This window comes from Chiloscyllium punctatum, chromosome 7 (assembly GCF_047496795.1).
Source record: "Chiloscyllium punctatum isolate Juve2018m chromosome 7, sChiPun1.3, whole genome shotgun sequence".
NCBI lineage: Eukaryota > Metazoa > Chordata > Chondrichthyes > Orectolobiformes > Hemiscylliidae > Chiloscyllium > Chiloscyllium punctatum.
Genome location: NC_092745.1, coordinates 129611487 through 129755665, shown reverse-complemented (window position 1 = coordinate 129755665; position 144179 = coordinate 129611487). Strand labels below are relative to the sequence as shown.

General features: G+C 44.6%; 2 protein-coding genes across 3 annotated transcripts; both read right to left on the bottom strand.

Moving 5' to 3' along the window:
- Positions 1-51677: 51677 nt before the first annotated feature.
- Positions 51678-130181, bottom strand: spata1 (spermatogenesis associated 1). Of its 2 annotated transcripts, XM_072574825.1 has the most exons (12): positions 129970-130181; positions 104183-104289; positions 98471-98588; positions 82605-82658; positions 81932-82499; positions 74315-74456; positions 74159-74213; positions 70449-70563; positions 68977-69102; positions 66938-67116; positions 58163-58261; positions 51678-56493 (listed from the first exon to the last, which is right to left on the bottom strand). In XM_072574825.1, the coding sequence occupies exons 1-12, from the start codon at positions 130006-130008 to the stop codon at positions 56365-56367; spliced, it is 1731 nt and encodes a 576-aa protein (XP_072430926.1). In that variant the 5' UTR covers positions 130009-130181; the 3' UTR covers positions 51678-56364. The 2 variants fall into 2 exon arrangements, with proteins under 2 accessions (XP_072430926.1, XP_072430927.1); XM_072574826.1 differs by lacking the exon at positions 68977-69102.
- LOC140480132 (uncharacterized) lies at positions 74572-80135 on the bottom strand. Its single transcript, XM_072574827.1, has 2 exons — positions 75619-80135; positions 74572-74634 (listed from the first exon to the last, which is right to left on the bottom strand). The coding sequence occupies exon 1, from the start codon at positions 77028-77030 to the stop codon at positions 76119-76121; it is 912 nt and encodes a 303-aa protein (XP_072430928.1). The 5' UTR covers positions 77031-80135; the 3' UTR covers positions 74572-74634; positions 75619-76118.
- Positions 130182-144179: the final 13998 nt, after the last annotated feature.

Genomic DNA, 144179 nt, shown 5'->3' with positions numbered 1-144179 from the left:
TTGGCAACCTCCTTCTCGCTTCCTGGAGTAACCTAGGATAAATCGGGTCTGGCCCTCGGGAGTTATCAATCTTAATGTTTGCCAAAATTTCCAGCACATCAACTTCCTCAATCTCAATCTGTTCAAGCCTGTTTCTCAGCTCCTTGAAGTTCTCATTCACAACAAGGTCCCTTTCCTTAATGAAAACTGAAGCAAAAACCTCATTTAGGGCTTCCACTATCTGCTCAGACTCCACGCACAAGTTCCCTACGCTATCCCCGATTGACCCTACTTTCTCCCTAATCATTTTCTTATTCCTCACATATGAGTAAAATGCCTTTGGGTTCTCCCTAGACCTTTTTGCCAAACCTTTCTCATGTCCCCTCCTGGCTCTCCTCAGTCCATTTCTGAGCTCCTTTCTAGTGAGCCTGTAATCCTCTCAAGCTATGGTGGACCCTTGCTTCCTTCACCTAAAGTAAACTGCCTTTTTCCTTTTGACAAGAAGTTCCTCAGTTCTCGTCATCCAAGGTTCCTTAATCTTACCCCTTCTTGCCTGTCTCAGAGGAACAAATTTGGGCATCACTTATAACAACCGCTCCTTAAACAATCTCCACATTGTCTGTGGTGCCCTTTCTGTGGAACAATTGCTCTTCCCAACTCCTGTCTGATAGCGTCATAATCTCCTTTTCCCCAATTAAATATCTTCCCATGGTAACTGCTCCTTCCCCTCTCCATGGCTATGGTAAATGTGAAGCAGTTATGCTCACTGTCACCAAAGTGTTCTCCCACCGCAAGATCTGACACCTGTCCTGGCTCATTGCTGAACACCAAATCCAAAATGGCTTCTCCCCTCGTTGGCCTGTCTACATACTGAGTGAGGAAACCCTCCCAAAGACACCTGACAAAAACGGCTCCATCCAAACCATCTACACTAAGGAGGTTCCAGTCGATATTGGGAATGTTGAAGTCACCCAGAACAACAACCCTGCTACATCTGCATTTTTACAAAATCTGCCGGCCTGTGAGTTCTTTGATCTCCCTACTGATATTAGGGGGTCTGTAGAAAACCCCAATGAGGTGGCTGTTCCTTTGCTGTTCCTAACGTCCACCCATACTGACTCGGTTGTCAAACCTTCCTCAACAACCTTCGTTTCTGTAGATGTGATGCACTCTTTGATTAGCAATATTAATCCCCTTCCTATTTTTCCACCCTCCCTGTTCTTTTTAAATGTTCTAAACCCTGGAACGTCTAGCAACCATTCATGCCCCTGTGAAACTCACGTCTCTGTTATGACCACAGCATCAGCATCCCAAGTACTGATCCACATTGTAAGTTCATCACTCTTATTTCTGACACTCCTTGCATTAAAGCAGACACACTTTAACCGATTCCTTTGTTTCATTGCATGAGAAACCTTCCCAATAGATTCACTGCATCCTGTCACTGCCCCATCTGCAACTACCCTCTCTCAGATGTATAGCTCTGGTTCCTACCACCCCTACCAAACGAGTTTAAACCCTCCCGAACCACATGAGCAAATCTCCCACCCAGGACATTTATGCCCCTCCAGTTCAGGTGCAACCCTTCATATACAGGTCCCACCTTCCCCAGACCGCATCCCATTGGTCTAAGTATCTGAAGCCCTCCCTCCTGCACCAGCCTCGCAGCCACGTGTTAAGCTGCATTCGCTGACTGTTCCTCACCTCACTGTCTCACGGCACCGGTAACAAACCTGAGATCACTCCTCTACTCGTCCTGCTCTTCGGCTTCCAACCTAATTCTCTGTAGTCATTTTTCAGATCCTCAATCCCTTTCCTGGCTATATCATTGGTGCCAATATGTACCACGATTTCTGGCTGCTCACCCTCTCCCTTCAGAATCCTGTAAACCCGATCGGCGACATCCCAGACCCTGGCACCGGGGAGGCAACATACCTTCCGGGAGTCCCGTTCCTGACCACAAAATCTCCCGTCAATCCATCTAACTATTGAGTCCCCTACCTCTACCCCTATTCTCTCCTTTTCCTTTCTGAGCTGCAGTGCCAGGTTCAGTGCCAGAGACCTGACAACTATGGCTTTCCCCTGGTAGGCCATCCCCACCAGCAGTATCCAAAATGGTATACTTAGTGCTGAGGGGAACGGACACAGAGGATCCCTGCCCTATCTGTTGGTTGCCTTTCCTCCCCCTGACTGTAACCCAGCTGTCCTTGTCCTGTGTATGAGGAGTGACTGGAGGATAGCTAACGAGGTTTCTGTGTTCAAGGAAGGCAGCAGGGATAGATCAGGTAATCACAGAGCGGTTAAATTGATATCAATAGTCGGGACATGTTGGAAAAAATGTGGAAGGACACGATTAAGCAATACTTGGAAAGACAGAGATCGATCAGAGATAGTAAGCATGGCTTTGTAAGATGGAGATCCTGTAAGATGGAGATCTAATTTAGTCAAGTCTTTTGAAAAGGTGGTTAAATGCATTGATCAGGATAAAGCAGTTGCTGTGGTTTACATAGACTTCAGCAAGGCATTTGACAAGGTCCCATTTGGAAGGTTGGTCCAAAAGGAAGTTGGGATCCAAGGAAGGAGGCAAACTGGATCCAAAATTAGATTGCAAACAGGAGGCAGAGTGTGATGGTGGAGGGATGTTTTTGTGATTGGAAGCCTATGTCTAGCTGTGGACCACAAGGATTGGTGCGAGGAGACTTTCTCTTTGTTATGTACATTAATGACTTGGACATGAATTAGAAGATATAATTGGTAAGTTTTCATATGACATGAAAATTCAGGTATTGCTGGTATTGAGGAGGATGGTCTCAGGCTACAGTCCGATATTGATCAGCTGGTAAATGGGGCAGAGGAATGGCAGAAGGAATTCAATTCCAACAAGTGCAGGTGATGCATTTTGGGAGGTCTTATAAGAGAAGGATTATACAACACATGGTAAATCCTAAAGAGTACTGAGGAACAAAGGGGCCTTGATGTAGTCCATAGATGCCTGAAGGTAAAAACGAGGACTTCTCCATCAAGGCCCCTTTGTTCCTCAGTACTCTTTAGGATCTACCATTTGTTGCTGTGCTGGAAACATGAGTCAGGATTAGAGTCATGTTGGAAAAGCACAGCAGGTCAGGCAACATCCGAGGAGCAGGATGCCTGAATATGTCAGCACAGGGAGACAGGGTGATGAAAAAGGCATCCGCGATACTGGCCTTCATTAGCCGGGACATAGAATAAAGGAACAAGCAAGTCTTGTCACAACTTTGTAAGGCATTGGTCAGACTACAGATGGAATAGTGTGTGTGTAGTACTGGTTGCCACACTCTCAAAGGTGCAGATGAGATATACCAGGATGTTGCCTGGGATAAAAAGTGTCAGTTATGAAGAGAGACGGGATAGGCTGGGTTGTTTTCCCTAGAGCAGAGGATGTCAGGGGTGGGGTGGTGCTGGAGGATCAGATTGAGTTATACACAACTCTGAGAATCACAGACACAGTAAATTATGAGAATCTCTTTCAGCCATGGCAGATGATTCTGAGACCAGAGGGCATGGGTTTATAGTGAGGAATAAGTGCTTTAGAAAAGATCAGAGGAAAACCATTTTCACCCAGAGTGTGGTAGAAATATGGAAGGTGCTGCCTGAGAGGGTGGTGGAAGCAGGTCCTCTTGCAACATTTAACAAGCATTTTGATTAGCACCTAAAATGCCAGGGTATAGTAAGGTACGGGCCAAGTTCCGGTAAATGGGATTGATGTAGTCTGGGGTTTGCTGGTCAGCTTAGACATGGTGGGCTGAAAGGTCTGTTTCTAGACTGCATACATCTGACTCTCTCAACAGACCATTCAGCCCCTCGAGCCTGCTCCACCATTCAACTACATCATGGCCATTCTTCCACCTCAGCATTATTTTTCTGTATTACTCCCCTTTTCCCTAAAGTTTTTAGCATCTAAAACTCTCTCAGTTTCTGTCTTTGACATACTCAGTGATTAATCTTCCATTGGTAGAAAGGTTCAATGATTCACTGAGCCGTGCAATTCCAGTTTAGCTCAGTCTTAAACGGACTATCTTTTATTCTGCCAGAGCCTTTTTAATGTTTGTAAAATAACCGTGCTCACAAGTTCTCTTCCCTTCCTTTTTTGTATCTTACAGCCTGGAAGATGTTATGTGACAGTACCTCCCTTCGGAGTTGGTCTGTGTGGTTCTCTCATTGCGAAGGTGGTCCCATACAAAGACATTATACAGCAGCTGCCCAACTCAATTACTGGCAGATACTGGGATGATAATCACAAATCCCCATATTATGTTTACAAGGTAAGGCTGACAAACTTAAGGAAAAAATGCATACAGTTGTGCAAGACTGGAGGGAAGTCGGAAGATAAGACCAAAAAAATTAAGAAAACAAAACATGATTAAAAGATTAATAAAGAAGGCAAAATGAGATATGAGGGAAATCGTGGCTAGAAATATAGAAGCAGGTGGTGAGATCTTGTAACTATATTTCAAAAAGAAAGGGAAAGAGTTTTGGTCTGAGAGAACACATGTATGGGGAATTGGATAGAGGATCAGCTGACTGGCAGAAGGTGGAGGAACAGGTAGTGTTGAAGAAGCAGGGAGGCTGCACAAGGACTTGGACGGGGTAGGAGAGTGAGCAAAGATGTGGCAGAAGGAATGCAATGTGGGAAAGCCAGGTTATGTACTTTAGTAGGAAGAATGGAGGCGAAGACTATTTTCCAAATGGGGAAAGGCTTTGCAAATCTGAAGCACAAAAGGACTTAGGTGTCCTAGTTCAAGGTTCTCTTAAGGTTAACATGCAGGTTCAGTTGATGGAGAGGAAGGCAAAAGCAATGCCAGCATTAATTTCAAGAGGGCTCGAATGCAACACCCGAGATATACTGCTGAGGTATAAGGATCTCATCAGACCACATTTGGAATGTTGTGAGCAGTTTTCAGCTCTGTACCTAAGGAAGGATGTGCTGGTATCAGAGTGGGCCGAGAGGAAATTATAAGAATGATCCTGGGGATGAAGGGCTTATCATATGAAGAGCAGTTGGGGACTTTGGGAGAGTACTTGACACAGTTTAGAAGATTGAGGGGGATCTGATAGAAACTTACAGAATATTGAGGGGCCTGGATAGAGTGGACATAGAGAAGATGTTTCCACGAGTCGGAGAGACTAGGGACCCAAGGGCACAGCCTAACGCTGAAGGGTTGTCCCTTTAGAACTGAGATGAGGAGGAATTTCTTCAGCCTGAAGGTGGTGAATCTGTGGAGCCCATTGCCACAGAGGGCTGCGGAGGCCAGGTCATTGAGTGTATTTAAAACAGAAATGGCTAGGTTCTTGATTAGTAAGGGGCTCGAGGATTATGGGAACAAGACAGGGAATAGGTTGAAAAGCATAACAGCCATGATTAAATGGCGCAACAAACTGGAATGGGCCGAATGGCCTAATTCTGATCCTATGTCTTATGGGAGTAAGGAGAAGAAAAATGAATCAAACAAATATTTTGCATTAGTTTTCACTGTAGAGGTACAGGTAACATCCCAGAAATAGCTATAAGTCAGAAAATCAGAAGAGACGGAGAAACAATGCAGATGTGACAGGTATATTATTGGAACATGAGGCTAATAAGGACCCAGGTCTCAGAGAGATTTCATCCTAGCATCTTGAAAGAAGTGATAGTTGTTGTGTTGGTTTTGATTTTCCAAAATTTCCCTGACTTGAGGAAGCTGCTGGTCAATTAAATTAACATTTGTTGCAGTGAAGATGGTTGAAGCTATTGATAAATACACTACAGCAGCACACTTAAAGCAGTTAATCATGCGACATAAATGTGGCTCTTTGAAAGGGGAACTAATAGATGTAGAGTATTAAAATTTCCAGAAGGCATTTAATAAGGTACAACACCACAGGTAATTGCAGAAGGAAAAGGTCAAGGTGTAGGGAGTCACACATTGGCATGGACAGAAGGTTGAGAACTAAAAGGGAACAGACAATGGGTATAAATGAATCAGTTTCTGCTTGGAAAGATGGAATGAGTGGGGGTGCTACTGAGACCTCAGTGCTAGGACCCCAACGTATTGCAAATTATATAAATGACTTGGATTATGCAAACAAATGCTAGATTTGCTGATGACACAATAATTATTGGAAAGCGAGTTGTGAAAAGGACCTCAGGAAAGCATGATGAGTCACAGTTAGTTTTAGTGAAATGGGCAAAGATGTGGCGAGTGGAGTTTAGTATGGGAAAATGTGGAATTGGCTCATTTCAGTCGAAAGGATAAAAAAAAACTCATTATCAAAGTGGTAAGCAGTTGCAGAGCTTTGGGATGCATAAAGATCTGTGTGTCCTGGTGCAGAAATCACAAAGGTAAATATGCAGTTGTAGCAAATAATCAGGAAAGCTAATGGACTTGCAGTTTATTGTGATGGGAATTGAAAACAGAATTTGGGAGGTTATGTTTCATTTACACAAAGCACTGTGTTATCATATCTGGAGTACCCTGCATAGTACTGGGTCTCCTAATTTAAGGAAAGATCTAAATACTTTGGAAGCAGTTCAGAGAATGGTTCCTAAAACCACTACAGGTAGTTCTTCTATCACACAATGGTTGCATTCTTGTCCAACCCCGCATTATAGAAAAATTCCGCTTTATAAACAGAGCTTAGTGTTGGCAACGCAATCACTTAACAGCTAACACATGTTTTAAAGGTTTGCTCTTTAGAAATAGTGTCCCCAATTCATCAGTTGTGGTACAGTGAATTCACATTAGTGAAACATGCATTATAGCAGAACGACCTGTACCTAGAATGGATGGGTCATCTTATGAGGACAGGCTAGGCTCGTACCTGCCGAGGGAATTCAGAAGGGTTGGAGGGGACTTAATTGAAACATAAGGTCCTGAAGTCATAGAGTCATTGAGATGTACAGCACGGAAACAAACCCTTCAGTCCAACCCGTCCATGCCAACCAGATAGCTTAATCTAATCTGGTCCCATTCGCCAGCACTTGGCCCATATCCCTCCAAACCCTTCCTATTCATATAATAATCCAGATGCCTTTTAAATGTTGTGTTTGGACCAGCCTCCACCACTTCCTCTGGCAGCTCATTCCATACACACACCACCCTCTGCGTGAAAAAGTTGCCCCTTAGATCCATTTTGTATCGTTCCACTCTCATCCTAAACCCATGCCCCCTAGTTGTGGACTCCCCCACTGCAGGAAACAGACTATATCTATTTGCTCTATCCATGGCCTTCATGATTTTATAAACCTCTATAAGGTCACCCCTCAGCCTCCGTGCTCCAGAGAAAACAACCCCATCCTATTCAGTCTCTGCCTGTAGCTCAACTCCTCCAACTCTGGCAACATCCTTGTACATCTTTTCTGAACCTTTCAAGTTTCACAACAGGGTCAAGGAAAACCCCAAAATCTTTTTATGCATATATATGGAGCAAGACGGTAACTAGGAAAAGGGTTGGCCCACTCAAGGACAAAAGAAAAAAGATATGCGTGGAGTCAGAGAAAATGGGTGTGATTCTTAATGAGTAGGGACATGGCAGATGTTGAGGTTAGGGATAGATCTTTGATTATTCTAGGTCAGGTTGGAATAAGGGGGAGGAAGTGTTGTGTATTCTAAAAGGCATTAAGGTGGACAAGTCCCAGGTCCGGATGGGATCTATCCCAGGTTACCCAGGGAAGTGAGAGAGGAAATAGCTGGGGCTTTAATAGATATCTTTGCAGCATCCTTAAACATGGGTAAGGCCCCGGAGAACTGGAGAATTGCTAATGTTGTTCAAGAAGGGTAGCTGGGATAATCCAGGTAATTATAGATGGATAAGCCTGACGTCCGTGGTAGGGAAATGACTGGAGAAGATATTTAGAGATAGGATATATACCCATTTGGAAGAAAATGTGCTTATCAGTGATAGGCAGCATGGTTTTGTGCAGGGAAGGTCATGTCTTACACACCTAATAGAATTCTTTGAAGAGGTGACAAAGTCGATTGATGAAGGAAGGGATGTAAATGTCACACACATGGACTCTAGTAAGGTGTTTGATAAGGTTCTCCATGATAGGTTGATGACGAAGGTGAAGTCACATGAGGTCCAGGGTGTTCTAGCCAGCTGGATAGAGAACTGGCTGGACAACAGGAGACAGAGTAATAGTGGAAGGCAGTTTCTAAAAATGGAGACCTGTGACCAGTGGTGTCCCACAGGGATCTGTGCTGGGACCACTGTTGTTTGTGATATACATAAATGATATGGAGGAAGGTGTAGGTTGCCTCATTAACAAGTTTGAGGGGCTGAGTGGCCTAATCCTCCCAGTTTGGACATTGATATATTCATATTAGTCAAAGTACAGTAGACACTGGGCATTGTAATGTTCTTTGTCAAACGCGAACATTGCAGTATTTCACAATTCATTGTTTTCTGTGCACATACTTCACCAGTGTTTAAAACATGCAGCTTGTACAGTAGAACGTGTATAGTTAGAGGTTTAACAAGAAAATAAGAGTTGGTAAACAAAGCAATGAAACATGATGCACATTTGTTTGAATAAAAAGGATACAAGCAGTTGAAATCATGGTTTTAGAATGATTTTAAAATGGTTTCTTTTCAAACTCTCTGTTATTGGCAATAATATAATCAGAGAATACAAAGTTCAAATCATCATAGTCTTATGAAGCCACAAAGTATCCCTTTCATTAGACAAAGAGAAACAACTGGTGGTGGTGTAACCTGAAGGTCACCATGTCCCACATGTGGAGAGTGACTGAGAAGAGAATCCAACATGGGAGCCTCAGTTTGTGATGCTACTGGCATCACTCTGCTTCTCAAAGCAACTGTCAAACCAATTGAGCTAAACCAGCCCACATCACAGAATGTCAGTTTGAGCTGATATATTTGGTCTTGAAACATGTGCCTTGCATTCATACATTGCACAGCATCTCGGTGAATTTAATGAATTTGCTGTTATATACAGTGAACTGGAAATTGCTTTCAACCCTGCTTCATTAAAATAACTTTGAAAATTAAGTATTAAAATAAGTCCTTTCAGATGTGTAGTTAAGTGGCAAAACACAATTTTGCTTATCTCCCAAAAAGTGTTGCTTGGCTGCTTTCCAAATTTCTTTGAGCTTCTGTAAATAGCATGTAGGTTTTCGGTCAATTGAACTGCTGATCACATCTTGGAAAAAATTTATGCGTTCCATTGAAAATCTGCAAAATGTCCTTTTTTAATCACGCCCTTCTAATCATTATTCCCACTATATCAGACTTTCTATCAGTCTAAGTTTATATTGCCAACACCAGGTATGAAGTAATCTACTTTTGAAGAAAAAATGAAAACAATTGCTTTTTGACTGATGAGAGACTTGGAAATGTTTACTTTCAGAAGAAATCTGGTGTGCTTATAAGACCATCACAACAAATTAGTAGATAAGGTAGGATAGCCAATTAGGCAGAAAGTTCTACACTAGTTTTTCATATTTCAAAATTCATATATAAAGAACTGTTAAGATCATTGCATAGAGCAGTGGTAAGGTAATGCAGTTACTAAGAGATTGCAATATCTGAGAAACAATCCTTCCCACAGTTTATTGGGCATTGGGGAGGCCATGCTTAAATTTCTCTGCACAATTTTCATCTACTTCCCTTACATTGATATAGTTACTTGACAGGGAATTTAGGCGAATGAGAAATTATTAATTTAAATCTTTAAATTCTTGGCAGCTTGACAGGTACGATTCTGAGAAAACGCTGCCATTAGCAAAGGAATCTAGTGCACAGGACACAATACTGAATAAAGCCTAGGTTCTGTAGAACTGAAGTGAGGGGAAATTTCTCCAAACACAAGGCTGTGAATCTTTGAAATTCTCTTCTCCCAAGAGCTAAAGGTTTTCAGTTGTTGAAGATGTTTAAGACAGGGGCCAACAGATTATCGGGAGTCAAGGTCATTGAGGAAATGGCGATAGTGTGGGAAAGTGGTTCTGAGGTTAAAGGTCAAGCACAGTCTACCTGAATAGCAAAGTAAGTTCACAAAGCCATGTGATCTTCTCCAGCTCCTATTTCATGCTTTCCTGTTCACTTTCAAAGCTTAATTGTTTAAATTGTGAGGCAATCGACTTAATGTAACTTTGTGACTTTACAAGGGAAATTTCCATGTTATAGTGATGTTCCTGAATCAAAACTTCAGAGGATGTGAACTCAAATTCCACCCAAATTTGCTTTTTAATGCAGGTGTTGAATGTTAGATGGTGCTGTTTAAGACGTTCAGCATTGTCTCCAGAGCTATGTACTGACCTAAAAGCATCTCCTATCTATGTAAATCTCTTTGGTTTTTATGGCAGGAAGGTGAAAAATACCATGAGGTCTGGTATGATGACCCAGAGAGCATTTCACTCAAATCATCTATCTTGAAGAAGCTAAAACTCGGTGGCATTAGTATGTCGGCAGGAAATTATCTAAACTACAGTACGGATCCATTAACAGCAATGCAAACTGAACAAATGTGGAATGCTCTCTGCCCTTTCTGAGGAAAAGGTCGAGTTTGATTCTATCAATCTTCATACGATCTAATTCGTTTTCCTACATAATGCAGCAGAGTGTAAGTTAATTTCCAATATAGACCATTCACCCAACATAATTCCGTAATGATTGAACATCTATGAATGAAAAGCAAACCTACTGATTTGATGTGCAAAACAAGATCTGGTCACTTCAAGTAGCATATTAAATTGTTTACATGAGCTCACAATTTCAATCAACTGTTGCAATACTTAACACCAGGCAGGAACTAGAAGCCGGAGAATAATTCTGCTTTCCTGTTGGGTAATAATCCAATCTGATACACACATGTCTGTTCGAATCTTAATGCTCTTTTAATTCTCAATTGTTTCTAAGAAGGATATAAATATCTTCCTTAGTGCTAGAGAGATCAAAGAGTATGTAGTGAAAGTAGGAACAGGGACTGAGTTAGATGACCAGTCATGATCATATTAAATGGCAGAACAGGCCCAAAGGGCCAAATAGCAAAAGTGAGGATTGCAGATGCTGGAGATCAGAGTCTAGATTAGAGTGGTGCTGGAAAAGCACAGCAGGTCAGGCAGTATCCAAGGAGTCGGAAAATCGACGTTTCGGGAATTCCGATGAAGGGCTTTTGCCCGAAACGTAGATTTCTTTGCTCCTCGGGATGCTGCCTGACACTGCTGCGCTTTTCCAGCACCACTCTAATCTAGACCCCAAAGGGGCAAATGGCCTATTCCTCTCTTTCTATGTTTCTAATTCATATTTTACCCAGTTTTGATTTGCATTATCGCTTCAACTATGAGCAATTCCTTCCATTTCAATCTGTGAAGGGTTCAGTGAATAGTGCTATCTTTTTCCTGCTTGTGTCCTAAAGTAAGAGTTTGAAACACTGGACTGGTTTGATGTTTAAATTCTGAGCACTGAAGAATTGTGTATTCCTAAAAGGAAAATTGTGCATCTCTGTGACTATGTATTATTTTACAAAATAAAAATAAAAGACTAATTTCAAGGTAACTGTTTGATTGTGATACATGAAGAAAATGAAGTATCGGGAAAGATAAAGTAAGTTGAAATAGAATTCCCATGTGTTAAATTTCTGGAACATGTTGGCATTCATTCATAACCTTCCCTCCCCCCATTACATTCTATGCTCCAAAGAAAACAACTCAAGCTTTTCTTCAAGGCTGAACTCTTTCACCCTCGGCAACATCCCGATGAATCTCCTCTGTAGCCACTCCAGTGACATCACATCTTTCCTATAGTATGGTGACCAGATTTGCAACACCAAACCTGGATTCCACTAATTAACACATAAAGTCATTGAATGACTCGTTAATGTGTGGTTTATACCAACAACCCAGTTTTATTCATTCAAAGTTGGGGAAACATTCACACCACCTGACTAGAGTATAAAGAGCACCTTGGTTGTAAATCTGAAGGAACTGCAGAAGTTGGAAATCTAAGACAGAAATGGAAATTGCTGGAGGAAGTCAGCAGGTCTGACAGAACACACCCATTCTAAACAAGTGCCACTGGACTTAGAATAGATTATAGAATTCCTACAGTGTGGAAACAGGCCTTTCAGCCCAACAGGTTGACACCGACCCTCCAAAGAGTAGCCCACCCAGACCCATTCTCCTATATTTACCCCCGATTAATGCACCTAACTTACATATCCTTGAACACCAAAGGCAATTTGGCATGGCCAATTCACATAATCTGCGCAGCTTTGGACTGTGGGAGGAAACCGGAGCATCCAGAGGAAGCCCATGCAGAAAAAGGAAGAATGTACAAATAACACACAGACAGTCACCTAAGGCTGGAATCAAACCCAGGTTCCTGGCACTGTGAGGCATTGGTGCTAACGACTGACTGTGATTTCTCTTCACAGATGTTACATGACCTGTTAAGTTTCTCGAGTAATTTCTGTTTTTGTGTGAATCGTACATCTGGCTATGTGTGAACTTGAGAAGCAAAAGTGACTTATTTGCGTTACACTGTGGGACAAGGACAAGTAACAGCTAGAAAAGTAAGGGCAATTTCAGATTGACCAAGACAAAACGTGAAATTAATAGATATGCTTGCAGGAATGGATTTCATTGCAAGTTTATACTGAGCTTCAGAATTTTCCTGGCTCCTTTGACAAATTTATTTTTTTTTTAAAGTTGTAGAGACTTGGGAAAGTCAGGGTACCTTTGACATCTGGAAAGCTGTTCTGATGACCTAATGGATTTTAACAACTCTGAATTACAGGGAGCCATTCAAACTGGCTGTTGATGCAAGTGACAGTAGGTGTTGGTGCAGCTCTGCAACATGATAGAACATAGAACAGGAACAGGCCCTTCGACCCACCACGTCTGTGACGATCCTGATTCTCTTCTAAACCAATCCAATCTGCCTGCATGTGATCTGTATCCCTCTATTCTCTGCTGGTCCATACCTCTGTCTAAGTGCCTCTTAACTGTTGCTGTTGTATTGGTTTCTACCACCTTTTATGGCAGGACTCCAGGCACCGACCACCCTCAATGTAAAAAACTTCCTTCGCACATTTCCTTTCAACCTTCTCCCTCTCACCGTAAACCTATGTCCCCTAGTTTTTGACATTTCCACTCTGGGTAAGGGATTCTGACTATCCCCCTAACCACGCCTCTCATAATTTTATACAGTTCTGTCAGGCCAATGCTCAGCCTGTGATGCTCTAGTGAAACCAATCCAGGTTTTCTCACCTTTCTTTGTAGCTAATACACTCCAATCCTGGCAGCAACCTGGTAAATCTCTTCTGCCCCCTCTCCAAAGCCTTCACATCCTTCCTATATTGCGGTGACCAGAATGGCACACAATACTCCAAAGACGGTCTGACCAAAATCTTATACCTGCAACATAACATACCAACCTTTACACTCAGTACCCTGACTAATGAAGTCAAGATTGTCATCTGCCTTCTTTACCACCTTATCCACTTGTTTTGTCACTGTCAGGGAGCTATAGACTTGCACCTCAAGATCCCCCTGTAAATCAATATTCCTGAGGGCCCTCCCATTTACTGTATACAGAGGAGACTCAATTATCCGGCATTCCATTATCTGAATATCAGATTATCCAGCAAGATCACAAGGTCCTGATGCTTGGCTAAACTCTCTTATCCATCATTCAATTATCTGGAATTCAATTAACCCAACAAAATACTCCCCACCTGTGTCCTTCGGATAATCGAGGACACAGGTGGGGACACAGCAAGTGTCCTACTATGAGGGACCTTATCAAATGCTCGACGAAAGTCCATGTATACAACATTCAGTGTCAACCCTCAACAACCATCTTCATTACTTCCTCAAAAATCTCAATCAAATTCATGAGTCAAGATCTCTCCCACATTAAGTCATGTTGACTAGCAATTCTGGTCTCCCTCCTATAGGAAGGATGTGGTGAAATTTGAAAGGGTTCAGAAAAGATTTAGAAGGATATTGCCAGGTTTGGAGGGTTTGAGCAACAGAGAGAGGCTGAACAGGCTGGGGCTGTTTTCTCTGGAGTGTTGGAGGCTGAGGGGTGACCTTATAGAGGTTTATAAAATCGTGAGGGGCATGGTTAGGGTAAAAACACAAGGTCCTTTCCCTTGGGGTGGAGGAGTGCAGAACTAGCATAGGTTTAGGGTGAGAGGGGAAAGATTTAAAAGGGACCTCGGGGGCAAATCTTTCACACAGAGGGTACTACATGAATGGAATGAACTGCCAGAATAAGTGGTGGAGGCTTGCCCACCACCAACATCAGGCTCACCAGTCTGTAGTCCTTACCACATTTCGTAAATAGTGGCACCACGTTAGCCAACCTCCACTTTTCTGGGACCTCACCTGTGACTTTTAATGATACAAATATCTCAGCAAGGGTCCTAGCAATCACTTCCTTGGCTTCCCACAGATTTCAAGGGTACACCTGATCAGGTCCTGGGGATTTATCCACTTTTATGTGTTTCAAGACATCCAGCACTTCTTCCTCTGTTATATGGACATTTTTCAAGTTGTCACCATCTATTTCTCTGAATTCTATACCTTCCATCACCTCTTCCACAGTAAACACTGAAGCAAAAAACTTATTTACTGTCTCCTCCATCTCCTTCGGTTCCACATGGAGGCCGCCTTGCTGATCTTTGAGGGACCCTATTCTCTCCCTAGTTACCCTTTTGTCCTTAATGTATTTGTCAAAACCCTTAACTCTATTTGCCAAAGCTACCTCATGCCCCCTTTTTGCCCTCCTGATTTTCCTTCTTAAGTATACTCCTACTGTAAATAGTGCTGTGAAGAAGGCATATGGTGTACTGGGCTTTATTGGTAGAGGAATTGAGTTTTGGAGTCCTGAGGTCATGTTGCAGTTGTATAAGACTCTGGTGCGGCCTCATCTGGAGTATTGTGTGCAGTTTTGGTCGCCATACTACAGGAAGAATGTGGAGGCATTGGAACGAGTGCAGAGGAGGTTTACCAGGATGTTGCCTGGCATGGTAGGAAGATCGTAAGAGGAAAGGCTGAGGCACTTGAGGCTTTTCTCATTGGAGAAAAGAAGGTTTAGGGGAGATTTGATAGAGGTGTACAAGATGATTAGGGGTTTAGATAGGGTTGACAGTGAGAACCTTTTTCCGTGTATGGAGTCAGCTGTTACTAGGGGACACAGCTTTAAATTAAGGGGTGGTAGGTATAGGACAGATGTTAGGGGTAGATTTTTTACTCAGTGAGTTCATGGAATGCCCTGCCAGTAGCAGTGGTGGACTCTCCCTCTTTATGGTCATTTAAGCGGGCATTGGACAAGCATATGGAGGTTATTGGGCTCGTGTAGGTTAGGTAGGCTTCGGTCGGCGCAACATCGAGGGCTGAAGGGCCTATACTGCGCTGTATTTTTCTATGTTCTATGTTCTATGTTCTACTGCTTTTATACTCTTCTAAGAATTCACTCAATCCGTTATGTCTCTACGTGACACATGCTTCCTTCTTTTTCTTAACCAAACCCTCAATTTCTTTAGTCATCCAGCATTCCCTATACCTACCAGCCTTTCCTTTCACAATAATAGGATATCTGTCTCTGGACTCACGTTACTAATTTCTGAAGGCTTCCCATTTTCCAGCTATCCCTTTATCTGCAAACAGCTGCCCCCAATCAGCTTGGGGCTTTTGCCTGAAACATCGATTTTCCTGCTCCTCGGATGCTGTCTGACCTGCTGCACTTTTCCAGCACCACTCTAATCTTGACTCTGATCTCCAGCATCTGCAGTCCTCACTTTTGCCCTTTTGAAGGTTCTTGCCTAATACCATCAAAATTAGCCTTCCTCCAATTTAGATCTTCAACCTTTAGGTCTGGTCTATCCTTTTCCATCACTATTTTAAAACTAATAGATTTATGGTCGCTGGCCCCAGAGTCCTCCTCCCACTGACACCTCAGTCACCTGCCCTGTCTTATTTCGCAAGAGCAGGTCAAGTTTTGCATCTTCTCTAGTGGGTACAACCACATACTGTATCAGAAAATTTTCCACTCCATCTAAACCCTTAACACTATGGCAGTCCCAGTCTATGTTTGGAAAGTTAAAATCCTCTACCATAACCACCCTATTGTTCTTACAGATAACTGAGATCTCCTTACAAATTTGTTTCTCAATTTCCCGCTGACCATTTGGGCATCTATAACACAATTCCAGTGAGGTGATCAGCCCTTTCATATTTCTCTGTTCCACCCACAATTGCGATAATATCCTGTCCCATGTTCCCAACCATGCCTTGAGTTCATCTGCCTTTCCTGTTAGGCCTCTTGCATTGAAATAAATGCAGTTTAATTTATCAGGCCTACCTTGTTCTCTGTTTTGTCCCTGCCTGCCCTGACTGATAGGTGGAGTTGTGGACAGTGATGAGGGCATTGGTCATTTGCAAAGGGACTTAGATATGATGCAGAGCTGGGCTGAGGAGTGGCAGATGGAGTTCAACCCTGCCAAGTGTGAGGTTGTCCATTTTGGAAGAGCAAATAAGAATGCAGAATACAGGGTGAATGGTAGGGTTCTTAGTCAGGTGGAGGAACAGAGGGATCTTGGGGTCTATGTACATAGATCTTTGAAAGTTGCCACTCAGGTGGATAGAGTTTGTAAGAAGGCCTATGGTGTATTATCGTTCATTAGCAGAGGGATTGAATTCAAGAGTCGTGAAGTGATGTTGCAGCTGTACAGGACTTTGGTAAGGCCACATTTGGAGTACTGTGTGCAGTTGTGGTCGCCTCACTTTAGGAAAGATGTGGAAGCTTTGGAGAGGGTGCAGAGAAGATTTACCAGGATGTTGCCTGGAATGGAGAATAGGTCGTACGAGGATAGGTTGAGAGTTCTCGGCCTTTTCTCGTTGGAACGGCGAAGGATGAGGGGTGACTTGATAGAGGTTTATAAGATGATCAGAGGAATAGATAGAGTAGACAGTCAGAAACTTTTCCCCTGGGTACAACAGAGTGTTACAAGGGGACATAAATTTAAGGTGAAGGGTGGAAGGTATAGGGGAGATGTCAGGGGTGGGTTCTTTACCCAGAGAGTGGTGGGGGCATGGAATGCGCTGCCCGTGGGAGTGGTAGAGTCAGAATCATTGGCGACCTTTAAGCGGCATTTGGATAGGTACATGGATGGGTGCTTAATCTAGGATAGAAGTTCGGCACAACATCGTGGGCCGAAGGGCCTGTTCTGTGCTGTATTGTTCTATGTTCTATGTTCTATGACTGTTTGACTCACTTCTTTTCTCAACTGTACCAATTTCAGATTGATCTTTTCCCTCACTATCTCTCTGGGTCCCACCCCCCAACCTTAATAGTTTAAATCCTCCTGTGCAGCTCTAGCAAATCTCCCTGCCAATATATTAGTCCCCTTCCAATTCAGGTGCAATCCGTCCATCTTGTACAGGTCACTTCTAGCACAGAAGAGATTCTAATGATCCAAAAATGTGAATCTTTCTCACATACACCACCTCCTCAGCCATGCATTCATCTGCTCTATCCTCCAATTCCTACCCTCACTAGCTCGTAGCACAGGGAGTAATCCAGATAGTGCTACTCTCAAAGACCTCTTTTTAAAATTCCTGCCTGACTCTCTATATTCTCCCTTCAGAATCTCATCCTTTTCCCTTAGGTTGTTGGTACCAATGTGTACAATGACCTCCTTCTGGGCCCTCTCCCCCTGGAATATTCTGAACTCTCTCTGAGTCATCCTTGATCTTGGCACCAGGCCAGGGAGACAACACACCATTCTGATTTTTCACTGTTGGCTACAGAAATGTCTGTCTGTACCTCAGACTAGAGAGTCCTTTAACACAATCAATCCTGACGTACCCCTCATTACATTAAAGCCAGTCTTGATACCAGAAGCTTGGCTGTTCATGCTACATTTCCCAGAGAATCCATCAACCCCTACATTTTTCAAAACAGCATACTTGTTTGAAATGGGATAGTCAAAGAAGACTCCCGCACTACCTGCCAACCTCTCTTACCTTTCCTGGAGTTAACCCATCTATGTGACTGTATCTGCAACTTTTCCCCTTTCCTGTAACTGCCATCCCCTTGCTCTTGTAAATTCCTCATTGCCTCTAACTATCACTCCAACTGATCCATTCAATCTGATCGGATTCACAACCAATGACATTTATTGCAGTTATAATCCTCAGTAACACGTAAACTCTCCCTAAATTCCCACATCTGACCAGAAGAGCATATCACTCTACTAAGGGCCATTTTGTCTTCTTACAATCTGCAGACCCAGCAATAGCACTGTCTTATTCCTTACAAAACTAAATAGCCGGGGGAGGGGACAAACAGGAAGTTTAAGAAGGAAGTTAAAGGGAAAGTTAGAACAAGAGAAGTCAAGAAAGACAAAGGAATCAATGGAGGAGAAAACTCAAAAAAGAATCATGCCGTAAGATCAAGTGATATAGGGATTGATAAGAAGGGTGAGGGGAGTAACAAATTAAAAATATTATATATAAATGCATGAAGCATTAGAAATAAGGTGGATGAGCTTGAGGCTCATTTGGAAATTGGCAGTTACAATGTTGTGGGAATAACTGAGATGTGGACAGGGCCTGGGAAATGAATATTCAAGGCTATACGTGCTATTGTAAGGACAGACTGACGGGCAGAGGGGGTGGGGTGGCCCTGTTGGTAAGGAATGATATTCAGTCCCTTGAGTGGGGGAACCTAGAATCAGGGGATGTAGAGTCAGTATGGATAGAGCTGAGAAATTCTAAGGGTAAAAAGACCCTAATGGGAGTTATCTACAGGCCCCCAAACAGTAGCCTGGATGTAGTGTGTAAGTTGAATAAGGAGCTGAAATTGGCCTGTCGCAAAGATATTACTACAGTTGTTACGGGGGATTTCAACATGCAGGTAGACTGGGAGAATCAGGGAGAACCAGGAATACCGGACCCCAAGAAAGGGAGTTTGTGGAGTGCCTCCCAGGTGGATTCTTAGAACAGCTTGTGTTGGAACCTACCAGGGAGAAAGCAATTCTGGATCTGGTGTTGTGCAGCGAACTGGATTTGATCAGGGACCTCAAAGTAAAGGAGCCATTAGAAGGTAGTGACCACAATATAATAAGGTTTAATCTGCAGCTTGAAAGGGAGAGAGTAGAATCGGAAGTGACAATATTTCAGTTGAATAAAGGGAACTATGGAGCTATGAGGGAGGAGCTGGCCAAAGTTCAATGGTGCAATACCTTAGCAGGGGTGGCAGTGGAGCAACAATGGCAGGTATTTCTGGGTATAACGCAGAAGATGCAGGATCAGTTCATTCCAAAAAGGAAGAAAGATCCTAAAGGGAGGCAGGGGTGGCCGTGGCTGACGAGGGAAGTTAAGGAGCATATAAAGACAAAAGGGAAAAAGTATAACATAACAAAGATGAGTGGGAAAACGGAGGACTGGGAAGCTTTTAAAGAATAACAGAGGATAACTAAAAAGAAAAAAAAAAGTACGAAGGTAAACTGGCCAAAAATATAAAGGAGGATAGTAAAGGCTTTTTTACATATGTGAAAAGAAAAAAAAGGTTAAGACTAAAATTGGGCCATTGAAGACAGAAACAGGTGAATATATTACGGGGAACAAAGAAATGGCAGAAGAGTTGAATTGGTACTTCAGATCTGTCTTCACTGGGGAAGACATGAGAAATCTCCCAGATGTAATAGTGGCTGAAGGACCTGAACTGAAGGGAATTTATATTTGCCAGGAAATGGTGTTGGAGAGACTGTTAGGTCTGAAGGTTAATAAGTCCCCGGGGCCTGGTGGTCTACATCCCAGGGTACTAAAGGAGGTGACTCTAGAAATCGTGGATGCATTGGTGATCATTTTCCAATGTTCTATAGATTCAGGATCAGTTCCTGTGGATTGGAGGGTGGCTAATATTGTCCCACTTTTTAAGAAAGGAGGGAGAGAGAAAACAGAGAATTATAGACCAGTTAGTCTGACCTCAGTGGTGGGGAAAATGCTGGAGTCAATTATAAAGGACAAAATTACAACACATCTGGATAGCAGTAACAGGATAGGTCAGAGTCAGCATGGATTTATGAAGGGGAAATCATGCTTGACTAATCTTCTGGAATCTTTTGAGGATGTAACTCTGAAGATGGACAAGGGAGATCCAGTGGATGTAGTGTACCTGGACTTTCAGAAAGCCTTTGATAAAGTCCCACATAGGAGGTTAGTGAGCAAAATTAGGGCACATGGTATTGGGAGCAAAATACTGACATGGATTGAAAATTGGTTGGCTGACAGGAAACAAAGAGTAGTGACAAACATCTCCCTTTTGGAATGGCAGGCAGTGACCAGTGGTGTGCTGCAGGGATCAGTGCTGGGACCGCAGCTTTTTACAATGTACATTAACGATATAGATGAAGGTATTAAAAGTAACATTAGCAAATTTGCTGATGACACAAAGCTAGGTGGCAGGGTGAAATGTGAGGAGGATGTTAAGAGAATACAGGGTGACCTGGACAGGTTAGGTGAGTGGTCAGATGCATGGCAGATGCAGTTTAATGTGGTAAATGTATGGTTATTCACTTTGGTGGCAAGAACAGGAAGGCAGATTACTACCTAAATGGAGTCATGTTAGGTAAAGGAGCAGTACAACGAGATCTAGGTGTTCTTGTACCCCAGTCAATGAAGGCAAGCATGCAGGTACAGCAGGTAGTGAAGAAAGCTAATAGCATGCTGGCCTTCATAATAAGAGGGATTGAGTATAGAAGCAAAGAGGTCCTTCTGCAGCTGCACAGGGCCCTGGTGAAACCGCACTTGAAATATTGTGCACAGTTTTGGTCTCCAAATTTGAGGAAAGACATTCTGGCTATTGAGGGAGTGCAGCGTAGGTTCACGAGGTCAATTCCCGGAATGGCAGGACGATCTTACATTGAAAGATTGGAGCGACTGGGCTTGTATATCCTTGAGTTTAGAAGACTGAGAGGGGATTTGATTGAGACATCTAAGATTATAAAAGGGTTGGGCACTCTGGAGGCAGGAAACATGTTTCCGCTGATGGGTGAGTCCCGAACCAGAGGACACAGTTTAAAAATAAGGGGTAGGCCACTGAGAACAGAGTTGAGGAGAAACTTGTTCACCCAGAGAGTGGTGGGTGTGTGGAATGCTCTGCCCCAGAAGGCTGTGGAGGCCAAGTCTCTGGATACTTTCAAGAAAGAGTTGGATAGAGCTCTTAAGGATAGTGGAATCAAGGGTTATGGGGATAAGGCAGGAACAGGATACTGATTGAGGATGATCAGCCATGATCATAATGAATGGTGGTGCTGGCTCAAAGGGCAGAATGGCCTACTCCTGCACCTATTGCCTATTGTCTACAAAACACTGCTCCACGCTAACTTAGTACTTATGGCAGTTTTTTTTAAGTTTAATCAAGAAACATATCTCAATAAAACATATAATCAAGAAACAACACAATCTACTCACTCCTGCAGACCTACAGCAAGGCCACACTTAAAACTATTCACTTATCTGTTTCTGTGCTGTGATCTCTCCCAAACAGATTCCTCCAAGATCAGTTGTGAATTTTATGGTTTGTTAATTACTCTAGACGCACTTCAATGTCCAGCCATACATGAATCCAAACAGAAAAGGCAGTAACTGCGTAGGTTCACTGCTGCATCAGTTAGCAGTGTCTGTTTCTTTCTCTCTCCCTCTCTCCTGCACAGACCTCACCATTTGCTGCCTTTGTCTGTTTCTCTCCCTTTTAAAAGTGCCGCTGTTTTGACTTTCCTTTTCTTCAAAGTTCCAAAACAATGCAACAGCATATAAAACAATAATTGCTGCTCCTGGAATTTGAGAAAATCACCACCAACACTTAAAATATCCTCAAAAAAGGAGCAGCCTGTTACAGCCAGAAATGTTTCCCATCCTCCATCTTGGATTACCCAGAATCTTGGTAAGGGTTCCTCCAAAAGCTTGTACTTGCTTAATAAATTTTGGCTGTTCACAAAGTTGGCGTTTTGCAGTTGCAGTGGGTCAAACGCTGGCAAATGGGGTTTGATTACTTAGGGTATCTGATTAACATGGATGATTTGGCCCAAAAGATTTGTTTCCACGATGTACATCTCTATGATTCTAAGTCTATTGTTTTTCCAAATGCCAGTGAATCATGTCCCAAGGAATCTTGATTAAATTAGATGAGATTAGATTCCCTGCAGAGTGGAAATAGGCCCTTCAGCCCAACAGGTCCACACTGACCCAAACCCATTTTTCCCTCATGGCCAATTCACCTAACCTGCACATCTTTGGACTGTGGGAGGAAACTGAAGCACCTGGAGGAACCCCACACAGACACTGGGAGGTTGTGCAACCTCCACACAGACAGCCACCCGAGGTTGGAGTCAAACCCAGGACCCTGGTGCTGCGAGGCAACAGTGCGAACCACTGAACCACCGTGCCGCCTTGAACAATAATTTTTTGACATGGCCGAAAATTTCCTGGCTGATCTATGATGCTCTTCTTAAACAAAGCAACAATGCTGACTATCACTTGATGACTGGCTATGATGATGAAATGGGGATGTAGCCAATTGTCAGTTAAAAGATAAGATTAATGTTTCAAAGAAACTGAGCACTCTATGAGAAATATTTGAGGCTGATATTGCTGATATAGAAGAAAATGATGGGGGAGGATAACGGCGTGGAGGGAGCACAGGTTCCAGGACTGAACATCGAGGTAGAGAGTAATGTGCGGAGGGCAGGGACCACCCACAAATGTTTCTACTGAGACACTAAGACGTGGGCTATTCGCAGGAAATCAGACTTTCAGAAATCAGGTTGAGATTAACTTAGCAAAGGCAGGGGGGAAGAGAGAGTGAGGTTCTGAGCAGAAAGTCAAGGAGGAAATGCTACAGGAATGTTCAGGGCTAACTGTTAGACAAGGAGAGTGGAGGAGGGAGAGATGCGAACTTCTTTACAAAGTTACATTTGCCAGGATGGAGTTTGCGTCAACATTTTCCTGTTATCACACAAACCGAGATAGAGATAGAGAGAGCCAGGAGATGGCATCATCACTCACATGACACTCGGTATAAATGAAGCATCTCACTGTGTCTGATGGATCTTCATCTCCGGCCGAGAGGATGCGCTGGAGTTTGGTTTCGGTGCAGTTTCTGGTGGTGCTGGTGCTGGGGATCCTCTCAGGATTCACTGTTTCTCCTGACCATTTGTGCCCATGTACACCCACTACTCTGTGCCAGCCTCTGCCCGCTGACCATCAGCACCAACTCAAGGTGGGTATTTGCAAGCCATTCAATTCTCTGGTTGCCTGGAAGTTGTCTTTTGAAGGCCATTGAGCAGCAACACTTGGAATGGAGTATTGGGATGGGAGCTCCTGTCTCTCCCCGTGTGATGCTGCTCCTCTCCCCAGCCCCCGCTCTGTTGTGTGAGTTGGGAGAGATTCTCCTCTGGAGGATGTTCTTTCCCTCCCCGGGGCTGGCCTGGCTTCGGATGGGGAACAGAGTGTCCCTCCCAGTCAGGCTCCAGCTCCACTCTGGGCCCTGGGGGGATCCAGGTCCAGGCTGAGGGGCTGAGTCCTGCTCAGGGATAGGGGGACCAGCTCAGATCCTTGTTGGGATGCAGAGAGGATCAAATTCTCTCCAATCCTGATGGGAAAGTGTGCAACTGGCTCTAGTTCCAGCCTGTGTGAAACAGGAGCCTCGGGAAAACTGAGCAGTGCAAAGATATTTTAACAAGGGCAGCAGCAGCAGGAAAAGATTTCTGTTCAACGGTGTCCCTGATGTCCAGCCTCTGAGATGAAGTGTGATCCATTCTGACAGTTTAATCCCATGGATCAGGATTACCATTTGCACAGAATATTGACCCTGAGAGAAAACACCAGGGCAAAGTCCTAGGGTCATATTGAATTACATTGTGATTTGAGCTCAATCTCTGTAAAACTGAGGTTGTGGTTCAGATTACGGTGAATACAATGTACCAGATCCTGGAAACAATCCTTGGTGTAAAATGACAATGTAACAGTTCAGTAGCTGAGGTTTATATTCACCTCAGAGTAATGTTGCTGAGTAGACAGTGCGGTCACTGGAGGTGCAGCAAATAACCTCAGCCTCAGATGTTTTCTAGCAGCCGCCACATTACAGTTCATTGGGCGAAAGGTATCAAAGGGTATGGGGCAAAAAATGGAATCAGCCACGATCATACAGAATTTTAGAGCACGTTCAAACGGCCAAATGGTCTACTGCTCCTATTCTCTACAATTCCAAGCAGAATTACTACCTACTCTGTTTCTCCACCAGGTCGTTATCTTTGATAATAAAGGACCCGAATGGATACATTACGACTGGTCAAAGATTACGACAATTGTGATTACACATTCTCTTCCCACTGCACTTCTGTGTCATGCTCATGCAAATGGCATTCGGATTGTCTTGCAAGGTATTGTAGTGCTCTTTCTCATGGAATAATATGTCTTCCTAATGCAAGAGGTATTATAGAGAATTCCACAAGGGAACATACAGTTTACAGGTTTCAGGCTGAACAGGAACATAATTGCTGACATCGATAGGTTGGGCAGAATGTTTGGCCCTGGGAGACAACCCTGAGGAATGCCTGGGGAGATTATCTGAAAGATGAACCTGTGGCAGGTAGATAGGTGAAAGTGAGGTCAAGTAGTTACATTCCTTCTTTTCTCACCACTTGCCACTGATCCAATCCAGCAACTCTGTCCTTCAGGACTAAGCCAGCTTGGTCAATAATAGTGCAGCCAGACCACTGCTGGGTGTTGGACATCAAAGTCCTCTATCTGGAATATATTCTGTGCCTTGGCCATTGTCACTGTGGAGGTGCACTGATTCATGGTCCAAGAGGGAGTAGTCGGTGGTAATCAGCAGCAGATTTCTTTGTCCCTTATTTGACCTGAAACCATGAGACATCATGGGGTCCGGAGTCAATGTTGAGCACTCCCAGGGAAACTCCCAATTGACTGTATGCCACTGTGTCACCATCCCTAGTACATCTCTTTTGCCAGTGGAACAGGACATATCCAGGGATGTCATCTGGGTCATTGCCTCGTAGGACGGTTCTGTGAATAAAAATCTGTCAGTCTGTTGCTTGACTATTCCATGATCAGTTCTCCCAATTTTGAGACAAAACTCTAGCTGTGAGTAAGTTCGCCTGGCAGGCTGTGTTGCTGTTATCACAGGAATACCACAAAGGAATCCCAATGTCCCAGAAATCTATAGCCCTCCCTCATGTACCAGATACTAACCACACATTCAGTTTGCATATTCCCCTGAATTTACTTCTGTTAAGGTGAGGCAAAGAGACTAATGCAGAAACACAGAAGGGAGGGTGTGAAACTGAATAGGGGAGTGGGTGGTTTGGAGGAGGTTTACAAAGCAAGTGGTATTGCACCCATTTAGATAACAATCCTCAGAGTGGGTCAGGATGAGACAGAATGTACTGACATAGAAGAGCAGCAGACATGGTCAAATGGCTGGAAAAAAAGAGTTAAGTCAGTCTTTTTGCTTTGATATAAGTAGCATTCAAACTGAATAAGTCGATTAACCACTGGAGATGAATGAAATATTTTACTCATTTGTGGAATGTGGGTGTCACTGGCTGGAATTCCAGGATGAATTCCAGATTCCTGATGAAGGGCTTTTGTCCAAAACATCGATTTTCCTGCTCCTCAGATGCTGCCTGACCTGCTGTGCTTTTCCAGCACCACTCTACTCCAGATTGGAATTGCAGGATGTCCACCCAGTAACAATGAAGGAATGGTGAAATATTTCCAAATGAGAATGTGAGTGCTTGGAGGGAAACTTTCAGGGGATGGTGTTGCCATATATGTGCTGCTCTTGTCATTCCAGCTGGAAGTGGCCTTGGGTTTGGAAGGTGCTGCCTGAGGATCTTTGGTGAATTTCTTCAGTGTATCTTGTAAATCGTATACACTGCTGCTCCTGAGCATTGGTGGTGGAGGGAGTGGATGCTTTGTCCTGGATGGTGTCAAGCCATCCAAGCCCGGTGGGGGGAGGGGTGAGGGGTGATGGCCCAGTGGTATTATCGCTAGACTGCTAGTCCAGACACCCAGGTGATGTTCTAGGGACCTGGATTGGAACATCATCATCGCAGATGGTGGAATTTGAATTCAGCAACAAAAAAATCTGGAATTGGGATCTAACAATGATCAAAATTCCATTGCTGATTGTTCGAAAAACCCATATGGTTCAGTACTATCCTTCAGGCAAGGAAACTGCCATCTTTACCTGGTCTGGCCTACATGTGACTCCACATTCCAAAGAAATGTGGTTGACACTTAGCTTTGGACAATGAGGGATATGCAATAAATGTTGTTCTAGCCAGCGATGCTCACATCCCATGAATGAATTTGGACAAATCTCACTGAGTGTTGTTGGAGCTGTACCCATCCAGGCAACTGGGTAGAATAACACCATTGAATGTCAAGGGGCGGTGGTGATATTGACTCTTATTGGAGATGGCCATTGCCTGACATTTGGGTAGTGCACATGTTACTTACTGCTAGTCAGCCCAAGCCTGGATATTGTGCAGATCTTGTTGTAAATGAACATGGACTGCTTCAGTATCTGAGGAGTCGTGAATTGTGCTGAATATTGTGTAAACATCAGCAAACATCCCCATTTCTGACCTTAAGATGGAGGGGAATTAATTGATGAACCAGCCAAAGATGATTGGGCTGGGCCTAGGGCATGATCTTATCAATATCACAGAGATGTAGTTACATGGAGTTTTAACAACCACACCATAAGTCCTAATTTACATAGAACATAGAACATAGTTAGGGCAGTGGAAAAAGATGGTGATCAAAAAAGCGTTTTGAATTAGAGTAGGGTAGATTTTATTAGATTAGTGCATTATTTGGCCAAAACGGATGGGGAACAGCTACCAGAGGGTAATTGTACAGCAGAACAGTGGCACATGTTTGAAGATGTACTGGGAAGAGTACATGTGCGATATGTTCTCTTTAGGGTGAAATGTAGGATCAACAGACCCAGAGAACCCTCAATATCTAGGAATATTCAGGACTGGACAAGAAGGAAAAGAGAGACATAACACAGGTAGAAAGGAAGCAGAACAAAGTAGACCGAGAGGAGTATTGAAAGTGCAGGGGGAGCTCAAGAAAGCAATTAGGAAAGCAAAGGGGGAGCAAGAAAACCACTGATGGGTAAGATTAGGGAGGGTGCCAAGATATTCCCCAAATATGTCAACAGGAAGAGAATACCCAGAGAAAGAGTAGGCCCCATTATGGATCAAGGGGTAATCTGGGTAAAGCTGGAGAACACTGGTAAATGAATATATCACATTTGCCCTTCCTCAGGAGGAGAAACCAAGTGTGAAAATTCACTGTGAAGCTCTGGAGCACATTGGTATCGGAAGTGAGGAGTTATTGGGGTTTGGTCAGTTTAAAAGTGAACAAATCACCAGGTCTGGATGGTGTTGAAGGCAAAGGAAAAAATTACAGAGGCTCTCAGCCAAAGTTATAACTTGTCTCTGGCCCCAGGGGAGATGCCAGAGGCAAGAAAATGTTGTTCCCCTTTACAAACCAGATCTTAGAGCTCGACCCATGAACTATCAACCAGTATCAGGAGTAGGACAATAGCAGGAAGTAGGCAAGGAGAAAATTGGACAGAGTGGATGTTGGGAAGATGTTTCCACTGGGAGGAGAGTCGAGGACCCGAGGGCATAGCCTTAGAGTAAAGGGAAGGCCTTTTAGAACAGAGATAAGGAGAAACTTCTTCAGCCAGAGAGTGGGGAATCTGTGGAATTCATTGCCACAGAAGGTTGTGGAGGCCAGGTCATTGAGTATATTTAAGTTGGAAATAGATAGGTTCTTGAGTACCAAGAGGATCAAGGGTTACGGAGAGAAAGCAGGAGAATGGAGTTGAGAAACTTATCAGCCATGATTGAATAGTGGAGCAGACTCAATGGGCTGAATGGCCTAATTTCTGCTCCTGCATCTTATGGTCTTACTTTCACTTGGAGAGGCAAGAATCGATCAGGGATGGTCAACATGGCTTTGTTAGAGTGCAGGCATGTCTAACGACTTTTCAAAGTGGTAACCAGGTGAATATTTGAGGCTAGTGAAGTTGATGTAGTTTATCTGGATGTCAGCAAGGCCTCTGACAAGGTCCCATTTGGAAACTGATAAAGAACATAAAAACAGGTGAGCTCCTGGGTCACTTGGCAAGGTGGTTCTGAAATTGACTTCGTGACAGGAGATAGAGGGAGGTGGGGGAAGGCTGTTTGTGTGACTGGAGCCTTGTGTGCAGTGGTGTACCACAGGGATCAATGCTTGGTCCCTTAATGCTTATGATATTCATAAATGATGTAGACAAGATGTGGGAGGAATGATAAGTAAGTTTGCAGATGACACCGAGATTAGCTGGGTGGTTGACAATGAAAAGGAAGTTTGGTCAGATGGACAGATCAGCGGCAGATGGAAGTTAAAGTTAATAAATGTGAGGTGGATCACTTTGGAAGAAGGAACAAGACAAGGGAGAACTCAAGTTTGTGGATGACACAAAAAGTAGGTGGGAAAGCAAGTGGTGAAGACGACCCAAAGAGTCTGCAGAGGGAGATAGACACATTGGGAAATTGGGAAGTTGTACTCTTTGACAGGAGAAAAAGGAGAGCTGTATATTATTTTCAAGGTAAGAGACTGAGGAATGCTACAGCTCAGAGGGATTTGAGGGTCTTTGTGCATGAATCACAAACAAAACCTAGCATCCAAGCTGATGCTGGGAATGAGGAAGGCAAACAGACTTTTGGCTTAATTTTCAAAGGAAATGGAGTAGGAAAATTTGGAAGTCTTGCTCAAACTGTACAAGGCACTAGTCAGACCACAGCTAGTATACTGTGAACAGTTTTGGTACCCAGAGTTAAGGAACCATAGAAAGTAGGAGTAGGAGTAGGCCGTTCAGCCCTTCCGGTCTGCTCCACCATTCAATATGATCATGGCTTATTAACCAACTCAATACCCTATTTCTGCTTTCTCTCCACACTCCTAGATCCCAATAGCCCTAAGAACTACAACTAACCCCTTGAAAATATTCAGTGATTTGGCGTGAACTGCTTTCTGTGGCAGGGACTTCCACAGGTTTACCACTCCCTGAGTGAAGAGATTTCTCCTCATCACAGTCCCATACCGCCAGTCCCATATCTTTAGACTGCGACTAATAGCCAACCAAGATATACTGGCAGTTGAGGCAGTCCACAGAAGGTTCACTCAGTTGATTCCGGGTATGGAGGGGTTTCATTTTTAGGAGCTATTGAGTAGGTTAGGCTTGTACTCATTGGAGTTCAGGAGAATGGGAGTTTCACTCTCTGTGGCCTCCATTTTAATTGCCTGGAGCCAATGCTCCAAAGCAAGTTGCATAATCCTTTCAAATTCCAGTTATGTCTGGACAGGGCAATGCTGAGTTACAAAATGTTTAATGATACACTTTCTGCACTAACTGGTATGTACTTAAGACTTTTTTTACTGCATCGTAATCTGTGGCAATTTCCTCAGGTAAGAGAAATAATCTTCAGGTACTTTCCCTGAAAGCTTACCCTGCAACAATATGGAATAGCGTTGGACTGGCTGCTTTAACTGCTGTTCAAAAGAAATAAAGAAGGCATCTATCTTTTCCTCTCTAAATGGGACACAGTAGGGTTCCACCTCCTCAACTCCCATCTCCCACAGTTTTTCTTGAAACTGTCTTGTGTATCTTGCTGTTTCCTGTCGGATCTATTTTTTTTCTGTTCATTTTTGTATTCTTGAAATTCTAATTTCCACTGCTCCAATTTTAACATTTCTTTCATTGCTCTGTCTGCTTCACCATCCTCAGTTTTTGCCCATCAACCACTGGCCATTCCTGTTAAAATTTCAGGTTTTATGGCTTACAAAAGAAATTCTAGTTCTAAGTTTCTCATTTAAATCCTTTAACCATTTTGGGGACAGAACATTTAAATCTTCAAAAGTAACTTACAAAAGTCTGCCGGGAAAACTCTGACATCAAGCGCAGACATTTCTCTACCATAGCAATACAAAATCATGAAAGATCTTTGCAGTTTGGTTTTTAATGTCAATTCATTTTGAAAAACAGTAGCGCCTCGACATACAAACGACCCTGTTCACGAACAAATCGATTTACGAACAGGATTGTACATAAAATTTTGCTTCAACGTACTTACAAAATTCAAGGTACGAACGCAAAAAGGCCGTGTGCGACCACGTGGTTTCATTGTTCTGCTTTGCTACGCGCTTGTTGAATGCAAAAGCTCTCGGCCCCACGTGATCCCATTCAGTTCGTCTTTGGTACGCGAACCGGGTCCCGGAACGGATTGAGTTCGTAAGTCGAAGCACTACTGTAATAATTTACCTACTCTCATTAATTTGTTGTCTCTGTGGTTTCAAATCTCTGGTTGAGCCCCCAGTTTGTCATGACCAGACTGGGTGAGATTCCCTAATCTGTCCTAGTTTCAGATAGGACACCCCAATCTGTAAATCTCCCAAGTGAGAAAGGATGAGCTGACTCCTTTTACTTATTCATCCAGCCCTCAGTTGGATGCAACAATGTTAACTTTAAGAAGGATCCCTTTTGTTGCGGATGTCTGTGTCTCAGATGAAATTAATAGTTGCTTTAAAAGGAGCCCAATTTAACCAGGCTTTCTTAACTTAACATGAAAGTGAGTTTATTGATTACAACATGTGTAGAAATGTTAAACAACTGACATACACACATTAGGTGTAAGACACGAATCAAAAAGATAAAATATTGAAAACATATGCAGATCACCCTGTGAATTGTTCTTGAGGAGCAGCTCAGATAATGTTGCAGACATTATTGGGATGCATTGGTAGTGTGGAACCCAGCAGCTAGTTTTTGAGATTCCTTGTTGTACAATTTGGTTAAAATTCCTTTGTCCTGATTCCTTTTTTAACTGGTTTGTAGCACTCAGAGCGAGAGACTGTGTTCCATGTTTTACCTGTGGTGGAGGGGTGCTTACAGGAGTTCTCAAGTTAAGACTTCCACTGCATATAAGTTACATTTCAGACAGGACATTTCACAGGAGACTGATAACAACACATAGACTAGAGTGGATGTGCTATTTTAACTCTTTTCTCTATATTCCTGGAAGAGAAAAGCACATAAACCAACAGCAACAGGTTGCTCTCTATTGGGAATTGGTTAAGAATTCTGTGTGTCTCTCTCTGTTTGAAGTTTGACACCTTTAGGTATTACACTCCATCAGTCCTACACAAGGTTTTTGACAGCAAACAACTGAATTTACATTTGTAGTTACGATGTAGCAATCCTTTTTCAAGAAATGCATTTGAAATTAAGGGCTAAAATGCCTGTGGCATTTTTGAGATTCTGACCCACTGTCCTAACAGTGACAGTGGCCACTAAGTGATTTGATATAAATGGCAAGAACAGTGTGAGGATGTAAAAGTTAGGAAATAAATATAAGTTTGAAACAAATCTTTCTTTCCTCCTTTCCACTTGAAGTTGGCAGTTTGTTTGGTAAAGTGCTGTGATACCATCTGTGCTTTGACTGAAGTTTTAAAAAAAGATATTTCTTTCTCCCTCATTAGTGAAAGTGCATAAGAAACACTTGATACTTGTAACTGAACGAAAGAGATGGATTGAAGCGATTCTGCATTTTGTAAAACTTCAGTTTCTGGATGGACTGCATATGGTGCCATTAGAACACATTTCAAATTTTCAAGCACTACCCCAGCTGGTCGCACAGATTAAACAACATTTACAAGATGAAATATCTGGATCTCAGGTAAAAGATAATTGTTTAAAAAATGTAATAGGGATAAACCATTTGTTTAATTAATTAGGTGTTTATAAATAAGTATGGATCTATTTTCCTGCAGATGTGATTTCCAGTTGCTGTTATTTAGTCCATCGTCTTGTTACAAGGTGGCGATCTATTCCTGATGAAGGGCTTTTGCCCGAAACGTCAATTCTCCTGCTCCTCAGATGCTGCCTGACCTGCTGTGCTTTTCCAGTACCACTCTAAGCTAGACTCTGGTTTCCAGCATCTGCAGTCCTTGTTTTTACCACAGGATATTTTATGTTGAATCAATTTCAGCTGAAGATGCAGCTGACCCTGATAATGCAGCAACTGGAGCCATGAAGGAGATCGCTGGATAGAGGCACAGCTTCCACCAGTGGCAAGATTTGAGCTGTAACTTTCACATGTGTTTAAGAATTTGGCCCATCAGCCCTGTGCCTGCTCTTCGAAAGCGGTACCCAGTGACTCCCACTTCCCTGCTCTCTCCCTGTAGCTCTCCAGTTTATCTCATGTGTTTATCCAGTCCCTTTTGAAAATTGCTGTTGGGTAAACTTACATGCTGCATTTCAATTTCTTCTGAAAAATACTGTTCCCATCGCTTCTGACATTTCTCTGAAATCGGTGAATCCTGATTCCTGACCCTCCAGCCACAGGAAATGTTTTGTCCTTATTTACTCCATGAAGACTCTTGGTAAAACAGTCGACTTCTACAGCCCCTGAATGATCCTCCATGAGTTACACAATTCATTTACAAAGGGTTCTTCTGAAATTAAGGAGCCTTTATGTTGAAGGGAGAACTCTATCCATTTTTACTGGGTAATGTTTGCAATGAAAATGTTATTGTCAATTTTTTTCACATGACAAGATCTCACTAATCTCATTTAGTTCTTGAGTTCAAACTCACAAATGTCTGCTAGTTAAGGCATCAATTCCGTCAACCTCACAAATCCTGCCTTGTCGCAGACACATCTGATCTGGTTATAGACCAACAGGTTTATGCCGAAGCACTCGTGTTTGGAGCGCTGCTCCTTCATCAGGTACCTGACGTGCTTTGAAAGATGGTGCTTCCAAATAAACCGCTTGGGCAATAACCTGGTGTTGTGTGATATTTAATTTTGTCCACCCCAGTCCAACACCGACTCTTCCACATCATACCCGCTCTGAGCTGGGATGTTGGGGAGCACTGTGTGTGCTGCAGAATTACTGCGTTGTTTCAGACCCAAAGGAGGCAATTCAGCCATTTGTCTGCACCGTTGGATATTTTAATTTGCTGCCAATCCCCTGCCTATTCTCCTGCACATTGTTCGTATTTGCATAATATTATAATGCCCTCTTCAATGTCTCAATTGAATCTGCCTCCAAAACATTGCCAGGCTTTCTAGACATTGAGTCAGAAGGGTTTTGTTTAAAAATAGTTCTCATTTGACCAAAAGACCATAAAATGCAGAGTTGGGCCTATTCTGCTCATTGAGTCTGCTTTACCATTCGACCGTGGCTAATTTGTTTCTCACACCATTATCCTGTTTACTCCCCTGTAACCCTTATTCCCCTTACTAAACAAGAATCTGTTGGTCTCTGTCTTAAATATACTCAATGACTTAGCCATTTCTCCTACACCAATCATTGAGCCAGACCATTTATTGCTGTAATATTGTCAATCCTGTGCCAAATTGCTCGTGGCTCAGATAGTAATCCAGAGATTATTACCTTTTTGGTTCCGCTTTTTAATGTCGCCTCTAACTGCTCATATTCCCTCAGCAGAACCTCCTTCCTCTTTCTACCAATATTGTTGGTACTTATGTGACCCTCGCACTCAATGTTCCTCTGTAGCCCAATCAAATACCCTGAACCCAGGTGCTAGGCTGGCAACACAGCCTTCAGAACTCACGATGCTGGTCACAGAGAACCGTGTCTATTCCCTGACTGTACTATCCCCAATTACAACTACATTTCTATTTTCTCCCCTCTTTTGAATGACTCCCTTCCCATGGTCAGCTATGGTCATTTTGCTCATCCTCCCTAAACCCCCACTCTCATTCACACAGGGAGCAAGAATCTCAAAACTGCTGGACAAGCTCAAGGGCTGAGGCTCCTGGAATCCTCTACCTGCCTCCCTCGTAGTCACAACCTCCTGTTTCTGACTGCTGTCCACATTTGAGGGTGGTAATCTAAAGGTTGTGATTGCCTCCTGAAACACAACGTCCAGGTATCTTCTGGCAATCTCCATTGAACCAGGGTTGATGCCCTGACTTGATGACAATGATAGAGTGGGGTATGTGCCTGGCCAAGAGTTTGCAGATTTTGCTGGAGTACAATTCTACTGCTGTTGAGGTACCATAGTGCCTCATGAATGCTCAGTGTTGAGTTGCTAGCTCTGTTCAAAGTCTGTCCCAATTACCACATTGATTTACAACACAACGGAAGTTATTCTCAATGTAAAGGCGGGATTTTGTCTCCACAGGGACTGTGCAGTGGTCACTCCTCCCAACACTGTCATGAACAGATGCATCTTCAGCTGGCAGATTAGGTGGATGAGATCAAGTATGTTTTTCCCCTCCTTGGTTACCTAACATTCTGCCACAGACCCAGTCTAGCAGCAATGTCATTCAGAACTTGACCAGGTCAATCAGCAGTGCTGCTGTAGTGGTAGTGGACACCTACACCCCATCCATGAATACATTAAAAAGCATACTTGTCATCACATCAAAGGAGGGGTTTGAGTTTGCTTGAAACCATGCAGAGAAAATTTAACAAAATTGTTCAAGGCTGCAAGGTGTGTTTGAAACAGCACGGTTGTCTTGTTGGACCAACAGAGAGTGAGGGAAGAATGTTGCAGGTTCAGATAAAAAAAACAAGGACACAGCTTAAAGCTGTTCTCACTAACTGCTAGCACAGGACTAGGGGATAAAGAGACATGAGACTTCTACTGTGTTAATTTCACAGGTCCCCATCAGCCATCCACAATGGGAGTGCTTCAAAAAACATATAATGTTAGTCGTACTTGATATAAGTTGTGAGATAAGATTAACTTTCTCCTGCTTGTTCCTTAGGTCTCTATTAGTGTCCCTTGGTCTCCAGACTGTCCAAATGGCAAGTGCTATGATTACACATCAATGGCACAGTCCTGTGACTTTTTATATGTGAAGGCCTATGACATGCAGCTTGAAATGTGGGATGAGTGCTTTGCAAAAGCAAATGCTCCCTATGACCAGACATTCTCAGGTATGAACTACTTGAATAATTGATTTATTGTTGTTGTATGTACTAAGAGACAGTGTAAAGTGTTGTTTTGCATGCTCTCACAGACAAAGCATACCATACAAAGTACACCAGGGTAGCAGAACAGAGTACAGAATGCAGTGTGATAGCCACAGAGAAGATGCAGAGAGAGTAAGATCAGAATTAAGATCTTTGAGAGGTCCATTCAAAAGTCTGATAACTAACCGGGTGGGCGGGGGAAAGGGGAAGCTGTTCATGAATCTATTCATATCTGTATTCAAACTTTTATATCTTCAGCCTGATGGAAGGGGGTGGACGAGATTATAACTGGGGTGGGAGGAGTCTTGGATTCAGGCCTTTCCTGAGGCAGTGAGCGATACAGACAGAGTCAATGGATGGAAGGCTGGTGTGCGTGACGGACTGGGCTGTGTTTATGACTCTCTGTTTCTTGCAGTCTTGGGAAGAACACCTGCCATACCACACTGTGATGCATCCAGATAGGATGCGAACTATGGTGCATCTATAAAAATTGGTCAGAGTCCTTGTGGACAGGCCAAATTTCCTGAGCGTCCTGTGGAAGTAGAGGTGTTGCTGTGCCTTCTTGACCATCGTGTTGACAATAGGTAAAGCAGGAGCGATTGTTGGTGCCCATCACTCCCAGGAACATAGCAGCCTCGACCATCACCACCTCAGCTCCATTGACACAGACAGGGCCGTGCACTTCCTGAACTTAATGACTAGCTCTTGTGTTTTGCTGATGTGGATGGAGCAATTGTTGCCTTTATACCACGCCACTGAGCACTCAATCTCCTTCCTGATTTGTGTCTCTTTATCGTTTAAGATCTGACCTACAATGGTGATGTCATCAACAAACTTGTAAATGGTGTTGGGACCCACACAGCCGTATGTGTATAAGGAGGACAGTAGAGAGCTGAGTACATGGCATTGCGGGGCACCAGTGTTGAGGATTAGACGAGGTGTCTTACTGAAGTATGATCGTCTGGTGAAAGGTGTGTCTACTCCATAGCAATGCTAATCAATGCTCAATCATTATATTTTTTCCCATTTAGGTCTGCATTATTATATCAAGCTGGGTGTTGATCCCAAAAAGCTCGTACTAGGACTCCCGTGGTATGGTTATGACTATCCTTGTGAGCATTTCTATGAGGTAAGGAACATAGAAAAATACAGCACAGAACAGGCCCTGCAGATTCACGATGTTGTGCCAAGGATTATTCCTTATCTAAAATAAAATAACCTAACCTACACATCCCTCAATTCACTGCTGTCCATCTGCATGTCCAGCAGTCACTTAAATGCCCTAATGACTCTGCTTCCACTACCACTGGTTGGAGAAATGGTTCGTTTTTATTAGAACATAGAACAGTGCAGCACAGAACAGGCCCTTCGGCCCACCCTGTCTGTACCAACCATGAAGCCATTCCAAGCTAATCCCATCTGCCTACACATGGTCTTTATCCTTCAATTCTCTGTCTGTCCAAATGCGTCTTAAACTTTGCCATGGTTTCTGTTTCTACCTCCCCTGGAAGCACATTCCAGGCACCTACCATCCTCTGTGTAAAAAACTTGCCTGACACACCTCCTTTTAACTTTTGCCCTTTCACCTTAAACCGATGCTCCATCTTAATCGACATTTCCACCCTGGGAAAGTGACTCTGATGATCCACCCTATCCATGTCTCTGATCAGTTTAAATGGAGTCTTCAAGTTGTACTGCATGGAAACAGCTCCTTTGGTCTAACTCATCCATGCTGACCAGATATCCGATATAAATCTAGTCACATTGACCAGTGTTTGGTCCATCTGCCTCCAAACTCTTCCAACACAGATACCCATCTAGCCTTTTAAATGTTGGAATTGTGCCAGCCTCCACCACCTCCTCTGGCAACTTGTTCCATACACACACCACCTTCTGCATGAAAAGGTTACTGCTCAGGTCCCTTTAATATCGTTCCCCTTTCAACTTAACGTATGCCTCTAGTTTTGGACTCCCCTACCAGGAGAAAAATACCTTGGCTATTCACCCTATCCATGCCCCTCATGATTTTATAAACTTCTATAAGGTCACCCCTCAGCATCTGACGCTTCAGGGAAAATAGCCCCAGCCTATTTAGTGTCTCCTTATGATGCAAACCCTCCAACCCTGGCAACATCCTTGTAAATCTTTTCTGCACCCTTTCAGGTTTAACAACATCTTTCCTCAAGCAAGGAGATCAGAACTGAACACAGTATTCCAAAAATGGCCTAATCCATGTTCTGTACAGCTGTAACATCTTACACTCAATGCACTGACCAATAAAGGCAAGTGTACCAAATACCTTCTTCACTATTTTTGACTCGACCTTCAAGGTACCATGAACCTGCACCCTAAATTCTCTTTGTTCAGCAACACTCCCCAGGGCCCTATCACTACGTGTATAAGTCCTGCCCTGATTTGCCTTTCCAAATGCAATACCTCACATTCATCTAGATTAAGTTCCGTCTGCCACTCCTCGGTTTGACGGCCTTTCTGATCAAGGTCCCATTATACTCTGAGGTAACCTTCTTCACTGTCCACTACACTGCTGCCTGCATAAGTACTAACCATCCCTCCTGTATTCATATCCAAATCATTTGTATAAATGACAAAAAGCAGTGAACCCAGCACGGATCCTTGCAGCACACCACTGGTGAGAGGGCTCCAGTACAAAGACATCGCTGCACACCACTCTCTGTCTCCTACCTTCAAGGCAATTTTGTATCGAAAAGACAAGCTCTCCCTGGATCCCATGTGATCAAAGCTCCCTAATCAGTTTATCATGTGGATCTTGTCAAACGTTGTTATGGAATAGGCCAGACCCCTGGGAACATTCTTAAGCAGGTAGCCCAGACTGTAACTTTGCAATTTGTTTCGGTAAGCATACAGTGAAAATTACCCGGAGTGAGTTAGCTAGGTTGACTAACAGGTTTTAAAACAGACAAAAATATATTCACAAAATTATGGATTGAAACACAAAGAACAGAATAAAGAACACCTACAGAACACAGATCCGAGTGGTGCTGGAAAAGCACAGCAGGTCAGGCAGCATCCAAGGAGCAGGAAATTCAACATTTCGGGCAAAAGTCCTTCATCATTCCTGATGAAGTTGATCCAAACTAGACTTAATTATGCTGTTCTGAATATGTGCAACAGTCCCAACAAACAAACCCCTTAAACACAGTAAAAAATGAAACAAAGGCTTACAGGTTGAAGTGAGAAGGGCAGAAGGAGAGAGAGTTTAGCAGCCTGTTTCCACACAGCTGCATTGCTGAACTCCTAACCAAAGTTCGGAACTGAACTGCTCAGGTTGACAGCTGGGCCTGCCCACTGGACGTACACAGGTTACTTCAAAAAACATAAAAGCTTTGGCCTAAAGTCTCATCTGTTTACATATGAACAAAAAGGCCTTTCATCTCTGCACCAAACCAGTCAATTCGGAGCCTGAATTCTCTGATTCCTCTGAAAAATACCAAGGACACAGTATCCTTGAGAAAGGGAACAGCTTTTAGGAAAAAGGACCAGCTTTGTGACAACGGCTTGTTGAAGTCCATATGGACAATGTCTACCTCTCTGCCCTCATTAATCTTTGTTGTTACCTCTTCAAAAAAGTCAATCAATTAGTAAGCCAAAATTTCCCACGCACAAAGCTTTGTTGACTATTCCTATCAATGTTTGCTTTTCAAATACATGTAAATCATGTTCCACAGAATCCCCTCCAACAAGTTACCCACTACTGATATCAGGCTCACCAGTCTTAAGCTCCCCAGCTTTTTCTTACTACTCATCTTAAATAATGGCACTACACTAGTCACCTTCCAGTCTGCCAGCACCTCACCCATGGCTATCGATGTTACAAAATATCTCAGCAAGGAAACCAGCAGTCACTTTCCTAGCTTCACACAGAGTCCTTGGATACATCTGGTGAAATCCTGGGGATTTATCCACCTTTAAGACGTCCAGCACCTCCTCCTCTGTAATATGGACACTTTCTTTCAAGATGTTACTATTTATTTCACCAAATTCTCTAGCTTCCATATCCTTCTCCATAGTAAATACTGATGCAAAATACTCATTTAATGTCTTACCCATCTCCTGTGGTTCCACACATAGACAGCCTTTTGATCTTTAATGGGCCCTAGTCTCTCCTTAGTTACTTTTTTGCCCTTAATGTATTTGTAGAATCTCTTTGTATTCTTTTTAACCATATTCGCCAAAGCTATCTCATGTCCCTTTTATGCCCTCCTGATTTCCCTCATAACTATACTCTTACTGCCCTTATACTCCTCGAGGAATTCACTCGATCCCAGCTGGCTATATGTGCCATATGTCGCCTTCTTTTGTGGACCAGAGCATCAATTTGTCTAGTTGTCCAGCATTCCCTACACCTACCAGCCTTGCCTTTCACACTAATAGTAAGAGATTGCCTTTGGAGGTTCAATACCGCATTTTTGAAGGCCTCCCACTTTCCATCCACCCTTTCTCTGTGATTAGCCTCTCCCACCCAGTTTTGAACGTTCTTGTCAAATACCATCAAAATTGGGCTTACTTTCATTTGGAACTTTCACTTTAGATCAAATCTATCCTTTTCCAAAACTATTTGAAAGCTAATAGAATTATAATCGATCACCCAAAGTGCTCCCCCACTAACATGTTATTTCCCAAGAGAAGGTCAGGTTTTGCTGCTTCTCTAGTTGGTTCATTCACATACGGAATAAGAAAATATACTTCTATATAAGTTCATCAGGTCACCCTCAGCCTCCAACACTCCAGCCTGGGACATTGGTTCCAATCCGGCCCAGGTGTAGACAATCTGATTTATTCCAGTCCCACCTCCCCCAAAACCGGTCCCAATTTTCCAAAAATCTGAAACCCTCCCTCCTGCACTGTCTCTCAAGCCACTCATTCATCCTGCCAATTCTTTCATTTCTACTCTGACTAGCACATGGCACTGATAGCAATCCTGAGATAACTACCCCTGAGGTCCTACTTTTTAACTTGGCTCCTAACTCCCTAAATTCTACTTGTAGGACTTCATCCTGTTTATTACCTGTATCATTGATGCCTATATGCACCATAACAACTGGCTGTTCACCCTCCCGATTAAGTGTTATATATCCTACAAAACCTTCCTCACATTCCAAAACTCCACCAATTTTTGTGTCATCTACAAATTTACTGATCAGACCACCTAGATTTTCATCCAAATCATTTATGTATGTTTGCAAAAGCAGAGGCCCCAGTACTGACTCTTCTGGAACACCTTGACTTCCCGTCAAAAAAGCTCCCTTCCACAACTAACCCCTGTCTCCTATGACCAAGCCAATTCTGTACCTAACTTTCCAACTCACTACAGATTCCATGCAAATTAATCATCTGGACCACCCTGCTATGAGGGACCTTATCAAATTCTTCAGTAAAGTCCATGTAGATAACATCCTTTTCCCTATTCTCATCAATAATCTTTGTCACTTCCTCAAAAATAGTCAATCAAAGTCTCGAAACAAGACCTCCCCCACTTGATCTGACTAAGGTCAAAAAGTGTGGTGCTGGAAAAGCACAACCTGTCAGGCAGCATCCAAGGAGCAGGGGAATGTGCCCTTCAGGAATGTGCCCATTCCTAATGAAGAGTTTATGCTTGAAATGTCGTCTCTCCTCCTCCTTGGATGCTGCCTGACTGGCTGTGCTTTTCCAGCGCCACATTTATTGACTTTGATCTGCAGTCCTCACTTTCTCCTCATTGAGCTGACTACTCCACAGAAGGCCTGACGTGATGTTCACTCATGTTCCAGAATGGTGGTCTTGTCCCAGCTGCATCTTCAGGATATTCTATTGTTCCTTAATGGGCCATTAAGCCCAGGAACCATTAACTGATCTGTGATGAACTTTGCCTCAATTTTACTTGATTCTTATCATTATGTACGACTTCTGTCATTGATGAAGATGCTGTGTTGGGGTGACTAGAAAACCTATCATTGTATATTTCATGTAAAAGTACACATGACAATAAATTTTGATTCTATTCTATTTCCTTGCCTTCTTTTGTCCCTGAATATTTAATCATTTTGGAATGCTATTTGTGCGTTCTACAGTGACTGACTTCCACAGTGAACAAAAAGGTAAATAATGTTAATAGCCGAACAAACCAGGTTCACTTTGGGAGCTGAGTTGTCCAGGATCACCATCAGCTGTGAACACAGCAGCATTTTCCCTCTACTCCTCTTAAAACTCTTAGTGTGCCGTGAATACTTCGGTGGAATTTGTTGCTAATTGTCGGTTGTAGCTTGTAAACGTGGAGATCAAGCAGTTAACCGGCTCATCCCTTTCCTATTTTACAGCCTGGAAGATGCAAATTGAAAGCATCTCCTTTTAAAGGTGCTCCATGCAGTTCTCAAATCGCAAACGTGACTAAATACAAAGAGATCATGCAGATGTTGCCCAGATCAATCACTGGCAGGTATTGGGATGATAACTACAAATCCCCATATTTTGTTTACAAGGTAAGACTTTCAGATAAAACACAGTGCAAACTATGCGCCTTAACATTCTTTATAGAGTTAAAACACTGCAGTGATTCGTGATTCAGTAACAAAATCAGAAATTACTTGGAAAAATGAGCAGCAAAACTCCTTCCAATAAGTGTCACTGGACCCAAGCTGTTAACTCTGCTTTCACTTGACAGAAGATGCGGTCTTGATGAAGGCTCCTGCCCGAAACATCGACTCTCCTGCTCCTCAGATGCTCCCTGACCTGCTGTGCTTTTTTCCGACACCGCACTCTATCAACTCTTTCTCTCTACAGATGCCAGACCCTCCCAGCAAATTTGGATTTTCTTTCTGATTTCATAATTCAGTATTTGCTGTGCACAGAGTTTAGAAAATTTTAGAACATCTGGTTTGTGTAGTCGAAAATATGTTTAATTAGAGAATTGACAAGAAATTGGGAGCAAGCAGCAAAACGACTGCATTTTGTTAAACATTTTGTCTAATCGACAGGTGAATACTTTGAGTTTAACCATCGTAGAGCCTGACCATGACCTCCCATGTCCATTCCCCATCACCACACCAATGTCATCACATGAGCTGCTTTCAGCTCATTGGTCCCCATTATCAGCTTCTCTTTCTCTCTGGCTTCCTACCATCCATCCCTTTGTCTGCTTCTCTCTCTCTCTCTCTCTCTCTCTCTCTCTGAGTGTCTATCTCCAACTATCCACTCACTACTTTTCCACCACCTCAACACCCCTTTTCTTCAGCATATATGCACAGCACCGTTTCCTCGCTCCTATTATTTCTGAAGACTGCTGAGTTTCTCCAGAAATTTCTGATTTTGTCTCGAACAATCTAGCTTTTTATATTTTTATTTGTCAGATAACCTGAACTTGTTTTAATATGATTGCCAGTTAAATGTGGTTTAAAAACAGAAGCAGCTGATATTCAACATGGAGCCTGGAAGTGTGCATTGGCCCAAGCTTGGTTCCTTATGTAACAAAACCATCGAAGAAGGAGTAAGCCATTCAACCCTCTGAACCTGTTCCACATTTAATGTGAACAGAACTGATCATCCAACTCAGCCCCACTTACTCCTCATAGTTTTTGATCCCTTTAGCTCTAAGAACTAAATCTAACTTGTTGGTTCTTCTGGCAGGATAACGATGTTTACCATGAGGTCTGGTATGACGACCCAAACAGCCTTTCACTAAAGTCATCAATTCTGAAGAAATTAAAACTTGGTGGTATCGGTGCCCAGTTTGGAAATAACCTAAACTACAGCGCGAATCCAACAGCAGCAATGCAAACCGAAGACATGTGGAATGCTCTCTGCCCGACCAGGTTAAAATGGAGAACTTGAACCATTAATCTCCACACAATGTGAATCTTTAGTTTTACAAGTAAATGTAACAAAAAGTGAGGTAACTTCCAATATTAAGAAGTGAAACAAAATAACGTGGATGTAAGGACAGATTTCACATTCTATGTAATCTTTGAATTTCTTATTTTATGGAATTCAACTTAAATGGTGTGATTTGTGCAATAAGGGGTCTGGTTCAATTGGGCACCTGCTTTAAGTTGTTCACAAATGCATCAAATCTGTCTCAGTTTCATATTGGTTCATAGCAGTGAAGATTAGAGTTCTTTGCCCTGGCCAAGATGGTCTTCAGCAGGTCAGGCAGCAGGCACTGAAGAGCACCATAGCCCCTTTGTAATGGTAACCCGTGTTCTGAGGTGTATATTGAGATGGAACTTGGGTCCACCAGCTCAAAGCGCCTTTTAAGGATGTGATGAACACCACTTGATTGGATTGCATTGATCGCCCAGATAATGATTTCGATTTGATAAGCTTCCGTTGACCATTCGATTTTTCTTGTAATGCCCCACTGTCTAACTTCTTCAAAGTTTTCTTTTTAAAAGAGTGGAACATCTTGTCATTAAACAGTCACAGTTTAGAATTCATCTTGAAAAGTATATATATTACTGAAGTGGTGGTGTTGGATGTCTTAAAACACATAAAGGTGGTTAAATCCCCAGGACCTGATCAGGTGTATCTGAGATCTCTATGGGAAACTAGGAGAGTGATTGCTGGGCCCCTTTCTGAGATATTTTATCATTGATAGTCCCACGTGAGGTGCCGGAAGACTGGAGGTTGGCTAACATGGTGCCACTACTTAAGGAAGGTGGTAAGGAGAAGCCAGGGAATTATAGACCAGTAAGTCTGACGTTGATGGTGGGCAAGTTGTTGGAGGGAATCCTGAGCCACAGGATTTTGCATGCATTTGGAAACGCAAGGACTGATTAGGGATGGTCAACATGGCTTTGTGCATGAGAAATCGTGTCTCACAAACTTGATTGAGTTTTATGAGGAAGCAACAAAGAGCATTGATGAGGGCAGAGTGGCAGATGTGATCTATATGGACTTCAATAAGACATTCAACAAGGTTCCCCATGGGAGACTGGTTGGCAAGGTTAGATCTCATGGAATACAGTGAGAACTAGCCATTTGGATACAGAACTGGCTCAAAAGTAGAAGGTGGTGGTGGAGGGTTGTTTTTCAGACGAGGCCTGTGACCAGTGGAGTGCCACAAGGATTGGTGCTGGGTCCATGCTTTTTGCCATTTACATAAATGATTTGGATGTGAACATAGGAGGTATGGTTAGTAAATATTTCAGATGACACCAAAATTGGTGATGTAGTGGACAGCGAAGATAGTTACCTCAGAGGTCGACGGGATCTTGGTCAGATGAGCCAATGGGCTGAGGAACAGCAAATAGAGTTTAATTTAGATAAATGCGAGGTGTTGCACTATGGAAAGGCAAATCAGGGCAGGATTTATACACTTAATGGTAAGGTCCTGGAAAGTGTTGCTGAACAAAGAGACCTTGGAATGCAGGTACATAGTTCTGTGAAAGTGGAGTCGCGGGTAGACAGGAAAGTGAAAAAGGCATTTGATATGCTTGCCTTTATTGGTCAGTGCATTGAGTATAGGAGTTGGAAGGTCATGTTGTGTCTGTCCTGAAGAAGGGTTACACCTGAAATGTTGACTTCTCCACCTTCTGATGCTCCCTGCCTTGCTGTGTTCCCCCAGCCTCCTGCCTGTCCCTCCTGATGCTGCCTGCCTTGCTGTGTTCCCCCAGCCTCCTACCTGTCCTTCCTGATGCTGCCTGCCTTGCTGTGTTCCCCCAGCCTCCTACCTGTCCCTCCTGATGCTGCCTGCCTTGCTGTGTTCCCCCAGCCTCCTACCTGTCCCTCCTGATGCTGCCTGCCTTGCTGTGTTCTTCCAGCCTCCTGCCTTTCTACTTTGGATTCCAGCATCTGCCGTTTTTTTTGTCTCTAACCAAGACATTAGTTTGGAAAATTCTGGAATACTGCATTAAGTACTGGCCTCCCTGCTGTAGAAAAGATGTTGTTAACTTTAGAGGACACAGAAACGATTTAGATTAGATTACTTACAGTGTGGAAACAGGCCCTTCGGCCCAACAAGTCCACACCGCCCCACCGAAGCACAACCCACCCATACCCCTACATCTACCCCTTACCTAACACTACGGGCAATTTAGCATGGCCAATTCACCTGACCTGCACATCTTTGGACTGTGGGAGGAAACTGGAGCACCCGAAGGAAACCCACACAGACACGGGGAGAATGTGCAAACTCCACACAGTCAGTCGCCTGAGGCGGGAATTGAACCCGGGTCTCTGGCGCTGTGAGGCAACAGTGCTAACCACTGTGCCACCCACAAGGATGTTGCCAGGATTGGAGTATTTGAGCTACAGTGAGAGGCTGAATAGACTGGGGCTATCTTCCCTGGAGCATCGGTAGCTGAGGGATGACCTAATAGAAGTTAATAAAATCATGAGGGACCTGGATCAGGTGAATAGCCAAGATCTTTTCCCTAGGGTAGAGGAGTCTAGAATTAGAGGGCATAGGTTTAAGTTGAGAGGGGAAAGATTTAAAAGGGACCTAAGGGGCAATTTTTTCACACAGACAGTGGTGCGTGTATGGAATGAGCTGCCAGAGGAAGTGATGGAGGCTGGTACAATTATAGCATTTAAAAGGCATCTGGATGGGAGAATGAATAGGAAGGGTTTAGAGGGATATGGGTCAAGTGCTGGCAAATGGGACTAGATTAGGTTGGGATAACTGGTCGGCATGGACGAGTTGGACTGAAGGATCTGTTTCCGTGCTGTACAGCTCTATGACTCTATATCAGATAATAATCCAATTTTGACAGACACATTTGTGCTGTCCATGTTATGTACATCATAATTCCACCCAGCTATAATTCTTTCAGCTTTAGTATTTGAAATAGCTGCACAGAGGCTGGTATCCCATCACCGAATTACCCTTTATTTACATGAGAACAGTAGATTAGATTGCTTACAGTGTCGAAACAGGCCCTTTGGCCCACCAAGTCCACACCAACCCTCTGAAGAGCAATCCACCCAGACCTATTCCCCTACATTTACCCCTTCTCTAACACTACGGGCAATTTAGCATGGCCAATTCACCTAACCTGCACGTTTTTGGACTGTGGGAGGAAACCGGAGCACCCGGAGGAAACCCACGCAGACACGGGGAGAATGTGCAAACTCCACACAGACAGGTGGGAATTGAACCCAGGACCCTGGTGCTGTGAGGCAGCAGTGCTAACCACTGTACATGAGCTCTGACTAGCCAGCTCAGAGCCAGACCCTATAGTGAGCGGATTCCCTGGCACTCTTGTTTATTTTTCCTTTGTTTTGCCAGCCCTCAAAATCCCAACACTCCTGCTTATCTTTTTTTTCTGAGTGAACAGAACCTCTGCCACTCATGTTTATTTATTTATTTCCTCTTTTTCTTTGCTTTTTTTCCTTCTTTTTTTCTTTTTCCTTTTCCCACACTACCGTCTAACTGCGGTGCCACTCATGTTTATTTCTGTCAGCCAGGACTCCCTGATTGGCCCAGGTTAACAGACCCAATCAGGGATTTCACAGATAATGAGGTCCACCCAGCCATCCTCATTACAATTACTACAGGACTGCTATACCTTTACATACTCTGACAATCTTTCAATTTTACATCTCTGTCAATTGCAGAGGAACGGAATAAAATTGTCCACTGATTACTTTCTTAATATAATAATACAAAACACTAATCATGATTATTTAGCATTTTAATCTTCATGATGGATTTACAATTACCTATTTTTGACTGTTTCCAGGTTAAGTATTTATCCAAATGAAATATTGTTTTCAGTGCTCAATTGTGTTGCTTGAGGAATGTCGAAATTATGGAAATTATGCAATTTTTGTCCCATTAGAACAGAGTTCCTGCAGCGCTAATCTCAGCTCATTCTGAAATTATTTCAGAAGGTGGACTTTCTCTCTATCCTAAGGTCAGACGTGGAGATGTTTGCCAATGCTGAGGGAGTGATCTTGTTAGATTTAAGGAGAAGATCAAAGGTCGTTTCCCTAAGGTGGGGGAGTTCAAAACTAGAGGTTATATTTTTAAGATGAGAGGAAAAATATCTAAAAGGACCTGAGGGCCAACATTTTCACACAGAGGGTGGTATACTTGGAGCAAGCTGCCTAAAGAAGAGGGAGATGAAGGTTCAGTTGCAATATTTGAAAGACCGTTAGACAGGTACATGGATAGGAAAGGTTTAGAGAGAATAATCTAATGCAGACACATGGGGCTAGACCAGTTTAAGAAACCTGATCAGCATGGACAAGCTGGGCTGAAGGACCTGTTTCCATGCTGTATGACTCTATGACTGCACAATGTTCAGCATCATTCACAACTCCTCCAATACTGAAGCAGTCCATGTTCAAATGCAACAAGATCTGAATAATATCCAGGCTTGGCTTGAAAAGAAACAAATCGCATATGCATCACACAAATGCCAGGTAATGACCATGTCCAATAAGAGACAATCTAACTACTGCCCCATGACATTCAATGATGTTACCATCACTGAATTCCTGACTATTAACATCCTGGAGGTAACCATTGACCAGAAACTCAATTGGACTTGCCATATAAACACTATGAGAGCAGGTCAAAAGCTAGGAATACAGCAACAAGTAACTCACCTCCTGACTTCCGAAAACCATCCACAATGAATAAGTCAAAAGTGTGATGGAATTTTCCCCACTTGCCTGGATTCATGCAACTTCAATGAGACTTAAGCTTTCATTTAATGCACTTGTGTGACTGGCTGGACCAGTATTATGGCCCATCCCTATTGAGAAGGTGGTGGTGAGCTCTATTCTTCAATCTCTGCAGTCCCTGTGCTGTAGGTTGAGCCACAATGCCCTGAGGAAGGGAATTCCAGGATTTTGAGGCACAACTCTGAAGGAACAGTGTGATATTGCCAAGTCAGGATGGTGAGTGGCTCAAAGGGGAACATGTTCCCATATATCTGCTGTACTGATCCTTCTAAATGGAAGTGGTCATGCTGTCTGAAGATTTTTAGTAAATTTTTTGACACCATCCAGGACAAAGTAGCCCACTCGATTAGCACCACATCCACAAGCATTCACTCCCTCCACCACCAACACTCAGTAGCAGCAGTGTGTGCTATCTACAAGATGCAATGCAGGAATTCATCAAAGATCCTCAGACAGCATCTGCCAAACCCATGAGCACTTCCATCTGGAAGGACAAGGGAAGCAGATACATGGGAACACCACCATCTGTAAGTTTCCCTCCAAGCTACTCATCATCCTGACTTGGAAATATATCACCGTTCCTTCACAGTTTCCAGGTCAAAATCCTGGAATTCCCTCCCTAAGGGCATCGTGGGATCTACCTACAGCACATGGACTGCAGTGGTTCAAGAAGGCAGCTTGCCCCCACCATCTTGAGGGGCAATTAGGGACGGGCAATAAATAGTGGCACAGCCGGCGACACCCAATGGGCTGAGGAGTGGCAGATGGAGTTTAGTTTTGGAAATGCAAATCAGAGCAGGACTTATACAGAAGATAATACGGAACTTAATCAGAAGATAGATGTTTGAAATATTGAGGAGTTCTGAGGAGCTGGCACAAAAGATGAATTAAAACCCAGGGCAGAACAGTCATAATCTTATCTAGTGACACAACAGGCATGAGGGGCTGAATGAACTGCCCCCACTCCTATTTCTTATGTTCTTATTTGCCTTGGCTAATTGTCTTCCCACCTCATTGCAAATGCACAAAGCTCACCATTGAGGTTGGGTGATTGGGGACGGGCGAAGTTTTCATTTCATTTTGTTTGTATTTGTCAGTTGCCATGATCCACCATGTGCGCAGGTTCCTGACTCTTGTCTCTAACGTTGCTGCAGTAGCATTTTCCTTGCCAATGTCTGCACGTGTCAGATCAGGTGGTGGTGAACCGGGGGCACCTCTCACTCTTCTGCCTAGGGCTGCTGAGGATGGACAGGCTACAGTTGCTGGATATCTGAAGCACCCAATCAGAAAGGGGTAGCTGGCAGTGAGAGAGATGGGGATATCATGTGACACATGATGGTCACACCATCACCAACCTGGTCATGCCATCTCAGAGGGTGAGGCCATGCTGTGAGTGGAGGAGGGGCACAAGAGAGTCATCTTCAGTTGTCAGCACAGCTTGTGTTTTAGAAAAAGAGAACAAATAAATTGATATTTGTTTTTGAAGTTGAGACTGAAGGTTAATTGCAGGTTGTTTCTTGTTAAATGGTATTTTGTGGACACTTTTGACTCCACTGAGGTCTCATGTTGAAGCAGATTGAAGATGGTGAACATAAACTAGGACCTGATGGGAGACAGTCAGTCTGGCAGGGAGAGGTCAGGGTTTGAACTGGTTTTGTGGCTGTGTTTGGGTGAGAAAGACTGCAGTTGCAAAAGCTACATGGTGTAAGATTGATTGCTCCCTCTCTTTATCAACTTATTGGACATTCAGAGATTATAATCTCAGTTATGGAGCATATTGGGAGTTACTTGCATGCATGTGTTGTCAGCAACTAAGAAAGATATACAGTAATCCAATGTGCTAGTGATGTTACAGATCATGGAGTCTACTTTAGTGAACTGGCCAATTGCAGCTAATTTCCTTTTCCCTTTTGATTTATCCTTTCATGGTGTCTTTTTATCTGTTTGTCTTTCTGAGAAAGTGGAGGCTAAAATTATTCAGGATTGGGTTTAAACATTAGTCATTAATTAGATTATTTTGTGGTTTAACCTTACATCTGTAAAGATGCTATATTGTTAAGAAACTATTAAATTTCTTGTTTGAGCTGCAAACTCAGTCTCTAGTATTGATTATTCACCAAGTCTGGTACTCGCTATTCAAAAAGTCTGGTTAGGAGTCAATTTTTAACATTACTACGCTGTGAATAGGGGTAGGGAAGCTGATTTGATTTGGCTGCCTATCCCCGTGCTTTGACAACACCAATGAAACTGTCAACTGGTTCAGCATGGTCTATTAAAGTCACCTTTGATCATCGCAATCAGACCTCGTATGGGTGGTGTATTTAGTATGCTTACTAAAGTTGTTATTTTGTCAATAATCCCATTTTCACCTGTATTAATAAAACTGCATCAGTTTAAAACGATTAAATATGTCAAAGAGATTTTAAAAATCAGTTCCAGGAGAAGTTGGGTCATGGTAATGTTGTTGCATTGGGAATACAGATGGCTGGGGCATGGGTTTAGAATCCACCTTTAGGAAATTTAACATGCTTGCCAGGCGTCAGTATTGCATGTAGTTGTGGGCACCACATTCTTGATAACGTGAATGCATTATACAGAGCGCAATTCATAATTTATAATGATGGTTCCAGGTGGGAGAGACTTCAGTTGTGGTGGAGGCAGGTTCAACTGAGGCATTGAAAAGGGAAGTACATGGTCATTTGGATAGAAATGGTATGCAGGAAAAAGTCAGAGGTATGGCACTGGGTAATGGAACCAGACTTAATAGGGCTGGCACAGGCATGGTAGGCTGAATGGAGGTTTAAGTCAGAGTGGTGCTGGAAAAGCACAGCAGGTCAGGCAGCATCTGAGGAGCAGGAAAATTGATGTATCGGGCAAAAGCCCTTCATCAGGATTAGAGGCAGGGAGCCTCCAGGGTGGAGAGATAAATGGGGGGCGGGGGTTCAGGGTGGGGAGAAGGTAGCAAAGAGTACAATAGATGAATGGGGGTGGGGATGGAGATGATAGGTCAGAGGGATAGGTGAGTGGATAGGTGAGAAGGGAGATAGGCAGGGAGGACAGGTCATGGGGACAGTGCTGAGCTGGAAGGTTGGAACTGGGGTCAGGTGGGGGGGGAGGGGAAATGAGGAAACTGGTGAAGTCCACATTGATGCCCTGGGGTTGAAGTGTTCCAAGGTGGAAGATGAGGCGTTCTTCCTCCAGGCGTCGGGTGGTGAGGGAGCGGCGGTGAAGGAGGCCCAGGACCTGCATGTTCTCGGCAGAGTGGGAGTGGGAGGGGGAGTTGAAATATTGGGCCACGGGACGGTGGGGTTGATTGGTGCGGGTGTCCCGGAGATGTTCCCTAAAGTGCTCTGCGAGGAGGCGTCCAGTCTCCCCAATATAGAGGAGACCGCATCGGAAGGAACAGATACAATAAATGATATTAGTGGATATGCAGGTAAAACTTTGATGGATGTGGAAGGCTCCTTTGGGGCCTTGGATGGAGGTGAGGGAGGAGGTGTGGGTGCAGGTTTTGCAATTTCTGCAGTGGCAGGGGAGGGTGCCAGGACAGGAGGGTAGTTTATTGGGGGGCATGGACCTGACCAGGTAGTCACAGATGATAGGCTGAATGGCCTCCTTTTGTACTGTAATAACTCCACAATTCAATTAATAAATCTGTAAGTGAAACTAGTCTCCACAATGATGACCATGAAACTGTTGTTGCTTATTAAGGAAATCCATCTGGTTCACTGATGTCCTGTATGGGAAGAAAATTGCCAACTTTACTTGATTTGGCCTCACTGTGACTTCAGACCCTGTCATACCTGAGGCTGGAATGGTGCACTGTTACCCTAGTCTCACTGCTTCATGAGTCACAACATAAAATAAAACTGATATTCCCCATTACAGAATTAGACAATTAAAAACCTTATCTCTATCAGATTTTGAAAAGGAATAATCAACTAGGTTTCTTAATAAACATGATTATTCATTTGTTATCAAACCAAAATTTATTCATTGAATGCAACAATGAGTCAACATACGAGTAATGTACAGGTATAGATGTTTACCTCTCCTAGAAACCTTAATCACATACATGTTCGCATACAGGGTCACAGAGTCATACAGCACATAAACAGATCCTCCTGTGTAACCAGTCCATGTCATAATCCCAAACTAAAGTAGTCCCATCTGCCTACTCCTGGCTCATCTGCCAAGTAAAGGATAAAAAAATGGAATTCCCTGCAGAGATTATCCTTTTGGGAAAAAAACACTTTGCCCAGCGGGTTATTCTAGAAGTTGAAAGGGATAAGGCATAGAAAGTTCCAAAGTCTGTTGCTCTGATGTTCTGCATGTGTGGTGATGTCACTAAATATGCACAGTTGTCTCTGGTGTCTTGACAGCCACATCTTGCTCAGAAGAGTCTGCAATCACTTCTGCTGAAGAACCCGTTTCATCCTGAACTTAATAAGAAAATTATTTTCAGACAATAGGAGACAGGAGGTGGGCACTGCTTCCTCACAGGCTTCTTGTCCCTCAATTAATTCCATAAAAATACCGTCCAAGCCATTCACTGGTCAAACAGTTCCAGCGTAGGTCTACCACAAAACGGCAGGTATCAACAGCCTTCTGATTTCTAGGAAACCTCTTCCAATGGTGACCTTTCAATGATTTCTTAAAGAAACCACTCCAGATTACTACACCATTTGAAAAACAAGTCAGTTCTTCTACATTCCTTCATAAAGTAAGCCCACCAGGAAATATTAAAAATGAAGCATCTTTGTCACAACCCACAGAGGAGGGCTCAAAACAGAAATGGACGATCAAGTTTTCCCTGAAGTGTCGGAGGCTGAGGGGTGACCATATAGAGGTTTATAGAATCATGAGGGGCACGGATAGGTTAAACAGACAAGGTCATTCCCTGGGGTCGGGGAGTCCAGAACTAGAGGGCATAGGTTAAGGATGAGAGGGAAAAGATTTAAAAGGGACCTAAGAGGCAACATTTTCACACAGAGGGTGGCACATGTATGGAATGAGCTGCCAGAGGAAGTGATGGAGGCTGGTACAGTTGCAACATTTAAAAGGCATCTGGATGGGTATATGAATAGGAAGGGTTTGGAGGGATACAAGCCAAATCCTGGCAAATGTAACTAGAATAGGTTAGAAAATCTGGTCGGCATGGATGAGTTGGACCGAAGGGACTATTTCCGTGCTGTATATCTCCGTGACTGTCTGACTTTAAGTAATTCCATTCAACGGCAATTAGGGCTAGACAATAAATGTTAGCTTTGCCAGCGATGCCCACAGTCCATAATAGAATAAAAAGAGATGTTGTTACGCTGTTTGTTCTGATTCTTGGAAGATGTTATGTTTGAAATTATACAAATGAGTTTGGGTGGCAAAACATGCCATAAATTCACTTGCAATAACAAGCAGACTCCCAAATTTAATTTGTGCTGAGTTTTCTGATTGCATCCAAATCAGAAACTTGATTCCACCACGCACAAGAAATGACAATTTTTGCATTGTTGTAACTTTTAAATTGCGTTTGCAAAGTACTTGCCAGAACACAAGAAAATTTCAATTTGCTGTGAACGATATTAGCAGCAAATCCCAGTGTACTGTACGATAAGGTTCTTTGTGTAGAATAATATGTCTGAGCCTGTATTTGATAAACTGTTGCTTCACACTACTTCAAAGCATAATATGTTTTGCAAGGGGCGATCATCATTGGGGCCTTTTCAAAATAAGAGAGTGAGCTAATACATGGGGCCATTCTGCCTCTGGAAGACCCAATCAGTTGTAGGCCTGCTCCCTGTAGTGTTCAACATTTTTCTTCAATTCTGGAATTGGAACTGCAGTCATTAATCTAGGATCATTTGTCCAGTCAGATTGCCATGCACCAGTATGCCATCTCCACCTTCTCCATCCCCTCCCCACCCCCAGGCTATTATTCATTTATTTGCTATTTCACTAAGTAAGCCTGTTTATATTTGACACTCACTGAACTTACTTGGTTGGCCCCAGGTGTAGGCTAAAAGCTAAAGTATATACCCACCATAGGAAAATCTAAAAGCTGGAGCTGGATAGGGATGCGTCCAATAATGTCCTTTAGGAAGGAAATCTGCCATCTTTACTGGTCTGGCCTACATGTGACTCCAGACCCACAGCAATGTGGTTGACTCTTAACCACCACCTGGGCAATTAGGGATGGGCAATAAATGCTGGTCTGACCAGCAAGCCCATCATCCCATGACTGAAATAATAAAGAAAAGTGCAACTGTTTTATGTTGCAGTGATATTTAGAACCTGTTGCACACTTTGAAATTAACACCATGCTTTCACATTCTGAGATAGGTTGAAAATACAAGAAACTATTGAATATGCCATGCTATTGTTGCTCTCCATGGTAGGCCTGCAATTTCTTTATACCTTTTTGCATGTAACCACAAACAGAGTGCAGTCCAACGTTCACAATATCTTGCTGCATAAAAAAACACGCCACCCATTTGTTATTTGCTGTTTGCAACCTTCAATATTATTTGTATTAATGATGATGAAACATAGTTTTAATAATAATTTTAAATACAGTTTGGCAGTTAACTACCAGTCATCATCTAACTGGTACATTCTTCCAGGCAGCATCTCCACCACTCAAGAGTTCACTTGCCAACCAATCAGCACTGTCTTCTCATACACTATAAACAGTCTAATGCATTCTAATGAGTACAAGACAAAAAGTCTTAAACAAATTTTGAAGTTTTACTAGACTTTACTCGTCTGAAATGAATGGATTTCCTTATGACGAAAGGCTGGACTAGCCAAGACTGGATCCTCTGGACGTTAGAGACGACTTAATTGAAACTTATAAAGATCCTGAGGGAACTTGACTGGGTGGATGAGGAAAGGATGTTTCCTCTTGTGGGAGAATCTAGAACAAGGGGTCATAGTTTAAAAATAATGAGTCACCCTTTTAAAACAGAGGATTTTTAACTTTCTCTGAGGCTTGAGAGTCTTTGGAATTCCCTTCCTCAAAAGGCAGTGGATGCAAAATCTTTAAATATTTCTAAGGCAGAGAGCTCCTACACTTGCTCCATATTCCTCTCATCCCTCCCTGTTCATGTGTCTTTCTAAATGCCTCATAAACATTGATTAGATTAGATTAGATTACTTACAGTGTGGAAACAGGCCCTTCTGCCCAACAAGTCCACACCGCCCCGCCGAAGCGCAACCCACCCATACCCCTACATCTACCCCTTACCTAACACTATGGGAAATTTAGCATGGTCAATTCACCTGACCTGCACATCTTTGGATTGTGGGAGGAAACCGGAGCACCCGGAGAAAACCCACGCAGACATGGGGAGAATGTGCAAACTCCACACAGTCGCCTGAGGCGGGAATTGAACCCGGGTCTCTGGCGCTGTGAGGCAGCAGTGCTAACCACTGTGCCACCGTGCCGCCCAATTGTATTTGCTTCTACCGCCTCCCCTGGCAGCACTTTCCAGGTGAAAGTGAGTACTGCAGAGTCAAGATTAGAGTGCGGTGCTGGAAAAGCACAGCAGGTCAGGCAGCATCCGAGGAGCAGGAGAATCGACGTTTCGGGCAAAAGCCCTTCATCAGCACTTTCCAGGCACCTACCAACGTCCGTGTAAAAATAAACTTCCTTCACACACCTTTAAACTCTGCCCCTCTTGCCATAAACCTATGTCCCCCGGTATTTAACATTTCTACCTCGGGAAAAAGACTCAGACTATCCACACCTCTCTTAGTTTTATATATTTCTATTCACTCAGCCCCCCCTCAGCTTCTGACACACTAGTAAAAACAATCATCTTTGCACTTACTCAAAAACTTCAAGTTTGTGAAACAAAATGCGCCCAAATAAAACCACTCTCCCTAATGAGTCCTCGCTTTTCCCAAATGCCAGTAAAGCTGCAATGGGCTGAAGCTTGCCTTTCATTCCTACAACTTATTAAATTTGCAACTTGACAAAATTATAGTTATTGATCTACACTAACGTCAGAAAGAGGATAATGATTCACTTAAAACAGAATGTACTCTTGATGCTGACCCAACATTTATTGCCCATTGCTGATTGCCCTTCAGATGATGCTGGTGAGTTGTCTGCTTGAAACATTGCATTTTAAATAAAAGGATTGTGGTCTCCTCTCCTCTTTGGAACTTAGTGGGTTTTTTTTTCACCCATCTTCATGTGGGCCACTTCTCATTGTCTTTGAGTGCGCCATCACACAATTGCATATAATAGCATCAGCGTTTCATCAGCTACAAATAGGGAATCAATAACATAATCTTCTACAGTGTAAGAGTTTGCATTAAATAAATTAAAAGATCAGTTAAAACAGAAGAAATCTGGCTGTCTTTCGGAACGTGCAAGTAAATCAGAAGTGGTAAGGTGACTTTGATATTTCTCCTGTCAAGATCGGACAGAGGCAAAGGGAGAACATTGTGGGCCGAAGGGTCTATTCTGTGCTGTATTGTTCTATGAATTTATATAGCATCTTTCACAACCTCATGATGTCCCAAAGTGCTTCACGGGCAGTGAAGCGGTTTTTGAAGTGGGACCACTTGAATAAAATCAGGAAACATGGATACCATTTGCAGTGAGATCCCACAGGGACAGCTATGAGATCAAAGGCAACACAGTCTCATTTTGGTTAAGTCACTAAAATATTCAAACTGTGAGGTACGGAGCCATTATGCAGGCGACTTAAGGATGACTGGGTCTTCTTCTGTGCTAATTCAGCACGGAGAGCTCGGAGGTCTGTAGTTGTCTGCTTTCTTAGCTGCAAAGGCAATAGGAGTAATTGAGGTATTATTAAAAGTGTGCTGAATGGCAACTTTCCTACCTGACTCAGCTGAAAACAGCCAGCATATTTTCACACCGTCAGAGCACAAAGCACTAATGTACTCATTTAAAAATGTTACGTTTGTATAACTATGCTTTTAATTGGGGCTGAATAGAAACATCGAAATGCGAGCAGGAGTTGGTTAATTGCCTTTTGCAACCTTCAACCTTATTTGCATTAATGATGGTGAAGCATAGTTTTAATAACAATTTAAACAAACCTTGGTAGTTAACTATCAGTCATCATCTAACTGGTGCATTCTCCCTGGCAGCATCTTTATTATTCAGCGTTCACTTGCCAACCAAACAGCATGGTCTTCTCATACACTATAAATTATTATAGAGCCCACTACTCAGTGAGATTGGGGCTCATCTGATCATTATCTGGTCCACATTCCTGTCCCACCCCCGGAACCCTTGATTTCCTCAGTGATTAAAACTCAGCCATGAATATACTTAATGACCCAGCCTAGAGAGACCTCTGCAGTAAAGAAATCCACAAATATGTTATCTTCTGGGGGGTGGGGGGGGGAGAAAATCCTTCTCATCTGTCTTAAATGTACAACCTCTGATTCTGAGATGATACCCTCTAGTCCTAGACTTACCGAAAAGGGAGCCAACCTTTCAGTATTTACCCTGGCAGTAATCCAGTAATGCCGTCTCTCATTCATCTGAACTCCAATGAGTATAGGATCAACCCACTCAACTGTTATGGACCAGGCCAGACGCCCTCAAAACATGTTTAGAAAGTAGCCCAGACCCAAACATTTTTAGTTGTTTTGGACAGATGTAAGGAATATATTTCAGGAGTGACGCAGCTGATCAAAGCACTCAGTTTCAAGCAAACCAGAATTTATTTGCACACCACTGAATGAAACACAAACAAAAGAAAACAGAATTTCAAATAACACCTATTTGAAAACCCAACCAACATGATACCCACACAACTTAACAAAGGAGCTGCTCCAAATTCATGCAACCTCTCCTTAAACACACCCCCTTGGCAAAATAAGTAAATTCAAACTTTGGTTCTTACAGGAGAGATGCTCGAGAGTGTGTGTGTGTGTGTGAGAGAGAGAGAGAGAGAGTGTCAGCCAGAAACATCCGTTGAATCATGGAATCTTTTTCTCCCCCAGCAGCTTTGAATACACTGCTTGCTAAAACATAATCAAACAAAGAAAAAAGCCCTGAACTGGGAAACTGGCCATTCCCCTTTCATTGTTAAAGTGCCTTGAAAAAAACCGAAAAGCCTTTTCCCTGATTGTTACCTTCGGCAGTATCTGTTAGCCACTAACAAAGTTATTAAACCCAGACATAACGAAACCTCTGTCTTTTACAACCCCTCTTGAACAAAACCAAGGACAACACGACCTTGTTAAAGGAGCAGCATCATCACACAACCTCTCCTCATAAGAAAATCCTTCCTGATGGATAAGGTTAGGGTTAGAGTATAGTTATATATAAATTATATGAAGATATAGACTAATAGCAGAGATGCCAAACCAGCGGAAGGACATGCTAACATTGTTCTAACTATTAGATGTTCATACAGATATTGGTACTAAAATCTACCCATGTACTGTATGTAGATGATGGGAATATTGTACCTTTATCTCAGTAATTAGCTTCATTTTGGCATTTTCCACACTCCTGTAAAGCTGATCAATCTCATGCTTGAGTGTTGTGATCTGAATAATTAATTCATTCTGTAAAAGAATATCATTCATGTTTGTGTTGACAGAGCTGCTCATCACACCAAACATTATAAAATCTTGCAAAGCAGAAGAAACAATTTTGCGAAGATTCCAGAAGCTTTGATTAGGTAGTCAAACTTGGCAGTAATTTTATCCCAGAAACAACATTGGGGAGGCTTGATCCTGAACCCCTGCCCCTAATCCACTGATTGTCTTACACTTGAATGGGAGACAAAAGCCCAACCATACATTACATGAAAAAAAATCACATAATTCCTAAAACAATTCACTCTCTGGGCGGAGAAGGTAACGGCTACCTGATGGTGTTTTTTTTTAAAGTCACGGTATAGTCCAGTTATTGTTTTTTTAACGGCTAAAATTTAGAGTTTTTTTAAGCGCCTAGCGGACTGGAAGTTGGTGTCGCGCTAGCTTACCTGGGAAGGTTTTTTTCTTATAAAAGCGCGCAGCTCCAAGCTTTTGGCCTCACTCTCTGGGCGGAGAAGGTAACGGCTGTCTGATGGTGTTTTTTTTTAAGTCATGGTACAGTCTAGTTATTGTTTTTTTAATGGCTAAAATTTAAAGTATTTTTAAGCGCCTAGCGGACCCGGAAGCTGGTGTCGCGCTAGCTTACCTGGGAAGGTTTTTTTCTTATAAAAGCGTGCAGGCGAGGAACCCGAGGCACTACAGGGGTAGAGCCTCCCACCCGCCCTCCTCCTCTAACCTAATAATAAGACCCGTTGTGATAAGCAGGTAAGTGCTGCATTTTGCTTGTTTGTTTCTTTAGATCTAGTTTTTAAAGTTTACCTTTTAGAGGGATGGCAGCGAAGGCAGTGCAATGTTCCTCTTGCAACATGTATGAGGTGAGAGAAGCCATTAGCGTCCCTCCTGATTACACTTGCAAGAAGTGCACCCATCTCCAGCTCCTCCAAGACCGTGTTAGGGAACTGGAACTGGAGTTGGATGAACTGCGGATCATTCGGGAGGCAGAGGTGGTCATAGATCAGAGCTTTAGGGAAGTAGTTACTCCGAAAGTTATAGAGAGATGTGTGACAGTGAGGGGGAGTGGGAGGAAGCAGCCAGTGCAGGGACCCCCTGCGGTCATTCCCCTCAAGAACAAGTATACCGTTTTGGATACTTGTGGGGGGGATGACTTACCAGGGGTAAGCAACGAGGTTCAGGCCTCTGGCACGGAGCCTGTCCCCGTTGCTCAGAAGGGAAGGGTGGAGAAAGGTAGAGCGATAGTTATTGGGGACTCAATAGTGAGGGGCACAGATAGACGGTTTTGCGGGGGCGACAGAGACTCACGATTGGTATGTTGCCTCCCAGGTGCAAGGGTACATGATGTCTCTGATCGTGTTTTCCGGGTCCTCAAGGGGGAGGGGGAGCAGCCCCAGATCGTTGTCCACGTTGGCACCAACGACATAGGTAGGAAGAGGGGTGAGGACATTAGACAGGCTTTCAGGGAGCTAGGTTGGAAGCTCAGAGCTAGAACGAAAAGAGTTGTTGTCTCTGGTTTGTTACCCGTGCCACGTGATAGAGAGTCGAGGAATAGGGAGAGAGAAGAGTTAAATGTGTGGCTACAGGGATGGTGCAGGAGGGAGGGATTTCGGTTTCTGGACAACTGGGGTTCTTTCTGGGGAAGGTGGGACCTCTATTAACAGGATGGTCTACACCTGAACCTGAGGGGCACCAGTATCCTTGGGGGGAGGTTGGCTAGTGCTCTTTGGGAGGGTTTAAACTAACTCTGCAGGGGCTTGGGAACCTGGACTGTAGCTTTAGGGTACAGGACCTTGAGTGTAGGGAGGTTAGGAACATGGCATCGATCTCGAAGGAGGGTGCCTGTAAACAGGAAGGTGGCTTGAAGTGTGTATACTTCAATGCCAGAAGTATAAGAAATAAGGTAGGTGAGCTTGCAGCATGGGTTGGTACCTGGGACTTCGATGTTGTGGCCATTACAGAGACATGGGTAGAACAGGGACAGGAATGACTGTTGCAGGTTCCAGGGTTTAAATGTCTTAGTAGGGTCAGAGATGGGGGTAAAAGAGGGGGAGGTGTGGCATTGCTTGCCAAGGATAGTATTACAGCAGTAGAAAGGGTGATGGAGGAAGACTTGCCATCTGAGGTAGTTTGGGCAGAGGTTAGAAATAGGAAAGGTGAGGTCACCCTGTTAGGAGTTTTCTACGGGCCTCCTAATACTCCAAGAGAAGTAGAGGAAAGTATTGCGAGGATGATTCAGGAGAAGAGTGAAAGTAGCAGGGTGGTTGTTATGGGGGACTTTAACTTCCCAGATATTGACTGAGAAAGCTATAGCTCGAGTTCGTTAGATGGGTCGGTGTTTGTCCAATGTTTGCAGGAGGGTTTCCTGACACAATATGTACACAGGCCAACAAGAGGTGAGGCTATACTGGATTTGGTTCTAGGTAATGAACCAGGCCAGGTGTTAGACTTGGAGGTAGATGAGCACTTCGGGGGCAGTGACCACAACTCTGTGACTTTTACTCTAGTGATGGAGAGGGATAAGTGTGCACTGCAGGGCAACAGTTATAGCTGGGGGCAGGGAAATTATGATGCAGTGAGGCATGGCTTAGGATGCGTGGCTTGGAAAAGTAAGCTTCAAGGGAAGAACACAAATGATATGTGGAGATTGTTCAAGGAACAGCTAATGGGTGTCCTTGATAAGTATGTACCAGTCAGGCAGGGAGTAAAGGGTCTTGTGAGGGAGCCGTGGTTTAATAAGGAATTGGAATCCCTTGTGAAAGGGAAGAGGGTGGCCTATGTAAAGATGAGGCGTGAAGGTTCAGTTGGGGCGATTGAGAATTATAAGGTAGCCAGGAAGGATCTAAAGAGAGAGCGAAGAGCAGCGAGAAGGGGACATGAAAAGTCCTTAGTTGGTAGGATTAGGGAAAACCCAAAGGCTTTCTATAGGTTTGTCAAGAATAAAAGGATGGCTAGGGTAGGTATCGGTCCAGTCAAGGATAGTAGTGGGAAGTTGTGTGTGGAGGCGGAGGAGATTAGTGAGACACTAAATCAATACTTTTTGTCAGTATTCACTCAGGAACAGGACACTGTTGCTGATGTGAATATTGAGTCACAAGTTATTAGAATGGATGGCCTTGAGGTACGTAGGGAAGAGGTCTGGGGAATACTGGAAAGGATGAAAATAGATAAGTCCCCTGGGCCTGATGGCATTTATCCTAGGATCCTCTGGGAAGCTAGGGAGGAGATTGCAGAGCCATTGGCCTTGATTTTTATGTCGTCGTTGTCTATGGGAATAGTGCCAGAAGACTGGAGGATAGCGAATGTGGTCCCCTTGTTCAAGAAGGGGAGCAGGGATAGCCCGAGTAACTATAGGCCAGTGAGTCTCACTTCTGTTGTGGGCAAAGTCTTAGAGAGAATTATAAGGGATAGGATTTATGAACATCTGGATAGGAATAATGTGATCAAGGATAGTCAGCATGGTTTTGTGAAGGGCAGGTTGTGCCTCACAAACCTTATTGAATTCTTTGAGAAGGTGACCAAGGAAGTGGACGAGGGTAAAGCAGTAGATGTGGTGTATATGGATTTTAGCAAGGCGTTCGATGAGGTACCCCATGGCAGGCTAATGCAAAAACTACGGAGGTATGGCATTGAGGGTGCATTAGAGGTTTGGATTAGGAATTGGCTGGCTGGAAGGAGACAGAGGGTAGTAGTTGATGGTATAGGTTCATCTTGGAGCGCAGTTACTAGCGGTGTTCCACAAGGATCTGTTTTGGGACCATTGCTGTTTGTCATTTTTATAAATGACCTGGAGGAGGGGCTTGAAGGCTGGGTGAGCAAGTTTGTGGATAACACGAAAGTCGGTGGAGTTGTGGACAGCGAAGAAGGATGTGGCAGGTTACAGCAGGATATAGATAAGTTGCAGAGCTGGGCAGTAAGGTGGCAAATGGAATTCAATGTAGCTAAGTGTGAAGTCATTCACTTTGGTAGGAATAACAAGAAGATGGATTGCTGGGCTAATGGTAGACTACTTGGTAGTGTGGATGAGCAGAGGGATCTTGGTGTCCATGTACACAGATCTCTGAAAGTTGCCACCCAGGTAAATAGTGCAGTGAAGAAGGCATATGGCGTACTGGGCTTTATTGGTAGAGGAATTGAGTTCCGGAGTCCTGAGGTCATGTTGCAGTTGTATAAGACTCTGGTGCGGCCTCATCTGGAGTATTGTGTGCAGTTTTGGTCGCCATACTATAGGAGGGATGTGGAGGCATTGGAACGAGTGCAGAGGAGGTTTACCAGGATGTTGCCTGGCATGGTAGGAAGATCGTATGAGGAAAGGCTGAGGCACTTGGGACTTTTCTCATTGGAGAAAAGAAGGTTTAGGGGAGATTTGATAGAGGTGTACAAGATGATTAGGGGGTTAGATAGGGTTGACAGTGAGAACCTTTTTCCGCTAATGAAGTCAGCTGTTACTAGGGGACACAGCTTTAAGGGGTGGTAGGTATAGGACAGATGTTAGGGGTAGATTTTTTACTCAGTGGGTTGTGAGTTCATGGAATGCCCTGCCAGTAGCAGTGGTGGACTCTCCCTCTTTATGGTCATTTACGCGGGCATTGGACAAGCATATGGAGGTTATTGGGCTAGTGTAGGTTAGGTAGGCTTCGATCGGCGCAACATCGAGGGCCGAAGGGCCTATACTGCGCTGTATTTTTCGATGTTCTATATTCTATGTTCTAATTCCTCCCGAGGCTCTCTAAAGCTCTGATCAGACCACATTTGGAGTATTGTGCACAGTTCTGGGCTCCATACTTTAGGAAGGATGTGGTGAATTTTGAGACGATTTGTAGCTCAGTGTGAGGTTATGGATGTAGGTTTGCTCGCTGAGCTGGAAGGTTCATTTCCAGACCTGTCGTCACCCTATTAGGTAACATCTTCAGTGGGCCTCAGGCGAAGCATTGCTGATAAGTCCTGCTTTCTACTTATATGTTTGGGTTTCTTTGGGTTGGTGATGTCATTTCCTGTGGTGATGTAATATACGGATGAGGAAGGACTCTACTTCGACTGGGACAACATATCCATCCTAGGATGTGCCAAACAAAGACATGCTCAAGAATTTCTAGAAGCATGGCATTCCAACCAAAACTCTATCAAAAACACATTGAGTTAGACCTCATCTACTACCCCCTGAGAAAAAGAACAGGAAGTGACTTCACCACACGAAATAACATCTCCACAGGAAATTACATCACCAACCTAAAGAAATTGCGTGCAATTCTGGTCTCCTTCCTATCGGAAAGATGTTGTGAAACTTGAAAGGGTTCCGAAAAGATTTACAAGGATGTTGCCAGGGTTGGAGGATTTGAGCTACAGGGAGAGGCTGAACAGGCTGGGGCTGTTTTCCCTGGAGTGTTGGGGGCTGAGGGGTGACCTTATAGAGGTTTATAAAATCATTAGGGGCATGGATAGGATAAATAGATAAAGTGTTTTCCCTGGGGTCGGGGAGTCCAGAACTAGAGGGCATAGGTTTAGGGTGAGAGGGGAAAGATATAAAAGAGACCTAAGGGGCAACTTTTTCATGCAGAGGGTGGTACGTGTATGGAATGAGCTGCCAGAGGAAGTGGTAGAGGCTGGTGCAATTGCAACATTTAAGAGACATTTGAATGGGTATATGAATAGGAAGGGTTTGGAGGGATATGGGCCGGGTGCTGGCACGTGAGGCTAGATTGGGTTGGGATATCCAGACGGCATGGACGGGTTGGACCGAAGGGTCTGTTTCCATGCTGTACATCTCTATGACTCTAAACCCAAACATATAAATAGAAAGCAGGAATTATCAGCAGTGCTTCATCTGAGGCCCACTGAAGATGTTACTTCGCAGGTGACAAAACATCTGGAAATGAACCTTCCAGCTCAGCCAGCCAACTTGGGAAGGATGTATTGGCTCTGCAGCTTGTTCAGAGGAGGTTCATGAGAATGGTCCTAGGAATAAAAAGCTTAACATATGAGGTACATTTGAGGACATTGGGTCTAAAATTACTGGTGTTTAGAAAGATGAGGAGGATCTAATTGAAACTTACAAGACACTGAATGGCCTGGACTGAGTAGATTTTGGGAAAACGTTTCCCTTCTTGGGGGAGACTTGGACCCAAGGGCAAACCTTAGAGTAGAGTCATAGTCATAGAGATGTACAGCATGGAAACAGACCCTTCGGTCCAACCCATCCATGCTGACCAGATATCCCAACCCAATCTAGTCCCACCTGCCAGTACCCAGCCCATATCCCTCCAAACCCTTCCTATTCATATACCCATCCAAATGCCTTTTAAATGTTGCAATTGTACCAGCCTCCACCACTTCCTCTGGTAGCTCATTCCATACACGTACCACCCTCTGTGTGAAAATGTTGCCCCTTAGGTCTCTTTTATATCTTTCCCCTCTCACCCTAAACCTATGCCCTCTAGTTCTGGACTCCCTGACCCCAAAGGAAAAGACTTTGCCTATTTACCCTATCCATGCCCCTCATAATTTTGTAAAACTCTACAAGGTCACCCCTCAGCCTCCAATGCTCCAGGGAAAACAGCCCCAGTCTGTTCAGCCTCTCCCCATAGCTCAAATCCTTCAACCCTGGGAACATCCTTGTAAATCTTTTCTGAACCCTTTCAAGTTTCACAACATCTTTCCGATAGGAAGGAGACCAGAATTGCACGCAATATTCCAACAGTGGCCTAACCAATGTCCTGTACAGCCGCAACATGACCTCCCAACTCCTGTACTCAATACTCTGACCAATAAAAGAAAGCATACCAAACGCCTTCTTCATTATCCTATCTACCTGCAACTCCACTTTCAAGGAGCTATGAACCTGTACTCCAAGGTCTCTTTGTTCAGCAACACCCCCTAGGACCTTACCACTAAGTGTATAAGTCCTGGTAAGATTTGCTTTCCCAAAGTGCAGCACCTTGCATTTATCTGAATTAAACTCCCTCTCAGCCCATTGGCCCATCTGGTCAAGATCCTGTTGTAATCTGAGGTAACTCTCTTTGCTGTCCACTACACCTCCAATTTTGGTGTCATCTGCAAACTTACTAACTGTCCTCTTGTGCTCGCATCCAAATCATTTATGTAAATGTCAAAAAGTAGAGGGCCCAGCACCGATCCTTGTGGCACTCCACTGGTCACAGGCCTCCAGTTTGAAAAACAACCCTCCACCACCACCCTCTATCTTCTACCTTTGAGCCAGTTCTGTATCCAAATGGCTAGTTCTCCCTGTATTCCATGAGATCTAACCTTGCTAATCAGTCTCCCATGGGGAACCTTGTCGAAAAGCATACTGAAGGGAAGACTTTTTAGAACAGAGATAAGGAGAAACTTCTTCAGCCAGAGAGTGGTGAACCTATGGAATTCATTGCCACAGACAGCTGTGGGAGCCAGGTCATTGAGTATATTTAAGACTGAGGTAGATAGGTTCTTGATTGTCAAGGGGATCAAGTGAAGAAAGTAGGAGAATGGAATTGAGAAAGCTATCAGCCATTTTTGATAACTGGAGCAGACTTGCTGGGCTGAATGGCCTAATTTTTGCTCCTATGTCTTATGGTTTTATGGTCTAACTTCTGGTTTTCCAAACACATTCTAATTTATTTTCTGAATGTTTAGAGAGATGAATGCAGCATTTCTCTCTTATTATCCAGTTATCCCTTCCTCTGTACTTACAGTTATCCCCATTGTATGTCTGGGCAATTACTGTATAATGCCAACACATGTTAAGATAAGTAAAAACATGGAACAATGACATTCATAAGAACAGAAGAGCTAGGAGCAAGAGTAGGCCATTCTGCCCCTCTAATCTGCTCTGCCATTTCATACGATCATGGCTGATCTCATCTTGGCCTCAACTCTACTTTCTTGTCTACTCTCCATAACTTTGTAACCCATTACTCATTAAAAATCTATCTCCTCCTTAAATTTACTCATTGTCACCCATCACACTCTAAGGGAGTGAATTCCACAGTAACCTGACCCTTTGAGAGAAGCCATTTCTCCTCATCTCTGTTTTGAACCTGCTCCGTGTTATCCTAAAACTGCGGTCTCTTGTTGATAGCCCCACTTGTGGAAACATTCTTTCTACGTCTACTTTGTCAATCTCCTCGAGCATCTTATAGGCCGCAACTAGATCTCCTCTCATTCTTCTAATCTCCAGACAGTATTGGCCTAAACTGCTCCATCTCCCTTCCTAAGAGAACTCCAGAATCAATCCAGTGAACCTCCTCTGAACTGCCTCCAATGTAACTATACCCCACCTCAAATAAAGGGATCAAAATTGCACACAGTATTCCCAGGTGCAGTCTCACAAATGAATGGTAGAGTTGAAGCTCAATCTGCTCTGTATTATTTCTGTGATTCTCAGTTCAATATATGAGAGGGGAAAGATTTAAAAGGGACCTATTGGGCAACTTTTTCATGCAAAGTGTAGTGCATATACGAGACAAGCTGCCAGAGGAAGTGGTGGAGGCTGGTACAATGACAACATTTAAAAGGCATCTGGATGGGTATATGAATAGGAAGAATTTAGAGGGATATGGATCAAATGGGACTTGATTAATTTAGGATATCTGGTCACCATGGATAAGTTAGACTGAAGGATCTGTTTCCATGCTGTACATCTGTATGACTCTATATTATCACAGGGGATGGATTGTCAAAATGAGCAGCATTTACTTTGGGATTGCCAGCGCCGGTTGACTTTCTGGGCCTTTTTCTCAAGTCCCGGGCCTCCAGGTGGTGCAGCAGTTTCAGGTAATACTCTTCCAGCTCCTTCCGCAACTTGCATGATGTTTCTTCCAGGGGAGCGGTCAGCTTCTTCGATTCAAAGTATTTCTTCTTCCAACTATTGCGAACTGTCAGACAGAAGAACAAGGGCCCATCAGCAACACAGGACAACAAAGCCTCACTGACGAATAGCTGTCGCTGTCATTAGGAAATGCAGCAGTTAATTTACACACAGCAAGCTCCCCGAAACAGAAATGTAACAACAACTGGATCATCTGTTTTTGATTGATGTACATCAATTGGATTACTTGTCACAGATTGTCTGCTCAGTTACCCGCTGTGGAACTGGAACCCTCATTTCAAAGATGAGAGGCCATTCGGGATCACGTGTCTCTGCCATCTTTGGTCATGTGATCAAATAGCCCTGATTCTTGACCTTAGATGTTTGAGGCAGGACATTCCATGGAGTCCTGGAATCTGGAATACAGGACCCTGCATCATTTTCTTTCCTTCTCTCTACCATCACTTAGACTTTGTGACTCAAGATGGGATGCAGCCTTACAGACATTAGAAAATAAGGAATAGGAGGAGGAGTAGGCCATCTGGCCCATCAAGCCTACTCTACCATTCAATAAGATCATGATGGGCTCAATGGTCTACTCCTTATAGAAGTGGCAATTGGATAAAGTGTGACTGAGTTACGAAGAACTTCAGGACTTTCTGATTCATTGAGAAGTTGATTCCTTCTAATAATTAAAGGTTCAAGTATTGCTTTAGTCCATTCAAGCAATTTAGACCTGAGCGAGGCAAAGTTGTTAGAGTAATCAAAAAGCCCTCCCCTCCCACACCAGTTATACTCTTTTCCACTTTCTTCCATCAGACACAAGATGTAAAGGTTTGAATACACATATGAACAGATTCAAGAGCAGATTATTTTCCCCAATGCAACTAGACTTCTGAATAGACCTCTCAAATGTTAATTCGGATGTCTCTCTCTGCACCTTTGCTGTGGCTGTAACACTATGTTCTGCACTCTGTTCTGCTATCCTGATGCACGTTGTATGGTACAATCTACCTGAATAGAGTGGTGCTGGAAAAGCACAGCAGTTCAGGCAGCATCCGAGGAACAGGGAAATCAATATTTCGGGCAAAAGCCCTTCATCGGGAATGGAGCTTCATTCCTGATGAAGGGCTTTTGCCCGAAACGTCGATTTCCCTGCTCCTCGGATGCTGCCTGGACTGCTGTGCTTTTCCAGCACCACTCTAACCTAGAATCTGGTTTCCAGCATCTGCAGTCCTTGTTTTTACCTAATCTACCTGAATAGCATGCAAAACAACACTTCACTGTTTCTTGGTACATGTGACAACAATAAATTAATCAATCAATCAAACTGTGCTAGAGTTTCATAATGTTAATCACAGAATAATAATGACACCTTAATGGACTGAGCATCTATGTCATTGAGTAAGAGAACATGGGTGACTAGCTCTTTCCCTCACACCAAGGACTCGGACCCTTCCAATGCAGTTCCGACAGAGAATTGCACTCTCAGTTGATCTGCCTTTCAGATGAAGATTGAAGCCCTGGTCCCATGGACCTTCTCTGGCAGGGAGCTGGAATCCCCTGTGATCACTTTTGCAGAGGACCATGGGGGTTCTGCCCAGTGTCAACCCCAATAACCATCAAAAAAACACCTTCTGACCATTGTCCAGTTACTGTGTGTATGCCTCTGTGTGTGTGTGTGTGTGAGAGAGTGGGGGGTTTTGGGGCCTGAGGGGTGCGTGTTGGTGTGAGCATGTGGGGGTTGTGTGCATGTGTGTGTGTTTGTGGGAGGCGGGGGGGAGGCAGCTTCCTGTGAGCGAATTGATGCTGCATTTCTAACAAGGACTACCACTTCAAAAGTACTGCAATGGCTGTAAACTTCCTGGAGGATGAGTACATTGTTTTGAACAGCCTTTGAGTATTGAGAGCATTGATAAGCCCTTACCTTGGTTCCTCCGTAATTGATTCTGTGCTAATAATCTTTTTGCTTTCTTTACAAGTTCTTCCCTTGTCCTCTCAAGACATTTTCTCTCCTGTTTTGTTGCATTTATTTGGGCAATCAGCTGCTCCTCTTTAACACAAAAAATGCCACATCATACTCAGAATAATGCAAATTCCTCTAAACTAAAAGAATGGAAAATACTTTGAGTCATAGAGATGCACAGCACGGAAACACTGCAATTGCATCTAATGTAGCTGAAATGATTCCAAGTACATCACAAAGTGCAGTGCCCATTTTAGTTTCAAGCCTAAGGAAGGAGTCAAGGCTTATGCAGGAGGAGTGGTGGAGGCTGGTACAATTACAGCATTTAAAAGGCATCTGGATGGGTATATGAATAGGAAGGGTTTCGAGGGATATAGGTCAAGTGCTGGTAAATGGGACTAGATTAGGTTAGGAAATCTGGTCGGCATGGACATGTTGGACTGAAAGGTCTGTTTCGGTGCTGTACATCTTTATGACTCTAAGGCTGCTATCAAATAAGCCATGCTCTTACTGAGTGGTGAAACCGGTTCAGTGGGCTGAATGGCCATCTCTTTCCCCTATTTCTTATCAACTCAAGTGTCATACTGTAAAGGAAATGCCTCGTTGGCCCCATCTCTTTTGTCGCTTTGTAAAAGACTAACATCCACCAATTTGACTTCGACCAATTTGACATCCACCAATTTGACTGTGGGCGGCACGGTGGCACAGTGGTTAGCACTGCTGCCTCACAGCGCCAGAGACCCGGGTTCAATTCCCAGCCTCAGGCGACTGACTGTGTGGAGTTTGCACGTTCTCCCCGCGTCTGCGTGGGTTTCCTCCGGGTGCTCCGGTTTCCTCCCACAGTCCAAAAGATGTGCAGGCCAGGCGAATTGGCCACGCTAAATTGCCCGTAGTGTTAGGTAAGGGGTAGATCTAGATGTAGATATAGGGGTATGGGTGGGTTGCGCTTCGGCGGGGCGGTGTGGACTTGTTGGGCCGAAGGGCCTGTTTCCACACTGTAAGTAATCTAATCAAATGTACAACAAAGCGTCACCATTTTATCTCCACCTTCATCCTCTCGTCTCCCAGAAACAAAAACACTTATTAAAGCTTGGCCACCTCACTGTGGGAGCTGGTGAGGGACGGGGGGAAGTTAACCACATTTGTCATGGTCCTCCCAACCAGCCTCTTGGTTATTTTTCACAATTGAGAGAAATGAGGCACAACCTTTCTGAATGGTTATAGTACTCCACTTGGTCCTTATATGCTGCTACATTGGAGCAAGAGGAGACCATTCAGCCCCTTTGGGCTGCTCTGTCATGGCTAATGGTGCCTCAGCTTCTTTCCCCAGCTTTGTCCCTATCCCTTGATAGAGCCTTCCCTTAAAAACAGATCTAATACCCTCAGTCTTGCCTGGAAATGGTAATAAATCGGAAATGACAGCAGGTACTTACTCTCTGTTGGGACTGACTCAAATTGGGCTCTGAGGTTGAGATCTAGTGGAGGTGGAGGTGGAGGAGGAGGCAGGGAATAGTTCTTCATAACTGTCAAATGACCATTATTCTGCATCTACATGGCAAAAAGAAACACAATAAAACAGGCAGAGGTGAGGGCAAAATCCATCTTTTTTTAATATTCTTTCATGGGTTTAAGTGTCACTGATAAAAACAACATTTATAGTCATAGAATTGAGTCATATAGTATAGAGAAGCCCTTTGGCCCACTTTGTCTGCAGCAACAAGAACTCGAAATCTACACTCGCCTGACTTCCCCGCACAAGGTCCATAACATCCAATGGTACAACATTGCAAGTGCTCATCCAAACACTTCTTAAAGATTGGGAGGTTTCCACCTCAACCAGTGCATTCTAGAGCCCCACCACCCTCGAAAACAATTTCAAGTCCCCTCTCATCCTTCTGTTTCCGTCCTTAAAATTCTGTCCCCTTGTTCTTGACTCTTCAAACAAGGGGAACTGCTGCTTTGTATTCACTCTGTCCATGGCCCTCATAATCTTATAAACTTCTACTAGAACCCCCTCAACTTTCGCTGCTCCATAGAAAACCTGAGCTCACCAGCCTCCCTTTATCACTGAACTGCTCCATCCTGGGCAACATCCTGGTGAATCTCCTCTGCACCCCCTCCAGTACAATCACACCCTTCCTATAGTGTAGTCACCAGAACTGCACACAGTACTCCAGCTGTGGCCTATCCAAAGTTCCACACAGCTCCAACATCACCTCCCTTCTCTATTATCTATGCCCCGACTGATAAAGGCAAATATGCTTCTTAACTAGAGTATTATCCTTCAGAGATCTGAGGACAAGAACCCTGAGATCCCTCTGGTCCAGAGCTAACTGACCTTGTGAAGGTACTGGTGAGTCACCTTCTTGAATCGCTGCAGTACAGGTTTGTATCAACACATAGAACTAGAACAGTACAGCACAGTACAGGCCCTTCGGCCCACAATGTTGTGCTGAGCATTTATCTGAATCTAAGATCAATCTAACCTACACACCCCTCAATTTCCTGCCGTCCATGTGCTTGTCCAGCAGTCACTTAAATGTCCCTAATGTCTCTGACTCTACCACCACCGCTGGCAGTGCATTCCACCCACTCACCACTCTCTGTGTAAACAACCTACCTCTGCCATCTCTGTATCCTTCCTCCAATCGCCTTAAAATTATGATCCCTCGTGACAGCCATTTCTGCCCTGGGGAAAAGTCTCTGGCTATCTACTCTATCTATGCCTCTCATTACCTTGTACACCTCTATCAAGTCACCTCTCTTCTTTCTTCCCTCCACTGTGAAAATTCCTAGCTCACTCAGCCTTTCTTCCTAAGACATGCCCTCCAGTTCAGACAGCATCCTGGTAAATCTCCTCTGCGCCCTCTCAAAAGCATCTACATCCTTCCTATAATGAAGCAACCAGAACGGGACACAATATTCCAAGTGTGGTTTAACCAGGGTTTTATAGAGCTGAAGCAAAACCTCATGGCTCTTAAACTCAATGCCCCTGTTAATGAAAGCCAAAACACCATACACCTTCTTAATAACCCTATCAGTTTGGGTGGTAATTTTGAAGGATTTATGTACGTGGACCCCAATATCCCACTGTTCCTCCACACTGCCAAGAATCCTGTCTTTAACCCTGTTTTCAGCATTCAAATTCGACCTTCCGAAATGAATCACTTTGTGTTTATCCAAGTTGAACTCTATCTGTCACTTCTCAGCCCAGCTCTGCATCCTGTCAGTGTCTTGTTGTAGTCTGCAACAGCCCTTGACACTATCCACAACACCACTGACCTCTGTGTCATCAGCAAGCTTACTAACCCACCCTTCCACTTCTTCATCCAAGTCATTTATAAAAACTACAAAGACCAGAGGCCCAAAAACAGGCCCCTGCACAACTGCACTGGTCACCGACCTCCAGACGGAATACTTTCCATCCACTACCACTCCCTGTCTCTTTTGGCCAGACAATTCTGTATCCAGGCAGCCAAATTTCCTTGTATCCCATATCTCCTAACTTTCTGAATGAGTTTACCATGGAGAACCTTATCAAATGCCTTACTGAAATCCATTTATACCACATCCACTGTTCAGCCTTCGTCAACTTGTCTCATCATATCCTCAAAGAACACAATAAGGCAGGCATGACCTGCCCCTCACAAAGCCATGCTGAGTATCTCTAATCAATGTTTTTCCAAATAGTAATACATCCTATCTCTCAGAATCGTTTCCAGTACTTTGCTGACCACAGATGTAAGACTGACTGGTCTGTAAATTCCCAGGGATTTCCCAATCCCTTTCTTGAACAGCAGAATAAAATTCGCCTTCCTCTAATCATCCTCCCTCCCACATATGCAGCACTGTTCAGGAATTCCAGGATTTTTACCCAGCAGTAGTGAAGGAACAGCAATGTATTTCCAAGCCAAAATGGTGAGTGGTTTCGAAAGGAACTTGTCCTTCCAGATGGAAGTAGAGCTGGGTCCACTGCTATTTGTCATTTATATAAACAAGTATTTAGGAGGCATGGTTAGTACGCTTGCAGATAACACCGAAATTGGTGGTATACTGGGACAGTGAAGGTTATCTCAGATTATAGAGGGATCTTCATCAATTGGGCCAGTAGGCTGAGGAGTGGCAGATGGAGTTTAATTTGGTTAAGTGCAAGATATTACATTTTGGTTAAAATGTACAAGGGCAGGATTTGTAAAGTTAATGGTAGGGCCCTGGGGAGTGTTGTTGAACAGAGAGACCTGGGCATTATTTTGGAAGTTGAGTCACATGTAGACAGGGTGGTTAAGAAGATGTTTAGCACGCTTGCCTTTATTGCTCAGACCTTTGAGTATAGGAGTTGGAACGTCATGTTGAGGTTGTACAGGATGTTAGTGAGGCCAATCCTGGAATACTGTGTCCCGTTCTGGTCACCCTGTTATAGGAAGAATATTAAATTGGAGAGGGTTCAGAAAGGATTTACCAGGACGTTGCTGGGAATGGAGGGTTTGAGTTATAAAGAGAGGCTGGATAGGCTGGAACTTTTTTCACTGTAGCATAGGAGGTTGAGGGGTGACCTTATAGAGGTTTACAAAATCATGAGGGGTATACATAAGGTAACTAGCCAGGGTAGACAAGTCCAAAGCTAGGGGGCATATTTTTAAGGTGATTTAAAAAGAACATGAGGGGCAAAACTTTTACATAGAGAGTGGCTCATGTGTGGAATGAACTGCCAGAGGAAGTGGTGGATGCGGGTACAGTTAAAACACTTAAATAACATTTGGATAAATTCATGAACAGAAAAGGTTTGGAGGGATATGGGCCAAGCACAGGCCGGTGGGACTAGTTTAGTTTGGCAACATGGTCAGTACAGATGAGTTGGACTGAAAGGTCTGTTTCTGTCCTATATGACTCAGTGGTGGTGGGTTTTGAAGATGCTGTCTATGGAGTCCTGGCAAGTTGCTGTAGTGCATCTTGTAGATGGTAGACACTCCTGCTCCTGCTCATCAGCAGTGGAGGGAGTGGGTATTGAAGGTTTTGAGTGGGGCTCACATTAAATGTGCTGCTTTGTCCTGGATTGTGGAGAACCTTGGTAAGATAGTGAGGGAATCAAACAATCAGAAAAGGACAAACAACTTTCTTACATGACCAGAAGTGCATTCAATACCTGATCAGTTCTCTGTCCATCCCTGATCGATGCTGGATCCTGATTTACTTGCTGACTGCAAGACAGAATTGGAATAGATTTTGAAGCACGGTTTTCAAACACAGGTAGAGCATCGAAGCAACCACGGAAAGAAAGCAATGATCAAAAGGTTATTACCTCTTCTTTCTTTGGTTTTCGCAATATTCCAAATCTTTCTCATCCAATGATTCTGATAGCCCAGAGTCGCCCGTGCTGTTACTCCTGCCTTGTTTTACAACTGGACCACTGTCCATCTGACCAACACCGCTGGCTGTAATATCTACAAAACAATAATACCACTTACAATCAAAGCACTGGTTAAATGCTTCAAACAATTGTTTAACTTCTTCACATTTTCAGGAGTAAGAAATTATGGATTGGCAGCACTCACATCTCTGAGCCTGAGTTTGGAACAGTCAGCTGATCCAAGCTCCCTTTGTAACTGTAATAAGAGACTTCTGGAGTTTCGGAATTAAATTCCCATGGCGTTGTGAAAGAAATGAAAATCAGACAGAATGAATCATAGGTACGGCTCTGAGTAAAGGAGTTTCTCCTCATCTCACTCCCAGCTCTCTTGTTGACAACCTTGAAATTATGACCCCTAGTTACTGACATACCATCTAGTGGAAACAGAATATCCTTCTTTACCCTGTCAAGATTGTTCATAATTTAGAACACTGCAATAAGGTCATTTCTTAATCTTCTCTGCTCCAAGCAGAATATCCCCATTTCTCGAATTTTTCCATGTATCTAAAGTCCCTCATTCCTGGTATCATTCTCGTAAAGTCAATAGATGCGGAGCTGGAAGAGCACTGCAGGTCTGAAAGCATCCGAAGAGCAGGAAGTCAACATTTCGGATCGAAACCCCGGTAAATCTCCTTTGAACTCTCCTCAGGGCTTTAACATCCTTCTTTAAATAAGATTCGCAGAAGTGAACAATATACTGCAAATGTGGTCTAACCAATGATTTGTTGAGATGTAGCATCACTTCTTTGCTTTTATACTCTATACCTATAGTTATCAACCTCCTCAACAATGGTTCCAACTTGCCTGGCCACCTTCAGAGAATCATGTACGTGAACCCTGAGATCCCTGTTCTCCCGGTCTCCCATCAAAGTTGTCCCATTGAACCTGCATTGTCTCTCCATGTTTCTTCAACCAAAAGGCATTGCCACACATTTCTCTGCATTGAAATTTATCTGCCAGGTGCCTGCCCATTTGATCAACTTGTTAATGCCCCTCTAAAATCGCTCAGCATCATCCTCATAATTCGCTATTCTCCGTATCTCAGTATCGTCTGCAAATTTAGGGATTTTGTCCTCAACACCTGTCTCCCCAAATCGTCTATATAAAATCAGACAAAGCAAGGGTCCCAACACTGATCTTCGGGGAACACCACTTTCAACTTGTCTCCAATCTGAGAGATAACCATCTATACATACCTTTTATTTTCCTGAAGAAGGGCTTATGCCCGAAACGTCGATTCTCCTGCTCCTTAGATACTGCCTGACCTGCTGCGCTTTTCCAGCAACATATTTTTCAGCTCTGATCTCCAGCATCTGCAGTCCTCACTTTCTCCTATACATACCTTTTGCAAGGTTTGTGAAGGTTTGTAACTCAGGTTGAGGTTTAGGGTGTAGGTATGCTCGCTGAGCTGTAGGCTTGATATCCAGACGTTTCATTACCTGGTTAGGTAACATCATCAGTGGCGACCTCCAAGTGAAGCGAAGCTGTTGTCTCCTGCTTTCTACTTATATCTTCCACCTGGATGGGGTTCCTGGGGTTTGTGGTGATGTCATTTCCTGTTTGTTTTCTGAGGGGTTGATAGATGGTATCTAGATCTATGTGTTTGTTTATGGTGTTGTGGTTGGAGTGCCAGGCCTCTAGGAATTCTCTGGCATGTCTTTGCTTAGCCTGTCCCAGGATAGATGTGTTGTCCCAGTCAAAATGGTGTTTTTTTTTCATCCGTGTGTAGGGCTATGAGGGAGAGAGGGTCGTGTCTTTTTGTGGCTAGCTGGTGTTCGTGTATCCTGGTGGCTAACTTTCTTCCTGTTTGTCCTACGTAGTGCTTGTGGCAGTCCTTGCATGGAATTTTATAGATGACGTTGGTTTTGTCCTTGGGTTGTACTGGGTCTTTTAAGTTTGTTAGTTTTTGTTTGAGAGTGTTGGTGGGTTTGTGTGCTACTAGGATTCCCAGGGGTCTTAGTAGTCTGGTTGTCATTTTTGAAACTTCTTTGATGTATGGTAAGGTGGTTAGGGTTTCTGGCTGTGTTTGGTCTGCTTGTCGTGGTTTGTTCTTGAAGAATCTGTGGACTGTATTTTTTGAGTATCCGTTCTTCTTGAATACGTTGTATAGGCGGTTCTCCTCTGTTTTCCGAAGTTCGTCTGTGCTGCAGTGTGTGGTGGCTTGTGGGAATAGTGTTCTGATACAGCTTCGTTTGTGTGTGTTGGGATGGTTGCTGGTGTAGTTAAGTATTTGGTCAGTGTTTGTCGGTTTTCTGTATACACAGGTTTGTAGTTCTCCATTGTCCTTTCTTTCGACTGTGACGTCCAGGAATGCGAGTTTGTTATCGGTTTCTTCCTCCTTGGTGAACTTTATGCCTGTGAGGGTGTTGTTGATGATGTTAAATGTCTCTTCTCTCTTGTTTCGTTTTGTAATGACAAAGGTGTCATCTCGGTAGTGGACCCAGATTTTTGGTTTGATGTTTGGTAGGGCTGTTTGTTCTAGTCTTTGCATTACCGCTTCTGCTATGAATCCTGATAGCGGAGATCCCATGGGTGTGCCGTTGGTTTGTTTGTAGACTATGTTGTTGAAGGTGAAGTGGGTGGTGAGGCACAGGTCCACTAGCTTCATGATGTTTTCGTTGGTAATGTGATTGATGGTGGTTGGGGTGTATGTGTGATAGTCTCTTCTAAAAGTGTGGTAAGTGTTTCCTTTGCCGGGTCGATGTTGATGGAGGTGAACAGTGCTGTTACGTCGAATGAGATCATTGCTTCGTCTTCCTCTATTTTGGTGTTTTTGATGATTTTTAGGAATTCCTAGGTGGAGTGGATGGAGTGCTGTGACTCTTCTACTAGGTACTTCAGTCTTGCGTGTAGTTCTTTGGCCAGTCTGTAAGTTGGTGTTCTGAGTAGTAATTCTGGATTAGTGGTGCTGGAAGAGCACAGCAGTTCAGGCAGCATCCGAGGAGCAGTAAAATCGACGTTTCGGGCAAAAGCCCTTCATCAGGAATAAAGGCAGAGAGCTTGAAGGGTGTAGAGAGAGGAGGAAAACATCTTCAAGGCAGGCATCCTTGCAAGAGGATTCGCAGTAGGGTTAAAACCGGGTAGTGAGACTATGGGTCTGAGGGGGGCTCCTGGTTTATGGATTTTTGGTAGTCCATAGAACCATGGGGTGTTGGTCCCGTCGGGTTTCATTTTCTGGAATTCCGTCTTGTTTAATTGTCCGGAATTGTGTAATTTTCTTCGGAGATATGTAATTTTGTTTCCTAGTTGTGGGGTCGGGTCGGGTAGGTGTTGGTGTCTGTGAGTAGTGCATTGGCTTTCTCTATGTAGTCCCTTCTGTTCAGGATGACTGTGAGCCGACCTTTGTCTGCAGGTAATATAACGATGTTTTTGTCTTTTTTGAGATTTTCTAGGGCATTCTTTTCTTGACGTTTCATTACCAGCCAGGTAATGAAACGTCTGGATATCAAACCTACAGCTCAGTGAGCAAACCTACACCCTAAATCTATACATACCCTCTGTTTCCTATCTTTTAGCCAACTTAGATTACTTACAGTGTGGAAACAGGCCCTTCGGCCCATCAAGTCCACACCGCCCCGCCGAAGCGTAACCCACCCATACCCCTACATCTACCCCTTACCTAACACTACGGACAATTTAACATGGCCAATTCACCTGGCCTGCACATCTTTTGGACTGTAGGAGGAAACCGGAGCACCCGGAGGAAACCCACGCAGACACGGGGAGAACGTGCAAACTCCACACAGTCAGTCGCCTGAGGCGGGAATTGAACCTGGGTCTCAGGCGCTGTGAGGCAGTAGTGCTAACCACTGTGCCACCGTGCCGCCCACTTCTAATGCATGTGACCAATGACCCATCATCTTAATTATTTCTGATTTACTAACCAACCTGCCTGGTGGTACTATATCAAATGCCTTCTGAAAACAGCATGACCCTCATCTACTGTCTGTGTCAGCTCATCAAAGAACTCAATTAAATTTGTCAGACATGTCCTACATTTGACAAAACCATATTGACTGTCCAGTATTATCTTAGTTTTCTCTAAGTGTACTTTTAGCTGATCCTGCAAAATGGCCTCCATCAGCTTCCCCAAGCTTACAGCTCTGTAATTTCCTGGGTTATTTCCTTTGCCCCTTTCACAAACAGCTATGCCACATTTGCAATCCTCCAGACTCCTGGACTAATTGTGTGGGAGACCTGGAAAATTTCTGCCAACAGCTCCACAGTTTACTTCCTTCTCTCTTGTCAGTAACTTGGGATGCATCCCATCTGGACCTGGTGACTTCTCTACCTGGAATGCTGCCAGCCTTTTTAACACCTCCTCTTTATCCATCATTATACTGTTCAGTTGCTCAACACCCACATTTTCAACTCAAAATGTGTCCTCTTCCAGTCTGGGATCTTATTTATTGGCTGTTTTTACTACCCTTTCCATCTTAATATTGAACCTCATTATATTATGATCACTATTTCCCAAATGCTCCCCATTCGGAATAGCACAGGAATGAGAAACTTCAGTTCTGAGGAAGTGTGGACTGGTCTCCTTGGAGAGAAGAAGAAGGCTAAGGGGAAATTTGATGGAGGTTTTCAAAATCATGAGCGGGCTGGATAGTGTAGATAAGGAGAAGCTGTTCCCATTGGTAACAACAAAAATAACGAGTTATCATAAAGTGATGTGCAAACGAAGCATGGGTGATCTGAGAAAAACATACAGAATGCACTGCCTGGAAAAGGGATGAAGGCAGATTCAATGGAGGCATCCAAGAGGCCTCTGGATGATTATTTGGGTAGAAATGGTATGAAGGGATATAGGGAAAAGGCAGGAGATTGGCACCCAGTAATACAGCCTGTGCAGACACAATGGGCTGAATGGCCACTTTCCCAGCTGTAACAATTCAGTGACTCTGAAGATGGCCGGAGTTCTCCTGTGTCTTGCAAACATCAACCTCTTATAAAAAAACAAATTCCCTCAGAGCCTAACTTCAAGCAAAATACTGCAGACGCTGGAAATCTGAAATAAAAACAGAGGATGCTGGAGAAATTTGTCTTGCAAACATTTCGTCCCCTGTCTAGGTGACATCCTCAGTGCTTGGGAGCCTCCTGTGAAGCGCTTCTGTGCTGTTTCCTCCGGCATTTATAGTGGCCTGTCTCTGCCGCTTCCGGTTGTCAGTTCGAGCTGTCCACTGTAGTGGCCGGTATATTGGGTCCAGGTCGATGTGTTTGTTGAGCAACCGAGCTACAAATCTTCTACCAAACTTTGAATGCTGGAGAAACTCAGCAGGTCTGGACACGTCTGCGGACAGGAACATACAAGGATTTGGCCTCAACTGACACATTGCATTCGGTCCCAAACGCAATGCTTCAGGCAGGATGTGAACATTTTGGAGAGGGTGCAGGAAAGGTTCACAGGTACAGTCCCAGGAATGAGGCATCTCCATTCAAGGGAATGATTGGAGAGGTTGAGGCTTTTCTCATTGGAGGGGGGGGGAAGGGAAGGTTGAGGGGAGATTTGGGAGAGATTGGTGGAATGGTTCAGAAGAGGAGGAGTGGAAATATCGAAAGTGATTGGGAGAGGAAGCAATGGTGACATGAGAAGAGATGGGTTAGGGTGTGAAATGCTCTATCTGAGAATGCAATGGTGGCAGGTTCAATCAAGAACTTGGTCATTCACTGCTAAAAGATTGGAGTACAAGAACACTCATTTTATAGCCATTTTGTCAATTCCCTTTAGCTCTGATCTACCTCTGTTGGATCACCTCTCACTCTTTTAAAGTCCAGGCAATACAGGCCTAACTTGCTCGATTTCTCTTTCACAGGACACCCCTTTCATCTCGGGATTCAAGTGTTGCTACAAATGTACGAGGCTTTAGTGAGATTGCATTTAGAGTATTGTGTAGAGTTTTGGTCCCCTTATTTGAGGAAGGATGATGTGGAGGAGCTGGTGTTAGACTGGATTGGGCAAAGTTAAAAATCACATAACACCAGGTCTCAGTCTAACAGCTTTATTTGGAAGCACTAGCTTTCGGAGTGCTCCTCCTTCATCAGGTCCTTTGTGAAGGATCAGCGCTCTGAAAGCTAGTGCTTCCAAGTAAACTGGTTGGACGAAAACCTGGTGTTGTGTCATTTTTAACTTTGAGGAGGGTAATTGCTTTGGAAGCAGTTCAGAGAAGATTCACTCGATTGAATCCCGAGATGAAAGGGGTGTCCTGTGAAAAAGAAATCGAGCAAGTTAGGCCTGTATTGCCTGGACTTTAAAAGAGTAAGAGGTGATCCAACAGAGGTAGATCAGAGCTAAAGGGAATTGACAAAATGGCTATAAAATGAGTGCTTCCTCTTGGAAGGCAATCGAGAACAAGAGGTCATGGTTTTACGAGAAGGGGTAGGAGATTTTAAACTGGGATGAATGGAAATTACTTCATTTTTTTTAGATTACTTACAGTGTGGAAACAGGCCCTTCAGCCCAACAAGTCCAAACCGACCCTCCAAAGAGCAACCCACCCAGACCCATTCCCCTAATACTACGGGCAATTTAGCATGGCCAATTCACTTAATCTACACATCTTTGGACTGTGGGAGGAAAACAGAAGAAACCCACGCAGCCACGGGGAGAATGTGCAAACTCCACACAGACAGCTGCCTAAGGCAGGAATTGAACCTGGGTCACTGGGGGTGTGAGGCAGCAGTGCTAACCACTGTGCCACCATGCCACCACTTCTCACAAAGATTTCTGAATCTGTGGAACTCACTCAGCCAGATTGAGGTGGACGCTGGGACACTGAATAAAATTAAGGAGGAGTCAGATTTTTAATTAGTAACGGAATGAAGGGTTACAGGGCGCGGGCAGGAAAATGGAGTTGAGTCCGAGGTGAGATCAGCCATGATCGTATCAAATGGCTGAGCAGGCCCGAGGGGATGAAAGGCCTCCTCCTGTTCCTAGTTCTCACCTTCTTATAAATTGGATACTTAAAAAATGGAAGAATGTGCAGGGTACGGGGAGAAAGCAGGTAATTAGATAAACTGCATTATCGGACAGCTGATACCGGTAGGACAGGCCAAACAGCCTCCTTCTGTGCTGTAAACATCCTGTGATGTGCCAAGTAGCCAACAGCTATCCATTAACTCCATCTACACTTCTCACTGCCTTGGTAAGGCAGCCAACATCATAAAGACCCCTGCCACCCCGGTTATAATCTCTTCCAATCTCTTCCGTCAGGGAGAAGATACAAACTTTTAAACACACAAGTCAACAGATTCAAGAACAGCTTCTTCCTCGCTGTAATTAGACTTCTGAAAGGACCTCTCAAATTTCAAATCTAATGTTAATATTGCTCTCTTCTCTGCAACCGTAACACTGTATTCCTGACTCTGTTCACTACCTTAATGCACTTTGTATGGTATGATCTGCCTGTACCGCACACAAAACTTTTCACTGGATACCTGTTGCAATAATAAACCAAATTAAATCAAAAATCAGCTCCTGAGACTTCTACAAAGCCTGGAGTCATGAACCTTTCTCTCGCTGCTGCATCTGATGTTCCTGCTGTTGACTCTTGTATATTTTCCGATTGCTGTCTCTGGTGTTTTGAAGGGAGTGTATCTCCTGCTCCCAGGTACTGTTTATATCCAGACTCCTTGTGTTGTGGATATCTTGAAGAAAACCATTGGTTTCAGGTTCCCTTGAATCAGTGATCTCTCCTGGCTTTCTGCTTGCCGATTTCCGATGGGGTGGAGTGTAGATGCTCATTCCCTCAGGGCTCTGAGTGCGCTGATCTTTGTGTGGAAAATCATTCACTTTACGTTCCCTCAGTGTTGCATCACTGACCCTGTTTGTACTCTGTGCTCCTTGATGGCTTATGTAGGTGCTGTCTCCATTTGGACTCTTTGAAACACGAGTTTGGTAGGTGCAGATGGAACATTTTGATTCTGCTGTAGCTTTATTGTCAAACAGTGCTGCGTGTGTTCCTTGTGAACATTGCGTTAGAACATCCTCCGAAAGTTGCTGGTTGTCGACTGGAATCAGATCACGTAGCTGCCTCCTGCCAACTCCAGGTAGCAAGTAGAGTTCTGGCTGTGGAGCCTAAGAAATGACAGAGGATTCTAATTAGAGCCAGGAACCTTTCAAATAAATGACATCAATAAATTGTAATGACTTCTCCAATTAGAATGTAATCGATCTACCTACATAAGGAGGTGCAAATGACTTCACTTTGAGTTCTGATTCTTGCTTTGCTGAAACCTGAAAATGAGGTTCAGAATTTATTACAAAAATGAGGCAATGCATTAATTTATAACATTTTATTCAATATGTAAATATGAGTCAGTGATATGTTCTGTAAGGGGCTGGGAAGGGGTGAAAGAAGTAAACAACAATAACCTTACACATAATGCAATTTTTATAATTGTACAGAGCATGGTTACTGCTGGAAGTGGCGATGTTATCCCAAAATATTTCAATTTGCACCCATCTGGATAATTGCAAGAATACCAAGTTTCAAATTGTCACAACAATTTATACCACAGGAGAACAAGGGGCTGATTGGTACGTTTTCAGAGTCTAGATTAGAGTGGTGCTGGAAAAGCACAGCAGGTCAGGCAGCATCCAAGGAGCAGGAAAATTAACGTTTTAGGCAAAAGCTCCTTCCTCACACCCATCCAAGGCCCCAAAGGAGCCTTCTACATCCATCAAAGTTTCACCTGCACGTCCACCAATGTCATTTATTGTATCCGTTGCTCCCGATGCAGTCTCCTCTACATTGAGGAGAGTCGACACGTTCTCAGAGATCGCTTCAGAGACCATCTCCAGGACACCCGCACCAATCAACCACACCGCCCCGTGGCCCAACATTTCAACTCCCCCTCCCACTCTGCCGAGGATAAGCAGATCCTGGGCCCCCTCCACCGCCGCTCCCTCACCACCAGACGCCTGGAGGAAGGACGCCTCATCTTCCACCTCGGAACACTTCAACCCCAGGGCATCAATGTGGACTTCACCAGTTTCCTCATTTCCCCTCCCCCCATCTTACCTCAGTTCCAACCTTCCAGCTCAGCACCGTCCTCATGACCTGTCCTACCTGCCAATCTCCCTTCCCACCTATCCACTCCACCCTCCTCTCTGACCCATCATCTCCATCCACACCCCTATTCACCTATTGTACTCTTTGCTACCTTCTCCCCAGCCCCACCCCCCTCCCCATTTATCTCTCCACCCTGGAGGCTCCCTGCCTCTATTCCTGATGAAGGGCTTTTGCCCAAAACGTTGATTTTCCTGCTCCTCGGATGCTGCCTGACTTGCTGTGCTTTTCCAGCACCACTCTAATCTAGACTCTGGTTTCCAGCACCTGCAGTCCTCACTTTTGCCTGGACAGGAGTGAGCTGATTGGCAAAGTAAGACAACGAGCTGTGGTTGTTGGAGATCTGAAACCGAGACAAAAACCCACCACCTCCCTCTTCTCCAGAAAAATCAGCAATCAGCTCAAAAACAAGAATTGCTGGTGAAACTCAACAGGCTTGGCAGCAGCTGAAGTTCTGAAGGGTCACTGGACTCTGCTTTTTTTCCCACAGTCGTTGTCAGACCTGCTGAGTTTTGACAGCAATTTCTGTTTTTGAGCTGATTGCCATTTTTGTTTGGAGAAAATGGTACTGATTGGCTCTTTTTCTGGAGAAGAGGGTGCTGATTGGTGCATTCCCTCTTGCAGTATAAATTGCAGTTATCATTTGAAGTTTGGCATTCTTGTGTATGTCCTGATGTGTACAGAATAAACAACGTCAGCAATCTGCCTGCCTTTTACATAGAGAAACATTACAAGGCACCTCATTGCAATGATCGTCAAGTAAATGTGACAATAAACCCATAGTAGGACAGGTGATGAAATACTTGATCAAAAAAGCAGATTTGAAAGGAGTAGCAGAGGGAGAGAGAGAGTGGGAGAGAGAAGGGGAGAGATTTAAGGATAGATTTTCAGAGGCAGTGGGGCAGTGATGAAAACCAGGTTTGTGTAAGAGCGCAAGACTGGAGGAGAGAGTTTAGGGAGTTAAGACCAAAGAAATAAGAGCAGGAATAAGCCATTCAGTGACCAGCTAGGCAGAAGTGAGGACTGCAGATGCAGGGAATCAGAGTCTAGGTTAGAGTGGTGCTGGAAACGCACAGCAGGTCAGGCAGCATCCGAGGAGCAGGAAAATCAACGTTTCGGGCAAACGTATTTCCTGATGAAGGGCTTTTGCCCAAAACGTTGATTTTCCTGCTCCTCTGATGCTGTCTGACCTGCTGTGCTTTTCCAGCACCACTCTAATCTTGACCCACATTCAGTGATCAAGCCTGCTCCGCCCTTCCATAGGATCATGGCTGATCCAACATTCTTCACATCCAACTTCCTGCCCTTTCCCTGTAACCCTTGATTCCTGACTGATCAAGAATCTCTCTCAGCCTTAAATATACACAAGGACTCTACCCCCAAAGCTGTCTGTGGCAAGGAGTTCCAGAGACAACCCTCTGAGGGAAGAAATTCCTCCTTGTATTCTCCTCCTTCTCTCCTTCCTCCTCCTCAATTCCTCCTGATGGCGTTGGAGGAAGTTACAGAGATGGGGAGATGCAAGAACCTAAGGTAGGGCCAACAGGTCTTTTAGGACAAGCTCAAGTTTATTCAAAGGATGCAAGGCATGAGGCTGATCAATTGGAATGGTCCAATTTAAAGGTAGGAATGGGAAGGAAAGGAGGCTGGACATCAGAAAGCATGTTGAGAGAAGCATATTGCAGAGTCAGGGGTGAGTCTGCCACCAATACTTGAGAGAATAAAATCAGGGTTGCTCAAGAGCTGGAGGAACATAAAGATTTCAATTAGCTCTAAAGATCCTCAGTGTCTCAAAATGGATGTTGTTTTGATTTATTCCTGGGAGGTGGGCATCACCAGCTGGATCAGCAGTCATTGTCCATCCCTAGTTGCCCAGGGAAGGTGGTGGAGAGCTGCCTTGTGTTCTGTGTGTTTATCTCATTTAGACTCAGACTTGAATTTCAAATTTTGAATCAGCTCACAGCTTTCTCAGGTTTGTTTAATTCCAATGATGGGTTTAGCATCCCAGGCCAGGTAGTGGAGTTGTGGTAATGTCAGAGGTTTAGTAATCCAGTGTTCCTTGTTAATCTGGGGACATGGGTTCTAGTACAATTCAGAAAATAATTCTGGGATGATAGCTACCTCTGATGTAAAAACCCATCGAGTTCAATAATATCCTTTAGGGAAGAAAATCTGCCATCCTTACCTGGTCTGGTCTACATGTGACTCCAGACCCACAGCAATGTGTCATAGAATTATAGACTCCTACAGCACGGAGACAGGCCCTTTAGCCCAAACTGGTCCATTCTGACCAAAATGTCCATCCACACTAACCCCATTTCCCTGCACTTGGCCCATATCCTTCTGAACTTTTCCAATCCATGTATTTGTCCAAATGCCTTTTTAATGTTGTGTACCCGCCTCAACCACTTCCACTGGCAGCTCATTCCATATGCGTACCACCCTCTGTGTAAAAAAGTTGCCCCTCAGGTTCCCTTGTATTCTTTCCCCTCTAACCTTAAAGTGATTCCCTCTAGTCCTTGATTCCCCAACCCTGGGAAAAAGACTGAGTGCATTTGCCCTGTAATTGACTCTTGACTCCCCTCTGGGTAATTCAGGATAGCCAATAATTGCTGGTCTAGTTAGTGACACCCATATCCATTAAAAATTAATGGGAAAGATATCTGATCAATCAACATATCTAGGTGTTGACATGAACTCCACTCAGTGAACTATAATTACCTCACCTTGCAACCTTTCATAAAATAAACTGCTGATAACATTTTATGACATGAAAAACAGTGTGAACAAGGACGTTCAAAATGAGTTTGAAATGTTTCACACTGCAATAAACCAATCGTGAAGGAATCATCAGTTTGGAATCTCTCTGAGGGCTGAGAGTCTTTGGAACCCTTTACCACAGAGAGCTGTGGGGGCAGAGTCCTTATGTATATTTAAAGCTGAGATCAGTTGATTCCTGATCAGTTAGGGAGTCAAGGGGAAAAGGCAGGAAAACGAATGTGAGGAATGTTGAATCAACAATGATCCTATTGCAAGGCAGAGCAGTTCCGAGGGGCTGAATGGCCTTCTTCTACTTTTTATGGTCATACGCTGCAGGTAGACCCAAGTTGACTGCAGTGGTTCAAGGTGTTTGACTTCCTTTTTCTTAGAAATTACTTTAACCAACAGGGAGATTTTCCCAGTCACTGGTAAGTTCCACTTTGCACGGGATTTTTGATGTCACAATAATTAGTTTTGACTTGTGGACTTGGACAGTGCTGCAGGATTTAAGAGCTGCAGCAGTTAAGAGGGACAGGATGGAGGGATAGAGACACCCCTGTATAATTTTGCCCACAAGAGTTGTTTTTAGGTCTACGTAAAGGGTAGTTTTGTCAGTGACGTGGCACACCTCCTAAACACAGTTTACGGGTGCAATGGTTTCACTGCAAGGGATACAGACTGCAATAGGGAGCACAGCAGCACGATAACAGGAGGCCTTCCAGCACAGACAATGTAAGAACAACCACCCTCACATCAAGCAACTGAATGCTGTGAGACACTGAATGATTGTAGCAAATTAACCAAGCGAAAACACACTTCATCCACTAACTCTAATTCAACTCAAAACCTTATCTCCAGTTCTCTCTCCACAGATGCTGCCAGACCTGCTGAGTTTAGAAACCACAGAAATGATACTGCACAGAACTACACAGTAAATGGAAAGGTTCTACGGGAAATTGATATACAGAGAGATCTGGGTGTTCAGATCCATTGTTCCCTGAAGGTGGCAACGCAGGTCAGTAGAGTGGTCAAGACGGCATACGGCATGCTTTCCTTCATTGGACGGAGTATTGAGTATAAGAGTTGGCAGGTCATGTTACAGTTGCATAAGACTTTGGTTTGGCCAGAGTTGGAATACTGCATATAATTCTGCTCACCACATGACCAAAAGGATGTGAACACTTTGGAGAGCGTGCAGAGGAGGTTTGACAGCATGTTGCCTGGTATGGAGGGTGCTAGCTATGAAGAGAAATTGAGTAGAATTAGGACTATTTTTATTGGAAAGAAGGAGGTTGAGGGGGGACCTGATTCAGGGCTACAAAATCCAGCTGGTGAGACGTATAGACAGGGTGGATAGCAACAAACTTTTTCCCACAGTGAGGGACTCAATTAATAGGGGTCATGAGTACAAAGTGAGAGGGGAAATGTTTACGGGTGATATGCGTGGAAAATTATTTACTTCACAGAGGGTGGTGGGTGCCTGGAACACATTGCCAGTGGAGGTGGGAGAGGCGGGCACGATAACATCATTGTGCAGACAGATACATGAATGGGCAGGGAGCAAAGGGATACACATCCTTAGAAAATAGGCAGCAGGTTTAGATAGAGGATGTGGATTGGTGCAGGCATGGAGGGCCGAAGGACCTGTTTTTGTGCTGTAATTTCTTTGTTCGTTGTTCGCTTTGTTCAGAATGGGGTCATTCAGCCCATCTTGTCCATGCTGACCCAAATACACTCTGATGCCCTTTTAATCCCATCTTCCAGCATCCAACCCATAGCTCTGCAGTGTACAGCACTTAAGACACAGATTCAGATACTTTTTAAAAGAGTTTAGGATCTCTGCTTCCACTATCAACTCAGGCAACCAATTCCAGTCACCCACCACCCTCTGTACAAAAAGAGTTTCTCCTCACGTCCCCTCTAATCCTTATGCCACTTAGCTTGAATCTATGACCCCTGGAGTTTGAACTGTCTGCCCAGAGATTCCTCCTGTCTACTTTGTGTCTATCCCTCACAGTTTTGTACACCTCAATCATGTCACCCCTCAGACTTCTCTGCTCCAAGGAAAACAATCCCAACCTCTCCAATCTCTCCAGCATTCTCTGTGTTCACTGTTGTTTCTGACTGGGTGACAATAAATACAATCAACACTGACTAGTTTGGCATCATGAGGGTTATCCAGAGCCTGGAAAGTCACAGCTGTCTCCACTCCCATCTCAAACAAGATGAACTGTCCCTCAAAGCAGAGAGGGTATGACATCATCAGGTTGGGGCAGAGCTAACAGAACATAGAACAATACAGCACAGGAACAGGCCCTTCGGCCCACAATATTGTGCTGAACATGATGCCAAATTAAACTAATTCCTTCTGCCTGCCCTTGGTCCATATCCCTCCTTTCCTTGTATGTTCATGTCCTTATCTAAGAGACCATTAAACACCCCTATCATACCTGTCTCCACTACCACCCTAGCAGCGCATTCCAGACTCCTGTCACTCTCCTGCCCTTCACATCTCCTTTGAACTTTCCCCCTCATGCTCCTAGTTTTAGACATTCTAACTCCAGGAAAAAGATTCTGACTGTCAACTCTATCTATGCAGCCTATTATTTTATGGACTTTTATCTCATCACCCCTCAGCCTCTGCCACTCCAGAGAAAACAAGCTGAGTTTTTCTAGCCTCTCTTTACAGCTGCTATCCTCTAATCCAGGCAGCATCCTGGTAAACCTCTCTGCACCCTCTCCAAAGCCTCCACATCCAGGCAGCATCCTGGTAAACCTCTCTGCACCCTCTCCAAAGCCTCCACATCCAGGCAGCATCCTGGTAAACCTCTCTGCACCCTCTCCAAAGCCTCCACATCCAGGCAGCATCCTGGTAAACCTCTCTGCACCCTCTCCAAAGCCTCCACATCGTTCCTGTAATGTGGTGACCAGAATTGAACACAATACTCTCAGTGTGGCCTACAGTGTTCTGGGGCGCTGGGTTCAAATCCTACCATGGCAGATGGTGGAATTTGACTACAATAAAAATCTGGAATTAAGCACCTAGTGATGACCACAAATCCATAGTCGATTGTCAGGAAAACCCATCTGGTTCACTAATGTCCTTTAGAGAAGGAAACTGCCATCCTTACCTGTCTACATGTGACTCCAGACCCATAGCAACGTGGTTGATTCTTAACATTTAGGGATGGGCAATAAATGCTGACCTGGCCAGCGATGATCGCGCAAAAAAAAAAGTCTAATTAAGATGCAACATGACATCCTGACCCTTGCACTCAAATCCCCGACAAATAAAGGCATGCATGCCATACGCCTTCTTTACCACCCTATCTACATTCCGTGGCCGTTTTCAGGGAGAAATGGGTCACTCTAACTTTTAGAACATTATTTTATGCAACAATGGTGACCATCAAGCCAACATTGAAAACCCATCTGGATCACCCATGTCCTTCAGGAATTCGACATGCTCTCCTGATTTTCCCAGGGCCTCTGCCGAGGAATGGGATGCCCCAGGCCCAAACTCCATTCACAGGAATGGCAGTATTTGTAATTCCAAGCCTATGGAAGATGAGGTTCTTCAGGGGGAATTCCCATGGGAGGCCACAATAAGGTTCGGAGGAGTCTCCTGCGCTAAGTGACACTGGAGTTTACTGGATGATCAAACCTGGAAAGACACATGATCATCACGTATACCCTCATGCACAAACTGCAGAGAACTGGTCTGCAGGTAATAAAGAAGGCAATGGAATATTAGCATTTACTGCTAAAGGAATAGAATATAAAAGTAGGGGAGGGCTGCTGGAGGTCTACGGGCATTAGTGAAGCATTAGTGGTACTCTATGCTACTTTCTCCCCACCCCCACCCTCCTCTCATTTATCTCTCCACCCTTCAGGCTCTCTGTCTGTATTCCTGATGAAGGGCTTTTGCCCGAAATGTCGATTTTCCTGCTCCTCAGATGCTGCCTGACCTGCTGTGCTTTTCCAGCATCACTCTAATCTAGACTCTGATTTCCAGCATCTGCAGTCATTGTTTTTACCTAACCATTAGTGAGACTGCACCTGTGAACAATTGTGGTCTCCTTACTTCAGAAGGGAGGTAATTCTGTTGGGAGGCAGCTCAGAGGAGGTTCAAAGTCAAGATTAGAGTGGTGCTGGAAAAGCACAGCAGGTCAGGCAGCATCCGAGGAGCAGGAAAAATCGACGTTTCGGGCAGGAGCCCTTCATTCCTGATGAGGGGCTTTTGCACAAAATGTCGATTTTCCTGCTCCTCAGAAGCTGCCTGACCTGCTGTGCTTTTCCAGCGCCACTCTAATCTTGACTCTGATCTCCAGCATCTGCAGTCCTCACTTTCACCTCAGAGGAGGTTCACGAGACTAATTCTAGAGATGAGAGGTTTGTCTTATGAGGCGAGATTGAGCAGTTTAGACTGATGCTTTCTGGAGTTTAGAAGAATGAGAGGAGATCTAACTGAGGTGTGTAAGATGATAAAGGGGACTGACAAAGTAAACATAGAGAGGATGTTTCTCCTTGTGGGGTAACACAGAATGAAGTCATAGTTTTAGGCTGAGGGATAACACATTCTTAAACAGAGATGGAGAGAAATTACTTCTCTCAAAGGGTGATAAATCTGTGGAATTCACTCGCCCAGAGTGTGGCAGATGTTGGAACATTGAGTAAATTGAAGGAGGAGGTGGACAGGTGTTTAATTTGTAAAGGGTTAAAGGGTTATGGAGAGCAGGCAGGAAGGTGGAGGTGAGGCTGAGATGAGATCAGCTAAGATGGGACTGAGTGGCATTGGAGGCTCAAAGGGCTCCTGCTTCTAGTTCTTCTCTACTTATCAGATCAGTTTTCATAAAATAAAATATAATATTTTTCACTGTATCCAAATTTCACCATTTGCCATGGTGGGATCTGAGCTTCCATATCCCCAGAGTATTAGCCTGGAGTGCTGTATTACTAACCCAGTGACAATCCCATCAAGCCCCTGCCATTCTGACAAATACTCTCTGATATCCCTCAGTGCTGAACTACACAGGGGTAGGGAATGGGTTCTTGAGTGTGCAGCCCTGCATGATGGTATCCAGTGACTAAACAAGAGCAGATTAATCTGCTTTAACAGTTACCCTGGCATTATCCACCTGCCTATTTACCACCGGCTATGTCCACTCCTCCTGCCCCAGTAGACATTTCCTCCTTGAAATGGAAGCTTGGATAGTCACTCTGGATCATCAATGTATATTGTGTTTATTGCTGTCACAGCCGATATTCCCTGCCCTATGAGTAGGCTGTTCCTCAAGTGTTGCTGGATCAAAATCCTGGAACTCCCTCCTGAACAGCATTATGGGTTAACCTACAGCACACATAGAGTCATACAGCAAGGATACAAACCCTTAGGTCCAACCAGTCTATGCCAACTATGTTCCTAAACTTCTCCAGATTTCTTGTAAATCTTGTACCTATACCTGCATATTCCACTTCCTCTGGAAGTTCATTCCAGACATGAATCATTCTCTGTATAAAAGGATTGCCCCTCATGTCTTTTTAATCTTTCTCCTTTCACTTAAAAATATTTTTTTTTTGATTAGATTAGATTGCATTACAGTGTGGAAACAGGCCCTTCGGCCCAACAAGTCCACACCGGCCTGCCGAAGCGCAACCCACCCATACCCCTACATTTACCCCTTACCTAACACTACGAGCAATTTAGTATGGCCAATTCACCTGACCCAGCACATCTTTGGAGTGTGGGAGGAAACCGGAGCACCCGGAGGAAACCCACGCAGACACGGGGAGAACGTGCAAACTCCACACAGTCAGTCGCCTGAGGCGGGAATTGAACCCAGGTCTCTGGCGCTGTGAGGCAGCAGTGCTAACCACTGTGCCACCGTGCCGCCCACATATACCCTCTAGTCTTGAAATCCTCCACCTTAGGTAAAAGATCTTTGCTATTCACCTTATCCATGCCTCTCATGATTTTATAAACCACTATAAGGTCACCCCTCAAACTCCTTTGGTCCAGTGAAAAAGACAACCAACTCCCCCTTCAGCTCCACCAAAAACATGCAAGTCCTTGGCCTCCTCCATCACCAAACATTTACCACCTGATGCCTGGAGGAAAAACACCTCATCCTCCGCCTCGGGACCCTGCAAACACACGGGATCAATATGGATTTCACCAGTTTCCTCATTTCCTCTCCCCCCACCTCATCCCAATCCCAGCTATGGGCGGCACGGTGGCACAGTGGTTAGCACTGCTGCCTCACAGCGCCAGAGACCCGGGTTCAATTCCCGCCTCAGGCGACTGACTGTGTGGAGTTTGCACGTTCTCCCCGTGTCTGCGTGGGTTTCCTCCGGGTGCTCCGGTTTCCTCCCACAGTCCAAAAGATGCGCAGTTCAGGTGAATTGGCCATTGCTAAAATTGCCCATAGTGTTAGGTAAGGGGTAGATGTAGGGGTAGGGGTATGGGTGGGTTACGCTTCGGCGGGGCGGTGTGGACTTGTTGGGCCGAAGGGCCTGTTTCCACACTGTAAGTAATCTAATCTAATCTTTCCAACTCGGCACAGCCCTCATGACCTGTCCCATCCGTCCATCTTCCTTCCCATCTATCCTCTCCGACCTATTACCATTATCCCCACCTTCATCTACCTATTGCATCCTCAGCTCTCTTCCCCCAGCCACACCCCCCACCACATTTATCTCTCAGCCCCCTTGGGCCCCCACCCCCTCATTCCTGATGAAGGGCTTATGCCCGAAATATTGACTCTCCTGCTCCTCGGATGTTGCCTGACCGGCTGTGCTTTTCCAGCGCCACACTCTTCGACTCTGAACAAAGTCGCAGCCTCACTTTATAACCCAAACACTCCAGTCCCAGCAACATCCTGGTAAATCTTTTGTGAACCTTCTCTAATTTAATAATATCCTTCCTATAACAGGGTGACCAGAACTGGACACAGTACTCCAGAAGAGGCCTCACCAATAGAGTCAGAGTCATAGAGATGTACAGCATGGAAACAGACCCTTCAGTCCAACCTATCCATGCCGACCAGATATCCCGACCCAATCTAGTCCCACCTGCCAGCACCCGGCCCATATCCCTCCAAACCCTTCCTATTCATATACCCATCCAAATGCCTCTTAAATGTTGTAATTGTACCAACCTCCACCATATCCTCTGGCAGCTCATTCCATACACGTACCACCCTCTGCATGAAAAAGTTGCCCCTTAGGTCTCTTTTATATCTTTCCCCTCTCACCCTAAACCTATGCCCTCTAGTTCTGGACTCCCCCACTCCAGGGAAAAGACTTTGTCTATTTATCCTATCTATGCCCCTCATAATTTTGTAAAACTCTATAAGGTCACCCCTCAGCCTCCGACGGTCCAGGGAAAACAGTCCCAGCCTGTTCAGCCTCTCCCTATAGCTCAAATCCTCCAACCCTGGCAACATCCTTGTAAATCTTTTCTGAACCCTTTCAAGTTTCACAACATCTTTCCAATAGGAAAGAGACCAGAATTGCATGCAATATTCCAACAGTGGCCAAACCGATGTCCTGTACAGCCGAAACATTACCTCCCAACTCCTGTACTCAATACTCTGACCAATAAAGGAAAGCATACCAAACGCCTTCTTCACTATCCTATCTACCTGCGACTCCACTTTCAAGGAGCTATGAACCTGCACTCCAATGTCCTGTACAACCTCAATATGATGTCCCAACTCCTATACTCAATGCTCTGAGCAATGAAAGCAAGTTCAAGAAGACAGCTCACCAGCACCTTCTCAAGGGCAACTAGGGAGTGAGCCAGTAACGCCCACATCCTGTGAGTACATTAAAAGAATCTCGTACATTTGAATTTCATTCTTCTAAATTCCTGCCTCAGGCGACTGACTGTGTGGAGTTTGCACGTTCTCCCCGAGTCTGCGTGGGTTTCCTCCGGGTGCTCCGGTTTCCTCCCACAGTCCAAAGATGTGCAGGTTAGGTGAATTGGCCATGCTAAATTAGGTAAGGTAAGGGGTAAATGTAGGGGTATGGGTGGGTTGCGCTTCGGCGGGTCGGTGTGGACTTGTTGGGCCAAAGGGCCTGTTTCCACACTGTAATGTAATGTAATGTAATTTAATCTAGTAAATACTGACCCAGCCTACTCAACTTCTTCTCATGAGGCAGTCCCTCCATTACCAGGAGCAGCCCAGTGAATTTTCCCTGGACTGCCTCCAAGGCCAGTATAACTTTCCTTCAAGAAGGGGCACACGGAATGACCAGGCTGTTGCTGGGAATGGAGGGTTCATTTTATAAGGAGGGGCTGGATAGGCTGGGACCTTTTTTCACTGGGGCATAGGAGGTTGAGGGGGTGACCTTACCGAGGTTTATAAAATCATGAGGGGCATAAATAAGGTGAATAGCAAAGGTTTTTTCTCCCCTTTGTCAGATTTATTTTTGTCACAGGTGGGACAAGTTGCGACTGGCCTCTGAGAATCAATAAGATTGAGCTACACCCTGACAGCGTACACTTTCTAACAGTGACGACAAGGAGCTGTAGTGACATACAGTAAACCATGAGCAAGGACAAAGGCTCTCCAAATCCCCAACATGCCTCAGCACGTCCTGCAGTTCACATGGTCACTCTTGACTGATAAAATCATTGATTGTGCACAGTTACACAATGTTGCAACTGACCTTTTTGAGTCTTGGAGCCCACAGCAGTCACACTCTTATAGAATCTATTGAGGTGCAATGTTTATGAATCACAGAACTGTGACAGTGCAGAAGAAGGCCTTTCAGCCTATCTTGTTAAACGAACATCATTACCTCCCTTTTCCCCATACCCTTACCCATTGTTTCTATCCAAATAACCATCCAATGCCCCTCTTGGATGCCTCAATTGAATCTGCCTCCACCACATTCCCAGGCAGTGCAGTCCACACCCTAACCACTCACTGGGTGAAAATGGATTTCCTCATTTCGCCTTTGCTTTGTTCGCAGCTTCACATTAAAATCTCATTCTCGCTCCTTTTACTGTTGGAAAACAGTGTTGTTTTGAAGCGCAGTGAGGGGACAGTCTAACCTCAATGCCCACAAGGCAATTTGCATTTTTACAACATTATTTTACGAGGAACTGCCAATCTTGTAAACACTTTGCGTTGTAAGTGAACAATGCTTATGTCTGACGAATACTAGAGTGGAAAGATCAGGGTGGATGATGGAGTGCCTTTGGTGGGATTGGTTTGGCCAGAATATTGAGGACAGTAACATGTACCAGGAGCACCGAGCTCAGGCTGCATCATGAGTGACACGGACAGTACTGGGATGTACACTGGGATGGGAAGAATTTTGGTTTAAAAGAAAGTCAGATAAAGTGCTGTGACCTGGACTATGTCGCACGCAAATTGTGGTGGAGCATGTCTTTGACGTTAGCACTCGAAAGGGTGCTAAATATTGACAGGGAAACTTTCTCACAGCTAGAGTCACAGAGCTGTACAGCATGGAAAAAACCCGTCTATACCAACCAGACATTCTAAATTAATCTAGTCCCATTTGCCAGCATTTGTCCTGTATCCCTCTAAACCCTTCCTATTCATATATCCATCTAGATGCATTTTAAATGTTGTAATTGTACCAGCCTCCACCACTTCCTCTGACAGCTCATTCCATTACAGGCACCAGCCACTGCGAGAAAAAGTTGCCCCTTAGGCCCCTTTTATATCTTTCCAGCTCCCTCTTGAATATATCTAATGAACTGGCCCCAACAGCTTCCTGTGGGAGAGAATTCCACAGGTTCACAACTCTCTGAGTGAAGAAATTCCTCCTTATCTCAGTCCTGAATGGCTTACCCCCATATTCTGGACCTCCACAACGTCGGGAACATCCTTCCTACACCTAGCCTGTCCAGTCCCATCAGGGTTTTATATGTTTCTATGAGATCCCCCCATATTTAGTGGGCGGCACGGTGGCACAGTGGTTAGCACTGCTGCCTCGCAGTGCCGGAGACCCGGGTTCAATTCCCGCCTCAGGCGACTGACTGTGTGGAGTTTGCACGTTCTCCCCGTGTCTGCGTGGGTTTCCTCCGGGTGCTCCGGTTTCCTCCCACAGTCCAAAGATGTGCAGGTCAGGTGAATTGGCCATGCTAAATTGCCCGTAGTGTTAGGTAAGGGGTAGATGTAGATGTAGGGGTATGGGTGGGTTACGCTTCGGCGGGGCGGTGTGGACTTGTTGGGCCGAAGGGCCTGTTTCCACATTGTAAGTAATCTAATCTAATATTCTTCTAAATTCAGTGAGGACAAGTCCACTCCATCCAGCCTTTCCTCTGAACCGAATCAACCATTCACTGGGGGTTGCATTTCACTGGTAAGGCCATGGTTTATTGCCCAGAGCCTCAGGCCACTAGAGCTGATACAGGGTAGACCATTTGAGACTTAGATGAGGAGGAATGTCTTCACCCAGACCGTAGTGAGCCTGTGGAATTCTCTGTCATGGAAAGCAGTTGATTAGATTCCCTACAGTGTGGATACAGGCTCTTTGGCCCAACAAGTCCACACCGACCCTCCAAAGAGTAACCCACCCAGACCCTTTCCCTCTGACTAATGCAGTTAAAACTATGGGTAATTTAGCATGGCCAATTTACCTGACCTGCACATCTTTGAATTGTGGGAGAAAACCAGAGCACCCAGAGGAAACCCACCTGGGGAGAATGTGCAAACTCCACACAGACAGTCGCCCAAGGCTGGAATCGAACCTGGGTCCCTGGTGCTGTGAGGCAGCAGCGCTAACCACTGAGTCACCGTGCCACCCCAATGGTTGATGCCAAAACATTGAATGTTTTCAAGGAGGAGCTAGATGGAGTCCGTAGGGCTAAAGGGATCAAAGGGAATGGAAAGGGAGTGGGAACAAGGCACTGAGTTGGATAATCGGCCATGATTACATTGAATGGCGGAACAGGCCCGAAGGGCTGAATGGCCTACTCATGTTTCCGTGTCTCCAAAAATTACGACAAGGAACAGAATGAACTTCCTGAGGAAGTGGTGAATGTGGGTATAACTACAATATTTAAAAGAATTTTGGAATAGTGCATGAAGAGGAAAGGTTTGGAGGGATATGGGCCAGGAGCAGGCAGGTGTGACCACCATATATACTTAAGTAATAGTCGATCTCGTGTAAAGGTCAACCCCTTACCTTTGGCAAAATAACCTGAAATTTTCCACATATCTCATGTGAAAACCCACCCTAGTTCTTCACAGAGAACAGATCAACGTTTATGAATCAGTGTGCTTGCCATCACATCCCGCTCCAATGTTCCAGTCTGCCGATTGCTCTGCTCTGCTCCGCTCCCGATCTTCCAGTCCGCTGGCTGTTGTGCTCCGCTCCATATTTTCTGAATTACCATAATTCTTTTTATCCCCTTTATTCATTTAGAGATTAGTTGGGCTTCTGCTAATGACACAGTATGAATTCTGCTAATGAAATGGCATGAGTTTTGGCATGAATTTCAGCCCCTCAAAAATAGTATCCGTGTAATTGTTGACCCCATAGATTTAACCCTAAAAAGTAGTCAAAACAATTCGACTATTACTCAAGTATGAATGATCGTTTAGTTTGGGATTATCTAGCATGGACTAGTTGGACCGAAGGGTCTGTTTCTGTGCTGCATGACTCGATGACTCTAAGTCGGCCACTCAGCCCTTCTAGTTGATTCCTGATGAAGGGCTTTTGCCTGAAACGTTGAGTTTCCTGCTCCTCGAATGCTGCCTGACCTGCTGTGCTTTTCCAGCACCACTCTGATCTAAACTCCTCCTAGTTGCTCCGTCATTCAATAAGATCATGGCTGATCTGATTTTAACCTCAACTCTACATTCCTGCATCTTCCTGATAATCTTTCACCCCCTTGTTTATGAAGCAGTTCAGCTCAGCGGTCATTCAGTCTATCTGGTGGACATGGCACAAGCTAAGAGTGAGGCTGTTGGCACAGGAGTCACACAGAGGGTAGATGGTTTGAGGGGCAAAAGGTTCTCCTTTATTAAGGGGCATTGGTGAATAGTTAGGGTTTTCACTTTACGCGACAGTCCAAAAGCATCACAGTCATGTGTACCAACACCAGTGTGTGATGGTTGGATTTGAAAGTGACCTGAGCCCCATTCCATTCAGTAATGCATACCCCTATCCACCCCCTCCCCTCTGAACCCATAAACACCAGAATTCATTCATGTAGGCCAGGCAGCCAATGACTCACCACTGCTAAACTCCTTCCAATACATTTCAGGAAAGCAAAGGTACCATCGACAGTCCGAGCTCCAAGCAAGTCTCCGAACTGCTGCCTCAGTGTTTTCAGATTCAGTTCAGGTAAAACTCTGCCAATGAGATATGAGGCATTCAGAAATTCTGGCTTCACCAACGTTGATCAATCATTCTCCCTGATGCTCAGAACACAAAGTAATTACAGGAATTCCAACTTTCATTAATATGGGGGAAATGATAGTGACACTGATCCAGTCAACCTCAGGATAATCCCACAATGGCAGATGATAAAATTGAACTCTATAAAATCTGGAATTAAAAGCTCACCTCATGGAGACCATTTAGGCTTATATGGTGGCTCAGTGGTTAGCACCACTGCCTCCACAGTGCCAGGAACCTTGGTTCAATTCCAGGCTCAGGCAACTGTCTGTGTGGAGTTTGCACATTCTCCCCATGTCTGCATGGGTTCCCTCCAGGTGCTCTGGTTTCTTCCCACAGTCAAAGGATGTGCAGGTTTGGTGAATTGCCCATAGTGTCCAGGGATGTGTAGGTTAGGTGGATGAGCCATGGGAAATGCAGGGTCACAAAGGTACGGAGGTGAGATGCTCTTCGGAGGGTCAGCGTGGACTCGATCGGCCGGAGAGACTGCTTCCATTATCCACTGTTATAAAAATTCATCTGGTTCACTAATGCCTTTTAAGGAAAAAAATCTGCTGTTCTTACCTGGTCTGGCCAATGAAGACTTCAGACCACGCTGACTCCTAACCGTCCTCTGGGCAATTACGGAAGGGCAATAAATGTTGGCCTAGCCAGTGACACCCGCATCCCATGAAGATATTTATTAAAAAAGGGATCTGGAATAGAAACCTCACAAGGCGATATTAGATTGGATGATGCCTCGGAGGCAACCCCTCAGGATCAATCAGGGCAACTTCCACTCCTGCCACTCTTGAAGGACAGTGGCAGCTTCCTCACCCCGAGCCAGAGACTCCGGGTTCAAATCCCACTCCGGGATTTCATGGCCCAGGAAGGGGAGTGTTTGTAAAATGGCCAAACAGGTTAATTCTCTGAATTCCTCCAAAACCCCAGGGCAGGTGGTAAGATGGGGAGAGTCACTTGGTCAGCCATTCTGATGAAGGACATTTTTCTCTCTCTCTCTTCCCTTTGACTGAGTGCAGTAGAGAGCTGAAAAATATGTTGCTGGTAAAGCGCAGCAGGTCAGGCAGCATCCAAGGAGCAGGAGAATCGACGTTTCGGGCATAAGCCCTTCTTCAGCTCTCATTCCTGAAGAAGGGCTTATGCCTGAAACGTCGATTCTCCTGTTCCTTGGATGCTGCCTGACCTGCTGCGCTTTTCCAGCAACACATTTTTCAGCTCTGATCTCCAGCACCTGCAGTCCTCACTTTCTCCTGAGTACAGTACACACTGAAATAACTCCACAAAGGCTGGGACATCATCACCAAGTCACCTTTTATTTACGTTTGGGGAGTCCTTAACTACAGTACTGCCTTATACAGAGTCAGGCACTAGACTGTGAGTATCTTTGACACTAAACGTGTTTATATATCAGCCAAGGCTTCTTCATTGGATCAGATTAGCAGCCCCAATCAGGGGAATCATATTCTACATACAGTGGAGGTGATGGCCGAGTTATCAATGCTGGACTGTTAATCCAGAGATTCCTGATGAAGGGTTTTTGCCCGAAATGTCGATGTTTCTGCTCCTTTGATGCTGCCTGACCTGCTGTGCTTTTCCATCACCACACTCATCTTATTAATCCACAGATCCAGGGAATGTTCTTGGGACCTGGCTTCGAATCACATCACTGCGGATGGTGGAATTTTAAGTCACTAAAATTTGGAAGTAACAATCTAATGATGACTGTGTATCGATTGTTGGAAAAGCCCATCTGGTTCAGTAATGTCCTTTAGGGAAGGAAATCTGCCATCCTTATCTGGTTGGCCTACGTGTGACTCCAGACCCACAGCAATGTGGTTGACTCTTAACTGCCCTTTGGTCAATTGGGTTAGGGCAAAAAATGCTGGGTCAGCCAGCAACGCCCTCATCCCATTAATGACTATTAAAAAAATATATAAATTATCACCAGAGTCAGAGTTCCAGGGCAGATGGTGGAATTTGAATTCAATAGCAATCTGGAATTAAGAGTTTAATGATAAACATGAATTCACCGTTGACTTCCAGAGAAACCCATTTAGTTACTGTTCAATGATTCTATTGTTTTACTGTGAGATTTAGAGGAGATTTGAGAAACTTTTTCACTCAGCAGGTGGTGGGAATCTGGAATGCGCTGCCTGGGACAGTAATGGGGCTGGAAACCTTACAACCTTCAAAAAATAACTGGGTGAGCACTTGAAATATCGTAATATTCAAGGATATGGGACAAGTGCAGGAGATTTGGGTTAGTGCATCTTTAGTGATACTCATGTCAGTGCAAACCTGATGGGCCGAAGGGCCTTTTCCGCATTCTATTACTGCACTCTATTACTATGACTATGGTTCACTAATCCCCTTTAGGGGAGGAAACTGCTATCCTTTCCTGGTTTGGTCTATCTGTGACTCCAGACCCACAGCAATTAGTTGACTCTTAACTGCCCTCTGAGCAAATAGGGATGGGCAATAAATGTTGGCCTAACGAGCAATGCCCTCATCCTGTGAATAAGTAAGTCAACAAAATGTCCAGCTGACTGACTTTGTTACATTCACTACATATACCTCAATCAGATCTCCTCTCACCCTTCTAAATTCTCGTCGGTATAGGCCTAAACTGCTGAATCTCTCTTCATAAGACAAACCCCTCATTTTTGGAAGTAATTATGAACCTCCACTGAACTGCCTCCAATACAACTATATCCCTCCTCAATTAAGAGACCAAAACTGAATGCAGTACTCCAGAGGTGATTGCACCAAGCCCAGCACTATTACAACAACACTTCTCTACTTTAATACTCCATTCTTTTTGTAATAAATGTCAAAATTCTATTTACCTTCCTTTTTGCATGTGTTTTGCATGTGTTCCTACACTGGTTAATCTCGCCCTTTCAGAGATAGGCCAAGAAAGCATCCAATAAAACAAGCCGATGACTGAATCACGAGCTGCCTTGTTTCGGTGTCAGTAAGAGGATCACACTCATTCCATTACTTGGATCCACTTAACAGCCCAGCCTCTGTGGTAAAAAAATTCTCTCAGGGAGCAAACAAATTCCTCCTCATCTCTGTCCCTGCCCCCAGGTAGTGATCCTCCCTTTTCTCATCTACACACTGCCCTTGGACAGCAAAACTCCAATCCAATGTTCATTTTCACACACTTGCTCACACAGCTCTACCTCACCACCAACTTTTTTACTGTTGCCATACTCACAGGCTGCTAATCCGACATGCAGCACTGGATGAGCAGAAATATTAAACGTTTGGAAGACTGGGATCATTGATCTCTCCACCCTGGAGGCTCCCTGCCTCTATCCCTGATGAAGGGCTTTTGCCCGAAACGTCGATTTTCCTGCTCCTCAGATGCTGCCTGACCTGCTGTGCTTTTCCAGCACCACTCTGATCTAAACTCTGGTTTCCAGCATCTGCAGTCCTCACTTTGCCTCATTGCTTTCTTTCCCCAGCCCAAGCTCTACTACCCAACCCTGTCCAAAACTAAACCAGAACAAATCATGTTGCCAAATTGAGACTGAGACAAACTTTTCATAGAATCCCTACAGTACGGAAACAGGCCATTTGGCCCATCAGGTGTACACTGACTGCCGGAAGAGCATCCTACCTAAACCCACCCCCATAATCCTGCATTTCCCATGGCTAATTCACCTAGTCTGCACATCCCTGAACACTATGGGCTATTTAGCATGACCAATCCTCCCTAACCTGCACATCTTTGGACTGTGTGAGGAAACCAGAGCACCCAGAGGAAATCCACGGAGACATGGGGACAATGTTCAAACTCCACACAAACAGTCACCCGAGAGTTGAATTGAACCCAGGTCGCTGGTTCTGTGAGATAGCAGTCCTAACCAATGAGTCACTGTACCACCATTTCTCTGAGCACATAAACTCCCCTTCACTTGGACTGTCGAGAGACACCTCCCTGTTGCAGTCAGACTTCAGTCCTGGCTTTCTGCGTGCAACAAAAAGCAGTCTAGACCCTACAAGAAAGACAGGCAACAGATCAACTGTTGCCAAGGTTACCTCTAGCCTGGATCTCTGAGTAGTGAACTTGACCAGGCTTAGGAACAGGCCCGTAACGGAGATTCTCGGACCCCTGCATCACAGCCTCTCCTACCCCCCAATGCCAAAAGCTCTGCCACGGGAGACCAAAGTGGTGCCCAAAGCTGAGGAGCGAGCTCTTTAAAGAATGGAAGAGGGAATACAATTTCACACAGTGAAACACAAACTTGAAACAAAAGCAGAAATTACCGGAAATGCTCTTCAGATCTGACAGCATCTGTGGAGAGAAAGCAGTTAAAGTTTCGGGTCGAGTGACCCTTCCTCAGAGCCTATTGTAGCTGGGAAAGGGTAGGTGTATATGCTAAAGATGGGATTGGGAGGGGCAGTAAACAAGGTGGAGATAGAGCCCAGAGAGAGAGAGAAAAAAACACAGTTGAATAGACAAAGGAATGGGTAAAGGTCTGCCTGGGAGAATGAGTAGCTGTTAATGGGGACCATCAGTGGCTGACAGTGGACTGTTTGTGGTAGCAGCCCATGGGATGACAAGGCCTGGTGTGTGGGGGTTGGGGTAAGGGCATGGGAGACAATGCCTCAGGCTCTAAGATTGTTGAACGTGATCTTGAGTCCTGAAGGATGCAGGGTTGCCAAGCGGAAAATGAAGTGCTGTTCTTCCAGCTTGCACTGAGCTTCACTGGAGCACTGCAGCAAGGCTGAGACAGAGATGTTGGGCAGGGAACAAGGTAGTGTGTTGGAGTGGCAGGCAACTGGAAGCTCAGGGTCATTTTTGCGGGCAGAACATAGATGTTCTGTGAAGCTGTCACCCAGTCGAGACTTCATCTCCCCAATGTAGAGGAGACCACATTGTGAGCAGTGGATACAGGAGACTATATTGTGGGAAGGGCAGGTAAAGTGCTGCTTCACCTGGAAGGTGTGTTTGGGCCCTTGGACATTGTGGAGGGGGAAGGTAAATAGGCAGGTGTTACACCTTCGGCAGTTGCGAGGGGTGCATTAGGAGTGGCGGAAGAGTGGACCAGGGGTATCCCGGAGGGAATGATCCCTATGGGAAGTGGACAGGAGCGGGTAGGGGAATGTGTATGTGGCATTGATGATATCATTGATACAGTGGAGAAAGAGTTATGGGTGGGGATTGGAGTAGGACAGTTCCACATGCTCCATGAAGAGACAGGTGTAACTGGGGCCCATGCGTGTACCCATGGCCACCCCTCTGAGCTGAAGAAAATGAGAGGAGTTAAAGGAGAAGTTGTTGAGGGTGGGGACAGGCTTAGCCAGATGGAGCAAGGTGCTGGTGGGTAAGGACAGTTCAGGCCTTTGTTCCAGGAAGACGCAGAGAGCCCTGAGACCATCCTGATGGGGGATGGACGTGTAAAGGGATTGCCCCTCCCTGGTAACGAGGATGCAGCTAAAGCCCTCAAACTGGAAACTCCCAAACCTGGCCAGGCGACCGCTATTGGACTGCATCGCCAACAGAGACTTAGAGCAAAAAATCAGCATTAATCCTTACCTGATGAACCCTGCCGAGATGAACTTGTTTATGGCATGGTTGGAAACTGTATTCAACTTACTGTTCCACAATTCCGTTGGGACATAGAAAACATGAAGCTCTATGACCTGAAACAGTTTGTAATAACAGCACTGTGAATACACAATACTCCGGCAATGTAATTTGACACTAATACACTCAATAACTTGAATAACAAAGGATGCTAATTATATTCAGTAAAGTCAATCACAGTTACAAAAGAAATGCCTATTATGGGTTTAAATCACTGCTGGGATTAAGCTGCTCTCTCAACTGGGCAATTTAAAAAGTTTAAAGTTGCCATAGTCCTTCTAGACCACAGCACAATTCTCTCACTCTGCACCAAATACCAGACATTCAGCTCATTGAGGTAAATGGCCATGGAACAATTTAATTGCAGTGCTACAAGGTAAAGATGAAGTTTATACAGTCCCTTTCTTTCAGTAGAGCAAGAGGCAACTGGTGTTTAACCCAAGGGTCACTTCAGGCAAGGGGACAGGTAACCTCAGCTCAGGGCAGGAACTGAACCCACTTTGTTGGTGTCACTAACCAGCCAACTGAGCTAACCAGCACTGCAATACTGGACTACTGTGAAAGGATTGGTCTGCAGGGTGGCACGGTGGTTAGTGCTGCTACCTCAGGATGAATGGCCTGTTTCCATACTGTGGGGAATCTAATCTAATTATGAAAGACCCCTCCCACCCCAATTACATTCTCCAATCTCTTCCGTCAGGCAGAAGATGCAAAAGCTTAAACACACGACTCCACCGATTCAAGAACAGCTTCTTCCCCTGCTGTTATTAGACTTCTGAATGGTCCTCTCAAATTTTAAATTTAATGTTGATCTCTCTCTCTGTGCACATCCTCTGCAGCTGTAACATTGTATTCCTCGCTCTGTCCTGTTACCTTAATGCACTTTGTATACTGCATGCAAAACAAAACTTTTCACTGTACCGGGGTACATGTGACAACAATAAATCAAATCAGCTATTGTTTATCAGTGTTAGATTGGCAACCTGGGTTCACAAAGTGAAGGCTGAACGAGTATCACAGAGGTTCTGTGAAAGATCCCAACGTAATCACAAATCACATGAGCTCCTCCACAGTATCGAGTCAAGGGAATGTCATGTTGTATCACTCTCAAAGGAAAATTTTGGATACTGCTTGTTTTGTATGCAAGGCTAAAGTCGCTATAGTCTGACCAGACCACAAGGTTACTCTCTCTCCTGAGTGGGAGAGGACTGGTAGCAGTTTAACCTGAGGGTCACCATGTCTCAGGCCAGGAGAGAGATCAAGAACAGACAATCCTTCACACCATCCAGGATAAAGCTGCCTGCTTGATTGGCACCACACCCACAAACATCCATTCCCTCCACTGCTGACACTCAGTAGTTGCAGTATACGTTACCTACAAGATGCACTGCAGAAACTTACAAAGGCTCCTTCAATAGCAAATTCCAAACCCACAACCTCTACCATCCAGTTGGACAAATGCAACAGATACATGGGAACACCACCACCTTCAGGTTCCCCTCCAACCCACTCACCATCCTGACTTGGAAATATATCGCTGCTCCTTCAGTGTCACTGGGTCAAAATCTTCGAATTCCCTCACTAACAGCATTGTGGGTCTACAATGGACTGCAGCAGTTGAAGAAGTTCAAGAACTCCAGTGAGACAATCGACGAACCTGTGCAGTCATCAGAGAGTTCCGTGATGGAGTCACCAAAGAAGGAGTTGATTTGGAACCCACCAGAGGGCCGCAGCCCTGGACTGGACATGTCTGCTCAAACCATCAGGAAACGTGTAAATGTCAGATTCATCAGCCGCACTCACAAGGTGGAGCAAAGCATCACCCGATCACAACATAACACCATCCACACTCTCAAAACATTGTCATCAACCAGCAGACAAAGGAGGAGCCATCATCATTCAGAACAGAATGGTCTACTGCAAGGAAGTGGACCGACAACTGAACAACCAGGAGCACTACAGAGAACTACCAACTGATTCCACCAAAGAACTCACCCATGAACTAAACAGATTGATGAAGATCTTGATCCAGTCCTTCAGAGTACCCTAAGCACTCTCAACCCATGTACTTCTTGAATAGGGGACTTCTGAAGGTACACAAAGCCAACGCATTTGGACATTTCATTTTATCAGGCAATGGAACCCTGTGTGAGAACCTCTCTGGCTATGATGAGGGCATCTTGAAATGCATTGTGTAGGGAACCCACAGCTTCTGTCACGACACTAAAGATTTCTTACAGAAACTCAGCACCCACGGACGAGTCGAACCGGGAACATTCCTCATCACGATGGATGTTTGGGTACTCTACACCGGCATTCCTCATGACAACAGCATCACTGCAACAGCCTCAGTACTCAACACCAACAACTGCCAATCTCCGAGCACCGTCCTACAATTCATCGCTTCATCCTCGATCGCAACATCTTCACCTTTGACAACCAGCTCTTCATCCAGACACATGGAACAGCTATGAGGACCAAATTTGCACCCCAATATGTTGCTGCATAGGACCTCTGACCAATGCTACATACCAGATACATTGGTAACATTTTCCTCCACTGGTCCCATGGCGAGGAGTCACTGAAACAACAACACAGTGATATCAACAAGTTTCATCCCCCCATCAGACTGACCATGAACTACTCTTCAGATTCAGTCTCATTCTTGGATACATACACCTCAGCACCTCAGTGTACCGCAAGCCCACGGATAACCTCATGATGCTACACTTCTCCAGCTTCCATCCTAAACATATTAAAACAGCCATCCCCTATGGACAAGCCCTTTGCATACCCAGGAGCTGTTCAGATGAGGAGGAATGTGACAGGTGCCTGGAAGTACTCAAGGATGTCCTCATAAGAACAGGATATGATGCTCAACTCATCGATTTCCAGTTCCGACATGGCACAGCATGGAACCATAATGACCTCCTCAGGAGACAGACATGAACTGCAACCAATAGGGGACCCTTCGTTGTCCAGTACTTCCCAGGAACTGAAAACTTACGCCATGTTTTTCGTGATCTGCAACACATTATCAATGAGGATGAGCACCTCGCCAAGACCTTCCCCACACCTCCACTGCTCGCCTTTAAGCAACCGCCAAACCTCAAACAGATCATTGTTCGTAGCAAGCTGCCCGGCTTTCAGGACAACTCCATACAACCCTGTTATGATAAGCACTGCAAGACGTGTCAGAGTGTGGATATGGATACCACCATTACACATGGGAACACCTCCCACCATGTACGTGGCAGGTGACTCAGCCAACGTTGTCTATCTTATACGTTGCAGGCAAGGATGCCCTGAGACATGGTACATTGGGGAAACCGAGCAAAGGGTACAGCAACAGATGAATCGACACTGCACAACAATCAACAGACAGTTGGGGAACTTCGGTGGTCCAGGACATTTGACCTCAGAACTTCGGGTGACCATCCTCCAAGGCGGACTTCGAGACAGGCAGCAGGGAAAAGTGGCTGAACAGAGGCTGATAGCTAAGTTCGGTACCCACAGGGAGGGCCTCAACCGGGACCTTGGGTTCATGTCACACTATGGGTGACCAGCATTGCACTATACACACACTCAGGCAGTCCTATACACAGGCACTCCTATACACACACAGATATACACAGACACACACACAGACACTCACACACACCCTTACAGACACACACACTCCCACATGCATCCTCTCAGAGACTCAGACCACTCTACATTCACGCACGCACATTTACACACTCTCTCACAGACACCCCAGACACACACACACACACAGACACACGCACACACACACACCCTCACAGACTTAAGACAACCTACACTCACATACACACTCTCTCTCACACTCACAACCCCCCCAACCCAGACACACACACACACATACACACACATGTTTGTGGGGTGAATTTGGACTTGCAGAGTTACATTGTACTTTGCTCAAAAACTGCATGAATTCATGTAAGACTCTGTCATCTCACCTTTTACATTACAATCAGTCTAAACATTATGGCACAGAGAACACAGGGGGCTAACACCTTCAACATATTGTCTAGCTGACACCAATTGTTACAGTTAACCTGAGAGTGCAACTTTTACAAAAAAGTTTTGTGATTTACACATGAAAGAAGTAAAACTGTCATGGGATTCGAATGGATAAAAGACTCAACAAACAATCAAGGTATTTTTCAATGTATAATTTCAGTTACATCACACTGTAAACTTTTGCTATAAATTCTGTGTCTTACGATCTTATTCTCCACAACCACCTGATGAAGGAGCAGCGCTCCGAAAGCTAGTGCTTCCAATTAAACCTGTTGGACTATAACCTGGTGTTGTGTGATTTTTACCTCAGTTAAAGAAGGCAGGTCACCACTCCTTTTGCATGAATAATTATTCAGGACTTTAGAGTTAGTCCTGTGTAAGACAATGGGGAGCAAGATTCTAACCTCCAACCTGGTCCATTGCAATCACATTGTCCAGTCCAGAAAGTATCTCCCTCTTGAAGGTTCCCATTGTCATCCTGTAAACTCCAGAACATTAATAAGTGTTCAGGGATTGAAAGAATTAGAAATAACTCTTCCTGGAATAAACTGTCTCCTGTGCTGAAAGGGACAAGGACAACTGTTAAAAACCTGTTGGACTATAACCTGGTGTTGTGTGATTTTTAACTGTTAAAAAGGAATTGAAAGCAATTAGCTAGCCCGGGGAAAAGAAGGATTTGAAGCTACGTAAACAAGTTGTTTTAACAACTGCTTGATAACTAGCTGCCTTATGCTACCAGGACAAATGATTGGCATGCAGAAGAATTTAAGGAGTTAATGGCAGGACAGACTGTGTTTTAGACGGCAAATACTGAATGTATCAAGGAACCGAGAAGCTTGGTTGAAAGCAGATGGTTTTCATTCCTGATAAGAAAGCAAGTTACAGACTTGGTGTTTTCAGAACTTAACAAAGCAGAGAATCCGAGCAGAATTCGAGATTCTTCAGCAGCAGATCTGTGGACAGCCACATAGCACACAGGTCAAACCCTGGAAACATCCAGATACATAGAACATAGAACAATACAGCGCAGAACAGGCCCTCTGGCCCTCGATGCTGCGCCGACCTGTGAACTATTCTCAGCTCGTCCCCCTACACTATCCCAAAATCATCCATGAGACAGGTTGGAATTGTAGCAAAAATCCACCATTCATTGACTAATAGCCAGTAAGAGCTGTGTGACTTAACTTGCCTCCTTGATGGGGTCCTATTTTAGTTGCTACATGTAATAAAGTTTAAATCATTGTTTCAGTATTTAATTTTCTATAAGATTTCTGAATAAGTATTGGAATTAAAGGTAGCTTGTCATAATGTATCCACAACACCATTAGATGTATTTAGTCAGATATTCTATGTTTAACCTTTCAATGGTGCATTGGATAATTATCTGGATAAAAATTATGTGATGGGGTACATGGAAAGAGCACTCGATAATGATGCAGGCACAATGGGCCTAATCACTTCCTCCGGTGCCAGAAGAATTCAGGGATTCTTTGGTCAAACACATTTTCTTTCTCAATGGTGACCATTCAACTGTCAGGCTGGCCAGGGGTACGTCTAGGGGTAAGATAGATACCCTGCCAATCTCAGCCATCTCCCTGTCACTATGTCCTGACAGTATCTCTGGCCAGTCAATCAGAGATGGGTAACAAACCCCTCGCCAGCCTGGTTTACATTCCATGAAAGAAAGTTTTAAAAAGGCAAATACAATCTTTGCCGAATAAGCCCAAAGCGGACTCATGGTGACAGCGGAGTTGGATTCGGGCCAGTGCGGTACCTGGCAGCATCGATGTTGGCGAGGACTCGTGGTGGTGAGGGCATCGGTAGAGGAGAGATGGTGTTGAACAGCAGTGACCCAGGTTCCAGTGGTTAGCAACACCATGAAAGGGGATTCGTGCCTGGCCACCAGGCCCATTACCGAGTTGGACTGTAACAGTGAGCACGTCCTTTATTTGCCTTTGCTTGTGGGTGGCACGGTGGCTCAGTGGTTTGCAGTGCTGCCTCACAGCACCAGGGTTCCAGGTTCAATTCTAGCCTTGGGTGACGGTCGGTGTGGAGTTTGCACATTTGTCCTGGATCTGTGTGGGTTTCCTCCTGCAGGTCAGGCGAATTGACTATGCTAAATTGCCCATAGTATCAGGTGCATTAGTCAGAGGGAAATGGGTCTGGGTGGGTTACTCTTCAGAGGACTGGTTGGGCTGAAGGGCCTGTTTCCACACTGTAGGGAATCTAATCTACTTCTTCATTTTTCTGCCTTTATACTCTATGTTTCGTTTTATTTTCTGTGTTTTAAGGCGGCGCTGGAAAATGGCAACACCAATGCAACACTTTTCACCGTATTTTGTAACGAGATCCAGGTGACAATAAATAAACCAAATCAAACAAAATTAAGGTAGTAAAACAAAGATCCGCAGATGCTGGAAATCTGAAACAAAAACAGGAATTACTAGAAAAACTCAGCAGGTCTGGCAGCATCTGTGGATAGAAAGCCACATTTCAAGTTGAGTGACCTTGTCAGTTCTGACGGGTCACTGGACCCGAAATATTAACTCTGCTTTCTCCTATAGATGCCACCAAATGAAAATAATGGGTTATTTCCCTTCATTGAAGTAATGGGCTGGAACTACTGAAGAGTGACATATTCTTAACTAATGCTGGAGATTCTAAACGATAACATGAAAATCAGTGGTGCAGTAAATAGCAAGGAAGAAAGCCTTTGACATCAGGATGGTCAGATGTGCTCAACTATCACAAATGTAACTTAGGCTGGAAATGTGCACAGTGATGCATTATGGGAGGACTAACAAGACCAGGCAGCATACATTGAATGGTAGGACTATGGGAATACAGAGGATCAGAGGGACCTTGCTGTGCATCCATAGATCCTGAAGCCAACAGGACAGGCAATTAAGGGGGTTAAGGAGGCATGTAGGATGCTTGCCTTTGTTAGTCAAACATAGAAAATAGGAGTGGAATAGGCCATTCAGCCCTTCTAGCCTGATCTGCTAGGCATTGAATACAAAAGCAAAAAGGTCTCAACAAATAAAAGCAAAATACTGCAGATGCTGGAAACCTGAATCGAACACAGAATGCTGGAGAAACTCAGCAGGTCTGGCAGCAACGGTGGAGAGAGAAACAGAGCTAACATTTCAAGTCTGATATGGTTTGAACTTCTGCACTTACAACTGGTCGTGGCATATTTGAAACATTAATTCTGTCTCTCTCTCTCCACCAATGTTGCCAGACCTGCTGAGTTTCTCCAGGATTTTCTGAGGTGACGATGGAGTTGTATCACTGATTAGGCCACAGTGGGAGTACTGTGTGCAATTGTGGTCACCACACGACAGGAAGGATGTGACTGCATTGGAGGGGGTGCAGAGGAGATCCACCGGGAGGTTGCCCAGGATGGAGCTTTGTTTTCCTTAAGGGAGAGAAAGCAGAAAGGGGGACCTGATTGAGATGTGTCAGATTTTGAGGGGTACAGATAGGATCGTTTGAGAGAAACCTTTTACTGTGAAAGAGCTGAAGGTTTAGAGGGGATTTTAGGAAAATCTGTTTCACCCACAGAGTGGCAAGAGACCTGGATTCAAGTCTCACCTGCTCCAGAGGTAAGTCAAAATATCTCTGAACAGACTGATGAGGAAAACAGGTGAAAGTGAGGACCGCAGATACTGGAGACCAGAGTCTAGAGTGTGGTGCTGGAAAAGCACAGCAGGTCAGGCAGCATCCGAGGAGCAGGAAAATCGACGTTTCAGGCAAAAGTCCTTCATCAGGAATGAGGCGGTGGAGAGATAAGTGGGAGGGGAGCGGGGTTGGGGGCAAGATCGAGACTGCTTCAGGACGTGGCTGAAGAGCTTCAGGGCAGAGGAGCTGACCTGGGGAGGGGGTGGGGGGCTGCAGGGAGAGCGAGACTCACTGAGATCTTTGTGGAGAGATGAGAACTCCTTCAAGATAGACATCCTTGGAAGAGGATTCGCAGTGGGGTTAGGATCAACTGGGCGAAAGTGAGGACTGCAGACGCTGGAGATTAGAGTCGAGAGTGTGGTGCTGGAAAAGCACAGCAGGTCAGGCAGCATCCGAGGAGCAGGAGAATATGATGAGGAAGATAATCTAATAGTAAAGGTAAAATGATCACAGGGACCTGATTGGGTGGGGGGGTAATTGGCAGTTTAAAGGAAACAGGAACAAGAGAATAGACAGTGAACAAGGGAGGACGAGGGGAGATAGAAGAGGAAACAAAATTATATGAGACATGGGTCAGGGCGGAGGTTGGAAACTGGGGGCATGGGAAGGTCATACAGCCTTTCAAACTTGCTTCACCATCCAATATGATCATAGCGTTAATGTAAGTTTGTTGGAGGATGGAAGAGGTGGAAACATCTGATTGGATTCTCTCAAGCGTAGTCATAAACAAAAATTCAACAAGCATAATTACAAAACGCTAAATATTTTATCTAAAGTACCTCATGCTCAGAGTGGCAGGGGTGTCAGTCGACTGGTCTTTGTAAAATTCTAGTGGGCATGAAATGAAATGTTCATAATGCCAACATTGAATTTTAATAAGTTAAAAATCACACAACACCAGGTCATATTCCAACAGGTTTAATTGGAAGCACTAGCTTTCGGAGCGACGCTCCTTCATCAGGTGGTTGTGATTTTTAACTTTGTACACCCCAGTCCAAAACCGGTACTTCCATATCCTGAATTTTACTGGAATCCTGTTAACACTGAGCAGCCTGCCAACACTTGGTTGGAAGGGCAGGGTTTGCGATTTGTGCGTCAGACTTCCACTTTTACGAGATCACTGAGTAAATACTAATTCATGTTTAATTGATAGATTAACAATGTATCTTATAAGGTGAAGTCATACAGGCAGAGCTGTATCGATCTTTGACTCACTGTATACAACAAGCATTATCCAATTGGCAAACTGCTTTCCGTAATGTTTGACAAATAAAAGTGAGCATCAATAAACAATGCTTTCCTCTTTCTGAAAGATGTTGTCAGCTTTGACTCAAAAGCAAAACATCGCCACCCGTCAAGAACTGCATCCAAAAACAATGCAATCATTACCCAAACAATTCAGTTATAAATTCAGATAAAAGCAAACAGAACTGGCACATGCCTAACGACTGTATCTGTTTACACATTCCCTGCATTCTCCCTTCTTTGTTTCCAGTACAAAACCGTTTCTCTGCAAAACAATTTTGATCATGATGTTCTCAATTATATTCGTACTTTTTTTAACATGCTTTTCCAGCCTAGTAATAAATAAACAAGCTATTATACAGTGATATGGGATTGAGGGCAGGCTGCATCGACTAATGTTTTACTGTAGTGTGGGGAAGGGATGATCTCATTGAGGTGCTTCAGATGATTGAAGGGGTTGAAAGGCAGAAAGGTACAGCTGGTGGATGACTCAAGGTCCTTTACCTTTAAATGAGAGCTAAGAGACTTGTGGTGCAGTGGTAGAATCCTTACCTTTGGTTCAGAAGTTCTATGCTCAAATCCCACCAGTTCCAGAGGAGTGTTATAACGTACCTGAGCTAGTCCACTGAGGGGGACATATATTTCCACATTAGTCACATCCCCGGTTTCACCTTACCTTGATGTTAAGCGTTAACGTAAGTTTGTTGGAAGGTGGAAACATCTGATTGGATTCTCTCAAGTGTAGTCATAAACAAAAATTCAACAAGCATAATTACAAAACGCTAAATATTTTATCTGAAGTACCTCATGCTCAGAGTGGCAGGGGTGTCAGTTGACTGGTCTTTGTAAAATTCTAGTGGGCATGAAATGAAATGTTCATAATGCCAACATTGAATTTTAGTAAGTTAAAAATCACACAACACCAGGTCACAGGTTTAAATGGAAGCACTTGATGTTAAGTCTCACCCATGCCTTTGCTCCACCTAATCTGGGGTTAGTCTCAGCACATACATGGCACTGTTCTGCCTCCTGCACAGAGAACGACATTTGCTCCTGAGCCTGGGTGTGTATTCATAACAAAATCATTGCATACTTCAGTCAATAAACTCTGCAGGCCTGAGCTGCTAAGATCGCAGTGTCTCTCTGATTGCTGAAGAGACAACATCACAAATGTGCGGTTATGTGCAGCCTGGCTTGATATAGGCAGATCTCTATGAAAGATATACAGATACTGATTGTCAGTAGGTTGTACTGATAATAGGGTTTAACAGCTCAGGTTGTAGGGGGAGGGAATGGCTCTTGTGACAAAGTGGCAATGTCCCTACCTCTGAGCCAGGACACCCAGGTTCAAATCCCACCCGCTCCAGAGAAATACCATAATATCACAGAAAAGGTTGATCAGGATAGATTTTGAAACTGTGACTGGCCAAAAAAAGACAGGTCAAAACGTGTGGTGCTGGGAAAGCACAGCAGGCCAGGCAGCATCCAAGGACAGTCGACGTTTTGGACATAGGCCCTTCATCAGGAAAAAAGGCACAGGTTGGGGGGAAGGCTTTTGTGGTGCAGTGGTAATACCCTCATCTCAGAGCCAGGAGGCTCAAGTCCCTCCTGCTCCCACAGTGTGTCATAACATCTCTAAATAGGGTGATTAGAAAATAAAAACAGAAGTTGTGGAGATAAATCAGAATTAACGTTTCAGGTCCAGTGACCCTTCCTCAGGACACAAAACATTAACTCTGATTTCTCTCCACAGATGCTGCCAGATCTGCTGAGCTTTTCCAATAATTTCTGTTTTTGTTTCTGATCTCCAGCATCTGCAGTGCTTTGGTTTTGATTAGAAAATATCTTATTAGTGAACATAATAGGTGAAGTCCTAATGGTGTTGAGAGTGTGATGATGGAAAAGCACAGCAGGTCAGGCAGGAGAATTGATGTTTCGAGCATAACCCCGTCATCGGGAATAGTCCTAATCGTATCATTGCTAGATTATTAATCTAGAGAAAGTGAAGACTGCAGATGCTGGAGATCAGAGTCAAAAAGTGTGGTGCTGGAAAAGCACAGCAGAAATGTTTCTGATGAAGGGCTTATGCCTGAAACGTCGATTCTCCTGCTCCTCGGATGCTGCCTGACCTGCTATGCTTTTCCAGCACCACACGTTTAGACTATTAATCTAGAGACCCAAGGTAGTATAGTGTGGATGTGCAGAGGGATCTTGGATTCCATATGCATAGATCCCTGAAAGTTGCCACCCATGTGGATAGTGCTATTAAGAAGGTATATGGTGTGCTAGGTTTCATTGGTAGAGGGATTGAGTTCTGGAGCCGCAATATACAAAACGCTGGTGCGGCCACACTTGGAATATTGTGTACAGTTCTGGTCGCCATATTTTGGGAAGGATAGAACATAGAACATAGAAAAATACAGCGCAGTACAGGCCCTTTGGCCCTCAATGTTGCGCCGATCCAAGCCCACCTAACCTTCACTAGCCCAATAACCTCCATATGCTTGTCCAATGCCCGCTTATATGCCCATAAGGAGGGAGAGTCCACCACTGCTACTGGCAGGGCATTCCATGAACTCACGACTCACTGAGTAAAGAATCTACCCCTAACATCTGTCCTATACCTACCACCCCTTAATTTAAAGCTATGCCCCCTCGTAATAGCTGACTCCATACGTGGAAAAAGGTTCTCATGGTCAACCCTATCTAACCCCCTAATCATCTTGTACACCTCTATCAAGTCACCCCTAAACCTTCTTTTCTCCAATGAAAACAACCCCAAGTGCCTCAGCCTTTCCTCATACGATCTTTCTACCATACCAGGCAACATCCTGGTAAACTTCCTCTGCACCCGTTCCAGTGCCTCCACATCCTTCCTGTAGTATGGTGACCAAAACTGCACACAATACTCCAGATGCAGCCGCACCAGAGTCTTATACAACTGCAACATGACCTCAGGACTCCGGAACTCAATTCCTCTACCAATAAAAGCCAGTACGCCATATGCCTTCTTCACCGCACTATTTACCTGGGTGGCAACTTTCAGAGATCTGTGTACATGGACACCAAGATCCCACTGCTCATCCACACTACCAAGTATCCGACCATTAGCCCAGTACCCCATCTTCTCGATACTCTTACCAAAGTGAATCACTTCACACTTAGCTACATTGAACTCCATTTGCCACCTTTCTGCCCAGCTCTGCAGCTCAACTATATCCTGCTGTAACCTGCCACATCCTTCCTCACTGTCAACAACTCCACCGACTTTCGTGTCATCCGCAAACTTGCTCACCCAACCTTCTAGCCCCTCCTCCAGGTCATTTATAAAAATGACAAACAGCAATGGTCCCAAAACAGATCCTTGCGGAACACCGCTAGTAACTGCACTCCAAGATGAACCTTTACCATCAACTACTACCCTCTGTCTTCTTCCAGCCAGCCAATTCCTAATCCAAACCTCCAACTCACCCTCAATGCCATACCTCCGTAATTTTTGCATTAGCCTGCCATGGGGAACCTTATCAAACGCCTTACTAAAATCCATATACACCGCAACTACCGCTTTACCCTCGTCCACATCCTTAGTCACCTTCTCAAAGAATTCAATAAGGTTTGTGAGGCACGACCTGCCCTTCACAAAACCATGCTGACTATCCTTGATCACATTATTCCTATCCAGATGTTCATAAATCCTATCCCTTACAATTCTCTCTAAGACTTTGCCCACAACAGAAGTGAGACTCACTGGCCTATAGTTACTAGGGTTATCCTTACTCCCCTTCTTGAACAAGGGAACCACATTTGCTATCCTCCAGTCTTCTGGCACTATTCCTGTAGACAACGAGGACATACAAATCAAGGCCAATGGCTCTGCAATCTCCTCCCTTGCTTCCCAGAGAATCCTAGGATAAATGCCATCAGGCCCAGGGGACTTACCTATTTTCACCCTTTCTAGAATTTCCAACACCTCTTCCCTACATACCTCAAAGCCATCAATTCTAATTAATTGTGATTCAATATTCACATCGGCAACAATGTCCTGTTCCTGAGTGAATACTGACGAAAATTATTCATTCAGTGTCTCCCCAATCTCTTCAGCCTCCACACGCAACTTCCCACTACTATCCTTGACTGGACCTATTCCTACCCTAGTCATTCTTTTATTCCTGACATACCTATAGAAAGCCTTTGGGTTTTCCCTAATCCTACCAACCAAGGACTTTTCATGTCCCCTCCTTGCTGCTCTTAGCTCTCTCTTCAGATCCTTCCTGGCTACCTTATAACTCTCAATCGCCCCTATTGAACCTTCACGCCTCATCTTTACATAGGCCGCCCTCTTCCCTTTAACAAGGGATTCCAATTCCTTATTAAACCACGGCTCTCTCACACGACCCTTTCTTCCCTGCGTGACAGGTACATACTTATCAAGAACACTCAATAGTTGCTCCTTGAACAAGCTCCACATATCGATTGCACCCTTCCCTTGAAGCTTACTTTTCCAAGCCACGCATCCTAAGTCATGCCTCACCGCATCATAATTTCCCTGCCCCCAGCTATAACTGTTGCCCTGCAGTGCACACTTATCCCTCTCCATCACTAGAGTAAAAGTCACCGAATTGTGGTTACTGTCCCCAAAGTGCTCACCTACCTCCAATTCTAACACCTGGCCTGGTTTGTTACCCAGAACCAAATCCAGTATGGCCTCACCTCTTGTTGGCCTGTCTACATATTGTGTCAGGAAACCCTCCTGCACACATTGGACAAACACCGACTCAACTAACGTACTCGAGCTATAGCTTTCCCAGTCAATATCTGGAAAGTTAAAGTCCCCCATAACAACCACCCTATTACTTTCACTCTTCTCCTGAATCATCCTTGCAATCCTTTCTTCTACGTCTCTTGGACTATTAGGAGGCCTGTAGAAAACTCCTAACAGGGTGACCTCACCTTCCCTCTTTCTAACCTCAGCCCAAACTACCTCAGATGGCGAGTCTTCATCCATCGTCCTTTCCACCGCTGTAATCCTATCTTTGACAAGCAACTCCCCCTCTTTTACCCCCACCTCTGACCCTACTAAAACATTTAAACCCTGGAACCTGCAACAGCCATTCCTGTCCCTGTTCTACCCATGTCTCCGTAATAGCCACAACATCGAAATCCCAGGTACCAACCCATACTGCAAGCTCACCTACCTTATTTCGTATACTTCTCGCATTGAAGTATACACACTTCAAGCCACCTTCCTGTTTACAGGCACCCTCCTTTGAGATTGATGCCATGTTCCTAACCTCCCTACACTGCAGCTCCTGCACCCTAAAGCTACAGTCTAGGTTCCCATGCCCCTGCAGAGTTAGTTTAAACCCCCCCCAAGAGCACTAGCAAACCTCCCCCCAAGGATACTGGTGCCCCTCAGGTTCAGGTGTAGACCATCCTGTTTATAGAGGTCCCACCTTCCCCAGAAAGAACCCCAGTTGTCCAGAAACCGGAATCCCTCCCTCCTGCACCATCTCTGTAGCCACGCATTTAACTCTTCTTTCTCCCTATTCCTCGACTCTCTATCACGTGGCACGGGTAACAAACCAGAGACAACAACTCTGTTCGTTCTAACTCTGAGCTTCCAACCTAGCTCCCTGAAAGCCTGCCTAACATCCTCATCCCTCTTCCTACCTATGTCGTTGGTGCAAATGTGGAGCACGACTTCGGGCTGCTCCCCCCCCCCGTTAAGGACCCGGAAAACACGATCAGAGACATCACGTACCCTTGTACCTGGGAGGCAACATACCAAACATGAGTCTCTCTCGCCCCCACAAAACCGCCTATCTGTGCCCCTCACTATTGAGTCCCCAATAACTATCGCTCTACCTTTCTCCACCCTTCCCTTCTAAGCAACGGGGACAGGCTCCGTGCCAGAGGCCTGAACCCCATTGCTTACCCCTGGTAAGTTGTTCCCCCCACAATTATCCAAAACAGTATACTTGTTCTTGAGGGGAACGGCCGCAGGGGGTCCCTGCACTGGCTGCTTCCTCCCAGTCCCCCTCGCTGTCACCCATCTGTCTGCAATCTTGGGAGTTACTACTTCCCTAAGGCTCCGATCTATGACCCCCTCTGCCTCCCGAATGATCCTAAGTTCATCCAACTCCAGCTCCAGTTCCCTAACACGGTCTTGGAGGAGCTGGAGATGGGTGCACTTCCTGCAAGTGTAATCAGCAGGGACGACCATGGCATCCCTCACCTCAAACATGTTGCAAGAGGAACATTGCACTGCCTTCACTGCCATCCCTCTAAAAGTAACCTTTTTAAAAAAACCAAACTAGGTCTAAACAATAGAACAAGCAAAATGCAGCACTTACCTGCTTACCACAACGGGTCTTATTATTAGGTTAGAGGAGGAGGGCGGGTGGGAGGCACTACCTCTGTAGTGCCTCGGGTTCCTCTCCTGCGCGCCTTTATAGGAAAAAACCTACCCGGGTAAGCTTGCGCTACACCAGCTACCGGGTCCGCTCAGCACTTTTTAAAAAAAAACTTTCAAATTTAAACCGTTAAACAGACGTCACTGAGCCTTCAAGCAGCCACTGCCAAACAGCCCTTACCTGCTCCGCTGAGAGAGAGTGAGGAAGCAATGTGGAAGCAATGGAAAAGGTGCAGAGGAGATATACCAGGATGTTGCCTAGTCTGGAGGGAAGGTCTTATGAGGAAAGGCTGAGAGACTTGGATCTGTTCTCATTGGAAAGAATAAGGCTAAGAGGTGATTTGATAGAGACATACAAGATGATCAGAGGATTAGATAGGGTAGACAGTGAGAGTCTTTTTCCTAGGATGATGAAGTCAGCATGTACGAGAGGGCATAACTACAAATTGACGGGTGATAGATTTAAGACAGATGTCAGAGGCAGGTTCTTTACGCAGAGAGTGGTAAGGGCGTGGAATGCCCTACCTGCTAATGTAGTCGACTCAGCCACATTAGGGAGATTTAAACAATCCTTAGATAATCAGGAGTGATTTTGAGATAGTGTAGGGGGACGAGCTGAGAATAGTTCACAGGTTGGCACAAGCCTGTTCGGTGCTGTATTGCTCTATTTCTAATATTCTGGGGACTTGAGTTCAAAATCCTGCCATGGCAGATGTGGAAACTAAATTCAATAAAAATATGGAATTAAGAGTCTGATGATGACCATTACTGATTGTTGGATTATTAACATACAATGTTCAGAGGGTTTGTTCATTGAGGTATCAATTGTGTAAACCCCTCTTAAACACCTGCTACATATTTACATCCTCTCCTAAATAAGGGAACCAAAACTGCTCATAGTATTTGAGCTGTGGTCTTACTAATGTCCTGTATAAATGCAGCATGACCCCCTTACTTTGCAGTTCGATTCCTGCAATGATATAGGACAGGATTCCATGAACCTCCACCACTTTGCCAGGCAGCACATTCCAAACCCTAACAACTCTCTGAGTAAAGAAGGTTCTCCTGACCTCACTGTTAGCTCTCTTGCTGACAATCCTGAAATTGAGACCCCTAGTTACTGACACATCAACTCATGGAAACAGAATATCCTGCTTACTCTGTCAAAATAGTTCATAATTTGGAACACATCAATAAAGTCACCTCTTACACCAAGGAGAATAAGCCCAATCTCTCTAATCTTTCCCTGTATCTTAAAGCTCTCTTTCCTGAGATCATTCCAGTAAATCCCCTTTATACTGTCTCCAGTGCTTTAACATTTTTTCTGAAATAAGATTCCCAGAACTGATCAGAATACTCCAGATGTGTTCTGACCAACGGTTTGTTGAGCTATACCATCACTTCCTTGCTTTGATACTCTAGGTCTCTATTTATAAACCCAAAGATCCTACAAACCTTCTCAACAATGGTTCCAACTTGCCTGGCCATGTATGTGACCCCCGAGGTCCCTCTGCCCCTGTACTCCCCTCAGAGTTGTCCCATTGAGGCCTGTATTGTCTCTCTGTGTTTCTTTGACCAAAATGCATTACGCCACATTTTTCTGTATTGAAGTTCATCTGCCAGGTGTCTGCCTCTTTGGCCAAATTGTCAATGTCCCTTTGAAGTTGCTCAGCCACTGTCACACACCAACTGCAGCTGTCTAATCTGAGGAGAGGGAGGGATTATGTACCAATGTTGCTACTCAGCACCACGCTCATGATCTGTCCACCTTCCTTCCCACCTCTCCTCTCCATCCTCCTCTCCGACTTATCACCAATGCCCCCACCTTCACCTACCTATTGCTTTTCCAGCTACCTTCCCCCCACAATTGCACCCCCTCCCATTTATCTCTCAACCCCCTTGGCCCAAACCCCCCACCACATTCCTGATGAAGAGCTTATGCTCGAAACGTCGACTCTCCTGCTCCTCGGAGGCTGCCTGACCAGCTGTGCTTTTCCAGCACCACACATTTTGATGATAGGCATTTCAAACTGGCAAAATAAGAGCACCGTGGTTACATTCGTGCTAGTTTATCTTGGCTTTTCATCTTAAAATTGCCATGGTCCTATTGGACCATAGGGCTACTCTTCCCTTAATGAGAGAGACACACACACACAAATGGTGGTGAGTTTAACCTGAGGATCAACATGACCCCTGAGGGGAGAGATCTTCAGTAACCTCAACTGGTGCAGGAATTGAACCCACACTGTTAGCATCACAAAAAAAAGCCACCTACTCAGCCAACTGAGCTAACCAAGTTGTCCCACTTTAGTGCAGAAAAAGAGTCAGAAAATATGCCTCAAAAATAAAGTTTCCCTTTCGGCGCTTCAGTGGTTAGCACGGCTGCTTCATTGCATCTTGGGACCCGAGTTCAATTCCAGCCTCGGGCGACTGTCTGTGTGGAGTTTGCACATTCTCCCCGTGTCTGTGTGGGTTGCCTCTGGGTGCTCTGGTTTCCTCCCATAATCCAAAGATGTGCAGGTTAGTGGGATTGGCCTTGGGAAATTTGGGGTGATGGGGATAGGATGGGGGTCTGGAATTGGGTGGAATGCTCTTCAGAGGATTGGCCTGAACATAATGGGCTGAATGGCCTTATTCCACACTGTAGGGTTCTCTGATTCTATCGACAGTAAATCCCTGCTATCCAGTACGTGTGGGGAATATGTGTGTGTATATTTGTGGTGGTGTGGTGTTTTGCCTTTTTACATGAAACTGCCAGTCGTATGGGAAATACTCTAATAGAAACCCAATCCAGTACACTGTAATATTCTTTCAATAAAAATCTTTAATCCAAATGTCAAAAGTGCAGCGCAGGGTTCTATAAACTCTGATCATGCTTCATTAGAGACAGCAACACAATTGGCAGATGCACTTTGAACAGTCGCTGAAAGTGAGGGTTGAGGAGATAGGGATTTCAGCAATGTGAAAGTGAGGACTGCAGATGCTGGAGATCAGAGCTGAAAATGTGTTGCTGGAAAAGCGCAGCAGGTCAGGCAGCATCCAAGGAGCAGGAGAATCGACGTTTCAGGCATGAGCCCTTCTTCAGGAATCTGATTCCTGAAGAAGGGCTCATGCCTGAAACGTCGATTCTCCTGCTCCTTGGATGCTGCCTGACCTGCTGCGCTTTTCCAGCAACACATTTTCAGCATTTAAGCAAGGTGCTCAACTTTACAACATAGAACATAGAACAATACAGCACAGGACAGGCCCTTCGGCCCACGATGTTGTGCCGAACATTTGTCCTAGCTTAAGCACCCATCCATGTACCTATCCAATAGCCGCTTAAAGGTCACCAATGATTCTGACTCTACCACTCCCACAGGCAGTGCATTGAATGCCCCCACCACTCTCTGGGTAAAGAACCTACCCCTGACATCCCCCCTATACCTTCCACCCTTCACCTTAAATTTATGTCCCCTTGTGACACTCTGTTGTACCCGGGGAAAAAGTCTCTGACTGTCTACTCCATCTATTCCCCGATCATCTTATAAACCTCTATCAAGTCACCCCTTATCCTTCGCCATTCCAATAAGAAAATGCCTGGCACTCTCAACCTATCTTCGTACAATCTATTCTCCATTCCAGGCAACATCCTGGTAAATCTCCTCTGCACCCTCTCTAAAGCTTCCACATCTTTCCTAAAGTGAGGCGACCAGAACTGCACACAGTACTCCAAATGTGGCCTTACCATGGTCCTGAATGTACAGCTGCAACATCACCTCATGACTCTTGAATTCAATCCCTCTGCTAATGAACACTAATACACCATAGGCCTTCTTACAAGCTTTAAAGAGATATCTTTGAAGAAGCTTTATAAAGCCAGTAAATTTTCTTTGAAAGTTTTACCACTGGCAGGAGAATTGTTGACGCTTGAGCAGCAGTTTACGGCACTTGAGGTCCTGGTAACAGTAGCTGCTGTTGCTATTTCTTGAGCTTTGATAGGAATTACAGTCTTCTTCCCCCCTCCTCTGGTAGGTTTTATTGATTAATCATTGTTGATTGGTTGTTTTCATACATGGTCAATAGTTTTTCAAAAATTAGATTAATAACACACCCAAGCACTTTGTTTTGTTTCATTAAAGCTAGATTCCTTTTCTCTCGTGATACAGTTTATTTGTGACCAAATTCTGAATTATCCCAATGAGCCAGCAGCACTCACTCCAGGCTGGTTACCAAATGGAGCATCGGAATGCTATCTGGGAGACCATAGGGGAAATGATTGCACACAATGTCTTCAATTGTGATGAAAATGATTTCCTTGGGACTCTGAATGGGGAGGTTATTGTTTCTTTAAATTTGCACTTCAGGGGGCTTTGCTAAGATGGACATTTAAGAGTCTGGAGTTTCCATGGCAAAGGGGAGGCACTTTGACTAGAGTGGTGACTGTAAATGATACTTGTAAGACTGAACTCCTGACCTCTCAGATCTCTGCCTATCAATAGACAGTGAACAGTGCCCTGGTGGGGGTTAGAATTTGCTTTCGGTATCTGTTAAATCGGTTAGGAAGGGAAAGTCATTCTCAAAGATTTGCATCTCTATTGTTGTATATAACCTCAGGAGCACAGAAACGTGACATTTATAAACTGTTGGCATATGATACTTAAGGGGATTGACAGGGCAAATGCTGAGACGATGCTTCCCCTCAAGGGAAAAGTGTGGCGCTGGAAAAGCACAGAGGGTCTGGTAGCATCTGAGAAGCAATACAGTCGATGGTTCAGGCATAAGCCCTTCATCAGGAATTCCTCGGATGCTCCCTGACCTGCTGTGCTTTTCCAGCGGCACACTTTTCGACACTGACTCTCCAGCTTGTGCAGTCCTCACTTTCCTCTCATAGGAGAGTCTAAGACCAGAGGGCACAGTCTCAGAAGAAAGGGCACCAATTTAAGATTGAGATGAGAAGGAATTTCTTCCCTCAGATGACTGAGGGTCTTTGGAACTCCCTGCACTCCCACAGTGGCGGCAGAGTCATTGTGTATATTTAAGGCTGAGAGAAATTCTTGATCAGCCGGGGAGTCCAGGATTACAGGGAAAGGGCAGGAACGTGGGTGTGAGGAATGGTGAATCAGACGTGATCCTATTGAATGGTGGAGCAGGCTCGAGAGCCCGAATGGCCTCCTCCTAATCCTATTTCGTATGGCCTTATGGTATTTAGCACAAAATGAACTGATTGGCTGGTTTCCAGCATTAGGCAAATGTAGGCAAACGTGGCAAATTTGGTTGTGTTTGAGAGCCATCCAAAATTTGGCAAATTCATGTGAAATCATTCAGTCCAGAGGGCAAAGGTTCATTATAGAATCCCTACAGTGTGGAAACAGGCCCTTCAGTCCAACAGGTCCACACTGACCCTCCAAAGAGTATCCCAATCAAACCCATTCCCCTACCTTATTATACCAAATTTACTCCTGACTAATGCACCTAACCTACACACCCCTGAATACTATGGACAATTTAGCATGGCCAAATCACCTGACTTGCACATCTTTGGATTGTGCAAGGAAACAAAGCACCTGAACGAAACCCACACAGACAAGGGGAGAATGTGCAAACTCCACGTAGACAGTCGTCCGAGGCTGGAATCAAACCCAGGTCCCTGGCGCTGTGAGGCAGCAGTGCTAACCAGTGAACCACCATACCTCAGTTAGGATTCCAAAGCATCATGAGAGTAGGAGAAGGCCATTCAGCCCCTCGAGCCTGCACTGCCATTTGATAAGGTCAGGACCAATGCCATGATATCCATTTCTAACTTCTTCAGGGTACTCTCAGTCCCAAGAGGTTACATTTGACTCAAAATTTTAATAACATTCGATCCTGCCCTGCAACAGCGGACAGGCTTGTTTTAAGGGTTCTGATAGGTTACCCTGGATAGTTAGGGTGTCAGTTAAGAGGAAGTCAGAGGTTATGGGCAGTGAGTGAGGATGGGAGAGAGTGACAGAGAGAGAGAGACTCCATGTTAGGAAACTTTCTAATTTGGTTCCAACATTTTCATCTGGATTTTTACTTTTAATTGTCATCTGCTATGCTCAAGAAGAAATAAAACATCTGTTGTAACCAACCAAGGGGGAGTTTAAAAGAGGAGAGCCAATTCCCTCTTTTCGAGTGGCCTTGGTCATGAAGACTACTTGCCCATCATGTTAGTGCTGCATCTCAGAATGAGCAAATCATCTGGGGCCATTCCACAGTTCCCCCTATCCCCCATAACATGCACATTCTTCCTTTTCAGATAATGATCTAAATCCCTCTCGAATGCCTCCGTTGAACCTACCACCAACACACTCAGATACTTTTTAGGCTGCTCCTTTCCAATGTTCCAATCAAACTGCTGTCCTCTTGCCTTTGTACACGTTGTTCTGCTTAACGCTTGTTTCGTCAGCACAAATTGGATAAAACGTGATTGACAAGTTGTGGATGTTGTTTGTATGACACGAACTTTCTACTGAATGGGTATAACAGTTTTTCTATTGATGATTTTCTGTAGTGGTTTTCCACACCATGAGGTTGCAGAGGAATACAGATGTTGCATTCTAGCAGAACGACCTGTAATAACCTTTCCCAGCCCGCTTGACATTTGTGCATCATCATCTTGACTTCTTTTAATAAAAGAGAATCAACTACCTCTCTCTTGGCAGCCGTCCTGGGAGCAACCTTGGCTCTAGGTTCAAAGGTTACAGTTTCGGCATTTACACGACTGGCTGCCCAATCTAAGTTGGCAAACCCAATATGTACCGTGCCACTGAGGAAGCCCTGTATTGCCTTTGAAAACATCATGCCCAACCTGTTCAGGTGGATCTTTAAAAATGCTATTGGAATAGTATTGTGCAGCATCTGGTCTCACTGATATAGAAGACGTATCAAAACATTGGAGAAGAAGTGAAAAGAACAATGCTAAACCTGAGAGTTTATCAGAAAACCCCAAACACACTGGTGCTTATTTCCCTCGAACAGAGAACACTGAGGACGTGACCTGTTTCTGGCTCTGTAAGGTACAGGTTAGACAAGGGTAAAATGTTCCTACTTACAAGGGAGGCTATAACTAGAGTTTATAAATACAACAGAGTCACCAACAAGAAATTCAGAAAAAAAATCAACTTTCTTTTAAGAATGTGGAATAAAACAAATAGTCAGCACGTCTGACTATGTGACTTGTGATAGATTTAGGACAGATAGAGGTAGCTTAGTAATAGGGGCATGGTACAGCCTGCCTGAAACAGTGGCAGACTCACTGATGTTAAGGGCATTTAAATAGGCATTGGACATACATATGGATAATAATGGAACAGTGTAGGTTAGAGGTCATCAGATCAATTTCACAGGTTGGCGCAACATTGAGGGCCGAAGGGCCTGTACTGTGCTGTAACGTTCTATGTTCTAGCAGAGAGAAACAAATATATTTCACTCCAATACAACTTTTCTTCAGAACTTTAGTTAACTCTGCTCCTCTCCCCACAGACGCTGCCAGACTGAGTTAGAACTGACTGAAACTCCATGTAGCCCTGTTACATCTGTGGAAAGAAAGCAGAATTAATGTTTCGGGCCCAGTGATCTTTCTTCAGAACTGGGTCTTCAGACTCTTCATTTGGTTCTGATTTCCAGACTGAGTGTGGATGCAGGCCTATCAGCCCATCCAGTCCACAGTTTGGCCCTCCAAAAAGCATCCCAACCAGACCCACCCCATCCCTATAATCTTGCATTTCCATTTGCTAATCCACCTATCCTGCACATCCCTTGACAATATAGGCAATTTCCTGTGGCCAATCCAACTAACCTGCACATCTTTGGACTGTGGGAGCACTCAGCAGAAACCCATGAAGACATGGGAAAAAGTGCAAATTCCACACAGACAGTCGCCCAAAGGATGAATCAAGCCCAGGACCCTGGTGCTATGAGGCAGCAGTGCTAACCACTGAGCCACCAAGCTCCAATTTCAGATTTCCAGCATCTGCAGTATTTTGCTGTTCATTTGTAAGAGTGAGGGACATACAGTATTCCCATATCAAGTTGCTTGAGGTAAGTACTTGGTGTAAGGGGAAGCTAAGTAGGTATGTGAAGGAGACAATAGATTGGTGGAACTGGATGGAGAGAGACATGAAGCAAGTTTGTGTACTGCAGAGATGCTGTGCCTGTGTAGTACTCTCCATGTAGCCCTGTTACATCTGTGGAAAGAAAGCAGAATTAATGTTTCGGGCCCAGTGATCTTTCTTCAGAACTGGGTCTTCAGACTCTTCATTTGGTTCTGATTTCCAGGATCCGCAATTCTTTCTTTCTGTTTTCCAATCCCCGTTTGTTGCTTTGAAGACAATGCTGTAGTGGTACTAACTGAAATTGTGTTGCTGGAAAAGCGCAGCAGGTCAGGCAGCATCCGAGGAACAGGAGAATCGACGTTTCAGGCATCAGCCCTTCTTCAGGAATGTAGTGGTACTATCACTGGACGAGTAATGCCAGGGCCCAGGCTAATATTTTGGAGAGAAATGTATGATTTCTAACACAGCGACTCATGGCATTAAAAATCAAACTAATCTCAGTAATAGTGAGCGTGAAACCACTGCCCATTTTTATTAAAAACAAATCCATAAGGATCATCCCTTACCCAGTCTGCCATACACAGGACTCCACAACAATGATTCACTGAAATTGCCCGAGCCCAACACTCATTTCCAGGGCAATTAAGGATGAACAACAAATGCTGACCTCCCCAGCTATGCCCACATCCCACTGAAGAATAACAAAGTAACTTGCGGTCTGTATGGTAACACTCCCACCTTTTGGTCATGTCCCACTTCAGGATTAACCTTGAAAATCAAGCTTGGCATCGCAGTGCAGTACTGAGGGTGTGTCACACTGCCCTGGCTGCTTGCTCTTACATGAAGTGTCAAAATAAGACCTCACTTCAAGTGGATGTGAACAATCACATGACGTTTTCTCATAGATCAGGATCTCCCCTGCACCTAGAACCACCACTAATCCCTCAATTAACAAGATAAAAATTATTACCTGATCACTGCCAAAATGCTGCTTGTGGGATTTTGCTGTACATAAATTGGCTGCTGTGCATCAAAGCAGCCTATCTGACCATAGAGCTCCTTTCTTGTTATAGAGAAAGACAGACACGCACACAACTGATAGGTGTTTAGCCTTAGGGTCACCACACTTCAGGTGAGGGGACAGGTTAAGAAGGTGGGACCATTATGGTAACCTCAGCTGGTGTGGGAACTGAACCCATGCTGCTGATGCTGTTCATCTGCATCACAAATCAGCTACACAGCCAACTGAGCTAACCAACCCCCTTAAAACACTGATCCCATCTTTAATCATAGATCATAATATCGTCATTGAATCCCTACAGTGTAGAAACAGGCCCTTCGGCCCAACAAGTCCACACCTCCCCTCTGAAATGTAACCCACCCATACCCATTCCCCTACCCTATTACTCTACATTACCTCTGACTAATACCCCTAAACTACACATCCCTGAACACCATGGGCAATTTAGCATGGCCAATTCACCCTGCATATATTTGGACTGTGGGAGGAAACTGGAGCACCCGGAGGAAACCCACACAGACACGGAGAGAACGTGCAAACTCAATCGAACCTGGGACTCTTGCGCTGTGAGGCAGCAATGCTCACTGGCAGCAGCTGGGACCCATTGGGACATCTTCCCTTGGGGAAAGACACTCCAGAAAAGCAAGGTTTTTTTTGTTTTGTTAACTCGATGTGTCCCAGACATCTCTCCACTTCAAATGGGCCACTGGAGCGAGACGGTTGGGTGCAGCAAGTCTGTGCCTGGATATTTGTCCATAGAGTGCCCACCAGAGCCTATCACTGATGGCCAACACTGCCCCAGAGATGTCTGGATTAACGTGGCACACCAGTGTTAAGGAATGTAAAACATTTATTCGGTTCATCTTTCCCAAGCCCTTATCCCCCAAACTCTCCCAATCAGCTCGATTAAGAGCTCTCTCACATCTCTTGCACTGTTCAGTCTGGTTTCTTATTGCAAATTCATGCAGGAGGCTGGAAGATCATAGCAAGGCAGGCAGCATCAGGAGGTGCAGAAGTCAACGTTTCGGGACCAGCCTGGCTCGCTGTGTTCTTCCAGCCTCCTGTGTGTCTGCCTTGGATTCAATCATCTGCAGTTTTATTTTTTGTCTCTTACTGCAAATTCAAGGCTGTTGTGAGCTCAAGAACTTTAGCTGCTAATGTCCCTCTGCCCTGCAGCGCCTACAAAGCACGGCTGGTCAAGGATCTTTTCTCTGTTTGACTTTTGTTGCAATCCTTTCGGAGACAATATAGAGGAATATAAATTGCACGAACTCACTCCGGCGCTGGGAGTCCTGCGGTTCCTTGCAGATCTCATGAAGCCCGCCTCTGGAGAATGTTTCTCAAATCCTCTCGAAGCAGAAATCCGCACAGATTACCCCGAGATGGGAATCAGTCATTCCATAACCCGGCCCCGGAGACTCTCCATCTCCCCTGAAGAAGAGGGACTGCACTCGAGAAGTTTTATAACTCACTGGGACACAGTCTGGAGCTGCCCCTGCGAACCTGCAGATAGCAGGGCTTGCCCAGTCAGAGTGTAGCAATAGTTTGATTGACAGAAACTGTATCCATTCACAAGACTGCCTGGAGTTCTACCCAACTGCACAAGCAATGCTGTTTCCACTCAACCTCATTCAGTTTGGCTTCATGGATTATGGGGATCCCTGGCTGGGCCCAGTATTTATTGCCCACCCCTAGTTGCCCCTTGAGAAGGTGGGGGTGAGCTACCTTCTTGAACTGCTGCAGAATGTAATGTTTGAACTTGCTGCTTTATTTCTTCATGTTCCACTTAAAATGCAATGTGATAATTACTGCAATTTTTAACTTTTAACTTTTCTTTCTACAATGTTCTTATGTTTCTGTATCTAGTACTGTTTACCGAGGATGGCACCCTGTGTGGCAACATTACTCAGTCTTCACTGTACTCCTCCCAGCTCAGTGAGCTAACTTACATACTCACCATCAACCTGAGCTACAAATCTTCTCAAAAATCGCTAACTGTATCCTGTACATTTATACTTGAGTACAGCTGGCCATAAAAAAAATCAAATCCATGTGCTCTGGGTTGACCCACAATGCCCGTGGGAGGTAATTCCAGGACTTTGACCCAATGACAGTGAAAGAACAGCGATATATTTCCAAGCCTGGATGGTGAGTGTTGCTAGGGGTGGTGTTCCCATGTATCTACTGCCCTTGTCCTTCTTGAGTAGATGGATTGCAGTGGTTTAAAAAGGAAGCTCACCACACCTTCTGTAGGGGCGACTAGGGACAGACACTACATATCTTATTACTGAATAAAAAAATTAGAGAGACATAGAGTCACAGAGTCATACAGCATAGAAACAGACCCTTCGGCCCAACTAATCCATGCTGACCAGATATTCTAAACTGAACCAGTCCCATTTGGCCCACATCCCTCTAAAACTTTCCTACCTGTACCTGTCTAAATATCTTCTAAATGGTTGTAATTGTACTTGCCTCTACCACTTCCTCTGGCAGCTCAGTCCATACATGCACCACCCTCTGTGTGAAAAAGTTGCCCCTCAGGTCCCTTTTATATCATTCCCCTCTCACCTTATGCCCTCTAGTTTTGGACTCCCCCACCCCAGGGAGAAGACATTGGCCATTTATCCTATCCTTGCTCCTCATGATTTTATTAATCTCTATCAGGTCACCCTCCAGGTTCCAACTCTCCAGGGAAAAAAGTCCCAGCATATCCAGCCTGTCCTTATAACTGAAACCCTCCAGTCCCAGCAACATCCTTGTAATTTCTTTTCTGTGACCCCTCTAGCTTAACAGCATCCCCCTGCAGCAGGGTGACCAGAATTGTACGCAGTATTCTAAAATTGCCCTTACTGATGTCCCATATAGCCACAGCATGATGTTCCAATTCCAATACTCAGTGCTCTGACCAAAGTAGGCAAGTGTGCTAAATGTCTTCTTCACCACCCTGTTTACCCACCACTCCACTTTCAAGGAACTCTGTGAATAGTAAAGCAAATGGTCCTTTTGAAATCCACACCAACTGTTTAATATTATCATATTGTTTTCTAGATAGTCTCAGTTTTCTCCTTTAGTAGAGATTCCAGTGTTTTCCCAAAGACAAATGTTTAGCTGACTAGATATGTTCAATTGATATGTTTTATCTGCCTTGTTAAACAGAAATAAAACATGAAAAGTCATCAGCTGTCTAGCAATACCTGTATATTTATCTCGAAAGAATGAATAAATATGGTTATGTGTCTGCCAACTCTCCTGCAGTTATTATTAAACATAGAAATTAAATCCATCTGGACCAGAGATTTTTTTTCCTTTTTGACTTTAGTTAATTTATTTCATATTCCTTCTATTTACTGTAAATTAAATGACATCTTTTCTAATCTGTTTTACCACTGGCACACCCATTTGAAATGTCTTTCTGGTAAACACTGAAGTAAGATCAAAAATATACTTCAACAACAACAAGAACAGAAGTTGTTGGAAAAGCTCAGCAGGTCTGGCAGCATCTGAGGAGACAAATCAGAGTTAATGTTTCGGGTCAAGTGACCCTTCCTCAGAAAATATACTTTATTTAAAATCACACAACACTCTGACTTGAATATTTCAGAATTGGCAATAAAATTGAATTTTGATCCAAACATCATGTACCAATCTAAGTATCTCAATACAACTGCAATTTTATTTACATCATATATCCCCTGTTAGGCATACAGCCTGAGGAAAAAACAATTCAAATTGAAAATGATAGGAAGTGCAAATAGAATCTTCCAAACCCATGATCATTTCTACTGAGAAGGACAAGGGCAGCAGAGAGTAAGATAGTAAGTCCCTTGAAAGTTCCTCTGCAGCCACACATCATTTGGGCTGGCTGTAGACAGATTTTTCAGATCACATTTTCAGTTCTGAGCAAGGGTCACTTGACCCGAAACATTAACTCTGATTTCTCTCCCCAGAGGCTGCCAGACCTACTGAGCTTTTCCAACAACTTCTATTTTCGTCTCTGACTAACAGCATCCGCAGTTCTTTCTGCTTTTATTCTGAAAGGTCACTGAGCCGAAACGTTAATACTGCTTTCGTTCCACAGATACTGCCAGACCTGCTGAGTTTCTGCAACAATTTTAGTTTTTGTGTGCAACTGGGAATTCGAACCTATTTTAAAAATATCTCCGAGAATATTAGCAATATCTATTTCCTTATCCTCCACATGACTGTTATGTTTCTATTAATTCATGATACTTCATTAGGATTTAGTTTGCTATTCATAGTTTGAGGAATTTATTTTTCCTACATTGTATCAATCACTATTTGAAATGTTTCCCCCCATGGTGACCAATTGTTTTCTAGTATCATTTTCTGTTTTACTTTCTCAAGTTTCACTCTCACAATGAGCCCTTTCATTATTCTTTTACTCTGCTCCTTCATTATGCTTATATCTCGACCAGTTCTTAGTCTAACTTGATAGTACAGTCACTACCTTTACTTCTGTAACACACTCTGTTTCATTCCCCATGATCTGATCCAGTAATAAATTGTTCCTTGTTAGATTTCTTGGATACTGAGGTTAGAAAAAATGTGCATTAAATGTTGTTGGAGCCTTTACTGACCTCTTCTGGACAATTCACATCAAGGTAACTGAAATCCCTGATGATTTTTATTCTATGCTTTCCCGCATTTCCTTAATTGTTAGCATATTCCTTCTTCCACCTCCCTTTCTTTACTCAATGGTCTTACACTGCACCTATTGGAGTGGTTGAACCTTTATTCTCTTTTTGCTCCACCCACATGAAATCTATTTCTATTTTATGACTGCAAACCTTTATTTCCACTGCCGTCCTGTTATCTCCAGTGAATACCATTCTATAGGCCCTCCCTAACACTTGAAAGGCGATATACCCGGAATGTTTAATTCCCCAGTCCAGATTATTCTGTTGCCATGTTCTAGAAATCCTGTATATTTCTCATTCCTCACAATGTCTTCTTGCCTCCACTCTCCCTGTTTACTTTACATGCTGGTGCATCGCTGGACAGGGAGTTCAAGGGGATCTTTCTATCTGTGTGTCTTACTTTAATTTTAGACATTATTTTACATTCATGTGTCTGTTACTTACCATTGTTTACATTTACAAGGTCATAGGATCATATAGCATAGAAGAGGCCCTTCAGCCCCTTGATTCTGTGCCAACCCATCTACACTAATCCCACTTTTCCACACTTGGTCCATAGTGTTGAATGTTATGACCCTTCAAGTACTTTTTAAAGGTTGTGAGTGATCCTGCCTCAATTACACTCCCCCAAGACAGCACATTCCAGATTCCCACCACCCTCTGGGTGAAAAACATTTTCCTCATGTTCAATTCCTAATCATGTATGTCCTCCCTTAATTTAGTCCTTCCTTAGAAATTAATATTTAGGTTGTTTTATTTTGTGTAAAATTTGTCCTCCTATTTACTGGTCCATTTTGAGTTCAGCAGGAGCATGCCCCATTGATAATTTGTGTCTTTTAACTGATGTCCGACTTAACTGGTGGAAACCACTGTTAAGGAAAAGTATAGAGTTAATGGCAGGCCCTGGAACAGCATTGATGTGCAGAGGGATCTTGGGGTTCTTTTCCATCGCTTCCTGAAAGTGGCCACACAAGTAGACAGGTGGTAAAGAAGGTGTGTGGCATGCTTGCCTTTATTAGTTGGGGCATTGAGTACAAGAGTCAGGATGGGCTGCAGCTTTATAAAAGTTTGGTTAGGCCGCCCTAGAGTATTACTTTCAACTCTGGTCGGCACATTACTGGAAGGATGGTGCAGAAGAAGCTTACCAGGATGCTGCCTGGATTACAGAGTATGAGCTAGAAGGAGAGGCTGGACAGGCTAGTATTGTTTTCTCTGGAGTGGCAGAGGCTCAGGGGAGACTTGATAGAAGTTTATAAAATAATGGAATGCATAGATAGGGTTGATAGTCAGACTCTTTTTCCTAGAGTTGTTCTCGGCACAACATTGTGGGCCAAAGGACCTGTTCTATGCTGTACTTTTCGATGTTCTATGTTCTATGAAATATCAAAAACTCGGAGCATGCATTTAAGGTGAGGCATAGAGTCATAGAGATGTACAGCATGGAAACAGACCCTTCGGTCCAACCCATCCATGCTGACCAGATATACCAACCCAATCTAGTCCCACCTGCCAGCACCTGGTCCATATCCCTCCAAACCCTTCCTAATCATATACTCAATACTCTGACCAATAAAGGAAAGCCTACTAAATGCCTTCTTCACTATCCTATCTCCCTGTGACTCCACTTTCAAGTAGCTATAAACCTGCACTCCAAGGTCTCTTTGTTCAGCAACACTCCCTAGGACCTTACCATTAAGTGTATAAGTCCCGCTAAGATTTGCTTTCCCAAAATGCAGCACCTCACATTTATCTGAATTAAACTCCATCTGTCACTTCTCAGCCCATTGGCCCATCTGGTCAAAATCCTGTTGTAATCTGAGGTAACCTTCTTTGCTGTCCACTACACCTCCAATTTTGGTGTAATCTGCAAACTTACTAACTGTACCTCTTATGCTCACATCCAATTCATTTATGTAAATGACAAAAAATAGAGGGCCCAGCACCGATCCTTGTGGCACTCCACTGGTCACAGGCCTCCAGTCTGAAAAACACCCTCCACCACCACCCTCTGTCTTCTACCTTTGAGCCAGTTCTGTGTCCAAATGACTAGTTAAATTAGATTAGATTCCCTACAGTGTTGGAACAGGCCCTTTGGCCCAACATGTCCACACCAACCCCCTGAAGAGTAACTCACCCCCCTCTGACTAATACACCTAACACTATGGGCAATTTAGCATGGCCAATTCACCTAACCTGCACATCTTTGGACTGTGGGAGGAAACCGAAGCACCTGGAGGAAACACGTGCAGACACGGGGAGAATATGCAAACTCCACACAGACAGTCACCCAAGGCTGGAATCAAACCTGGGACTCTGGTGCTGTGAGGCAGCAGTGCTAACCACTGAGCCACCGTGCTAACCTTGCGAATCAGTCTCCCATGGGGAACCTTTCGAATGCCTTACTGAAGTCCATATAGATCACATCTAATGCTCTGCCCTCGTCAATCCTCTTTGTTACTTCCTCAAAAAACTCAATCAAGTTTGTGGGACATGATTTCCCACGCACAAAACCATGTTGACTAGTCCTAATCAGTCCTTGCCTTTCCAAATACATGTGCATCCTGTCCCTCAGGATTCCCTCCAACAACTTGCCCACCACCGACTTCAGGCTCACCGGTCTATAGTTCCCTGGCTTGTCCTTACCGCCCTTCTTAAACAGCGGCACCACGTTAGCCAACCTCCAGTCTCCCGGCACCTCACCTGTGACTATCGATGATACAAATATCTCAGCAAGAGGCCCAGCAATTACTTCTCTGGCTTCCCACAGAGTTCTCGGGTACACCTGATCAGGTCCTGAGGATTTATCCACCTTTATGCGTTTCAAGACATCCAGCACTTCCTCCTCTGTAATCTGGACATTTTGCAAGATGTCACCATCTATTTCCCTACAGTCTATATCTTCCATATCCTTTTCCACAGGAAATACTGATGCAAAATACTCATTTAGTATCTACCCCATTTTCTGCAACTCCACACAAAGGCCACCTTGCTGATCTCTGAGGGGCCCTATTCTCTCCCCAGTTACCCTTTTGTCCTTAAGGTATTTGTAAAAACACTTTGGATTCTCCTTAATTCTATTTGCCAAAGCTATCTCATGTCCCCTTTTTGCCCTCCTGATTTCCCTCTTAAATATACTCCTACTTTCTTTATACTCTTCTAAGGATTCACTCAATCTATCCTGTCTATACCTGACATATGCTTCCTTCTTTTTCTTAACCAAACCCTCAATTTCTTTAGTCATCCAGCATTCCCTGTACCTACCAGCCTTCCCTTTCACCCTAACAGGAATATACTTTCTCTGGATTCTCGTTATCTCATTTCTGAAGGCTTCCCATTTTCCAGCCATCCCTTTACCTGCGAACATCTCCCTCCAATCAGCTTTTGAAAGTTCTTGCCTAATACCGTCAAAATTGGCCTTTCTCCAATTTAGAACTTCAACTTTTAGATCAGGTCTATCCTTTCCCATCACTATTTTAAAACGAATAGAATTATGGTTGCTGGCCCCAAAGTGCTCCCCCACTGACACCTCAGTCACCTGCCCTGCCTTATTTCCCAAGAGTAGGTCAAGTTTTGCACCTTCTCTTGTAGGTACATCCACATACTGAATCAGAAAATTGTCTTGTACACACTTAAGAAATTCCTTTCCATCTAAACCCTTAACACTATGGCAGTCCCAGTCTATGTTTGGAAAGTTAAAATCCCCTACCATAACCACCCTATTATTCTTACAGATAGCTGAGATCTCCTTACAAGTTTGTTTCTCAATTTCCCTCTGATTATTAGGGGGCCTATAATACAATCCCAATGAGGTGATCATCCCTTTCTTATTTCTCAGTTCCACCCAAATAACTTTTCTGGATGTATTTCCAGGAATATCCTCCCTCAGCACAGCTGTAATGCTATCCCTTATCAAAAATGCTACTCCCCTCCTCTCTTGCCTCTCTTTTTATCCTTCCTGCAGCATTTGTAACCTGGAACATTAAGCAGCCAATTCTGTAAGTAATCTGATCATAACGTCACGCGCTGAAGGGTCTATTCCTGTGCTGTACTGTTCAATGTTCTATATCCTATGGTGCCAGCGTCCCATAGTAATACTCGACATGTCTACCCTTCTCCAGAGCTCTGACAAGTTTGATACATCCAGAATGTGTTCGCAGAATGTCTAAATCTCTTTAATTTTCCAAGTGATTACTCTGAATTAATTAACTCAATTTCTCTGAAGGGGAAAATGGCTGTGGGCACATGTGCAGATGGGGTCACTGACGTCAGCTGCCTTCTGATAGACCAATGGCTACACTGTTCTTCTCATCAGGTCCCATGCGCAGTGACGTCAATTACTTGTTAAAAGAATGCCCCATACTGTTTCAGCCTCTCTCACTCCCTCCGGGCTGAGACCAGCATGGGCAATAGTGCCTGCTGGTCCTCTGTGCCATCTGCTTTGTTCCTGGTAGCACCATCTTTATGCCAGGAAGCTGGTTATTTTCTAATCAACCTGTTAAAGATGCTATGACACACCCCAGACCTACTGGCTCAGACACAGGAACACTACCACAGTGCCACAAGGGCCTCAAAGTTTAATCAACCTGTTCAGACACATCTCTGAACTCGAATCCAGGCCTCCTTCTCCAGACAGAGTGACACTACCACTGCACTACATCATTTTTATGACAATCACATTTGATTACATGGTTATCGTCAGATTAGCCTTTTATTGAATTCCAAATTCACCCGCTGTCATGATGGGATTCACACTCATGTCCCCAGAGCATTTACATGGAGTTTAGATTACCAGTGATATTATCACTACACCAATATATCCCCCTCATATATAAACCTTATGTATTCATCCCTTCATAGGATTTGGATACTATCCTTCTTTGGTCCTTGAGGAGGTGGGGGTGAACTGCCTTCCTGTAGGTAGGTAGGTAGTCCTTGTGCTGTAGGTAGACCCCCAGTGCTGTTAGTGAGGGAATTCCAGGATTTTGACCCAGTGACAGTGAAGGAATGGTGATACATTTCCAAGTCAGGATGGTGAGTGGCTTGGAGGGAAATGTGCAGGAGGTGGCATTCTTTTGTATTGACTGCCCTTGTCCTTTTAGATGGGAGCAGTTGCAAGTTTTGAAGGTACTGTCAGAGGAGACTTGGTGAATTACTTTGTATGAAACTAATTTAATTTGTGCTCCCCACGTATTAAATGGTCAGTCAATTTGTCTAGTGTTACCCAAGTGAATGAATAACCAGTTGGGTTAGTTTATGTTCTCCAATGAGTGATTGGTTAGTTAGTTTAGCGCAGTAAATGAATGATCGGTTAATTTGGTTTAGTATGTGTTCCACCAGTCAATAAACACTCAGTTAGTTTAATTTTGTGTATGTTCCTGCAGTAAATGAATGACCAGTCTCTGTCTGTGACTGGCCTCTCTGTGTGCCCAGTCGCCCTATGTGCTCTGTCTCTCTATAAGTGCCCAATGTGTGCCCACTCTCTCTGTGTGCCCAGTCTGTGCCCACTCTCTTTATGTGCCCACTCTCTGTGTGTGCCCTCTGTGTGCCCAGACTCTCTAGGTGCCCACTCTCTCTCTACGTGTGTCCACTCTCTCTGTGTGCCCAGACTCTCTAGGTGTCCACTCTCTCTCTGTGCCTGGTCTTTATGTGTACCCAGTCTCTCTGTGTGCCCAGTCTCTATCTGTGTGGTCAGTCTCTCTCTATGCCCACTCTCTCAGTGCCCAGTCTGTGTGTGCCCAGTTTCTTTGTGTGCCTACTCTCTGTTCACACACTCTTTGTGTGCCCACTCTCTCTGTGCCCAGTCTATGTGCCCACTCTCTCTGTGTACCCAACCTCTCTATGTGTGTCCATTCTCTCTGTGCATCCACTCTCTCTGTGTGCCCTCTCTCTGTGTGATTTCGAAGCTCCTTGGATGCTGCCTGAACTGTTGTGCTCTTCCAGCACCACTAATCCAGAATCTGGTTTCCAGTATCTGCAGTCATTGTTTTTACCTCTCTCTGTGTGCCCACTTTGTGTTCCCACTGTCTCTGTGCACCCACTGTGTGCCCACTGCCTGTGCCCACTCTGTGTACTCACACTCTGTGTGCCCTGTGGACCCACTCTCTCTGTTCCCACTCTCTGTGTACCCACTCTCTCTGTGTACCCACACTCTCTTTGTGTACCCACACTCTCTGAGTCCACTCTCTCTGTGTACCCACTTACTCTGTGTCCACACTCTCTCTGTGTATCCACTCTCTTTCTGTGTACCACTGTGTGTGTACCCACTCTCTCTTTGTAGCCACTCTCTCTCAGTTTACCACTTTGTGTATACCCACACTCTCTCTATCCACTTTCTCTGTGGGTACAGAGACAGAGTGTGGGTACACACAGAGAGTGTGTACACAGAGACACTGGGTACACAGAGAGAGAGTGGGCACATAGGGAGTGAGTACACAGAGAATGTGAGTTCACAGAGAGAGAGGCTAGACCCACTCTCTCTGTGTACCCATTCTGTATAGCTACACTGTGTATCCACTCTTTGTGTACCGACTCTCTCTATACCCACTCTCCCTGTGTACCCTCTCTCTGTACCCATTCTGTGTATCTTCTCTCTCTGTGTGCCCTCTCTCTCTGTACCCTTTCTCTATGTATACTCTCTTTCTGTGTGCCCTCTCTGTGAACCTTCTCTCTCTCTGTGCCCTCTCTGTGTACCCACTCTCCCTGTGTACCCTCTCTCTGTACCCATTCTGTGTATCTTCTCTCTCTGTGTGCCCTCTCTCTCTTTACCCTCTCTCTATGTATACTCTCTTTCTGTGTGCCCTCTCTGTGTACCTTCTCTCTCTCTGTGCCCTCTCTGTGTACCCACTCTCTCTGTGTACTCTCTCTCTCTCCATGCTCTCTCTCTCTGTGTGCCCTCTCTCTCTGTACCCTCTCTCTCTGTGTACCCTCTCTCTCTCTGTGTACCCACTCTCTCTCTGTACCCTCTCTCTCTGTGTACCCTCTCTCTCTCTGTGTACCCACTCTCTCTGTGTACCCTCTCTCTCTGTGTACCCACTCTCTCTGTGTACCCTCTCTCTCTGTGTACCCTCTCTCTCTGTGTGTGCCCTCTCTCTCTCTGTGTACCCACTCTCTCTCTGTGTACCGTCTCTCTCTCTGTGTACCCACTCTCTCTGTGTACCCTCTCTCTCTGTGTACCCTCTCTCTCTGTGTGTGCCCTCTCTCTCTCTGTGTACCCACTCTCTCTCTGTGTACCGTCTCTCTCTCTGTGTACCCACTCTCTCTGTGTACCCTCTCTCTCTGTGTACCCTCTCTCTCTCTGTGTACCCTCTCTCTCTCTGTGTACCCACTCTCTCTCTGTGTACCCTCTCTCTCTGTGTACCCTCTCTCTCTCTGTGTACCCACTCTCTCTCTGTGTACCCTCTCTCTCTGTGTACCCTCTCTCTCTCTGTGTACCCTCTCTCTCTGTGTACCCTCTCTCTCTCTGTGTACCCTCTCTCTCTCTGTGTACCCACTCTCTCTGTGTACCCACTCTCTCTCTGTGTACCCTCTCTCTCTCTGTTTACCCACTCTCTCTCTGTGTACCCACTCTCTCTGTGTACCCTCTCTCTCTCTGTGTACCCACTCTCTCTGTGTACCCTCTCTCTCTCTGTGTACCCTCTCTCTCTGTGAACCCTCTCTCTCTCTGTGTACCCTCTCTCTCTGTGTACCCTCTCTCTCTCTGTGTACCCTCTCTCTCTCTGTGTACCCTCTCTCTCTGTGTACCCTCTCTCTGTGTACCCACTCTCTCTCTGTGTACCCTCTCTCTCTGTGTACCCACTCTCTCTCTGTGTACCCTCTCTCTCTCTGTGTACCCTCTCTCTCTGTGTACCCACTCTCTCTCTGTGTACCCTCTCTCTCTCTGTGTACCCTCTCTCTCTGTGTACCCTCTCTCTCTCTGTGTACCCTCTCTCTCTGTGTACCCTCTCTCTCTCTGTGTACCCTCTCTCTCTGTGTACCCTCTCTCTCTCTGTGTACCCTCTCTCTCTCTGTGTACTCTCTCTCTCTGTGTACCCTCTCTCTCTGTGTACCCTCTCTCTGTGTACCCTCTCTCTCTCTGTGTACCCTCTCTCTCTCTGTGTACTCTCTCTCTCTGTGTACCCTCTCTCTCTGTGTACCCACTCTCTGTGTACCCACTCTCTCTGTGTACCCTCTCTCTCTGTGTACCGTCTCTCTCTCTGTGTACCCTCTCTCTCTGTGTACCCTCTCTCTCTCTGTGTACCCTCTCTCTCTGTGTACCCTCTCTCTCTGTGTACCCTCTCTCTCTCTGTGTACCCTCTCTCTCTGTGTACCGACTCTCTCTCTGTGTACCGTCTCTCTCTGTGTACCCTCTCTCTCTGTGTACCCACTCTCTCTGTGTACCCTCTCTCTCTGTGTACCCTCTCTCTCTGTGTACCCACTCTCTCTGTGTACCCTCTCTCTCTGTGTACCCTCTCTCTCTCTGTGTACCCACTCTCTCTGTGTACCCTCTCTCTCTGTGTACCCTCTCTCTCTGTGTACCGTCTCTCTCTCTGTGTACCCTCTCTCTCTGTGTACCGTCTCTCTCTCTGTGTACCCTCTCTCTCTCTGTGTACCCACTCTCTCTGTGTACCCTCTCTCTCTCTCTGTACCCTCTCTCTCTCTGTGTACCCTCTCTCTCTGTGTACCCACTCTCTCTCTGTGTACCCTCTCTCTCTCTGTACCCTCTCTCTCTCTGTGTACCCACTCTCTCTGTGTACCCTCTCTCTCTCTCTGTGTAACCACTCTCTCTCTGTGTACCCTCTCTCTCTGTGTACCCTCTCTCTCTCTGTGTACCCTCTCTCTCTGTGTACCCTCTCTCTCTCTGTGTACCCTCTCTCTCTCTGTGTACCCTCTCTCTCTGTGTACCCACTCTCTCTGTGTACCCTCTCTCTCTCTGTGTACCCTCTCTCTCTCTGTGTACCGTCTCTCTCTGTGTACCCACTCTCTCTGTGTACCCACTCTCTCTGTGTACCCTCTCTCTCTCTGTGTACCCTCTCTCTCTCTCTGTACCCTCACTCTCTGTGTGTACCCTCTCTCTCTGTGTACCCTCTCTCTCTGTGTACCCACTCTCTCTGTGTACCCTCTCTCTCTGTGTACCCTCACTCTCTGTGTGTACCGTCTCTCTCTGTGTACCCTCTCTCTCTGTGTGTACCGTCTCTCTCTGTGTACCCACTCTCTCTGTGTACCCACTCTCTCTGTGTACCCTCTCTCTCTCTGTGTACCGTCTCTCTCTGTGTACCCACTCTCTCTGTGTACCCTCTCTCTCTGTGTACCCACTCTCTCTGTGTACCCTCTCTCTCTGTGTACCCACTCTCTCTGTGTACCCTCTCTCTCTGTGTACCCACTCTCTCTGTGTACCCTCTCTCTCTGTGTACCCACTCTCTCTGTGTACCCCCTCTCTCTGTGTACCCACTCTCTGTGTACCCTCTCTCTCTGTGTACCCACTCTCTCTGTGGACCCTCTCTCTCTGTGTACCCACTCTCTCTGTGTACCCTCTCTCTGTGTGTACCCTCTCTCTCTCTGTGTACACTCTTTCTCTGTGTGCCCACTCTCTCTCTGTGTACCCTCTCTCTCTCTGTGTACCGTCTCTCTCTCTGTGTACCCACTCTTTCTGTGTACCCTCTCTCTCTGTGTGCCCACTCTCTCTGTGTACCCTCGCTCTCTGTGTGCCCACTCTCTCTCTGTGTACCCACTCTCTCTCTGTGTACCGTCTCTCTCTCTGTGTACCCACTCTCTCTGTGTACCCTCTCTCTCTGTGTACCCTCTCTCTCTCTGTGTACCCTCTCTCTCTCTGTGTACCCACTCTCTCTCTGTGTACCCTCTCTCTCTGTGTACCCTCTCTCTCTCTGTGTACCCACTCTCTCTCTGTGTACCCTCTCTCTCTGTGTACCCTCTCTCTCTCTGTGTACCCTCTCTCTCTGTGTACCCTCTCTCTCTCTGTGTACCCTCTCTCTCTGTGTACCCTCTCTCTCTCTGTGTACCCACTCTCTCTGTGTACCCACTCTCTCTCTGTGTACCCTCTCTCTCTGTTTACCCACTCTCTCTCTGTGTACCCACTCTCTCTGTGTACCCTCTCTCTCTCTGTGTACCCACTCTCTCTCTGTGTACCCTCTCTCTCTCTGTGTACCCTCTCTCTCTGTGTACACTCTCTCTCTCTGTGTACCCTCTCTCTCTGTGTACCCTCTCTCTCTCTGTGTACCCTCTCTCTCTCTGTGTACCCTCTCTCTCTGTGTACCCTCTCTCTCTGTGTACCCACTCTCTGTGTACCCACTCTCTCTCTGTGTACCCTCTCTCTCTGTGTACCCACTCTCTCTCTGTGTACCCTCTCTCTCTCTGTGTACCCTCTCTCTCTGTGTACCCACTCTCTCTCTGTGTACCCTCTCTCTCTCTGTGTACCCTCTCTCTCTGTGTACCCTCTCTCTCTCTGTGTACCCTCTCTCTCTGTGTACCCTCTCTCTCTCTGTGTACCCTCTCTCTCTGTGTACCCTCTCTCTCTCTGTGTACCCTCTCTCTCTCTGTGTACTCTCTCTCTCTGTGTACCCTCTCTCTCTGTGTACCCTCTCTCTGTGTACCCTCTCTCTCTCTGTGTACCCTCTCTCTCTCTGTGTACTCTCTCTCTCTGTGTACCCTCTCTCTCTGTGTACCCACTCTCTGTGTACCCACTCTCTCTGTGTACCCTCTCTCTCTGTGTACCGTCTCTCTCTCTGTGTACCCTCTCTCTCTGTGTACCCTCTCTCTCTCTGTGTACCCTCTCTCTCTGTGTACCCTCTCTCTCTCTGTGTACCCTCTCTCTCTGTGTACCGACTCTCTC

Excerpts from the sequence above, each read along its gene's own strand:
- LOC140480132 (XM_072574827.1), bottom strand. The coding sequence starts at position 77,030 with ATGAAGCTAGTGGACCTGTGCCTCACCACCCACTTCACCTTCAACAAC.
- spata1 (XM_072574825.1), bottom strand. The coding sequence starts at position 130,008 with ATGAGATCTGCAAGGAACCGCAGGACTCCCAGCGCCGGA. Across the intron at positions 82,500-82,604 it reads AGTCATTTGCACCTCCTTAT|GCTCCACAGCCAGAACTCTA; the intron begins GTAGGTAGATCG and ends GTCATTTCTTAG. Across the intron at positions 74,214-74,314 it reads GAAAACCAAAGAAAGAAGAG|TCAGCAAGTAAATCAGGATC; the intron begins GTAATAACCTTT and ends TCTGTCTTGCAG.